This window comes from Equus przewalskii, chromosome 10 (genome assembly GCF_037783145.1).
Source record: "Equus przewalskii isolate Varuska chromosome 10, EquPr2, whole genome shotgun sequence".
Lineage (NCBI taxonomy): Eukaryota > Metazoa > Chordata > Mammalia > Perissodactyla > Equidae > Equus > Equus przewalskii.
Genome location: NC_091840.1, coordinates 25,508,866 through 25,650,484, shown reverse-complemented (window position 1 = coordinate 25,650,484; position 141,619 = coordinate 25,508,866). Strand labels below are relative to the sequence as shown.

Sequence of the window (141,619 nt, the reverse complement as noted above, 5' to 3'; positions counted from 1 at the left end):
CAAGCCTACGAGGTAGGCACTGTTACCATTCCCTTTTTCCAGATGAAAAATCAAGGCACAGAGAGGTTAAGTAATTTGCCCAAGGTCACACAGCTGGGGGTTCAGGGCAAGATTTGGACCCAGGCAGCCTGGCTCTCAGCTCTTGCTGTGTAACTTTCCTATTTAAAAATCTACCTACAAAATCAAATGGAGGCTCCTCAGGGAGGCATTCAAAGCCCTTCGCAAGCTCCCAGCTCCCTCTGCAGCATTGCCTCCACCTCTGCCCTCCTTGGAGCCTGACAGACTCAATTCGGCCTCTGCCTGCTCCCTAGCTGTGTGACCTTGGCTGGGTCACTCCACCTTCCTGGGCCTCAGCTCCTCATCCCTAAAATAGGGGATAATGACAACTATTTGCAGATAGATCCAGTGCGATCGCCTGAGTAACGTACCTACTAGGTGCCTGGCATTAGTAGGTGCTCAATGCAGAGCAGGAAGGAGGAAGATGGAGGGGAGGGAGAGTTCTGAGATGGTGAGATGAGGCGTCTGGGTTGTTGGCTGGGCGTGGAGCGGAGGGGTCACCCAGGGGCCAGGGCGGGGAGGAGGCTGTCACTCAGAGAAAAATGGCCTGGCCAGTCGCCAGCAGGGGCCACACACTGGCCCTCATCTCCTGGGGTGAGATGGCACCAGATCAAAGGGCTCCCACTCCCGTCTCCCACCCGCTCATGAAGGAGCAGTGTGTCTGGGGCCAGACCCGGACCCCACGCCTCCCACCAGCCCCCAGCAGGCCCCAGAGCCAGGGTGCAGCCCATAAGATGCTGGGGGGGCTGCCAGGCGCTGCCCCTGGGGGAGAGCAGGATCTACCCTGCAGAACCTCCCCGGAGGGAGTCTGAGGCAGACGCTGCCCCAGGCAGTGACCGAGGGGCTGACAGCTGTGTTGGGATGGGGAGGGGTCTGGACTGAGCCTGAGACAAGCCCGTCCACACCTCGCTGTTCCTGTCCCCCTGATCTGAACAGACACACAGCCTACCCACGGGGGACAGAGGCTTTCCTGGCTCTGAGGACCGAGCTGAATTATTTCCTGAAGGTGATAAATAACAAGACACAGTGGGAAAGAGGGGCCTGGGGTCCCGGAACCCGGTGCTCTTCCTGAACCGCGGGCACTGGTCCTCCTCTGTTTCCTCACCTGCAGAATGGGGGGAACCCTTCACCCCACTCCTGCCTGCACTGCAGGATTGCTGGGGACTTAAAATGGGATCAGGTGTGTGAGTGCGTAAACTGTAAGGTGCTCACAAACTCAAGCACTTCTTATTTGAGACGCGTTTTCATTAAGCAATTTCAAATACAGCTATTCGAGGCGTTGCTACACGGGCCCGGTTTGGGTCAGATGGAGGTTTTGACACCCGGCAGAGGGCCGGCCCTCCCTCAGCCCTCCAGAACCTTGATCCTCCAGGGAGGGAACGGGCTGATTTCCCGTCAGGATCTAATTCTAGATCTGTCTATTCCTGGACACACCCACCACCTCCCTCTTCCTTGAAGATGGAACCAATTGGATGGCGATATGTGGTCCCTGCTCCCGAGAGGCCCTCGGCCGAGGGGGGAGGACCAGCCTCGGGTCCATCTGATTCTGGAGACCAGGCCCAGGGCATAGAGCAGGGCACAGGGAGGCACAGCAGGCCCACGACACAGGGGTCGGGGATGGTTCCAGGAAGGAGCAGCCTGGAACCCGCGTTCCACCCACCCACCTCTGAGGTTCTCTGAGCCCGGTCTTTCAGCCTGCAGCCAAGCAGGCTACTTGGGGATGGGCGGGTCCCAGACACCCCCAGGGGCTCCTGTCCTCCTGAGCTCTCCCACAGCAGCCCACAGGGGTGACCTGGTGGCTCTCCCACCCTCGTGCACACCCCTTGCACTGAGGACTGGCATGGTGTCTGGAGGGACAGGGGGAGAGCCGGTAGGAGACGTCCTACCCGCCACTACTGAGGACCTTGCTTCCTCCTCAAAAACCCAGCGCTCTCTCCAAGAGGGGCAGGGAGCCGGTTCCTTCTCAGCCCTCTGGGCTGCTGAGGAGGCAGTCTCCCCAAAATATTAGTGGGAGACTAAGGCAGAAAGAGAGAGAACTAAGCAGGGACTCTCACAAGCACTTCGCTCCAGGGTCCTGGAGAGGCCTCCACGGTTAAAATAACCGCCAGAGGTTCAGGGCAGCCCTCAGGAAGCGGCCCAGGGCCTCCCAGCTTGACTCCATCTACCGCCAAGGCCCCTCCAGCTCTAATGTCCTCCGTCCCTCCCTCTGTCCCTCCCTCCCCTCTTCCTTCCTTCCTTCTTTCCTTTTTTCCTTTCTTTATTCAAAGAACTGAGGCTCTACTTTCAGCCCAGCCCTCGGTCAGCACGTGGATCTCGAGGTGCCATCTGGCTGGGAACGGTGTCCTTGTTTCACTGCGCACATCCAGCTCTCTGCTTATCCAGTGTGACTCACTCATCTCTCCCATCAAACTGAAGGGTTCGTGGGCCAGGGCTGCTCCCCCCTCAGATGGAGGCTCCCCAGAGCAAGCACTGAGTGTCCCCCTAGAAGGCCAGCCCCAGGTGGGGTGGCTGGAGGATCTGTCCCTCCCTGCAGCAGAGGTCCATTGGACGAGTCTGTCCGGGGTGAGCACGCCGACCTGAGCCAAAATCCTCAATTTCTAAAGGCAAAACAAACCCCCTCACTCCTCCAGACTTCTCCCCAGCCGAGAACCTCCAACTGGAGGCCCTGCCACGTTGGCAGAGCCGGGAAATCAGGCCAAAGTTCTTGGGGTTGGGGAGAGGGTGAGGGCCAGGGAGCTGGATGTTAGAACCGGAAGGAGGAGCCTTCTCAGGGCAGGGGCTGAGGCCCAGAGAGGCAGGGGCTTGCTCCAGGCTGCACAGCAGGGCAGAGCCAGGAGCCAGCACCCAGGCCACCGGAGCTACCTCGCCCACCTGGCACAATCACACACACTTGGGACTCAGACACTGAAGCAGAACACTCTCTCTCCCTCATTCCCATGCCACACCAGGCTTCAGAGGAGCAGGGGGTGAGGGAGGCCAGGAGGCCACACCTCCTCCACTCCTCAGCACGCAGGCCTCAGAGATGGGGGCCACTGTGCCCCTCCTTCCTGAACCAGCCACCTCCACCTGGGCTCTGGGGACCCCCTTCCTGCCAGCAAAGGGAAGAAAGAGTGTCCCCAGGGGGCCTCTGGAATTGGGGAGTGGTCCTAGAGCTGGGTCCCCAAAGGGTGGCAGGCAGGGGAGAAAGGAGAAAGAGGAGGGATAAGGGAGGGAAGGACAGAGGAGGGAGAGAGGTGGTGGCAGGGTGCTGCTGACCCCACAGACGGGGAGAATCCCTAGGCATGCGCACATGCTCACACATCTGCACACACATGCGCACATACTCTCGCACCTGTTGGCTCCCTCCTGCTCTTGCTCATGTTTACAAATATTCGTGTTTACGTGTATCCTTTCACCATCAGAGACCCAAGTCAATTCATACACACACAGTCACACACTCAGGACATGCTGACACAATCACTCTCACTCATCCACATTCAGAAACAATCTCACACGACTGCGTGCACTCACATAGCCACACCCTCTCACACACTTATCTACATAGGCACGAACCCTCACTCACATGCACAATGAGTGTGCACACACATGCAGACACGCGCGCCCATATGCACAGCACACCCCCCACAGTCACTCATGTTGGTGGACACACACGCACGCATGCACACATACTCACACACTCCCTCACAATCGTGCGCACACTCATACATCCTCAGGCTGCCAGGCCAAGTGCCCTCTGCCCCAGGTCTTGTGTCAACTCAGAGGGGCTGCTCCCCCACCCATCGAGCTCCTGATCTCCTGAGTAGCCCCCAGGCATGGCCTTGCCTGCAGCCTGTCCAGAAATGCCCAATATTGGGGTCCCTGCTGTAGCCCTTCGACTCCTCAGCTCCCATCTACCCAGTGGGCACCCATCTTGCCACCCAGAATTAGCCCAAACTCCCCAGGCCTGAGGGACAGTGAGGCCCCAGTTGGGCCCTGTCTGCCCTCCACCATCTGGATCCTGGACTCCCATGGGGCCCTGAGCCCCCAGCCCAGCCAGCTTGCCCTCCTCCTCCAGGAGGGGCCCTGAGAGAGCTCCTGGGCATCCCTGTGCCTCCGTGTCCTCATCTGTAAAAGGATGTGGTCATCTCATTCCAAGCCCATGTTGGAGGTCCTAAGGTTCCCAAGTGACCAGGGAAAGGCATCATCAGCTGGAAAACATCATGCCGACCGATGGGCTAGTCATGTCTTTTTATTATCACCCTCCTCACAGCGTCCTTGGGAAGCCAGCCCAGGGAGGCCATGGGCCAGTCCAGAACTGAAATGCCAAGGGAAGGCTCGAACCCAGCTCTCTCAGCCCTGGGGGTCTACTTGCATACAGACCGTGCACTGCCCAAGGCCCTTGCCCCTCCAGGCCAGTCTCTCCAAGAGGGCCTGGGTCTGCAGCAGCAGGTATCCTGGGGTGGGCGGGAGGGGAGTGTGAGCCTCCTCTCTGGTGCAGGTGGAACCCCTACTCTTGCCTGGCAGACACTGCCAGAGATGCCCGGGCCCTAGCAGGGTCAGTCCAGCCCAAGCCCCAGTGCCTTGGGTGGTGGGGATCTGTAGGGTTCTTAATCCCCTATTTCCCATATCAGGCCATGGAGAGGCTCCTGAGCAAGACTCCTCTTCTCCTGGGAAAGAGAACAGACATGGCACTACCTGCCATGGGGCCACGAAAGGGGCTTGCTGAGTGAGGGGGTCAGCCTGGCCAGAAAAACCGGACCCGAGAAGGGCCTGAAGGAAGTCCAGGGAGGGGTCAGAGGCACTGGAGCTGTGCTGGGAGGCCAGAGGGCCCCAAGCAGGGAGGAGGTGGCCAGCCTGGAGCTGGCTCAGCTTGCTGCCGGCCAGCCTGCACCAGGGCCAGTCTCAACCAGGGGAGGAGAGTGGAGGCCCCAGTCCCAGGTTCTGGGCAGGAGGGACACATATGAGGGCAGCCTCCAATGTGGGGAGGGGGTGCAGATCACATTAAATGGAAGGGAGAAAGAAAAGGAGAGAGACAGGCACTGAGCTTGACAGAGATGGAGAGAGGATATGGCAGAAAAGTCAAGTGGACGGACTGAGAGAACAGACAGGAGACAGAGGGAAGGGGAGAGAGGGAGAGGCTGCAGCCTGGGAGGCAGGGGGGACCCGTTTAGAGATGGTCCTGATCTAGATAGAGGATCAGAAAGACACAGGGAGCCAGAGAACCAGGAACAGAGGGGAAGAGAGAGATGGAGACACAGAGAAAGTAGAGAGATAAAGGCGAGACAGAGAGCCAGGGCCAGATGGAGGGCAGGGAAGGCAGTGAGGGCGAGAGGGAGCCAAGAGAGGCTCTAATTAAGGGCGGCGGGCAGCAGCAGAAGCAGAGGGCAGCCTGTTTGAAGTCTGTGGTGAGAGGCATCAAAGGCAGAGGAGGGAAGCCAGCAGGCCAGAGGGGACACCAGAGGCTCCGCCCTCTCCTGGGGCCCACCTGGACCTCCCCATCTCCACCCCCACCCGCCCCACCCCCAGCCCTCCTCACCCAGCAGCTCTGGACTGGCCAGAGGTCTGAGCCACCTGGTCACAGGCCTAGGGCTCAGGCTCAGACTCCAGCTCGGCCCACTGCCCTCTGAGCATCCCCAGGGGCATGGCAGGCTTCTGGCCTCAGGAACTGCCCGGCCTGGGGAGAGGGGCAGACTTCCCTCATGGTTCCTGCAGCTACCACCTCCCTGTCCCCCAGAGCATACACCCTGGCATCTCCCAGCCCCTACTTTTGAATCCTGAGGTGGGCTCCCAGCATCCTAGCTTGAGCATCAGCATCCCAGCACAGTCCCTGTGATTTGCCTTTCCTTGGATCCAGAAAACTCCAGCTCTCAAGATCCCCAACTGCCCCCCAGGCAGGGGATTCCAGCCTCTTTCAGATGCCAGGGGGTGTTCTGAGATGACCTCTGGCCTCCCCGTCTTGGGTCAGCAAGTCAGCTGCTTTGGAACTACCACAGGATGGCTTCACCAAAGCATTTGTCTTTACACCTTCCCTCTTCTGCCCATTCCAGAGTTCTACACCCCTCTAGGCCAGAAAGTCCTTCTGGTGGTCTCACGCAAATCCTTCACACTGCTTCTTATTTCAGATGGAGGCCAGCGGGCCTCTGCACGACAGCCCTGGAAACACTTGAAGGTCCTCACTAGGGCCCATCTCCTTGTTCCCAAGCCTTCTCGTTCTCTGGGCCTCACTGCCATCTCTCTGATGTACCCTTCAAGCTGCTGCTCCTTGGACCAGTTCCCTCCAGCTGGACCAGACTGCGGGGAGTGGTTGGTGGTCTCAGGAATCAAAGGTGGCAAGAGGCAGAGAAGCCAGGCCAACTTGAGTCAGGGTCCTGATCTTACAACCTCCTAGATGGGTAATATTAGGCACATCCTTTCATCTTTCTGAGCCTCAGTTTCCTCATCTGTAAAATGGGGGAAATACTCCCCACCTTGAAAGGATATTGGGAGAATTAAATTGATGATGTATGTGAAGTGCCTGGCATCCAGCAGGTCCTCAGTGCATGATGCTCCTATAATTGTCACGGAAAGCAGGCCATCCAGAGAACATGTGGGCCAGCGAAGATTTTCCCCAAGAGAAGGGCAAGAGAGTCCTCTTGAAGCAGAGAACATGCCTGGCACCTGGGAAGGGACAGAGAAACGATTCTTCAGGCCACCCCACCCATCTCCCACCATCTAACCTCCACAGGTCTTGTTACAGCTTCTGTTTGTGTCCTCTCATTTGAGGGAGCAGGTCAGGGTGTTTTTGACAGTGTCCACACTCTGTTGGTGTCACTATCAATTTCTTGTCAGCATGGCACCACCTGGCAGATGCCAGGCTAATCTCTGTGATTCTGGGCCCCTCCAGCGCTGACTAAATCTCAAGGAAAACTGAAGGAACAGCCCTAGACCCTCAGCAAGTCCAGGAACTTTTCCCTGACCCTAGGGGAGGAAGGGGCCTGCCAGAGAGCTGCAGGAGGATCCCACCCACTCTGTCTGCACTCTGTAACCACTGGGAGGGGAGATGCTGTCCTTCCCAGCATGGGAGGAAGGAAGACGATGGCAGGCAGAGAGGAGAGTCAGAGCTGAACTCCCAAGATGAGCCATCCCTGTGTGTATGACTGACATGTCCCCTCAGACTTCATAGGGGAGAGCCAAAACCTACCCCTGAATGTGACATAAATTGGGCTGCAACCAGCCAGAGTCTTCTAGATTTTTCCAAAGTATGGTGTCTCTTCATCAGTTCAGATGACAGAGCTGATCAAAACCAAGGTAGTCATGAAAAACTCATTCCCTATGTACAGCCTGTCTTCTAAAGCTCCTCCAGGCTCCCAAATCTCTGCCATAAATCCACTCACACACCTATCCATCCAATCTCCCATCCGTCTCCACCCTTCCATCTATCCATCTGTCCTTCCATCCATCCACTCTTCCATCCATCTATCCATCCATCCACCCATCCATCCTCCATTCACCTAATAATCTATCCATTCAACCATTCACCCATAGATCCACTTATCTAAATACCCACCCCCCTCATTCATCCAAACACCAACCACTCACCCATCCACACATCCCACCTGCTCACTTAACCATCCATCTATTCGCTCACTAACCCATACATGCATCCCCCAACCGCTCACCTATGCATTCACCCTCTTTTATATATTCATGCCCCCACTTACCACCGTATGTCCGTCTACATGGATTGATCATCTCTTACATTGAAGGCACAGAGCCAGATCTCTAACCTCCATGGCCTCTCCCAGTTATTGGGAAAGCTCAGCTTCCTTCTTGACTGCACACTCCCATGCAAGGGAGGGCCAGACCCTCACTGCCTGCACTGAAGACCAAATAAAAGGACACAAGCCTCACTTGCAGCAGGAGGGGACGAAACCTATAGAATAACATTTTGATAGAAAAGAATATGGAGGGGTCTTTAAGAACAAAGTAGATCCCAACCCATTTGGCAAGAAGAAGGGAGTTTCCATAAATACCTCCAAAAAGCACGGGATGGACTTCAAGAACTGTTCATGGCATGGGGCCCCAATTGCTTAAGGATGGGGTGTGACTCAGGGAGGGGCCAGGTCATCTCACCCAGCTCCCACTGGCCTGTCTCCATTCCAGAGTTTCCCAAGACAGCAGCCTCCTCAGGGGTGGTAGGGACAGGGTACTGAGGAGACAGGCCGGGCCACAGGAATTACCAGGGCTCCAAAGGGCCTCTCTGGACACTTACAGAAAAAGGCCCTGAGCTTCATCCTGGCTCTGTTGCTCACCAGTTATGTGACTTTGGGTAAATCCTTTACCTTGAAATGGGAAAAGTAGCAATACCTGCCCCATCTGTTGAGAAAATCCAACCAGAGGAAACGTGAAAGAACTTTGAGCATCATCTCTGGTTTGGCACAATACAAAGAAAGTGCTAGACTGAAAGCCTCAAAGGCATGAGGTAGCTCTCCACGAACAGCCTCCACTGAGCTCCACCCCTCCTGACCCCACACATCGCCTCTCTAGGGTGGGCTGAGCCCCCTACTTCCTTCTCTTTTTCTTTCTTTCTTTTTTTTTTTTTGAGGAAGATTAGCCCTGAGCTAACTGCTGCTGATCCTCCTCTTTGCTGAGGAAGACCGGCCCTGAGCTAACATCTGTGCCCATCTTCCTCTGTGTTATATGTGGGACGCCTACCACAGCATGGCTTGCCAAGCGGTGCCATGCCCGCACCCAGGATCCGAACCAGCGAACCAGCCCCCTTCTCTCTTGCTCTCAGTGCGCACCGGCCTAATCATGCCCTCCCCCAGGAATGCAAAGAGGAAGCAAGGAAGCTGCCATTAACAGTGGGGGAGGGGTGCAAGGGCCCAGAGAGAGATTCAGAGACCTCAGAGTGCCAACAAAGATGCACCTCAGCACACGCTGGAGAGACAGGGAAAGAGAAACCAAGGGAGACTGGGCCAGGCCAGCGGAGGAAGGTGTGTGCCTCAGGACCCACTTCTCAGTGGGCTGCACCTCTGCTTCCAACGTAGTGCTGAGGGCACGACACACACACACACACACACACACACACTCCGGAGCTGGAGAGGCTGTGGTGAGGGCGCCGCCCCGGGCTCCAAGGTGTTGGTGCCAGCCGGGTGGGCTGGCACGGGGTGGGGAGAGGGCGGCGCGGGCAGCTAATCCCCCCAGCGTCTCCCAGACGCCCACAGAGACCAGGGTGAGCTCTTTGTCTGAGCGCTGAGACGACAGAGGGGCGGCGGGCGGGCGGGCGGGCTCCCCTTGCTCTCCCCTGCCTCCCGCCCCAGGCAGGTAGAAGCCTGCCGTCTGTGGGGATGGTCGGAGAGAGTGGGGGGAGAGGATTAGGGGAGAGACAGGCACTAACAACTTGTAGGGCTCCCTCCCTCAGGCCCAGAGGGCCTGCGGCTTTGGGGTGGGGGTCCCCGGAAGGGCAATGGGGCGTGACCCTCCGCGGGAGCAGGTCTTGTTTGCAGCGGGAAGCTGGCAGGTGGCTGATAGCCCAGCTACACATTCACACACCCAGTCACACCCAGAATGACAATCCACACACACAGCCCAAACTCTGCATCCACACGTGTGTTTACTCGCAATCTCACACACAGAGACCAACGTCCAGGGGGATAATTACACAACCCCAAAGATCACAGCTGCACAGCTTAACACAGCTCCAGTCCCTCATCTCCCACCATACTCAGAGGCCGCCCCCCAGAGACATCATGATGGGGTCACATGCTGTCCTAGTCACTCACAATGGGGCAATGCCACGGTCACCCGTGGGTCGTCTCACACCCACAGACCACCAGAACCCAGCAACACATCACCCACACCGCACAGGGTCCCAGCCCACCAGCCGCCTCCCACCGTGCTCAGTGAGTGCCCCCTGCCCAGAGCATGAGGCGCTGAGTCAGCCCCGCGGGCACCTTCCGCAGACCCGAACACACCACGTAGCACCACTTGGCACCACGTGGTTGCCTCTCTGTGCTCCTGTTTCTTTTTCTCTTGCACGCATATACCTGCTCCTAACCCTCCCACCTTCTCCAAACATCGACGCCCAAACATGTCAGTCTCCTTAGAATAGAAAGGCCACCCCCCTTCCTATTCCTTGAACTCTGCCCCCTGCCCGCCCCTCCTGACTAACAACAGGCCCCCAGACTCCCAGGCAGTTGCTGAGACCCCAAGAATAAGCCCCATGCCATGGACATGCAAGGCTTAGGCTGGGCCTGGGCCCGAGAGGGCAGAGAGCAGGTCTCCCCCTGGGCCTGCCCTCCGATACCCATAGGAGCCCTCGAGCCTATAGAGACACACCCCGAGTGTGGCAGTCAGACCTCAGTTGCCCTGGCTGGCATCACCACTTTCCCCCTGCAGCCCCAGAGGTGGGCACAGTCACGTTTGCCCCTTCTCCTCCCTGACCCCACTCCCTGCCTGTCGCCTACAGCCCCTGAGCCCAGCATTGGCAAGCTGAGTCCCACTGTGGCCAGTGCCTCCAAGGATCAAAGACCTCTGGCTCCTCCAGAAACCAGGGCTAAATATACCCCTCGCCAGCTTTCTTGTGCCTAACTGGAAACAGCTGGGCAAGACCCGCCCTTCCGCCTGCAGGACAGGCCAGGGACCATCAGACAATGGACAGGCAGATCGTCCCCAGTTGGCTGCCTGGGAGCCAGGCCTGACAGAGTGTTAGGATCGGCACAGTAGAGCCTGGAAGTAGATGGTGAAGACAGCCATGTCTCTTGGCCTCCCTCTCCCCAACCCTGCATCAAAGAGACAAGGATGTTCCCTGAAAGCAGGCCGTGTGAGACCAAGTCTGGCGCATGAAAAATGGGCTACTCTGAGCCTCAGTTTTCCTATCTGTAAAATAGGGATAAAAGAGCACTGACCTTATAGTGTTGTACACAGTAAATGAATTAATACAGTAAAGTGCAGGGACAGTACTGGCACACAGTAAGTACTCAATAAATGCTGATCGTTATTATGAACATTCTGGGCACCCCTCTTGGGGTGACACTGTCCTGAAGGTGCTGGGGTTGCACAATCTTGGACACACAGAGGGATTTAGGCCTAGGGCTAACTGCATCAAATCAGGAGGGCTGGGGGCCCAGGGCAGAGGGATGGGCCAGCATGGGGCTGATCAGCAAGGGGCCCAGGGAGGGGTCAGAGGAGCCAAGACACGCCCCACCCCGTGCTGCCCCAGGCCTGGCCACGTCCTGGGCTCGCCTCCCCCCAGGACTCCGCCTCGGGCTGTGGTCTGCGTTGTGGCTGCAGCTCCCACGCTGTGGCCCGGTTTAGCGGCTCCAGCCCTCGGGCCCCAGGACAGCCCACTCTCCAGCCCAGTCCAGAGGCCTGAAATAGGAAGGAAGAGGGGCCTAAAAATAGCCCTAATTACAGAGGGGCCCAAGGGGGTGGGGGGTGGCGGCTCCTCTCTGGCTCCTGGGCACTGCCACAGCCGGCTCAGGATCCTGCTCAGGCCCTGGGGAAGGGACCCCACCCTGGGCCTCCTGTCCCCAGCCCACAGGCGGCCTCCCAGTGGGACAGAGTGAGGAGGCGGGGTGGGGGATGGGTCAGTAGGGGAGCTTAGCCCAAGTCGGGGCCAACAAGGTCCACTCCCCTGACTCCAGAGCTGAAATACGCACCCACTCTGCTCCCCACGCATGAGGATCACTGAGCAGCTCCTAGCCTGATAGCTGCCACAGCAGGCATGGCCCTTACTCAGCCTACCTTCCCCTAGTCCTGGCCCTGCCTCCTCCAGGAAGCCTGCCTTGACTACCTTCACCTGGCTGTGGCTCAGTACCAGTAGGGGCTCCCAGAAGGCTGCGTCTCTGTCTCCCCCATTCAGTTGGCTCCTGGGACAGGGTTGTGTTTCGCCATCAGCCTGGGGGCTCCCATAAGGCAGAGAGGGGCTGCTGCTTCTACATTTCAGCCTCACTGAAGAAACAGAGCATGAAGATTCATAGGAAGACCAACGGGGAAAAGGGAAACCAGTTTGAATAAAGATGCCTAAATTCGGAAAAGGCCCAGGCACTAAGGTAATCATGGGCATCTCCCTGGGCAAAGGAGCAATTTGAGTCTGGTTTGAAAGAAATGAACCAAGAGACATCCCAGGGACAGTGGTGGGGCCTTAGCATGGGAGAAAGTGCTCAAGTGCCCACCTGCCTGGGACTCCTGCCCCACCCCCTTCCTGCCCCAGAACCCAGGGTGGGTTTTGGAACCTAAAGCTTGGGTCTGAGTTCCTTTCCCCTACACATTTGCTGTCCCAACTTGGGCAAGTGACTTTGTTTCTCTGGGTTTCGTCCTCTTGTGTATGAAGTGGGGATGCTCAGTAGGACCTCACAGGTTTCGAGAGGTAAATGCTGTAACATGAGCCGATCCGCTCTGCGTGGTGGATAGTAGAGCACCTCCTGGCCCCCACCCCCGCCTTGCTCATATTTTGCTACTTCTGTTTTCCTCCCTGTCTAAGGCTCCAGGAAGGCGTGGACAGGGTGTGGGTGTTGTGAAGGAAGGGTTAAGGGCTGTTAATCATCCCCCGCTAGTTGGGGGGCAGGGGCAGTACCCCCAGCAAAGAGGGGACATGTGATGTGCTGGTGCCATCTGGTGGCTACAAATAGCAATGCTAGTTACCTGGGTTGCGAAGAGAGAGGGAGGAAAGATGGGGAAAGCGGGTGCAAAAGGGAAGGAGGGAGACAGAGACAAGCATGAGGGAGAAAGGGACGGGAGGAGAGGAGAAGGGACCGGGAGGCTCACAGCAAGAGGGGAGGTGCTGAAGCCTGGGCCTGGCAGGCTGGGGTGACAGCCCAAGAACATTTGTCTGCAGCCTCTCAGAGGCCGTTAGGGACCCCCCAGCACATGGGTGTGAGCCATGAGGCCTGAAAGCCAGGATGCCAAGATCCAGCAGGTCGAACCAGGTGTTGCTCAGACCCAGCCTTCAACTGTGGGCCCTAGACACCAGGGATGGGGTGAGATGGTCCCCATGAGCCGGGGCCAACCTGGTCCCTGGAAAAGGTAGGCCACTACTCCCCCAAAGACGTGTGTGAAGGTAAACACACTTCCGCACACATGACTCAGGTGCAAGAGTACAGCACATCCCCGGCAGGCCCCGTGGACACCTATGACATGCACCTGTGTTATGCAGATGGCTTGGGCTGGGCGGAGTGTTTGGGGGCCCCCACCTCCCCCTCTTCACCGCTTCCTCCCAGGCAGGAGGCAGAGGGTGAACTTGTTTACCACTTCTGCTCCGGGCAGTGGTGATGAGCTCAGACTGGCCCATTGCCCTCCACGGGCAGGGCCAGGCCTGAGTCATGGGGGTCAGATGACTGTGGAGGCTAAATGGGTCCCATCCTGCAGCCCCCAGGAGCTGCCGGACACCCCACCCTTCCCCCCGATGGTGGGCCGCCCATCCAAAGCAGTCAGGCACTCCCAGACAAACAGGGGGCGGGGAGGGTCCCAAGGTTCAGGCCACCACTGGCCCCTCCCGCCACCAGAGGACAACAGGGCAGATCCCCACCCCTCCATCTCTGCCCAGCCAGGCCCACTCCCCTGAGCGTCCATCTAGGAGCATTTCCTGCCCTCTGGGGCATCCTAGCTCAGGCCAACGCCTTCCCAGAATGCCAAGCACTCCTTCAGTCACATGCAAGGCCCCAAACACATCTTGGAAATAAATGAAAAGTTGAAAAAATGGTTGTGTTGGAGGTTATGTTACTTGTCCCTGGGCCTCAGTCAGTGCCACTGTAAAACGAGGACAGGGGATCCATCCACGTCCCCCAGGGGCACTTCCCAGTTGACCTCTGCTTATGTGTTCTCAGGGCTGCAGCTGATGAAAGCTAAGAGAAAGCCCTTGGCTCTGTCCCCCAACAGACACACAGGCCTCGGCATTATCTGCCGATCAGAAGATCCATGCTCTGACCCCCCGGAACAACTGAGGAACCAAGGTCAGCTTCAGACACACAGCAATAATCCACCTTCATGGTATATTTTTGTCTTTCAAAGTCTTTCCTAACGTACCGTGGGACATTTGATTTCCACTGAAAATAAATTCTTAATGGACTGAAATGCCTCTCCACTTTTTGGAGCTCCGCCAAAGCTACAGTTCCCATAGGACCTCTTCTCCCAAAGGCCCCAACTCACAGGAGGTCCACTCCACTGTTGCCCATGCAGATTTCCCCAGTGGTGTTACTGATGGCTGGGTTTGCATGTGTTTGGCCTCGTCTCCCCAACAAGACCACTGGCTCCCTTGGTCAAGACTGGAGCCCTTTGCTATTGGCAACCCCTCACCTCCCAGTTCCCCACCATACACCCCTCAGGTGTGGCACAGACATGGACACACAGGCAGGTTCAGTCCAGGTCCTGTCACTAGACTCACTGGGTGGCCTTGGAAAGACCAGTCCCCCACTGTGGGCATCATTGTCCCCACCTGCACAAAGAAGCGATTGGAAAAGGTGACCCCAAAGGGCCCTCTGAACCCTGAAACTCTAGGGTTTTACAGCTCACCAACAGAGGCATCTGTTCTTGTTTCAAAACACAGTGAGACCTGGGGAAAGAATAAGCACCAGGGCTGGGCTCCCTCGTCCCCCTAGTCCCAAGCTGGCACTGACTCCTTCCCATTGCTCCTTTGGCACTACCCACTTCCTCCCGGCCACCCCCTGGCTTCACTGATCCTCTAGACTCTGCTCCACCGCCACCCTGCCCCTGGTGGCCTCCAGCTTCAAGCCCTGACAGTGCCCTGGCCCTCCCCCATCCGCTCCTCTGATCTCCAGCCCTGGCTGCCCCCCTCCCCAGCTGGCACTGCATCTTTCAGCCACTGTCTGCCAAGCCTGGGCATCGCCCACTCTCCATGCCTGGGCACCGGGGTTTGGCTTTTGCCTCCCCAAAACTTCAAGCCTCAACACTGCCCTCGCCCACCTGCCCCCTGGGCGCCAGAGACTTGCTGACTCCTGCGGAAATCAGCATGGTCATCCCCCTGCCTCAGGGCCAATCAGTGCCTCCAGCAACTCTGATGGCAGGGCCACTGTCGCCCTTTCGGGTCCTCAAAGGAGTCTCTCCCAGGGTGACAACTCTATTTACTCTTTGGGGAGAGATGAGGACAGCTTCACTGTATCGTCATTAGCAACAGCAAAGACCCACTGTGCTCCCTCACAAGTCTCAAAGGAGGTGGGGGCCCAGACACAGTGGGAAATCCTCAGGGGGGCCCCTGGCTGGTAGTGGGGTTTTAGAGCTCTCCATCAGGACTCTCAGCAGGAAAACTGAAGCAGACCCTCTGCCTGTGGGCCCCGAACACTGGCGGGCACTCTCCTACCCCGGGGCATCCCAGCTCCTGCCCCAGCCCTGACTTCACTGCAGGACTTGCTGCCTCATTTCACACTGCTGACTTTCCCTCTTTCTTAAAACCCCTCTCCCCCAGGGTTTTTCAGATTTCTCTTCTAGTCTTCCTTTTTCAAAATGCATTAATTATATCAGGCACATAAAAATATCTAGATGATAGTAGAGCAAGCCTGAATGCTCATTACCCAGCTTAAGAAAGGAATCAAGGTAAGTTCTCTCCTGAATTTACCAATTATTCCCATGAGTATCATATACATTCACCACATGTGTCTGTATCCTTTTATAATATGGATATATGTTGTTCATGGTTTTCAATTCTACAGAGATGTAATCATACTGTAGTTATTCTGCTGCAAATTGCTTTTTTGCTCAACATTTTATGAGTTTTATCCACACCGATACACACAATCATTCATCCATTTTCATTGCTGTGTAGTATTCCACTGCCATGCCTGATTTATCCATTCTCCTGTTGGTGGACATTTAGGATACTTCTTATCTTGTTTTAAACTGTGAAAGTAATACATACACATATTCTCATTGTAAAATTTTTAAATAATATAGGATATTGAATAGATGACAGAAACCTCCCTCTACCTACCGCCATCTCCGAAGTAGCCTGTGTATTCTGCAGTCCTTTTTCTAGGCGTTAACACAGACGTGTCCGTTTATATACAAAAATATCTTTTCTCAGCACCTCCCACCTCCAGGTCTGCACCTCTCCTCTCTCCTGATGTGCCCATCCTTCCAATTTCTCCTTTTCAATCTCTCTCACTCCACCCTATTATCCATCACCTGCCTCCTAAATATTGAGGCTGCTCAGCTTTCCAGCTTCAGCCCTTTTATTCTCAACTCCCCTGGGCTATCTTGAGTCCCCTACCTTCCCCAGCCTGCTACACTGACCTTAAAGCTCCACCACCTCGTCCCCTGACCTCCGAGCACCTCCCGGTCCACCCCTTGGACAGTCACAGACATTTCAAACTGTCAGATTGTCCAAATTGACACTCACCAGCTCCTCCCCACCCTCTGGGAGTCTGCTCTTCTTCCTCTTCATCCCAGGCCTCCCTCTCTCTGTCCCTCCAGATCTCAGACCTGCTGTCACCCTCTGCAGTGACATCAACCCTGCCTCTTCTCCCCAGCCTCAGGCCCACCATGTCTCCTCTCGACTATCACAATTACCTCCTCAAAGGCTTTCCTGTCTCCAGCTCCGCCCCACTTCCAGCCCCTCCTCCTCATCACCTTGTTGAGGGGAGGAGGGTTTGGGAAACCATGAAGGGATAAAAACCAAAATCCCACATAACTCCTAAAACCTTGAGTGACTCCCCCGTGTCTGCTGGATAAAATCCACACTCCCCAGGCCGGCATTCAAGGCTCATCTCTCCCTCTCTAATTCCTAGGCACAGGCTTTTGCTGAACTCAGCATTCCTCCGGGAGCTCCGTCAGCCCAGGTGTTCCAGACAGGGGTCAGGGAGAGCAGGATGGGGGCTCACTCCTGAGCCGCATGCCGAGCCCCAGCCAGCCAAGTTACCCAACCCGTGGGTGCTGTCTCCGAGTGGCTGGCTCCGGAGTCCTCCCCGACACAAGAAACAAACTGTTCTGCAGACAGTGGGGTCTGGAGGCTCCAGTTGGTAGACAAAGGACAGTGCATTATAATTATATTTTCAATTAGCCGGTCGCTTTTCTCCCACACTAGCTAACCAAGATCCAGGAAGGAAAGGCCCATCTGAATCATGAGCTTGTCTTCTCCTGCTAATGGGGTCAGACTCTGGGTGCCTTTATTGTACATAGGCTCGGAGAGAAGCAAGCACTCAGAAGAGACATTTCTTCACGGTCACGTTGGAGGCAGGGGAGGGCCAGAACCCACATCCCCCAAAACGGGGCTTTGCATGCTTCCCTCAGCCCTCAGGCCTGAAGCCTCTGACCCCTACCTACAAGGTCCAGCACACTGAACCTTGTCTAAGAGACCTGGCTGCAGGGAGCTCCTAGTCTGACAGGAAAGACCCAGTTTCTGTCCTTAGAAACTCTCACCCTGATGGCAAAATATCAGAGAATGCCTAAAATGACTTTCCTTAATCTGGGCTTTCCCGTAAAATATGGATGAGTGCTATTGTTTAATTATACTATTAATAGCGATAATAATTGGTACCGTTTATTAAGACCCACAGTGTGCCAGAGGCTGCATGAAGTTCTCTTATGCATTGTCTCATTCAAATGTCTCAAAGACCTTTTGAAGTGAGTATATTATTATCCCCATCTTATGGATAAGGTAAGTGAAGTTCAGAAAGGTTAAATAACTTGCCCAAGGTCACACAGATGGTAAGTGCTGGGGTCAGAATTGAAATGTGGAGTCTCATTCTTAACGACTCTGCTGTGCACTGCTTCTACTCTTGATTGAAATCCTTGAGGACAAATACCCCTAACTGTGCACGCTTGTCTTTCCTTATAGAGCCTAATTGCAAAAAAGACGTGGGTGAGCGGGTCCCAGGATGCTTTGGAGAAGGGTGATGGAGAAGGAAGGGAGACAGGCAGAGAAGCTCCCGGGGCCTGGGCCCCTGGCCAGAATGCGCCTTTGATGGTGGGGGAGGTGCCTGATGACAAGGGCAACATTAGCGACTGTTTTGAATCATTCTTAGGACTCTGAGAATTTCTTTCTGAAACTGGGCAGTACCTTCAGGCCCTTCCAGAGACACTAGGGGCACAGCTGAGAGGCTAGGAAAGCCAAAAGCAAGGCAGGCTTGGGCCCCATTGTCTGCCATGACTGTGGGCAGAGCACTCTGCCCACACAACCCCTGGGCACAGAGGGCAATGGCTGTTTGCTCCATCTGTGCTCTGGGGGTAGAGACCTGCTTTTCCAAAGCTGAAGTGTTCTGTCTGGGACAAGTGTCCAAAGTGTACCCACGCTATAAATGTGGGTAAAGGGAGTCCAGGATTCTTCATTTCTCCCCAAATGCCCCTGCCAAGGCACTTTTCACCCTCCTTAAAATAGAATGCTTGGTCTGATTCTTTTACCCCTGTTCTGAGGCAGCTCCCATGTTGTAAGGTGCTCCATAAATCCAGAGTCAATGGATGAATACATGAATGTAACCTCAAAGACTTGGGGGAGAATTGCCTTTTTCAGAGGTCTTAAGCCATTGCAGCTACAAGTACAGGGTGCAGACTATTGTCCCAATCAGGCACTCCAAGCGACTTTTACCCACTACCCTCCCCAGCCATTGGAAGGACCGCGCTGCCCGCCTCGAGGAGACTCCCCCCCCTCCCTCTGGCGGCCCAACACCTCCTTTACCTCCTGTCCCTCTATCTAAGGGACAGGCCGTCGAGTCCAGCTCTTGCCCCGCCTGGATCCGCCAACTCGGCGTTCTAGAGCGGAGATCAGGATTGAGAAGAAGCTTCCACATGGGGGCGCTGAAACGGCGCGGGAAAGCCTGAAGCAGGGCCCCCGCGGCGTCCTCTAGGGTGGCGGAACCCAGATCGCCAGCTGGCCCGCGGCGACCCCTCGCTGGAGCCCCTCCCTCCGGCCTCCCCTCCCAGCTCCGCTTCTTTCTGTCACCCGCCACGACACCCCTCTCCCGTTCCCGTTTGCGTTCTCGGTCAAGGTGAAGAACCTCGCAGGTGGGAGTCAGATCAGGCTCGAATCCCGCCTCTGCAGCTCCGCAGCTGGCGGCCTTCCCCGAGGCACCCAGCCTCCCCCAGCGGGCGGTGACATGGGGCCAGTCACCCCACCTACTTTGGACGGAGTGGGCGCCCAGGAAACGTCAGCTTCCTGCCCGCAACCCGCCTTCATCTCGTGTTTCCCTCTTCTCTGTTCTCCCTCCGCTTTCGCTTTTTTTTTTTTTTTAAATCCCTCCCTCCTGCGCCCTTTCTCTTCTTGGCTCCGCAATCTTAGCCAAACCGCAGCTTTTAGCAATACTGCGCGCCCACCCGGCGCCCAGGGAGCCTCGCCACGGCAGCGACCCACCCCGCGGCCAGACCGCCACCTTGCCCAGCCCACCCGGGGGCGCCCCCCGTCTCGACATCCCTCGCCCGCCCCCAGCCCACCCGGAGGCGCCCCCAGCCTCGACGTCCCTCGCCCACCCCCAGACCACCCGGGGGCGCCCCCTGCCTCGACGTCCCTCGCCCGCCCGCAGCCAGCGAAGGGTCGCGCCCTGCCCCGCTCCCGTCTGCCTGGCTTCGTCCTTCCTCTGGCTGCGGAGCCCCAACCCGTCCGCCAGCAGGGCCGCGAGGACAGGGTGAGGCAGGGCGCGCGGCCAGGGCCGTGCCCGGGTGGCCGAGGGCATCGGGCGGGGCGGCGGGCCCGGCCGCCAGGTCTGCGAGCGCCAGCCCGACCGCAGCCCGAGGGCAACGCTGCAAATAGCCGCGGTTTCCAGCCAGGGCCCGGCCTCCCTCCCGGCCTTCCGGACCTTTGGGATTTTCTCTCCCTTCTTCCCGCCGCCCTCTCCTCCTGCCTCCTCCCCCCTGTGCACCCACCACATCCTGTCCCACGCGGGATGGTTCCTGCGCTGGCGCGTGGGACGTGCAGCCAGGGCCAGGAGACCAGCACCGAGGTCCAGCGTTCCAGAGGTCTAATAATCACGAAAATTAAATTAGGATTAATTGAGTGCATACTATGCGCCAGGCACCGTGCTGAGCGCTTTAAGGGTGGGAATTCATGAAATCTTTACCAATACCGGATGAGGGTCGGTCAGCTCCAATTTGCAGATGGAGAAATTGAGGCTCAAAGAGACTCCTCAGGTCCTAAGGTCACCCTGTGTGGACCTGCAAATTGGGAAACCACCTCCCCGGCCCAGAGGCCCATGCTGTTACTCTCCTCCAGCCCTGTGCAGCTTGCCCTTGTGGGCTGAGGCCTCAGTGGGAGGTAGGAAGCGGCTGACTGGGGGTCCAGAATGCTGGTCTGCCACCAGTTCTCAATGTAACCTACAGCAAGCCCAACCTGCCTCAGTTTCCACATCTGTAAAATGAAAGGGATGAAAAGCAAAACTCAGTTCCCATAAGGAAGAGCTTAACAATGGAAAACCGAAAATGGAATGGGAAGCGTTAAGCATCCGGCCCTGGGAAAGTGCAGTGGGAGGCTGTGTGCCCGCCTCCTGGAGTGCTGAGACAAACCCAGACCACGGAGGGCTGGGTCAGAACTGGGCTGCCGGGGAATCTGCATTTTAGCAAATGGAGGGATTCTGAAGCCATCAGGTTTGGGATCCACCAAAAAGATTCCTGGAAGGGGGTGGAGGTGGTATGTGTGTGAGGCGGGTGTCCTCCCTCAAACCTCCACACTTGCCCTCATTCATTTCTGGCTTTGCTGGCCTGGACTCAGAGTGATGGCACATTTCTTAAGGACCTACTGTGGGCTACGCACATATATGACAGCCCCACCCTCAGAGAGCTCATGGCATAATCAACTACCATACGGCAGACTGGCAGGGCTGCCCTCAGCCCAGCTGGCCCCTTTGGAAGAAATGGAGCAAAGCATCTTCTTCCAGGGGTGCACAGCCTCACAGCAGGCTGTGTAGTTTAGTGAGCAGAACGAGAGCCGGGGTTCACCTCCACACTCCCCGTCGGCAGCCACCTCTTTGCAGGAGATAGCCTGCATGACCTCTCACCTCAGCCTCTGCAGAGCTGCAAGAGACATATGTGGGAGATTTTGGAAAAGCCAGGAAAGGGGCCAATTAATTCTTGCTGGAGACAGGAATAGAGACCAAAAAGCTCTACTGAGGAGGCGACCGTTAAGCTGGACCTTTATGGATGGGCGGGGGGTTGCCAGGTGGAAAGAGAAGTCCAGGCAGAGGCAACAGCCAAGGCCAAAGCATGGGGGCAGGAAGTCTCAGCCTGTTCTGGGAGCAGGTAGGGCAGTACGTCCATGGGCAGGGAGTGGCTGCGGGGCAGACTGGGAAGGAGGCGCACCCTTCCCTTGCTCCCATCTCTATGCTGGCACATACCTAACAGAATACAGCTTCTCTGCCAACCAGAGGTCTCCTCTCCTGGAGACTGGGAGATGCTGTAAGACATGGATGGCATCTTATTCATCTCACTCAGTGGCAATAATAGTAACCATAATCATAGTTAACGGGTATTAAATATTTAACATCACCTACTGTGCTAAGTGCTCCACAGGCATTACCTCATTTCATCCTCAAACAACTTTGGAAATAAGTGCCATTATTAATCCCGTTTTACAGATGAGGATTCTGGGGTTTAGCTGGGTAAAGTAATGCACCTAAGGTCACACAGCTATTTGGTGGTGGAGCTAGAGTTGGAATTCAAGTCTCTCTGACCACAAGGCCCTTGTTCTATACCAACAAATGGACAGACAGATGGATGGATGGGTGGGTGGATGGATGAGTGGGTGGAAGAGAGAGAGGAACTAAGCAAAGAAGGGCCTTGAATGCTGTGCTGGGGAGCTTGAACTTTATTCCAAGGATGGTGGGGAGACATCAAAAGGCTGTAAGCAAGGAGAAACAGGTCAGGTTGGGGCTTTAGAGAAATCAGTTTGACAACAGTGGGAAGAGAGTTTAGAGCCAATGACACTTGAGCAGGAAGCCATTCTTCTAGCAAATGCCAATTCCCACTTGTGAGAGCCTCATTTCTCTAAGCACTGTGCTATTTCTCTTAGGGCAAGAAGTATTTCTATGTACACATGGAGACTATTGACAGAGGGGAACACTGAGGAAGGGGGACTCAGTGACGGGAAAGAGAGACAAGTGGTAGAATGCTGGCTAAGCTCTGGGGAGGAGAGCCCCAGGAAGGGAGGAGCCATAGAGTCAGTCTGCCTCCCCATTTCCGAGATGACAAGGCCCCCTCGGCTCCCAGCCAGGGCACACACTGCCCCATTGTGCACCTGGCACCGGAAGGAATGCAGCCAAAAGTGAGGCGGGTGTTGCATCAGAGTGCTAAGCCCTGGGATCAAGTGCTGGCCGGCAGCAGTGAAGGAATACGCAGGGTACCCGGGAGGACAGAGAACGGTGGAGCTTCCCCCACCTACACGAGAGGAGCCCGAGAGAGGTCCGCCCTGCAGGAGGCAAGCGTCTTCAGGCTGAGAGGGGCTCCCCGAGGGTCCCAGGACACAGCAGAGCTCACCATGCTGCTCTCCCTCACCCTGCTTCTCCTGATGGGGCTGTCTACGTGCGCCGTGGCAGGTGATGAGGAGCTGACACTCAGCGCCGAAGCAGGGTCCTGGGTAACGGTGACCCTGGAGGTACTTTTGGGGAGAGGCTCTGCCCAGAGCAGGGGATGACCCGTGGTGGAGGGGGCAGAAGATCCCCTCCATGGCTGCCAGGAGAGCAGGTTGTACACTGCAAGGCAGGTTGTCTGATTCCCCTCGGTGCGTAGGTTCAAGGCCATGGCACTTGGCCTGGCTGACCTCCAAAGGGGCACCCGCACATGGGAGTCACAGTGTGTGTGTGCATGTGTGTGTTTTATTTAACAAACATTTAACACATGCTATGTTTCTGACACTGTCCTAAATGCTTTATAAATATTAACCCATTTAATCTTCATATCAACCTTATGGGAAAGGTACAATTATTATTCCCATTTCACAGATGAGGAAACTGAGGCACAGAGAAGTCAAGTAGTTTGTCCAAGGTTACACAGCTTTAAAAGCACAAGTGCACACCTTGCCCAAGGTCTGATTCTGTGTTTCTGTGCATCGAGGAGATTTTCCAGAATTTCCTTTCAAGGGGATCACCTTGGGGCAGGATCACTGTTTTATCACACATGTAGAAACTTTTGTTTCCTGACAAGTACTGGTTTGATTGCCGGCCTCTTCTACTAAACTGAGTGCTGTCACTGGGGAGAAATCTAAACTTTAGAGCACGGCATCTGTGCCCCACCCCATCTGATCAGGGAGAAAAGGATCCTGACCTCAGGGAGCTCCCAATCTGACAGGGGGCAGACAAACAGGACCAGTGACAAGGAAGGCCTGCAGGAGGGCAGACAGACAAGGCCGAGCCTGGCTCCTTCCGGTCCTGGGAGGTGAGGACACAGGAAGAGCCATCAGATGAATAGCCATTTGTGGCGAGTCTTCTTCCTGGTTTGTCTGAACATGGAAATGTGTGCAGTTGAGAAGACGGCAGGCTGGGGAGACCCAGGTTCAACTCTCTGCTTCTCCACTGACTCCATGTGACCTTGGGAAGATCACTGATGCTCCCTGGACATCAGTTTCCTCACCTGCAAAATGGGGGGAGAGGGAACATGATCCCCCGCGTTCTTTCAAGCTTTGAGATGCTTTACGGGGTCCGTGCCAAACTCAGGGGACCTGGCCCAGGCACAGGGAAGCCGAGCTGTGTGACGGGGAGCTTGCTACACAGCCACACGGGAAACATCATCAATTTCAACTAGAGCTGCGGCTGGGTCTAATGCTTATTCTCCTTTCACTCTCATTTAGCATCCCTCTGCTTCCCGAGACACAGGGCATGGAACACAGGAACCACTAACATGAGTGAGGTGATGGAAGGAATGGTGGCACTGTCAGGGATGATCTGATTACTGCCCCAGATCTCAGGGATCCCCACCTGCAGTCACCCCTGGAGCTGCGGACTTGGGGTCACTGGATAAGGAGGGCTTCAGGTTGGGGCAGGAGTCCTTCCTGAGTGAAAGGGAATGAAGTCTTCTAAGGGGCCCCCAGAAACCCAGTGGGTAGGAGAAAAGGTGAGTCTTATTTAATTTATAAATAACCGTTCTTTCTAGCTTGCATTTGAAAGCTACCTTTTACCAAGGCAAAGTGGTTTTCATGAGCTTTTCAGAAATAGGTCCAAATCTCCAAGGAGACTTTCTCGTTCCTGACCAGGCTGGGTGACTCCAGCCCGAGACAGCTGCCCTAGCCGTTGATCTCCTGGAGAGGAGACAGATTGGAAGTGACTGAATTAGTCCAAGGCTTAGAAAACAATCTACTCCTGATCCCAAAAGTTGGGACAAGACGGGCTATGAGAGGCAAAAGGGTTTCCACTGTACCCCAGCCAGGCCTCTGGAGCTCAGCACCGCCCCTGGGGAAACTGGGGATGGAAGGACAAACCCCTGATCCAACACCAGCTCCCAGCCTCCGGGCAGGCGGCTTGTGTTACTCTAGGACTCTGTGCGCCTGTCCTCAGTCTTCCTGGAAAAGGAGACCCCATCCTTTTCCCTATCCCCAGACTGCCAGAGCAAGGGCCTTCATTGAGCATATGTATCCCACACATGCTGAGCTCCTGTGTGTACCAGACGCTATGCCAGGCACAGAGATAGAGAGATGTGAAGACAGTCTAATGAATGTCACTTACCGTACTCTTCCCACGACACAGCCTCTCTCTCTTTCAGCAGAGCTGAGCAGGCCCTTCTTCAGGGGCTCCAGTTAAGGCCAGAGAGGAAGAGGACTCTGGCCAAAGTCACAGAGGCTAATGGAAGCATGAGTGCTTAGACCCACAGCCCTTGGTCCAGAACATGTTCCCATGGGAGGCCCAGGCTCTAGGGAAGGGTAAATCTGGGACAATGAGGGGAGTGTGGGGGAAGAGGAGTGAGACCAGAGTCAGAGTGGGGTTAGAGGAGTAGCTGTCCCACCTTGCCTGCTGGGTGCCCACCCTAAGTCCATTACCTGCCCCCTCCTTGTCTATGTTAGAGACATTTCCTAAGATGGAGCAGAGCCCATGCTCTGGAGTCAGACTTCCCGAGTTTGAATCTTGGCTCTCTTACTTCCTGTGTGACCTTGGACAAGTCATCTAACCTCCATAAGCCTCAGTTTCCCCACCTGGAAAATGATGATAAATCACAATCCCTACTTTACAAGGTGGTTGTGAAGAGTAAATGAGATCATGACGTAGTGTTTGAGCCTCTGAGCCAGATGACCTGGCTTCAGGTTCTGGCTCCATCTCTCACTTCCTAGCTGGTGAGCTCAGACAAATTATTTAATCTCTCTGTGCCTCAGTGTTTCATCTGTAAAATGGTGACAGTTACAGTATTTACTTCACAGGGTTTTGGTAATGATTAAATGAGTTAATATATTCATGTGCTTCGAACACTGCCAAGAACATCGTAGGTGAAATTTAGCTATTATTATTATGCGCAGTATTGTGTAAAATATGTAAAAGAACCCAGTACCACCACACGTGTTATTGAGATTGTTATTGCTCAGGCAGCCCTGTCTCCTTGCCAACCTCCCCCCAACTCTAACTCTAATGAACTCTCTGCTTCTTCAGGAAGGCGTCATTCCCAGCATTCAGCTCCAGCTTCAGGAGGTGAAGAGGGGCAAAGCCAGGCAGTTCTTTGGGCTGATGGGGAAGCGGGTGGGAGGTGAGTTCTTTGGGCTGATGGGGAGGCAGGCGGGCACCCAGCAATGAGTGGTTCTGAGTGGGTTCTGTTATAACAAGCAGGGGCCCTAGCTTAAAGCCCAGGATCCAGGGTCCATTACTCTAGTCTGGTATGGGTTGCCCACGCAATGGGATGGGGTAGTGCCCATATAGATTATCATCCAAACCAGTACACTCGGAGAGTGTTAATTACACCAGGCAACAGCTATAAACCAGGCTGTCTCTAGCATATGGAGAGTATGGTCACCCTAAAGGTGCTGGCCGGTGCTTTGCACCCTGGCTGGTGCCCTTGCCTTCAATACTATGGACAACTTTGAAGAGCACTGGTGAAGCTAGAGATCAGCATCTAGATGTGAGCAAAGCCAGGGGCCAAGCTTTCTAGTGGACTCTGTTTGGCTCACATAGAATTATTACAATGAACCTCTGTTCCCTGAGGGCACTCTCAGTGCGGTAATCACGTCCTAGGGGTTCAAGGAGACAGAGCAGTTTGGGGCAGAGAACAGTGTTCTCTTTTCTTATTGTCAACAATACATATATTTTTAAGTGGTGTTGGTGAGGGTATGAAGAAACTGGTGCTTTAATACACTATTTAGAGGACATGTTGACAATATCCATCCCAGTTGGAAATACACATACCTTTTCACCAAGAGCCTCACTTCAGAGAATTTATCAAATAGAAATGCTATTGACACATAAGCCCTGAGACAGTTGGACCAGAGTGTTCATTGCCAACTTGCTTATAAAGGTAAGAATTTGGAAACAACATAGAAATATCAGTACAGAATGATCAAAATATATTAGACACATCCATAGACTTTGTGGCCATTAAGGATGAGGCAGATCTGTGGAAAGATATGGAAAGATTTCCAAGATATTGGTTAAGTGGAAAAAGCAACTTATAAACAATATGTATGATAGGAGCCTACTTGTTTAAAAGAAAACTATATACTTACACATATATATATGCAAATACATAGGGAAAATCCTGGAAGGATAAATATCAAACTGTCAACAGGGGTTACATTTAGAATAGGAAGTGGAAGTGAGGGAGGGAGAGTAAAGACAGACTTTAATTTTTACTGTACTTCTATATTACTTGATTCTTTTTATAGTGGGCATGTATTCAAGGACTGCTTTTGTAATTAAAAAAAAACAGAGAAAACCAACCTGTGACCAAACACTTTTGGCCTTAGTTTCCTCCTCCACAAAACAAGGTTTGGACTGGGCCATTGCAGAGCTTTCTTCCAAATCCAACAACCCATGAGAAGCAGGGATGTGGGTATAAGAGAAATATTTCTTGAGCACCTACTATGCTCTCATCTGATTAGATCTCACAACAACATCCCATTTATCACCAGTGGGGAAACGAAGGTTCAGATTTTAAAGTACTTAACGAAGGTTAACCTTCGTTAACCTCAGGTGCCAATCACCCCAAAGTCTGTGCACTTCCCACTACTCCACACCGCCTCCTACCAGGAGCAGCTGAGTGGCTCAGCCACATGAGGACAAAGGGGAGTGACTGGAGTTTCCCTGAAGACCCACAAAGGCACCAAATCCCAAAGAGCCTTGAGCCCTTCCCATCTCACCATGCCCCTGGGGAAAGCCATACGGTCCTCATTCCTTCTTTCCTTCCCCCAGGAGTACCTCCCATCCAGCCAGAGAGAAGAACGGGTAAGTGTTGTTCAGACCTTCCCCTCAGCATGCTCCCTGGGGAGTACTGAGTTGTCTTGGCCACTAACAAGTCAGGGAAGTGAGAAAAGATGTGGTGTCCAGGGGCACACCAGGCTGGCATTGCAGAGGGTGGGGCCAGTGTGGTTTGGCCACATGCCAGGCTTCCGGGTTGTTGCCTGAGGGCAGTGGTCTATGATGCCCAGGGAGTAGCTGCAGAGATAAGGAGGAAATGGGGATGAATCTGCTTCTGCCAAAGGTTCAAGATTACCTCAGGTCTAAAGCATGGTTTGAGAAAAACTAATCAATCTATTTCCCACACTGCATCTGAAAAGATCTTTTTAAGGTTTGCTTTGTAGTCAGGAAGATTGGCCCTGAGCTAACATCTGTTGCCAACCTTTTTTTTTCACCCCAAAGCCCCAGTACGTAGTTGTATATCCTAGTTGTAGGTCCTTCTACTGCTTCTATGTGGGAAGCCACCTCAGCATGGCTTCATGAGCCGTGTGTAGGTCTGTGCCCAGGATCCAAACCGGCTAACCCTGGGCCACCAAAGCAGAGCGCGTGAACTTAACCACTATGCCACCGGCCCAACCCATGGAAGGATCTTAAAAGTGCAAATCTGAGTAGCCAGTACCTTGCCCAAAATCTTTCAGTGAAAAGATAAAATCAAAACAAACAACCTTTACCCACCACCCTTCAGTGCCCTCAGGATCAAGTCCAATGCCTGAACGCGACTCCAGCATCCTCTGGGGCTGCTCTCGCTGACTTGGCTCCCAGCCCCATCTCTCCTTCCCTGCCTGCCTGCCTTACCCAGATGGAGCTCGTCTCCATGGCCTGGGCACAATGCTGTCCTTGGCATATTGCACTGCACTGTACTCCTGGGTCACACAGCTGGTGTCCCTAGACTGGAAACTCCTCATGAGCAGGTACTAGGTCTGCCATCTCCTTTGTATCCCCAACTCCCAGCAGTTTCTATTAGAGGTACCCACTATGTGTTCATGAAAGCAAGGGCAGAAGGGAAGGAGAATGGAGGAGAAAGAGGAAGGAATCAATGAATGAATCAGTGAACGAATGAACCAATCCATAGTTTTTCCTCAACTCCCAAGATGATCAAGAAACGACTCCATTTACAACGCCCCAGCTCCGGCCCTGTCCCTGCCCTTCCTGTTCCCAAAGCAGCCTTCCTCTGCTGCACTCTGTCTTTCTTCTCTGTCTCTTCTCTCTCCATCACCAGGGAATCAGCGAGGACAAGTGGTCCCAGACCTCCTGGGCAAGGGAAGACCATCTACAGAAGGTAAGTGAGAGCCTCTAGTGGATTGCAAGGTATCATGGGAAAGGGGCCAGATACTTTGCTGCCAGTCTCCATAGTGGGGGCCATGCAGCTGGACAGACAGAACAGGCTCCCCACAAGCCATTAGGCAGAGGCCACAGAGAAGAGAGCAGTTGAGGGGCAGGGAAGTGGTCCCTCTGATGATCCAGGAGGGGCCAGCTGACGCCACAGAGAATGGTGTGTAGTTTTTCCGACCATGGCACATACTCCTTATTCCCTCACTAATCACTGATTGTTAAGAGAGTCATGCCTTTAGTCTTAAGATGTTTTCTGTCTTTAATAACTGTAAATAAGTGCAAATCACCCAGGTGAGTAATAACCTAAGCAGGTATCAGCTAACACCTTCTGGCAGGGGCCACAACCCCAAGAAGGCCCAACTATATGCTCAATAAATGGATGAACAGGCATGAAAGTAGATAAGTGAATCAGGCTGAGGGAAAGATCAATAGCTCAAGCCACCCAGCACATGAGGAAGGGTAGGGGGCGTCCCAGCTGGAAAGATGCTGAGCTCCAGTTTGCCTTCCCTAGTGCCTGACCTCTCCCCCAAGAGCTGCAGACTTCTGGACCCCTCTCTAGCTTCCCTGATGAACACCTGCTCCTTCCAACACAGGCTCTTCCCATAAAGATGGGAAAGTCCTCTATTTTCCCCCGAGATTTTTTCTAAGTGTCTGAGCCATTCCATTCAAAGGGCCATCAAAGTCACCCTAATACAAAATAGAAATGAATGCCCTCCGTGCAGTGTGGGCGGGAATCTTAAAGTCATCATTTTTCAGGGATGGAACACACCTTGCCCAAAGTCACGCAGTGAGCTAATAACAGAGCCAAGACTAAAAGCTGTGCCTACTGTTTCCCAATCCACGGCACTTTCCACGTCCCCAGGAGGGCATTTGGGATTGTGAATACAGGATTACCACTTCCCTTCCTTTAGAGAGGAAAACAGGGTTGGCTCGTTCCTGCTCTGGAGGCATTGACGATTGAGTAACAGCAGATACAGCACATGAACCTTCAATTTGATTGCCCAAGATATCTATAGCCGGAGAAACATGACTTAGGGACCTGGAGGGCCTCGGGAACAGTGACTAGGGAGGGCCTCCATGGGTGGAGGAGACAGACAAGACTCCCCTAACCACCGTCCAGGTACAGAACTCTTCCCAGGAAGAGAGGACGAGGACCACGGGTCAGAGTGAGAGCCCCTACCGCACATTTCCCAGTGGATGAAACCCCCTTTCTCCCTACCTGGACATTACAGCCGACCAGCCAGCCAGGCCAACCCTCTTCTCCGTGTTTCCTGTGCGTCCAACCTGGCCCTCTGAACTCACTGGGGTTCCCTCCAGGACTCTCAGTCTCAAGCAACGGTTGTGCATAAATATACTGTTCTCACAGTCGCAAACTGGAGTGATCTCTCCCTCAGCACTCAGAGCTCGCCTTTGACTACAGAGCAGGGTTGTCTCTCACCCAGTTCTTTGTCTTCTGTGCCCAGAACACAGTAGGGGCTCAATAAATGAATGAACAGTGAATGGCTTCTTCTCTGGTACAAGGCAGAGGGCAAGAATGTGGCCTGGCATGTCAGCAGGCCAGGAGGCCTTTTCCAGAATTGCAAAGGGAAATACTAAACAGCCTGGTCTCCACTCTCAGGTGGGAAAACAGGCTTGGGACACAGGTAAGGACAACAGCCCAGCCTGAAAACACTCTCCCTACCCGCAGCCAGGATCTCAAGGACCCAAACCCAGTGTCTTCTGACGTGGAGAAGAATCGGGTCCCAAGCCCTTCATCAATTCTCATGTATAAGGCGGCCCTTCGATTAACGGCTTTGCTTCTGGGACACAGGTGTCAGTCACTCCCTAAGCACCACTCGCCCTGAGCACCCACAGGAGCTGTTCCCACCCTCAGGGAGCCCAGTCTGATAGGGAGGCCACCGTCCCTGCCCCAGGGGTTTATGGGCAGGCAGGACACAGAGGCCCCCCAGATGCTTAGAAAGAGGCACATCAGCCAGAATGAAACTAGAGGGCAAACTTAGGTAAGAAGCATCGAGGTGCTGAACAAAGGACTGAGTTGGGAGGTGTGTGGGTTCATTAATTCACTAGGCTACAGAACATGTAGCTTCCCTGCGCCCCTCTCCAAAAAGAAGGAAACGCCTTCTAAGTTTTTTGGGGCAACTGATTCTTGGGGGCAGGGAGTGGCTAAGCTGTTTAAAAGGAGGGGAAGAAGGCATGGGTGGAGAGGGCAGACCCTTCATCTGGGTGCTGCGGAGTTTTAGCAGAGGCCTCTAAGGAGAGGCCAAATAGTGTCAGCACAACCAGCAAGGTTCTTCTATTCGACCTGTAGTGCAGGTCTCTGTCCTAAGGCTGACGGTTCATCCTGAGCCCTGAATAAACCTCAAGCCTCTCTTCTCCATGCTCACCCCTTACCCATGCCTAGTGAGAAACACGGGGGTGGGAGACGGTACAACTCTTCGCCACTACCACAGAATTTCCCAGTTAGCGTATTTCTCATTCCATCCACTCCTAACCTCTAACCCATTAGCATGCCCATTGTCTTCCCCACCTCACCGCACCCAGTGCTGTGATCTCAAGAGGTGGTTCACTGTAATAATCCAACTTGAAGGATCAGCAGAGGATTGAAGATTTTATTCTTGTGTTTGAAGTTTGGGACACTTAAGAAAAACTGAAGTCAGGGGCCGGCCCGGTGGCACAGCAATTAAGTGCACGTTCTGCTTCAGCGGCCTGGGGTTCGCCAGTTCAGATCCCGGGTGCGGACATGGCACCACTTGGCACACCATGCTGGGTAGGCGTCCCACATATAAAGAAGAGGAAGATGAGCACAGATGTTAGCTCAGGGCCAGTCTTCCTCAGCAAAAAGAGGGGGATTGGTGGCAGTTAGCTCAGGGGTAATCTTCCTCAAAATAAATAAATAAGTAAATAAGAAAAACTGAAGTCACCAAATATTTCATGAGTTTCCTCTATGTGCTGGCACTTCACTAGGAACTCAGATGGGACTGGGTGTATGAAAGCACGAGACTGGAATTTGTCCTGGAAGACCTAAGGACCTTAGAGGGGAGTCAAAATGTCCTTGCTCTGCGCAAAAGCCACACCCTGCTCTCCAATGATCCTTTTCAAACCCAGCATGTTCACTCAACCTTCTGGTTTTTGCACATGCCATTTTCTTCCTGTTCTGGTGAATTCTTACTCAGAGGGTCAATGTCTCTAAAGCTTTCCCAATCCGGCACCCGCCCATTCGTTCCCTCCTCCAAGTTCCCAGAGCACCTTGCACATTCTTCCATTACAGCACTTAATAGATGTTGTTATAATAGTTTATTTCCTCAACTTGAGAAACAGGGTTTCTAAAGTACGTGGACCTCATTTATCTTTACCCCAGTGCCAACGATAGTGCTCAGCACACAAGAGGTCTTTGGAGAGTTTTGACGGACTCACACTTCCTGTCCTCAGGGAGTCTCTCTCTAGAGAGCCATGAAGGAACCAAACTTAAATACAAGTAACTGAAATAATAGCAGCTACCACTCATTGAACACATATCCTGTATTTCTCAACTCGGCATGTCCAAACACTGAGCTCTTGACCTACTGCCCCAAAGCTATTCTTCACCATCATCAGCATCTCCACAAATGGCACCTCCACGCATCCAGCTGCCCAACCAGAAATCTGGAGTTACCCTCTAGTCCTTGCTCCTCACATCAAATATATCACCTGGTTTGTTGGTTCTCCCCAAATCTATCTCAAATTCATCTTCTTTCCACCTTCACTACCACTGTTAATACCAGCCACTGTCTTCCCTTGCCTGGAGGGCAGTTTCCTGAAGGCTTCCTTGATTCCCATCTTACTGCCAGACCAGCCCCATCCATTCTCTTCCCTGAGAATGACCCTTTAAAACGGGCAATCAGATCATGTCCATGCCCTACTGGCCACAGTTTGGTTTCCTACGATACACTGACATTGCTGTTGAGGCCTCCAAGGCCCTGTACTTTCTGGTCCCCCTACCTCCTCACCAGGCTTTGTCTTAGTCCGTCATGCACACCAAGTGCTTGCCTTCCTCGGGGTCTGTTCTCAGGCTCTTCCCTATCTAAACACTGCCCCAGCCCCTCCACTCCTCCCTTGGCCAACTCCTCACCATTCACGTTCCAGAATAAAGGTCCTTCCTCAGACACGGCTTCCTCAAAAACCAAGCTCAACTAGTTCTCTCCAGTTATGCTTACACACCTTGTCCTTTTCCATCCATAGTATTGCTCACAATTAGAAATCATATGCATTTAATACATCTCTTTCAGGAGACTGCAAGTTCCACATCTTTTATGTACAAACTATTTGTGTATGTATCAGCATTCTGCATGGCAACTTACCTTCACAATTATCCTCATTCTGCAGATGAGGATAGGCCACATGCTTGAAGTTACACAATGGCAGAGCCAGGATTTGAGCCAAGGTGTCTTCACTCCAAACACACTCAACCTCTACACTTACTTGGTCTATGCTATAGTCACATAGATAAATCTCAGGTGGAATTATGAAAACTTCAAGAGGAATTCCTTTTTAGCTGGGCCGTTTCAACAGGCAGGAAAGAAACTTCCAAATGGCCCCACCCAGCCCCGCGGCATTTCTGTCTCTCGAGGCTCCTTCCAGATGAAATCATTTTAGGAAGTGTTACATTCTGTGTCTCCCTCATGGGAAAATCCCAGGAGGGAGGTTTTGAGAAGCCCTGAAGTCAAGAAATACACTGAGTGTTCACTTTAACTCAGTATTTTCCAAGTTTGACTACAGTACCCTTTCGATCCACACTACTTTGTGTTTAACGGGACACACTTCGAGGAATGTTTAAGTGGAGGCTTTCCCAGTAAAAACAGGAAAAGAAATAGAGACCAATCCAGCTGCATGTTGAAGCTGTGTGGGGGAATGATGAAAGCTATGTAGGCTGAGTTAGCTTACGGAAAGACTTGAAAGCCAGGATAAACGTGAACTTAATGCAATCAGAAAACAGAAGCCACATGAATTCTTGAGCAGGGAAGTGATGGGCCTCAGTCTTGACAGTAGGAGACTCTCCGCTTTCCCTAATCCACTCCCATAAGGAGGTGGCTAAGAATGCCAAGGCCAGGCAGGGACCTCAGAACCAATTTGACTGACAGCTGAGCCAAGCTGAATGACCAAACAGGTGACCAACTGGCTCTGAGGGTGCCATTACGTATTATACGAATACTGCCCCCTGGAGTTACACAAGGTGGTGGCCCTCCCATGGGCACACCTGGCTTTCCATCACAGGCAATAACTGATGGGACCTACAAGGCCAAACTGAATTCTAGACCTTGAGTTTCAAAGTTCTTGTTTCACTTGCCCATTGCTGTGTATCAAACAACCCCAAAACAATTAATGGCTGAAAACAGTATTTTTCATGATTCTCTAGGCTGGCAGGATACCCACCCCTCACTATTCAGTTTAGCTCAAGATTCTGGTTTGGAAACATGCCAGCTGGTTTCCAAGAGCAAAAGTGGAAGCTGCCAGAATATCACTTCTGCTACATCCAATTAGTCAAAACAAAAGTCCAGTCCACACTTAAGGGAAAAATAGATCTCTTATTGGAAAGAGCAGCACACACATCCAGGGCTGGGAGAAACTGTTGGTGGCCATCCCTGATGACCCACCACACCTCTTTTTCTGTGAGGTAATAATGGAGTTTCTAATAACCTGGAATATAGTAAATACAAGGTGAGTTGTTTCCAGAAACAAATACCCGGTTAAGAAGACAGAGGGGTTTCTTGGAATGAACAGGAGTTCAAGAATAAAGGTGTTTACATCTCACATAGAACATCTGGGAGGAGCAATGGAGCCAAAGTCGTGCAACAGCACAGGTTATTTTCTCCACTCTTGGGCACAAACCAACCCCTAAACCCCAAAATGGCAGCAGCATGACCTGCATCTCCAGGTGTTGCACAAGACAGAGGATACACACCGATATTTCAGCGCCAGGGACATCTTTCACCACTGGACCGTCTTTTGCTCCCTGCTTAGTGACATTCATTGGCATTTTGCTGAAGACACCACAAAGGAAGTGGGCAATTATACTGCCCCCATCAGCAGGAAATAGTCTGGAAGAGGCAGTCATACAAGTTTGTAGCCAAAAGTACTGGCACAAAACCAGTGGAGATCCAATTCTTAATTCCATGGTCCCAATGAATAGCAAGAGATAGCTTCTAGAATTTCTGGCAAGATATTATTTAGCAAGGGAGTTTTCACTTTATTCTCAAAATATGCAAAGCCCTGCACAGCATTTTGTATATATATGTACCTGTGGGGCCACAGTGGGCCAGGCCTTCTCCTTCAGTTGTCATTGACCTCACTTATGGAAGCTGTTATCTGAACCTGTGACACAAAGAACTAGCCTAGGGCCCTGGCTCAGAGTGAAGGCAGGCAGAAGGCAGGATTCTTGTCTTCCCACTGGGGCTTTCTCAAACCAAGAGTTCTCAATTCATAGCCGCAGTCCAAGACCGGATTTCAAAGGCTCAATTTCCTGAACTGTAGACAAATGGGTGCATATTTACACTATGTGCATTAAAAAACACTCAGTGCTTTGAGGGGGCCGGCCCAGTGGCATAGTGGTTAATTAAGTTCACATGATCTGCTTTGGATCCTGGCTGCAGACCTACACGCCGCTTGTCAAGCTATGCTATGGAGGCATCCCACACAGAGGAACTAGAACGACTTACACCTAGGATGTACAACTATGCACTGGGCCTTTGGGGAGGAAAAAAAAAAGAGGAAGATTGGTAACAGATGTTAGCTCAGGGCCAATCTTCTCCAGAAGGAAAAAAAAGGAAAAATCTGCTATAAAAAACCTCAATGCTTTGAATAGATTCTCAAAAGATCAGAAGTAAAAAAAAAGGATAAGGATGACTGTGAGCTGTGCTGCTTGATCACAGCACCTCATAAAACCCACATGTCCTCAATGTCACTGGCTTACCAGTTGCTCTTCAAAGGGGCAGGGCATGCTTATGACCACGTTTGAAAGTTACTAATATACATCCAAAAAGCTGCTTTTCATGCGTTTCATATTCCAGAAGGAATGTGTACTGTAAGCAAGCTGTGGTCTATTTTTCTGTACTGGCTTTTCCTATGTAGCCCCCACCCTGATCTCAACCAACTGGCTTCAAATGAACTCCACTCGAGGCCATTCCTAACTCTAGCCAGGGCGATCTGCCCAGAACTACAGGGGCAAACCAAAGCTGAGGACAAGTCCAAAGCATCATCTTTCCATATAAAAGGTATACCATATTGTTAAAAATTACTTAACATGACTCACTATTCCCTTGTGAGAAATGGGAAAACAGGCACAGAGGCACCAGATGACTCAGGACAGCATTGTCAAAAGTGTGGGATTTGGAATCAGAGAAGCAGGGTGCTCTTTCTGTTTCTATAACCCAGCAGCGAGACCTCCGAACCTCAAATTTTCTCCTGTGGGAAGGGAGAGAATACACACGTTACAGTGGCGCTGTGGTGAGGACCGAAGGAAACGCCTAAGTGAAGGGACAGTGCTTCCTAAACAGCTTATCCATCAGAAGCACAGGCAGAACGGGGCACATCTGCCTCCTGCTTCAGGTCTCTGGCCCCCAACTGCTGCTTATAGGATCTACTATAATCCAGTCTTTTGTCTCAAAGTTTCCACCAATTTATATTTCTTGCAACAGAAGCCACTAGAAGCATGAGGGCCTGTGGCTGAAGCAAGGAAATCTAATCAGAAGGGAGAGGATAATTAATCATTAAGGAATCAAACAGCTGAGGAAGCAAATGGTAGAGGGGAGGGTGTAGGTTCCCAAGTTGAACAGACCAAAGTGAGATTCCGGCCTTGCTGCTCACTGGGTCACCTTGGGCTTCAGGTTTCCTTCTGCAGAACCAAGGTGAACTCCTACTGCACAGGCTAACACGAGGGTCAAACGAGGCAGTGTGGAAGCACCCAGCTCAGTGCTGAGCATAGAGGAAGCAACCAGCATGTGCTAGGGCTCGCTTCTTCCTCCACAAATAGAGTAGGTGCTTCCACTGACAGGGTCTCAGGAGCTAGTTCCAGGAATAACTCCAGACTTTTGCTCTTCTAATGAAGGAGGCTAAGCAGCTGAGCTTCTTTTGTGCAGGTAAAAAGGAGTCAGAGGGGACAGAGTCTGTCTTACTCAAAGTTGCCAAGAAAGTGAACACTGTTCCCAAACCTGTAAGGGATTTAAACCAGAGAAACCTTCCTTTTATTTTTAGGTGAGGAAAGGGGGCAGCAATCAGTGGAGGCTTGGGACCCAGATTGTGCACAAAATTTCAGGTGCCTTGACCTCTCAGCATTCCATTCCCGTGATCCTTATTATCTACTTCAATCTTTTCAAAAGGTGAGAGAGCAGACTTTCCCTTTGATGTAAATATTTAGAATAGAGATTTGGGCCCACGTTCTAAGATGAGTGTAAGAGGGGTCTTTTTATAACCTTCAGCTTCTCTCCATCCCATCCTCCACCCCCAGTAAGTGATGCACAGGACTCTAACCTTGCAAAGGAGGACCCTTAGCTTGTCCGCTGAGATAGGTTCTCACCACTACCAGCCACGGTGAGAAAAACCACCCCAGCAAATGATTTCCACCCTCCTTCCTTCCTCTATACAGGTAGGTGTCTGGCCTTCCTTTTCTTGCACTGGGTAAATACAAAAGGAAAATTACTTGCAGACATCAGCTACTTTCAGTAATCACCTCATCATTGACTCTCCCGGGTAGAGAAGTGGTATTGCTCCTCACTAGTGGCAGATAAGCTTGGAGATGAGAAGGGATATACCTGTTCCCACCTCCCACAACATCAATTGTACCCATCTGTCCCAACTTTCTGCTGGTTCCTTTGCCCTTTACATCAGAAGAAAAGGAACTTAATGAAAGAATGAATACTACTAACTCGTCATTGCTATGCGTACCTATCAGTTGAAACCAAAGTGAGGCAGACAGAATTTAACCCACCAACCAGCCAAGTTCAGAGCAAGAAGTCCTTCTATAGAAGGCCTGCATCACAGACAAAAAAATTCCACAGCCACAAACCACATACCTCAACAGTCAGTTTACTGCTAGGTAAAATAAATCCCCAATGCATTTACCATTAGTAGCAGGTCAGCTGCATCGTTTTCATACATAAATGAGAGCCCCTGGGTGAAACAGACTTGAGCAGAGAACATGCTTTATTGAGGAGTAGATATAGAACAGCACATTCTACCACATGTGGGGAAGGGTAGCTTCTGTAAAAGGCCTTTACCCCTTAAGAAAATCCCCAGTGAAGTTGCTTTTGGATAAATTTTAACAGTGACACTGAAAATGGCAGGGAGCAGCCATTGAACATGCTTAAACTTAGCTCCCCCCAACCCACAGTGAATATAAGTAGTGTACAGAGATGACAAGAGAAAGGCACAGATGACCAGAGGCGGGATTGTGGTGAGGGCTCCACATGAAGACGACAGTGTTATAGGAGACCAAGTTGGGAAGGGTGACATGTCATACATCAAAAGCTGCCCCAAGATAGCAGGTTATGATGGGCTAGAGAGAAATTAGAGGGAGCATCTCTTCCTTCACTCGGACACCAAAAATAGACCAGAGAATAGGGGGATGGTGGCAAATCCCAAAAAGGAAGTGGAGGAGTTGTTCTTGGAAGGGCATTAGCACTTCAGTCCTAGAGGGAGTGCGAAGCACTGCTGAAAAGAGAAGCAAACCTCGGCAGGGGTGACCGTTCTGCCTTGCTGAGTCATGGGCTGAGATACAGAAGTCATTTTCAATCATTTTCTACTTCTCCGAGGATGTTCAGACAAAATCAATGCAATTTATGTGGAAATCTAGGTATGCTACATCAGACTGGTACTGCTGAAAAGATTTCTGCAGTATAATTAACCAGTTAACACGCAGCATGAAGGGGAGAACTGGAAATTATTTTGGCACCTGCAAATGTAAAAAGGGGCAGGGAATAAAGAGAGAAGAGAACACTTACTACTGGACACTTTCTGGCAAGGCAAAAGTATTCGTTCCCTTCCACCAGAAGACTGCCCACTGCCCAAGGTGAACTCAAACCAAACACAGCATCACCACCTCTTAATTCTTCTCTCCATCTCGTCCAGATAGACTATGCGATGTCACCAAGACTAATCCCTGGGAAAATCTTCAAAAGAATTTGACTCTGGTCAGCCTGATACTGATCAAAAACAGGTCTTCCAATAAAAATGGAGGAAAAAATTTAAAGCGAGATGAAATCCAAAGGGAACAGACCCCTCCCAGTACACACACACTCAGAAGTGTTACCTCTGCCCTGTCCCTCCAAAAAGCACAGTAAGGAATAACTGGAAAGGTCCTGGTCACGGCAACCGTATTCGGAGGTCTGGTGACCGGGTGGCAAAAAGCACTATTACAAAGTTTAGAAGACACAACACAACCTCATGGAGCTAGAGAACATGAGGAGAGAACCAGTGACTGGACAGGTACAGTACCAAACAGAACACCTTGGGTCAGTGCTACAAGGGATCTGCACTCAAGTCTAATATAGATCCCATCCAGGCAACCTCACTGAGGCCGAAACAACAGTTCCTCAGAACCAGCGTCTGCAGTGTACATGAAGGTCGGAGCCAGGACAGTCCTGAGGGGGATGGCCTTCCCAAAGGATACTGTACTTGCCAATCACAAGAGCAACAGAAATGACAGACAGATCCCTAGGGTATGGATTCCTACTGCTGGGGTTCGCTGGCTCGGAGTAATAGGTCACTTTAAGTGCCCTTGGGAGGGGTCCATTTTAAACAGCTTGGATCCATGGTTTTATTGGAGTTGGATCTTTTGGCCTCTTTGGCTATCCACTCATCAATCAGGTCCTGAGGGAGAACAATGGGAAAAAATTATTATATATATTCAACTAAAATGTCTTTACACATGGATTCCAAAATGACTGGTAGCAAAGAAGAAACTGCCAAAAGTTTAACAACATATTAAGGCATAAAATAGGTGTGAAAAAATTATCTTTTTATTTACAAAATGCTTTCCTACCTAATCCATTTCTTTCTACCATGCCCTCAATAAGACCTGAAAATCATTATTCATCTTCCCTTACTACACATGAGTCAACTCAAAAAGTAAAAATGGGCATGAGTTGAAATGGCATTTGTTAAAGGAATTAAAACCACTTCCACAAGCCCTGGCGTTTAGAAGATTCCCCTCCACAGACGGGCCTCAAACGACAGAAGTGCTGGGAAACATAGAGCTGCTTAACTGCAGCTGCTTAACTTGTGTCATCCAAATCTGAGACAGGAGCTTACCAAAAGCTTCTGATAAGGACAAGGTAGGAGATAATCCTAACAAAGGCAGCCCTGCGCGCTAAAGAAATGAGAGCAAGTAGCAGGTGCATGGAGTAAAACTCCTTTAAGAAGGGAAGGTTACCTGTAGCGGGCTTAAGTTCCCGCTGTGCTCCACTAGGCCTCAAGGGGACACCCAGCAAGGAGCAAGTAGCTGATAAACACTTTACCTGTCTCTTTAAAACTAGGTGTTTTCCTTTCCAATACTTGAGCATCTGAAGGGCTTGCAGAGTGCTGACAATGTCCACAGGATTCACAGCTGTCTCCTGGCTAATTTCTGAAACAGAAGAGCCTCTGAGAACCTGGCCAAAGCACAGATCCTCACTCCTCTACAAGGCCCCCTTTTCCCTCAGAGGAAATCCAAACAGACTCCAAATGGTTGGAATCTTTGATACTCAACCCAATCAGTTCACAAAGTTTATGAAGCATTCGTTTGACCAGTCCAAATAGCTATAGAAGAGGGATATTACAGCAAGAAACCACTCTTAGCCTCCACAGAAATCAAGGTCAAGGACAGACCAAACTAAATTCTTCCACTGTTGCATAAATATACAGGGATATGGGGCCAGCCCCAATGGTCTAGTGGTTGAAGTTTGGTGTGCTCCACGTCAGCAGCCCAGATTTGGCTCCTGGGTGCAGAATCACACCACTCATCTGTCAGTGGTCATGCCGTGGCAGCAGCTCACATTAAAAAAAAAGAGGAAGGGGGCGAGCCTAGTGTAGTAGTAGTTATGTTCGTGCGCTGTGCCTCAGCGGCCTGGCGTTCACAGGTTCAGATCCCAGGCACAGACCTAGCACCACTCGTCAAACCATGCTGTGGCGGCATCCCACATAAAATAGAGGAAGATTGGCACAGATGTTAGCTCAGCAACAATTCTTCCTCAAGCAAAAAGAGGAAGACTGGCAACAGATGTTAGCTCAGGGCCAATCTTCCTCAGAAAAAAAAATACACACACACACAGGGATATCTTAGAAGCTCCTGTGTGTGCCAAAAGACTTGAAAACGCTTTTGTTCTTTCTTGACTTTTGTTAAAAACTGAAGTGTCAGCAACCCAAGATTTGATGAGCCAAATGCTCTGGAATCTTTAGGCACCTTTAGTGAGGGTCTCCGCAGAGGCCCATATTCAGTATGCCTTCATTTCTCCTATTTAGATGAAACACAGAATGGGGTATTATCTTTAAAGGTTACAAAGCATGCAAAGGGCCAAGTAGAAAAGTCAGGATATTCAGCAGAGTTAACATCTTGGGTAACAACTATTCTAAAGAGTCAAAAACCAACCTTTGATAGAAATCTCTTTGCCTTGGAAATTATGCAGGTAACGGAGAAGCACTTCTTTCCAGTAACTGCGATAGCTTATGAGCCCCAGATCTGAGAGTGGACGTTCTGGGGAGCCAACTTTTTCTTCCACTTTGGAAAGCAAATAACCTGCCAGGGAACAAAGAGACTTTTTCTAGTAACGCTTTATCTCATGCTAATAGCAAAGAACAATGTGCCAATATGGAAGGAGGTTTAAGAAGTGCAGCCCCCTTTGCAGTATCAGTCAGGGTTCAGTCATTCAGGCGATTGTTCTGTGGCTGTTGTAGAGCATGCTGCCTTTGTACACACAAAAGGGGAAGAATGTCCACTTGCATGGACACATAACAGATATTCAAAACCTCCGGAAGGCTTCACTAGAAACTTTAATAAACGTTACCTGTAGCTGTGTGCTAGCAACAGGATAGATGGGAACCAAGATGGAAGCCATTTCATTATACATAGCTTTTTACATTTTTCAAACGTTTGAACTTCAGAATAGATTATCTCAGTACCACCTATGGGGTGGGGGGGAATCGAATCTCATGAAGCCTCCAGTTCTAACATGTAAACATCTAACATTCAACACTATGGAGATGCAGTCAGCAAAATTCATACTCTGGGAAACTCTACTGGAAAACTAACCTGCTTTCTTCAACAAATAAACAGCAAGGAATAAAGAAAGATATGAAATGGGAACAGATTAAAAGTGATTTACAAGCCACATCTATCAATCCCAATATATCAATTCTATCTAGATCTTAGTAAAAATAACTTTTTTTAAAACAAAATCAGAGAAATTTGAACACCATAATTTATGATATTAAGGAATTTTTTGTTTTTTTAGGTGTAATGGACCTTATCTTTTAGAGACAGCAAAATAATTGAGGGTGAGAATATAGATAAAACAAGACCGGCCATAAAACGGTACTCATCACAGGGAGTTTTATTGTATACTATTATTCTACTTTGTATATATGTGTATGTTTGAAAATTTCCATAAAACTAAGTTTATCACACAGGTGTTACCTATTCAAAGATATACAGTCCTCTGCTCCCCTCAGTGGATTATGCCACTTTCTGGTTCATCTTTTCCCAGGTGGCTTAAAAACGAAAGGACTGGAAGGCTAATTCTAAGAATTCTAATTTTGATTAAAATATGTCATATGACAGTGGACATTGAATAAAACACAGCTGATTCTCATATTTACAGTAGCTATGTTCTATAAAGTGAACACAAAATTACTGAACACTGACCAGTGCTTCCAGGGGAAACAGAAGGTTGGATTCCTACGAGCCTCTGATCACATTTGCATCAACCGATCAATAAGTAATCTTGTTTTATATATTTCTGTTTAACACCACCTTAATATGTAGTTGCCTTATTAACATTCAACTCATGGCCAACAGCACAATAACCTACGCCTAAACGAAGTCTGTCTAACACATATTTTCTCTGTAAGGCATATCACAGACTTTCCAGCAGTATTTCAACACTACACTCGGGCCATTTAAAATCAGCAAAAAAAGCATAAAAATATGAAAAATGTGGCACTAATGGACCATGAAAAGGACGCCCGCTTATACTAAGAGAGCTGAAACAAGGCACGTTGTTTGACCTCAGCCAGGAACGTGTGGTGACATTTTCTGCTGCTGTGCACGTGTCTGCGAAGGACTGCACAAGTGCCAAGAGTATTGATTTGAGGTTACAAATAAATTCTACTGAGTAGGCAAATTCCCAAATACACAATCCACGGTTAATGAGGCCTAAAGCCTCCATCAGGTATACGGATTGCCTCTAGACAAGTCCTTACACAACTGAAATCCCTAATATCCAGGAACAGATTTGAAGCCTTATACATGTACATGCTGTTCATAAGTCTCAAGCTGGGATAATCCTAAAACGCTTACCTTACTATCCTCTGTATCTCCTATCAGGTACCAACTCAGGGGCCTATATTCATTGAGTGTTCAACGCGTTACCAGGTCGGCAGACAACGTTCAGGTTTTTCCCACTTACTCATTCACTTAACAAAAATCAGTATACATCCACTACATGCCAGGAATTGTGGAGACCATAGGACAAAAAGACAGACAATATTCATACAGTTCCTGCCTGTGGAGCTTGTAACTTAGCAGTTTCACTTACTGAAATCAATGAGCATCTTGCCATAGCCCTGTCTCATGTACTGAGGCATGGTAAGGATGCAGGATACATTGTAGTTGAGGAATGAATTCTTTTCCTAAAATCAAGAGCAAATAAATGAGCAGGTCACGAGGGTTTGGAACCAAAGGTGTCAATAGTCCAACAGAGATAGAAAACAAGGCTGCTTGCAAAATATCTGGCTAACAAGTCCTGGGGGAGTGGCTATCAGGCTCAGAGCTATTACGTCCCCACCCTTTATGATGGCCAAGGCCATTAATCCCAAGGTTTCCCCACCTGAGACCTCCAGACTCATTTTAAGGGGGCCGACTCTGGAATATTTACAGTCACAGAGCAGGGCAAGAATGTTGAGACTGCTCAGTCAACCCAGAGCAATTCTATTTAAAAGCAATTTTTCAAAAGGGAGCTGCCTACTGGAGAAGTGAGGGATCCCAAACAGTAAGTCTCCATTCTGGAAAGGTGGGTGGGTGGGTCATAGAACAGTCAAATCACATATGGTATGATTCCATTTATGTAAAAGCCCCAGAGCAGGCAAATTTATAGAAAAAGAAGGGCTGGGAGGGGTTGAGTGGAAACGGGGAGTGTTGCTTACAGGTACGGGGTTTCTTACTGGGGTAACAAAAAGTGACTGCACGGTGGTTGCAGAATTCTGTGACTATACCAAAAACCACTGAATTGTACACTTTAAATGAGTGAACTGTATGGTATGTGAATTACATTTTAATAAAGCTGTTCTATTAAAAAGTCATAGGCAAAATGTGGCCTTGAGTCTTTAAAGGCACAGTGGTGTTATGACTGAAGGAACCCAGCTAGAAAACCAGGCAAAAGAATATATTCCTGGTTTTGAGCTAATAACAGAGAGGAGGGCAAAGCCAGGAGAGTTGGCTTGACTGCAAGATGTGAGCTTGTGGGTTAGGAGGCAGGGCCCTGGACAGTAATTAATAGGCAGCACCACCCACAAGTCCAGAAACAAATAAACCAGAAGCTTTTAATAGAGAACTGCACGTTTTCATTAAATAATCTTTGATACATGGATTTGCCCTTTTTTCTTTTTTTTTTAAAGGGAAGGGCTGTCATCATCACCCAGGGTACTGCCTCTTCCTGTCAGTGCTTTGAGTCCCCATGCGCCAGCATCAATCACCCTGCTCTGCCCATTAGCTTCTTAATCTCCAGATCCTGCTGACCTTGGAAAAATATCCAATGAGGTGACAGCCAGTGTTGTCTGCTTCTGTCATAACATAGAACAGGAAGGGTTCCACATCATAATATAACGTCTTGTGGTCCAGAAAAAGCTTGGCCAACAGGCACAGGTTTTGGCAGTAGATCTAGAAGCGGAGAAACAGAGCTCATGTGTGTGCCAGTGATTCCTAAACTTATCAGGTAAAGGCCTAAACTTAAAGATTATACCATTATTGTTAAGAAAGCAGAAATTGTGTATTTTGGCCAAGAGACGAGTTCTATCTTCTTTACCAGGTGAGATGGAGACAAAACAACCTCCTTCTGAAACCTGCGAATATACAACATTACCACCCCTCTTTCTACGGTCATCACTTTTTACCTTGTTTTTCTTGCCATCCACTTCAAACACGGAGATTGAGCCTTTGCGATATATCTCATCCCCAGGTGGGTGTTTCCACACACATTTAGCCTGCAACAGAAGGGAACCCACATCAGGGAAACACACTTTCCCAACAACACTGCTGCTCAAAGGGAGAAGGAATCATGGGGCAAATTAAACTAGCCGAGGCGACAGACAGTTGGACACACTTGAGAACATACAGCAAAACAGATTTTTTTCCCCCCAGTAAAACAATTAAAGGCTTCCAAAGTCACTGTAATATATTTAAGGTATTTTTATAGAAGTTTGGAACAAGTTTTCTGGATTATATTCTGGCAACGTTTCAACCCAGATTAAAATCATCTCTACGTAAAAGCCAGATAAATAAAAAATACCCTTGCTTATTATTAAAATGCCTTGGGCCAACAGGAAATTCTTAAGCAGCTTACTTGGAGCAGCTTAGAGTTGCTAAGTAAAGGCAGGAGTACTTTCCGCTCACCTTTACCAGTGACTGCTTGTTACCACCTAACCACTATGGTCTTCTTTTTTCAGATTAGAAAATAGACCTACAGTGATAAAAACCATCCCCCCACCCGAATGTTCCCTTTGTTATACAAGGAAATGGGAGCGAGTTTTTCCATGGCTTAAAAAAATAAAAAATAAAAAGACAAGCCAGCTTGGTGGAGCAGCAGGAAGCCAAGAGGCACTTGGCCACAAGGGGGCACAAGATACCTGTTTCCTCACCCCGGATTACTAGTTAAGATTCAACGCAGCTAGACAGCCATTGCTGTAAATAGGTGAATTCTTGAAAAGTTTTATGCAAATACATTTAAAGCATACATATGTATACGAAGCATTTTCTAGTAAATTTTGTTGTGACTTCTGATCAACTCAAGAATCATGCCCCAATTTGTCACATGTAAAGCCAAATATCTATTAACTGGAATTGCTTCAAGAAAGCTCCACCTATAGTTTGTTCCTATCTCCACCCCTTTACTCATGCTGCTCTTTCCAACAATAACCAAACTAATGCAACAATTATTTGTTTAGAAACAGAAGCCAAACTGTTGGCCAAATGGCCAAAGAAAGCCCATTTCAGTGATTATTCCTGAAGCAAAAGGAATCAAAAAGAGGTATCGAGTAAAATAGGTTTTCATTTCCTGAAACTCAATTTCTGTGACTCATAACACAGGAGGATCCTCAAATATTCAGAATGTTTACTTGATCCTCAGACTTATCGAGACCCTTCGTTTTCTCCCTGTACTACTATTCCTCGCCCTTTTTCGCGATTTTATTGGTTAGCGCCACTAAATAACCAGAAACAAAAAGAAAAAGGCCATAAATGGTAAGTAGTTCACATCAATAAAAATACAAGTCTTACTTTCAAAAAGCAAAACCATATTTTAGTTTCGCTCCATGGTCTACAATCATGGGGACAGCCTTTCTGATACTATCACCCCCTATGCTCTAGTGTCCCCATCAGTCCCCGCCCATCACCTCCCCTCCAGCACTCTGTCCCCACCCCAAATAAAGCTGGAGTCTGCAGGGCTTAATTCACAGTGGTGGATCTGGGCCACAACGCTATACAGACTGTGTGCTCCAGAGCCAGGAACACAAAAAAGCAGCATTGCCACACCGGGGAGAAAGCTTAATGACAAAAAGCACAAGCCGCCTGGTTGTAGACGCGCAGCACATGGAAATCCTGGGAAATGAAGCTGTAACGGGAAGGAAGAAGAGACCTCCTAAAAGGCCTGAGTCAATTTATGTTGTGACTATAGAAACAAGAAAAAAAAGAGACTAATCTCTACGCCTTACCCTTTCCCACCCCTACTCCATGGCAGAAATTCCCTTTAAGACAAGACTTTTCATTCTACGACTAGGGAAAGAAAAATGGCTTAAAGCTGCAAAATACCTAGTAAGCCTATTTGTCAATAATAAAGTCAAATTCAAGTCTCTGTTTCTATTTTAACAGGAAGAATGTTCAGAACCAGAAAGCACTAAACAAGAGGGAAAGGCACCAAAATTTCATAATTTGTCTCCTTTAAATAAGCGTTCATTCAACACATATTTATTACCCATGCTAGTCGCTAGGGATACAAAGGTGAGTCACGTTGTCCCTGCCTGTCTAATGAAGTCTACCTAATGAAGTCCATTTATTTTCATCTAGTTTGGGACACAGAAAAACTATAGGCAGAGGTAATTCATATCCCAAGAAGAAATGAGAAGAGCAGACAGCAAGAAAAAAGACAAGGAGATGTGTATGACAAGATGTGGTAAAAGGTGAGTACTAGCCATGCCATACGCTGTATACTCTCCCCCTGAAATGTGGCTTTCAACTTCCTATGCCTTCATCCCATTACTGTGGACCACTGAGAGATGCCTGGACAGATATCATCTTGACAGACATCAAAATCTAGAGATCCCATAGCTTATCACCATCATGCTTATGGAACCCAGACAACTCACCATGTGTCGGCGGAGTATCGTTTGGCTCTTCATGTATTTTAAACAGAATTCACACATGTAGAGACGTCCCAGTCGTGCATATTCTTCAGGATAGGGAGAATGGTACCAAGTATCAAGCTCATAGCGACCAAAAGCAATTGTTTTAATCATATTGCTCCCCTCTGTGATTTGGCCTTGCAGCCTCAACTTCTCCTAATGAAGAGAAGAAATCAAGTCAAAGGAGAATTAGAATTGATCATCTTTGTTTCTAGAAGCCTGTAATAGGCTTAAATGCATGTCACCACGCTGGGCTATGGGGGGGAAAAAAATCAAGACAGATTTGGCTTCTAACTCATGAAAAATCTGCACTGAAGAGGGCTACATGGGCACGGATAATCAGAAAGGCTTACGGAGAACTTACTATCTACACTGCCCAGAGCACAGGTCTCAACAGAAGGTGGCTTTTCTCTTCTCCCTACCACACTGGGCGCCTCATCTCTTGAAGATCAGAACGAGTCCTTGGTAAAATTTCGTTTTTATCAGCCTGAATCAAACTGAATTATAAAAGGCAATCTACCACAAATAATACTCCCCATCTTTACAAAACATTCTAAAACTAAACAGTAAAAGATTACCTAGAATGTATTTTACGTATCTGCAGAAGCTTTTACAAAGCTGTGTAGATCTGTACGACACACCCCCACAGTGGGCACCCTCTCACCTTAGGTCCTTTAAAAAATATTTTTGAAATGTGGATGATGCTTTAATTCTGGAATCTAAAGTCTAGAAAGTAGAAATTATTTTGGGATCTCTATCCCCACTCAGTGGCTACGAGTTGGCTATAGAAATCGTTTTTAACACACCCAGGTGGAGAGTTGTGAAAGACTAGCCTAGGAAATGCTCGGTTCCAGAGTGGGACAGAGAAAACCACCAGTAACAGCCCATGTCAGCCAAGGGCAGCTATCAAACCCTGCCTCTCACAAAACTTTCAACGAGTCTATTCGAGGATTTTTAAATTAAGTATTCAACATCATTTGGGAAAAAAAGGAAGATGAGATTCACATTACAAACTAAGCTTCCCTGGAACACATTTAATCCATGAAATCAGAGGTAAACTCAATCACAAGTTCCTTAAAGCAAAACTGCTGAAAATTCTGCTAGGGTATCAAAACTAAATGTTAACTAACAGAAAACCATCTTAATATATAAAACTTGGCTGTGCTGTGTCAAAGATTAACTCTAAAATATCTGATGACAATCTTTCCCATCGTTCCTCCTCACCGTTCTTTTTATTCTTTTACAGCAGTATTGCAGGGCTGTGGCGACCCTGCAAAGGGGAGTTTCTGTTTGGGTTAAGAGGACAACAGAGAGGGTATCTCCCAGTCTCGAGGTTCTCAGAATTGCAAATTACCCAACTGAGACAAAGTGGCTCCTATTGTTTCATCCAGCTTACCACCTCCACCAAACAGGTCCTTCCAGGAGTGAAGGTGGAGAGGGAAAACTGTAAGGGACAAGGGAAGGGAGGAGGGGTAATTGATTTTAAATAAGAATGGGAAGGAAGACAGTCTCAAATAAGGATAGCTGGGAGAAAGGGAAAGAGATTCAAGCAGCAAGGCACATCCAATTCCCATCAAACTGATTGCTCGTCATTTTTCTTGGCGTTTCCAAGTGTCCTTCACAAGTGGTCCTCAGCTTGGAGGTTTTCATACTCACCAAATCCTCTGATGCCCGGGCTTGTGCTCTTCGGAAAAGATCCAAGTCATACTCGCTAGTCAGGTTTTCCAAGAGAGGTTCCCGAGTGTTCCCATAGGTCTGCCTGTGTTCCTAGGAAAATAACCAGAGCATGATACTCTCTGCTTCTAAGAATTTATCTATTTCATTTCAGTCTCTGCCAACCGGAAGGCCAAGCAGAACCATAAGCTATTTATTTAGTGCCAACTATATGCCAGGCATTACACTAGGCAACAGAGATTGAGCACAAGACAGACTATTTATCAGGCAGGTTAACGCCAGAAGACACCCACTACCTACCCTAGTGAATCTGCAAAGGAAATGCTCTTACAACTTCTCCAAAAGGGAGTTTCATTCTTCTATCTCTAAATGAGCACCTCAAGGATCAGAACTCTACGCCTCCATTTCTTCCTCTGAAAATATGCACGACAGCACAAATAAATAAAATATAACAAACCCAAAAGGCACTACAAATTCCGAGAATCTTGAGATCCGCAAGGAACCCTGGTAGATATTTCCCCACTTAAAAACAAAACAAAACAAAACACAGAGGCTGTAAGCCTTAAGTCTAAGATTTTAGAACAAAAGGACAATCTGCAGGTAGAAGGGGCAGTTGGACTAGGCAGTCTTCTGTAAATTCTCTCACTTGAATTGCTGCACCCACCATGACGCTGTCCGCCAAAGGCACTGTAATGCTACCACGTTAGAACTCCTCTAGCCTAAGTGCATAGAACAGGCTGGCCTTTTTGAAAAATGTTTTACTAAACATCAAGCAAGAACAAAAGAGGGAATAGTCACAGAAAATCAGAAGCATAAAAATAATCCAGTTTTAAATAATTATCAGATCTTACCATGGCGGCCACTACAGGTATCATTCCACAGGAAAGAAATTCCACAGTGGAAACTTCCCTTTTAAACCTTTGATTCTAGCCCTTCCCACTCCGTCCTAGACTCCACCTCCCACCCAGAGAATAGGAGATAATGGTGGTTAAGTGGAGTGGATGGCTCATCCCCGGGAAGAACATTATAGATTTCACACACATATTAGCATATGAAGAAACCATTCACCAATGCCTTTACCCCTAGTAAAATTTCTTTGAGTTAATCCGTGCCCATCTGATGGATATCTTGTTTAATTTGGACTCTCACCTAAGATTTAGGTTCTAAGCATTAATTATTTCTTCTAGTTTCATGAACTCTTTTTTTTTAAAGCTTAAAAAAAAGTCCTATCCAGCATTTTTACCAGGAAGGCTGGGTCCAATAACCTAGCCCAAACTACTGGAAAGCAGATGTTTGGAAGACAAATTTCAGCTTTTACCTCAGACACTCTTTCTACCTATATGATTCTGGGCAAATTACCTCTCTAAACCTCAGTTTCCCATCTATAAAATAGGTGAAATACCACTCATCTTTGTTACAAAGATGATGAGCAACACAACCACAGTGTCTAGCATATGAGCACTCAATAAATGGTATTATCGTATTATTGCCCCTCTACCCAATCTGTAGATAAAAACACTGACCAAGACAGAGGAAGCATACAACCTTGCACCCCACAGCCCACTACTAGAGTCCTCCCTCTACACACCCAACAAATTCACCCCACAACACACCACCCATCTCACATTGGCCCATCTCCATTTACTCATAAGGTTATCATTTTCAAGACAGTGATGACTACCAAAAAAGTAAATACATAGTTTGGCCTATTTTTGTCTTAGGGAAGCCATGCTGACTAAGTATCCACAAAACATACTTTTCATAATTATTCTAATGACTAAACAAGCAAATGTTTTAACTCCATGAAAAAATAAAAAATAAAAATACACATCATAAAAAAGACAGATCACAAGCCAAAATGGTAACAGTGGTTTATATCTTGGTGGGTGGTTTTCCTTGGAATTTTTCTTCTCTCTTTTTTCCGTATTTTCAATAGTAAGCATTTATTAACACATTTATGACAAAACAAATCTCTACATAAAATTAAGTTTTATGCAAAAAATTTCTTGAAGAATTTTAATTGAAATGAGGAAATTAGTTCAAAATATTTAAGTGAAAACACAGAATTCAAAGTTGTACTTATAGTAATATTCAAATTATGTAAATAAGGCATTATGTAAAAAGCCAGAAGGATATATCCCAAAATGCTAACTGTGGTTATTTTTAGGTAGTAGAATTAATGTGTATTTCTGTATGCCTTTCTTAACTGTTCTATATTTTCTATTACAAATGTGCATTACTTTTAAAACTAGAAAAAAAAGTTAAAATACTACAAAAAGATCTATTATAGAACATATTACCCAATTAATACCTTTTATCATGCAGAAATCTTATTTTTTCTTAAAATAAGTGGACTACCACTTCACTTGAATATTTTTCCTTGCACAGACATCTCCAATATTTGTTGGAGAGGGTGAATTTAACCCTTTAAAGCTATAGCGAGGTTTACAAACAACTAGAGGATTGAATTTTTTTCATCTAAATTCTCACAGTATTTTGTTTTTCAAAGACCTCCTGTTTCTAGTCTTAACAACCCACTTTTGGGGGATTATAGTAAACTCTAACTGCCAGAGAAGAGTCCTTCTATTTATAGAGAATACTAAAGGGCAAATCTGAAAAGCAGAAGCTTAGAAACCAAAACGAATCAAACGTGAGAGCAAGAGTTCATGCTAATTAAATATTTAACTTTTTCTCACCATGTATTTTTCTTTCTGTTCTTTGCTCAGCCCAGAATTCCTTTTCTTCCTGAGTTCAGCCACCTTTTCCTTATATCGCAGCTGCCTCTCTGTTGGGGCCTAAAATGAAAAAGGAGAAAACTGAGAAGCTAGCTAGAAAACCCATTGTGCAATTAAGTTTCAAAATGAAAGCAACCAAAAAGCAGGAGGCGGGGATGCCAGATGTGTTACAACCACCCTGTAAATACTATAGCAATTTTAAAATTCCAAATTGGGCTCCCCCATCACCTAGACCACTACCTTTACTGTCAGTTAATATGAGTTCAGGAATGTACTTACTTTAATATTAACCCAAACAGAACATAAATCAAGGATGCAAGTTCCCATCAAAGCAACAGGAATAAAATAAAGATTGCTTCAATTCAATAAGCATTTATTGAATGCTTACCATTTTCCAAGTACAGATACAAAAATGAATAAAAATTTAAAAACTGATTATGAATAGAAAACAAGATAGACAATGAAGAAAAGTGTAGCTACCACTTAAAGAGTGCTTATTCCCTGCCAAGCACTGCAGATAGGTACTTTATGTGTATAATTTACCCTACCAGGGAGGTATTATTTACTCTTTTTATTAACAAGGAAATAATGTTTAGGGAGGTCAGCTGACCTGCCCAAGACCACACAGTTAGAATAACAGAGTCACGGTATTCAAATCCAGATCTGTTTGGCTCCAAAGCCAAATTCCCTCATCACCATGTTTCCTGCGCTATCCACCTATAATCTAACCACAACAGACACCCATATGATGAGCTAAGTATATATCACGTGACAGGGGCTAAACTAACATTCTGAGAACATCATAGTGGGAATACATGAGGAAGGAGAAGATTTGGGAAGAATTCCTACAACAGTGGAGAGTTGCACAAGACCTTGAGGGATAAATACAACCTCTTCTTGGTACAGGTATAGAGTCTTAGGCAGAAAAACAGCAAGAGCAAAGACCAAAGGCATTCAGAGAGGAATAAGGAATTAAGTGTAATCAACAGGCATGAATGTTCAAAGAAGAAGGATTAGAGCAAAGCAGCATCTTAGAATCCTAGTAAAGAGGGAAAAGGAAGACAAATGACATAATCAACAAGTGTCAAATGCTAAGGAAAAGCCACTGATGACCTTGGAAACATGCCAGCAGAGTGGAGGGGTCTGAAGGTAAATTACAATGGGTTAAAAAGTGGATGCAAAATGAAGAAATAAACCAGCAAGTGCAATCTTTCAAATAATCAGGATTATCCTTTATAATTATTCTCTTACTATTATTACTAAAGATAGCATGACTCCTTCATTTATGAGGTAGAAGTGTTTGTTTCATGAAAATTTACCATTTGGAAAACAAATATGATTCTGAGTTTATGACTGAAGACCAGTCATTCAGACATACCATAGGAAACAAGAGACATGGATATACCTAAAGACAGTCATGGGGCAGAGGAGAGCCAAGACTTGGCTCTCAAACTGTGAACGGCCAGAGCTTTAACGAGGCCCATACCTGGTGCCTGGTTGCATGCCTGTTGTTGTCATCTTGCCTGTGGGACAGCATCCTTTCTTCTATCTGCTTATCCCGGCTCTGTGCTCTCACCTGCAACCATCAATAATGTCAATAAATCCACCTGCTTCTAAGACTATGTTTACTTAAAGCATAAGAATACCATAGTAATCCCTTGAATTTGTGTTCTGCTTTTACTTTCAAAGGGTCTTCACACTTATATCACAATCTCTAGAAGAAACAGATAAGGCAAACTTCACATTCTGTTTTCTCAGCCATTAACTGAGAATCAGAGAAGTGAAATAATTACAGTCACGCACCACTTAACGATGGGGATACATCCTGAAAAATGCATCATTAGGCAATTTCGTCATCGCCTGAACATCACAGAGTGTACCTACACAAACCGAGATGGGCTAGCCTATCACACACAGGCCATATGGTATTAACTTTATGAGACCACCATCGTACATGTGGTCCATTGTTAACTGAAACATCATTATGCAGCGCATGACTGTACAACTAAATGATGGTCAAGCTAAGATTTTAATTAAGTCTGATGACTCTGAGCCTGGACTCTTTCCACTGTACAAGGGATAAGAAACAGTGTGAGGAAGTGCAAGAACAGAGGGAAGAGTACAAAGAAAAGGTTGAATACCTGTGGTCAAGTCTATAGGGAAACTTAAATCTGTAGTTATGTGTTCTTAAATTACATTAGCTCTCCAACAGTTTCAATTTCATCTTCTCAGAAGTGAAGAACTCATATCCAACTGCCTATTCAACTTCAACACTAAAACTCATCATGGTCACAAGAGAATGACTGATATTCTCCCACAAATCTACTCCACCCAAATCTTCCCTGTATCAATAAACAGCAACATCTTCTAAACAACTGTTCAGGTCAAAAACCTGAATGCCACCCTTGATTCTTCTCTTTCTCTCACACCTCACATCAAATTTATTAGGCTGCTCCCTCTAACATACATCCTGAATCCAATCAATTCTTACTATCCCCACTGATAGAACACTAGTCCAGGCCACCATCTATTACCTGAACTCTAGAGCAGCCTTCCAACTAGTCTACCCTGGGTCAACTCTTGCCCCTTCCAGTCCATTCTCCACATACAAGCAAGCTGTGATTTTAAAAAGTGTTTATGAAATTACATCACACCTGCTGAAGCCCTTCAAATGTTCCCCATTGCCACCAGAATAAAAACATACACCTTGTGCCAACGCCTATAGGTTCTTCATGACCTGGATCTTGCTTCCACATTTCCCATCATGCTCCAGCCACACAGGCATACTTTCAGTCCCCCAAACCCAACAGTTTATCCCCACCTCACAGCCTTTGCACTTGCTCACCCTACTTAGATCTCTTCTCTTAGATCTTGACGCAACCAAACTTCCTCTTTGCCATCAGTCATGACTCAGATCAAATGCCGACTCCAGAACGTCTTCCTTAACGACCCAAGCAAAAGCAATGCCATAGCCCCATTAGCCCCAGTCACTCTCTGTATCTATAGCCTGTTTGTTCCCCACAGGATTTATCACTACGTGAAATTCGCATTTACTGATTAATTCATATGTTGATTTTACCTCCCCCATGAGAATGTAAGCTCCTTGAATGCAGTCTTTCATCTCATTTACAGCATCCTCAGATACCTGTACAGTGTTTGGCACATACAGTCACAGAAATGTGACTGAATAAAAATGGTAAAATCATTGATTGTAATTGTTTACCAGGAAACTCAGAGCAATCATGTACATGTAAGTACTTAAAAAATTCTAGAGCTTTTAATAAATGTGAGGAATTAGTCTAATCTTTCCATTGGGGTTCCAAATGTAATAAAAATATGTATCTTTCAGAAAATTCTCCTGATCCTCCAAGCACATGTTCCAGTGCTAAAGATGGATTACGCTGCACCTGATTCCCCTTGTAAAGAAGAGAGCACAAAAGAGGAAAAATTCAGGAAATGCTTTCCTTTCTTCAGATTTTTGTTGCCCAAACTGAAATTTTTCTTTTTCTTTTTTAAAAATAAATTGCTCAAGGTAACATGGTCCTATTCCTACAAGCCAACAAGCTTTTTGACACATTTTTTTAATTAAAGATTGGCACCTGCACTAACATCTGTTGCCAATCTCTTTTTTTTCTTCTTCTTCTTCCCAAAGCCCCCCAGTACACAGCTGTATATTCTAGTTGTGAGTGCCCCTGGTTGTGCTATGTGAGATGCCACCTCAGCATGGCATGATGAGGGGCGCGATGTCCTCGCCCAGGATCCTAACCTGCGAAACGCTGGGCCACCAAAGTGGAGCGTGCGAACTTAACCACTCAGCCAAGGGGCCGGCCCCGCCAACAATTTTTAAAGTTAGACCTTACGAAGACTTTTACGTAAAACCATCCACAGTATCAGATGGTTAGATTTAAAGAGAAGTGTTGGAGAACAACTCTCAAAAAACAGAGATCACAGTCATTTTCAGAGAAAGAAGTACTTAACACCTTGTCAGCTTCTGATGCAGATGTCCGCAGAGCTGTTCCGTTTTATGTGGTCTCAGACTAAGGGAAGACAATGGGAAGCCCTACCACTTAGTCTCACACAGAGTAGAAGAAACTGCCTTGTTTACACAAGAGATTGGAATGAAGAATAAGAGTAAGTGTCCTCAACCTTAAAATCCACATAAGCACTGAAAATACACTACTTTGCTGAAACACTAAACACACAAACTTTCTATCACGGTGCCTACTTGTAAACAAGAGAACAAATTCCTGAATCAGGGAGAGTTGACCTTAGCTGGGGAATCTAACTCCTTGCAGGATGAAACTGGCTCAGACAGGAACAAACCCATGACCCTGGCCTTATTAGCAAAACAACAACCACAAAAAAAACAATTAATACTTTGGTCTAACCAGCTTGGATAACCTATCCAAATACAACCCAAGCGATCCATTTAATTAATAACATTTTCAATTCTTGCTTCCCCATAATTAGTTTTTGGTTCTATCCTTGGCAGCAGCAACCCACACAGGAACATACACAATAGGATCTTAGGCTCTACTCCTAAACCCATTATTCCAAAAACCCAAAGGTTATCCAGGACTCTGTTTTTCAAGAATTTACAACAAGAATAAGCCAAGAGCAGGTGTAATTGAAAGTAACAACAAAAAAGGAAAAGTATTCCGCAGAAATAAATGGAGAAAGAGAAGAATTACGAAAAACTTTTTAAAAGTAAAATGTCTTCATAGATTTATAAGAAGAGAAGCTAATACGTAAATATCGAGATCATATATTTATGCAAATTATTTCTTAGTGGAAAAGGTTCCTAGCAGTCTTTGAAGTTAATTTTCAATGGAAAGTATCAATGCACTAGAAGGTGATGCTGCAAATATTCCACATTTAACCTCCTTGTTAATTTCTTTCAAAGCACCCATTACATATTATAATTATTTGTCCGTTTAACTGGCTCTTTAAAAAAAAAGTTGTTTTTTATGATGTTTTCTCCACTAGAATGTAAGAAAGACCTTGCCCATTTTGTTCACACTATATCCCCACGGTTTAGCAAAGTGCCTGGCAGATGGTAAGCACTCAATAAGTATATACTGAATAAATGAGAATACAATTACCTTGCATTCGTCAGCTGAGAGATTATGATAGAGCGGGCATCCTGAAATGGAGAAATGTCTCTCGTGTTTTCCTGTAAGGTGTCCTGTTAAAGGAGGGAAAAACTTAATCTCAAGATAGAACAAGATTTAAGCTTAGAAAGTGATATTTTCCTCCATGACAAACCTCTTTCTTTGCTCTATCATTTTTATCAAATATATGTCTGATCACAGATTGAATCCATCAAAGGCAACTGCTGTTAGGGCCATAACCTGCACCAACAATAAATTCTTTTCTTCCACAAGTTGGATCTGGCAATCTTTGAAGGTACTCGTGTATGTTCGATATAAATTGTAGTTCCTTCTGTTCGGATGATATATTTCTCAAATTCCAAAATATTATAAAGCCATACATTTATAAAAAAGGCACAAAATTACAAGCAGGATTATTTTCTTTTGGTGGACTTTAACATTCCTATGCTAAAGTGATCAAGTCATATGTATAATAAGTGTACTTTCCTTTCTATTCTGCAATGCTATTCAATCTGAATTGAACTTTTTAATAATCAAAAACACCTCATGAAAAATGGAAAAAGAAATGGCCTTTTCTATCATATTAGTAAATACATTTTAATAATTTTGGACCAGATGAAATATATTCATTTTGGGGGGAGGCAGGGCTGGTTTTGTTTAAAGATTTAGGCTTCTTCTATAATCAAACTTTTAAACAGGCAGTTTGCACCAGGCCCTCTTATGAGGGGAAAGTGTTAGGAGTAACAATAGAGAAAGCTCATTTTATCTAAAGGAGTATCTCTTCATTTTTTTGTTTTTCATGTGGTTTGTGAAAAGACAGAGGGAACTGAATAAACACACATTATTTCCTTTTTATATGTCTCTTCAACCAGCAGGTTTATAAAATACCTAAGATTGAGAGGAATGGTGAGACAATGCTAATGAGATAAGAAGATAAATTAGTTAACCTAAATTGCAAGTCTACAAAAATCTTCACATTTCTTTCATAGAAAAAAGACAATTTTGGATAAAGGAGACATTGGGATTTAAAAATTATACAACATGATTTATAGAGTAAGCTTTAAAGGGCAAAAATAATCCAAGCACTGAGGGAGGGGGGAATTAATATAGGATATACAGGCTGCCATTTCTCTGGGAGTGTATTACTAGAAACGTAATTTCAGAGATCCATACAATTGATTTTGGACACAAAAAACTACCCTCAGAAATCAAAGACCGCATGTAAAATGTAAGATCCCGGCTGCAGCACACCTTGTGAGGTATCATGCATCTACACTTCCAAGCACACTACTCCAGTCATGTCTTATTATTTTATGTAAGCTAAAACCGATCTAATGCATCTATATTAAAAGTTTAAAAAATGACGGCTGATCAATTGACCTAGTAATTCCACTGCTATGAATTTACCCAACAGATTTTCTAGAAAGACACCAAAATATGTACATACAAGGCTATCCATTACAGTATTGTTCAAAGAACTAAACATGAGAAATAATCAAAATGTCACTGAATAGGGACTGGCCCCATGGCGAGCGGTTAAGTTCGTGGGCTCCACTCGGGCAGTCTAGGGTTTCGCCGGTTCAGATCCTAGGTGAAGACCTAGCACTGTTCGTCAAGCCATGCTGAGGCGGTGTCCCACATAGCAGAGCCAGGAGGACCTACAACTAGAATATACAACTACGTACTGGGGGGCTTTGGGGAGAAAAAGGAAAAAAAAAAGATTGGCAACAGATGTTAGCTTCAGGGCCAATCTTTAAAAAAAAAAAGTCAAAGAATATGGGACAATTTAAATAATTTATGAACTAGCAACATAATGGAATTCTCTATATCCTTTAAACAGATGGACCTCTAAGTGCTAATAACGTAAAATATCCAAGATGTCTAACCAACCATTGTATAGTTTCATTTTTATGAATAACAAAAAAGAAATATATGTATATAAACATGGGCTTATATATGTACAGAAAGTTACTAGAAGCATTCATAAAAAACTACCAACAGTAGTTTTACATCTGGGGCATGATTCTGAGCATGTGAGTGGAGAACTTTTACTTGTGCACTTCTAACCCTCCTGTAGGGTTTTAATTTATCAAAAGCACATGATACTTTTATACCAAAATTATCAAGAAAAATTAATGACATTGTTTCTCCTAAGATAAAGAGTGGAATAGGATCAAGAATAATTTTGGAAGGTCAGGTTCATACTTTTCAAACTTCACCAGTACATTAATACCAAAAGTCACAGTAAACTTTCCTCTGATGCAACAGATTTACACTTACCCTCTCATCTACCCCATTAAGGAGGCTAAGTCCTGGGCACAAATAACACACAACCAGGCCCCTACTCTGACCTCATCTCCATCTGCCCCAGGCATATTGGCACTAAGTATGCCTCAAACTGGTTACACATCCTCCTGCCCCAGATCCTTTGCACTTGCTGTCCCCTCTACCCATAATGCTTATCCCCCAAATACTCAAATGGCTCAGTCTCTCTCTTCTTCCACGTTTCTGCTCAAATGTCATCATATCAGAGTCGCTTTCCTAATCTACTGTGTGTGTGTGTGTGTGTGTGTGTGTGCGCACAATATCCTACCCTCTCTGCACTCCTTACTTTATTTTCCTTCATAGCACATATGTCTAGCTGATGTATCATGCATCTATCTGTTTTGCTTTCCCCAGTTAGACTGCAAGCTCCATGAGGGTAGAGACTTTGACCTGTTCACAACGACACCCCCAGGACTTAAAACAGTGTCTAGCACATGGTAAATATTCAGTAAGAATTAAATGACTGATTAAACATAGTACATAAAAGTAACAATTTAGGGATGCAGGGATAAGGCTCGTTTCCTTGCTCTGTGGCAAGTAGATCCCCTTGCCCTCTTAAAGCATACTAGCTATCTTTTGTACTAGTGTTTATACAATGAAGTCATCTGTTCTTGGTTTTTCATGATTTATCCCAAGGAAATTGACTTAGGTCTGAAATAAGTACCGTGAGTGATGACTGGCATGGCGTTCAGGGGAACTCCTACTCTATTTATGCACTTTGATGGGCTGAAATTATCTGAGAAACTGCTGCTAAGACCAGGAAAGGATCCAAATAAGTAAAATACAGGGGACAATGTACTGGTGCCCTGCAAAATAGCAACTTACTCTGTTCTACCTTTTTTCTGAGTCTGAGGACCACATTCTAAGGCTAAATTTGAGATGCAGACCCATAGTAAAAGGCCCCTTATCTCTCAATCACCGCCTTCCAACTCTAGACAAAAGCTCAAGCCCCACATTTGCACCTAAGTTTACCTAAGGAGCAATAAGGTTTAAACCACTACAAAAATCTCTCAGTAAGGGGGTAAAAGTCATAAGAAAACAATGAAATGTCCATTTATCTGAGACGAAACATTTATCTACTTGACACTTCCTAAGTACACAAAGCCACAAGACTTAAAGCTACTGAAGTCACAAAAGGCCAGGGTCTCGTCTGTACTCTTTCAGTGTCTTACCCTCTTGAGGAGAAATCTGTTTTTCTCATTTTCTCAATAGGTACGGCCAACTACTATTCTGCACTAGCTTATGCTCTATTAGTCCTCATTAAGCTTGAACTATGTACCATGCAATGAGGTATTTGGAGATAACTGGTCTTCTGCTTTGTTTTTGCTGGAAAGAGAATTTTTCACTGGGAAAAGCTCTCAATAAACTGAATGGTGCATCACAGTTAATTTCCTTGCACCCAGATCTATTACTATGGACAATAGGCCAATAAGCAGAAATGCTTTTATTCAAGCAGGCAACCCACTGTTACTCTGAGCATGTGATCACTGAAGAGCCTAAGAAGCTAGGTTGCAAGAGAACACTAAACATTTCTCGGTGATCCCAATTCCAGAGGGATAGAGAACCACAAAACACACGTGTCATAAAGCTGGGGCACACTTACCTAGAGAGTTACAGCCTGGTGTAGGACACTTCATATTGAAATTGTAGCTTTCATGGAAGCGACGACGCTTGGGGCGATGAGAGAGATCACTGCCTGAGTCTTTCAAGGACATGTCTTTGGCAATGCTCTCATCATGAGACACGTTGGGGCTGGAGATGTCAATGTCAGACTCAGAAGAAGGTGCATTTCCAGTTGGAGTTCGAGGTGGAGACTCATCATGATCAGCTGTATTTTTAGTTTCTATGGTAAAAGCAATTGGTAGAACTCACGAATGGGGTTCATTTACCTAAAGGTTTATCACTTAAAAGACGTTATGGGCTTCCCAGATCCTCTTTCTATCATATAACCAGTAACTTTTAGCCATTTATCTGCTCTAAGGCTAAATGGAAAAGGAACAGAAACTAACATCATTCCTTTTGTGCAAGTTTACATTCTGACTAAAATTAAATTTGGAGTTTACCTAATACATATTTCACTTATCTGTGTTTCTCCTAAGCTCCCAATCATGAGTAATCAAAACCGATGGAAATAAATTTTTAAAAAGCATTACCATCCACTTTCCTTCCAGGAGATACAGAGGATGGAAGACAACGCAAATGGTTGTCTTTCTGGATGACATTGAACACACTTGGTGTGAGAGTGTTGAACGTGCCTGACTCTTGAGTTAGCTGTGGTAGTCTAAGAATTTCGACTCTAAAGCAGGGATTGCAAACCAAATGCCTACAGGGACTGAGCAAGGCCAAATAGAGAGCTGACTGTCCATCTCCAGGTGACAACCACTATTCAGCTGCAAGCAATTATTACTGTGGGTGAAAGGCCACCTACTGTTCCCAGATCTTTCCACTTTTTAAAAGAAACTAGTAACCCATGTTTTTATATGAAATCGCTGTATTTTCAAACACTGGCAACAAATATTTCTTTTTTTTTTAATTAAAGATTGGCACCTGAGCTAACATCTGTTGCCAATCTTCTTTTCTTTTTCTTTTCTGCTTTATCTCTCCAAATCCCCCCCGTACATAGTTGTATATCTTAGTTGTGGGTCCTTCTAGTTGTGGCATGTGGGATGCCACCTCAGCGTGGCCTGATGAGTGGTGCCATGTCCGTGCCCAGGATCTGAACCAGTGAAACCCTGGGCCACGGCAGTGGAGTGCACAAACTTAACCACTCGGCCACAGGGCCGGCCCCACAATATTTTTTTTTTTAATGTAAGTACTATGCAAGCAAACCAACCGACCATGTTGGCAGGCTAGAAGCTCACCAGTCTGTAACCTCTGCTCTAAGGCCTCTGATTCGGGCTTGCCATTCCCCATTACTGAAGGTCACTCTTCCTCAGAAATTCAGGGATGAATGAACTGATAAGCATGGCTGTAAGAAAATCTGGTTCAAGCCTTCTTTATCTGTGGGTGAGAGGTCCCACAGTCTCTTCTGCCTATTGCAGGTCCCATCTAATACACTCTAGCTATTCTGACCCTCAAGAATACACCAGTACCAAACTGTCCTCAGCAAGACATAAGAAAGGAATCAGGCAAACAGCACTCACCTAGCTGGATTTTGTCAGTATTAGGCATCTACCTGCAGTGGCCCCATGCCTTCCTTATGAGGAAATTGAGGGGCCGGCCCAGTGGTGCAGCAGTTAAGTGCGCACGTTCCGCTTTGGCGGCCTGGGTTTCGCCAATTCATATCCCGGGTGCGGGCATGGCACCACTTGTCAAGCCATGCTGTTTCAGGCATCCCACGTATAAAGTAGAGGAAGATGGACATGGATGTTAGCTCAGGGCCAGTCTTCCTCAGCAACAAGAGGAGGACTGGCAGCAGCTGTTAGCTCAGGGCTAATCTTCCTCAAAAAAAAAAAAAAAAAAAAAAGGAAATTGACCACTCTCTCTCTGTAATGGGTGCAAATCATACCATACCCACTCACCTCTATCTGAAAAGTCAACCACTTGTTCAGTTTCCGAGCCAGATGAACGAGTCTGCCGAAGGGGGTATTTTTTCGGAGTCACTGGGGTAGGCTGCTGCTGACTACGGGTCACTCTCCTGGTAGAATAAGCAGGCTCCTCAGTGCCAAAAGACTGCAAATTTCGAACAGGGCTGGAATCTGATCCCGATTTTAAAAAATAATAAAATAATTAAAGAAAAAAGAAGGGTATCTCTTTTATTTTCCAACCATATGATTTATCAGCATGCAGGCCTTCCTCTTTATATTTCACAAAATCCAACAAATTATTTTTATCGAATAAAGTATTAGTTACTATTAGCTAAATAAAATAAACAAATCCTATTTATTTATTACATAAAATATAAGCAAAAGAACCTAGATCAGGTGTAGAGATGCAATATAGTGTAGAATCAAAAGCTTAGGTTCTGGAACCAAGACTGAACGTGATTCAACCCCACTCCATCATACCAACTAGCCATGGCATCTTGGGCAAGCTCATCCCTCCAAGCCTGTTCCCTGAGCTATAAAAACAGGAAAATACTACTAGCACATTCCTCATACATCTGTTGTGAGGAATAAGGGAGCTAATTCATGGAAGGCACTTAATGTAGATCTAGTGCTTTATAAATATTAGCTGCATCCTCTCTTTCTTCCCTTACTCTAATCCACCATATCACAGATATTCTACTACTAAAGGTGTAACAACATAAAAATAGTTCCTTTATTCAGAGATATCTTTTCTTCTTCCTGATTACCCTCTCTGACACCCCAAAGTAAAATCGTAATAGATTCACAAAGGGTAAGGCAAGAACATAGCTTTTTACAATTTTTTTGGATGGCAAAACCTATACTGAAGCGCCCAAGTAGCCTTTTTACATCTCCAATGTGATGACGCTTAAACAAAGAATAAAAGAAAATCGAAGCCAAAATTAAAGCATATTTTAAACAATAAAAAAATCTTAATATGTAAATGTTACAGATTCTCCAAAGAAAACAAGTGGAATCCTCAAACTTGTGTGAAATTAGCACACAGCTAGCTTGTCAGTACGCACACTCCAGGGGGCTCCCTTTATAATGCAGTCCACACGTTCGCTTACAGAGGGACCCCTTACACAGAACACACTGTAAATGGTGCCCCCAGGGGTTGTGTAACTCTGTGGTCATGAAGTAAAATAACTAGAAAGAGACCCAGAGCTCATGTATTTCCTAGACATCCTAAATATTTACAACTTTCAGGTGTCCAGAGCCTGGTCAATTACACTTTCTAAGAACATTATGCCCCTTCCTTTGCATATACTGTTCCCTTTGCCTATAAGAACACTTTCCCATCTTTCACCTTATACATTCCTACTAGATTCTTTAAGATTTCCATCTGGGAGATCTGCCCTAAGTTGGCTGCCCCATCTCTGGGCTTCCATAGTACTCTATGCAAACCTCTCTCAGAGCCCTTACCACAATGCATTACTGTGATCAGTTTATATTTCTATATCTCGCACTAAACTGTGAGCTCCTTGAGGGCAGGAACTATGATTGTTCTATCATGGCATTCCAGTACATAGCACAGTCTCAGAATTATAGTAGCCATTTAATATTCCCATTGTGCTAAAAAAATTAAAAAAGTTGAGAAATCAAAAGACAACAGCTATACTTTAGCTGAAATGTTAAATTCAAAAATAAAGTTAGAAACAGTTGTTGAGAGACAATGTTATCACTTTCTTGCTTGAAAAACTGATGTTTCTCTCTCATTTTGCAACATGTGCACACAGCAGTAACCAAAGCAGCACTATTTAAGAGCTCAAAGTATATTACACTTTTTTCCCCTTTAATCCATTATCACCTATTGATTACCATCTTTCTGTATTAACTGCAACCTTCTTTCCTCCCCCAGGGAATCCCAGAGTGAAGCCAGGAGGGGACAGGGGTACCCTCCAATCTAAGCCCAGATGGCCAATTAGACTAGAGAAACCTCCAAGAGACCGAGACTCTCTATTCTTTACTACCAAAGCAAAATTTGGGGTATTTACAACTGATAGTTGGCTCAACTATTTACATCTACTAATTGTGTATCTGACTATATTACAGAATTAAACATAGTTTTAGAAATATTGGGCCTCTTCCAATAAAGTTCAAGAGACTAAGTCTCTAAGCCTAAACCATTGTAACAGAAAGTGAAAAGGTAACATTCCCATTTTACTGACAGGAAAACTGTAATCTAAGAAAAATTAAATGACTCAAGACGTACATGTGACACCCATCCATTATACCAGACATAGCTCCTTTGGGTCTACAAACTGGACAGCACTCCCATTATTTTGAAAGACCTGATACTTCTATAGTCACTCATTCTGCATTTTACCAGATTCTGTCATCTACATCGAGGCAAGGGATCAGTTTCCATGTTAACTAGCACAATAATATGATGACCAGTCAGTCAGCTATGAGGCACCGTCAGGAAGAAGGAAGACTTTTACCTTGGGAACTCTGGCTCAGCCGGGCTGAGGAGCGGGTGACTCGGGCAGATCGCCGGGATGTGCCATCACTCTCTGAACTGTCTGTGTGCTCGAGATCTGTAGAAAAATCGGAATCTTCGGTTCCATCTGAACTACTGCCTGCATTCCTCTGTAACACCATAGATCCAGACATTAGCACAGAAGCATTTACTCTGCGGGTTTGTATTAACACTGGAAATATCAACCATGATGCTCAAAACACCAAGTTCAAACCTAAGAAGGATTCCACAGCCAACTTCCCTTTACTGAGAGCATTTAAATGGAACAACCTACAAATAATGCACCTTTATTAAATAAATGAAGAAAGAGAATTAACTTTTACTGTATTATCACTAATTCTGAAACAAGTCCATTTGAAGGTGAGTACCACAAACTGGAAATAAAAGTATCTAACTCCAAATAGTCTGGCTGACGGTAACCATGCACTTTATATAAAGTCCAAGGTAGTGAGAAAAATGTTAGTGCTAGACTCCATTTAACTTTAGGGTAGCTTTTGTTCAAAGTCTCCATAAACAGCTATCACATTTTTAAAAACCATACACAAACTCAAAATATCATGGTCCACAACTCTGATCACAAAAGAACATAAGCAGAAAAACAGTAAAATTCTTTCTTACGTTATTTACCTTTGTAGTTTCTCTACATGAATACTTTAAAAAAAAAAAAAAGCTCGCACATGAAGACTCGTAAGTATTCAAACACAGAGGGCTTTTTTATTTTCTTTTTATTAAAAATTATTTGTCAATTATTTGCCTCCCGAGGCATGATTAGCCAGAAAGATAACTTTTACCAATTGAGCATTAACACTATACTCTTTACTAAACCAGAAAAGGAAGAGTATTTGCTAAAAAAACAATACAAAGATTCAAACCACAAGTCCCCTACTCTTTATTCAAAAACCCTCAGAGCCAGTTGTGGTTAGAATTCATAACTTTTTAGGTTTTTGGAAAGAAAATACTCTGCAAATAACACCCAGAATCAAACATATTACTACTTCTGCAGCAAGATTATAGAAAGAATCACAGTAAATGAGACACACAAAAACTCTAAGTAGCCTCAGGACAGTTTAGAATAGGTTTGGCCACCAAATAAATTACTAAAGAAACTTACATTTTCAAGAGCTCTTTGTAGTTGGGAATTGCAGAAAGGGGACTAGTGGACCTATTCCAAGGCACCAATACTATTCCTGCATTTGGTGAGCCTTAATTCAAATACCACCTACCAGTGTAGATCATTTTAAGAGATATTAAGAAGGGTAAATATTTTTTTGAAAACCTCTGTGAAGAGAAAGATTTCTGTAAAAATGAGCAAGACTACCACCCAGCTTTCCAAATGTCAAGAGTAATCTGCCCAGAAATTAGCAGAGGCCCCAGAAAGAGTCACAGAAAATTGATAGGATGAAGGAGGAGTCTTAAAGGTCACCTAGTCCAATTACCCAAATATTTGAATCCCCAATCATCTCTGACCATCTCTTCCAGGCTTGACTCTCAAACTCAGCTCTTCTCTCAGGCTTTCACCATCTACTTCCCGTCTTACTCCAGAACAGACCATCGCTCCCTCACTTCCCTCCCATAACGCTATGTATACATACTTCCAAGGAGAAAATTTACTAGATCCTTCCACAGCTATTTAAATGTCTGTTTTCTCCATGAGACTGTGATTTCCTTAACCCAAGGATCAAATCTAATTTTTGAATCCCCAGCAACCAGCACGTAGCAAGAAATCAATAAACATTTGTCGAACTGAATTAGATTTGTTCTGTAGTCCTGGCTCTGCCATTGCCTAATTGAGCGGCTTGAAGCACTCCATTAGGCCTCTGTTTGTTTAGCTGCAAAGAGAAGGGACGAGGGTGTCCCTAGGTGATCTCATAAGTCCCACCCAATTCTAGAAAGTTGCTGATTTTACGAACTGCATTTCTCTAGGCGCTGTCCAACCAAGCAAATAAGGAAAAATTACTGCTTAGGGGCAACAGGCCAGAGTGGGATCCCTTGGGAGTGGGCGCTGCTTCCCTACCACCCGGTCCTCTGCTTTGTTGTACCCCCTGCCCGGAAAGGAAGGATGCTCCAAAACCCCGCCCCTCCACCTATCAGCATCACCAGCCGGAAGGGCCGCGATTCGTGCCACCCAATCGCTGTCCCGCGAAACCGCGCCCCCACGGGACAGACTGCCAAGCGCAGCCAATCAACAAGGAGGGATCGTTCTCTACAGCCAGTCCGAGCGCCGCAGGGCCGGGCCGAGACACTGCCCCCGCACGCGGGGAGGTGACCGTTGGGCCCAAATGGGCGGTGTCACCAGCCAATCAATATGCTCCTAGGCGTTGCAGCGACCAATTAACAAGAAGAACGCCTCCTAGCCAGGCAAGCAGAGGGCGGGAATAGTCGCAGGCATAGGCCGAGGCCAGGGTCGGGCCCACATTTTTCCGTTGGGTACGGACATAAGAGAGGCTTGCTGATCTGGGTTCCGGCGAGCGGGAAGTTGGAACCCAACCAGCGCGAGGCGTGGCCAACTGCGTCACGTTGCTCAATCGACCGTCCTTAGAAACCCGCCACCCCTCCCGTCCCGTTCCTCTCACCTTCCTTCGCGGCATTGCCGGCGGCTGCGGCCCGACGGTTCCGATTCGGGCAGCGGCGGCAGCAGCAGTAGGAACGGTGGCTCCGGCGGGCTCCGTGGCGGCCTCTGTAGCAGTCCCAAGCCTGCGGACGATCCCAAGTGCCTCCTGCTTCACAGCGTCTAGAGCCTTCTGCGCAGGCGCCGCGGGCTGAGGCGCTTTTTCCTTCACTTCCGGCTGGGGCTCGCGTCACCTGACGTTACGGGCCAGAGAGGGTGCTGGGAGGTTTGCTCCTTCGGGTGACGCCAGTGAGCGCCATTTTGGAATTGGGCAGAAAGTGGCACCGATTGAAGAAACCCGGGCCAGCCATTTTTAGGTAGGGGAATGGCCCTTTGTGGGCGTGGGTAGCCATTCTTGTTTGGGGCAGAAGCCTGACAGTTGAAGTTAACGGTTCTCATCTTTACCTTGGGCAAGAATTCCCCTTCCCGGTCGTTTTGATTTCTGAAGTCGAGGAAAGAAACCCCCAGAATCCATCAGGTTGCTGAGATTTAACCCATTCGTTGCCTAATTGGCTAAAGGACGTCTCCGTTTATCATATAAATTCTAAGTTGGGAAGGGATGTTTTGCTCAAGAAACTGTATTTTAAGAACCATCCTGTGTCTCAAAGTGGTGGGAATGGGGGCTTGTGAAAGGAACGAAAGGGTAGTGTCCATCATCAGGAAGTTTCCTGTCTGGTAGAGGAGACATTGTCCTTGCCCTTAGCGAACAGCAAGTAAGTTCGTCGTTCGCATTGCGGAAGGAGGCAAAATCATTCTCCAGAAGCCGTAGCTCCAAAGAATTCCCAGTTTAGCTCTGTGGAAAGCACCCACCTCTTTCCCCCATTCTGTGTGGGTCTGAGAGCCCTGGGCGGCCCGCGGGGGTGGCGGTGGGTGTCGTACCAGAGTCTGAGAAGCATTGAACCCCATTTAGCCCAAGTGACCTCGGGAAATCCAGATGCTTGAACCAGGAGTTGGGGGAGGGAAGAAGAGGAAGAAATATTTTTAGTGAAGCTGCAGCTAAAAGAGGCACAGATAGGGCCTGCTTTGAGAGGACCTGGGAAGGAGAGGTTAGTCAAGGAAATAAGGCCGGAAGAAGAGCCATAAGCAAACGTTGGGAAGTGGAGAGCAGGCGTTCAGGATTTAACCTTGCTGGAGGAAAAGCCTTGAGAGGACCAAAGCTTGGCCAAGAGCCACTGGGTGGAATCCAGGCAAGCTCAGTCATTAAGTTAGGATCCTAGACCCCAGTTCCACCTGAGACCAACTAAGATGGAGATTTCCCCCTGGAGCAGAGCTAAAGAGCAAAGCAGCCGAAGGTAAACATCTGATTGATGTGCTAAACAGAGACCTCTGAAGAGTTAAAGTTCCAGACTCGTAGCCAGCACTCTCCTTGGGGATATCCTGGGCTGGTGTTAACACAAGCAGCTTTTACTATTTAGTATTTAGCTTTTAGTGTTTAGTATAAATAGCTTTGAATAACCTATTTAGGTTAAACTGCACCTAAGAACTTCTTTGAAAAGTGTTCACATTTCTTCTTCCGTATTCCTTCAGCACTTAAGCATTTAATTTCACACTATTACTATTATTTTGCACTTACTGGTGTATTCCTGAGGGCACTCTTGGATGTTCTGGCTCCTCGACTAGTGGTAAGGGGCTCTTACGTTAAGAGCATGGATCAATTCTTTCATACCATCCTTAATAGCACCCAGACCGTGCTCTACCCACAGAAAATGCTTGCTAGTCAATCAGAATATGTTTCCCATTTCACAGTCTCTGAGTGTATGGCGCTCAAAGATGGTTAAGTATCCCTCCCTGGAAATTAGTATTTTAGAATCTTATCCCCACTTAACCACTCATCAGACAAATACCAGCATTACAAATGTTCAACACTGGTTAATCTCTTACACTGGATTTTCAAACACTGCAGCTAACGCTAAAAGAGTTTATAGTTTCTTTTAAACATGGTTCTTGTCCTTGGAAAGTGTACACTCTGGTGGAAAGATGAAAAAACTAACCAATAGGATAGAAATACGATCATAAGGAACGCATATACTTAAGGTGAAAGTAAAACAGCTAGGTATATTTAGAATGGGAAAGGGGGACTCCTAAAAGTTTTTTTCTTTCTTTCTTCCTTTCTCTTTTTGAACCAAATATAATCTTTACTTTGGGTGTCATTTGCATCATGACACAGTTAGCTCTGGAAGCAGGAGCTGATGTTGGTTTCAAAGCCTTTGACCCGTTGCCCCCCTACCCATCCTCATCCGCCAAGACTTCACGTGGGTGGCTCTGCTGTTCTTCTTGCCTTGATGCTTTTGCACAGGCTTTTCTTCCTGCCTGGATGCGTCTCCCAACCTTCTTTAAAATTTACTTTCTTCCAAAAATCTTTCCTGATTTATTCTTTCTAAGGTAGAAGGGCATAGTGACACATTATTTTGCAATTACTGTCATATTTATACTTTTCCTTATACAATTTAGTAGATGTCCTATTCCCCTCTCTCCTTCCCAAATGAATAATAGAACATAATTCTTATTTATTTTATTCGTCAGTTCTACTAGTGTCGTGTACAGGGCTTTGATGTCAGATCTCAATGTGAATTTCAGCTCTGTCGCTTTTTATCTGCACTGCTCTTGGACAAGTTTTTAAATTTATCTGGGCCTCAGTTTTCTCATCTATGAAGTGGAGACACTAATAACCCCCTCACAGTGTTGTTGTAAGGATTAAAGGAGATGATTGCTGTAGAGCCCTTAGTACGTTTCCTGACAGAGTAAGCGTTCAATAAATGGCTGTTGTTGATGTTTATAATTCTAGTCCCCCTGGCCATGGCTGGGGGACTAACAGCTTAATGTTTGTGAATATATCTTTACATTGTCTCAGTAGTGGTTTGCTTCTGTCTGTTCACCTCACTTCTGCTAAGAGACACAGAATGATTACCCAGGCATTGTATACCAGGCATTGAGTCACACCAGTATGCACAAAACACTGTGTTTCTCCAGGCCAGTAAGCTCGTTGTTCCAAAACACCGTGGAGTATTAATGGAAAGATAGAAGGAAGAGCAAGGTTCAGAAGTGATACAGAGGAGGAAGTGGAGTATTTTGTCTGGAAGGTTTAGGGAAGGATTCATAAAAGAGGTGAAATGAGTGGAATTTCATAGGACAAATAAGTTTGCTAGTGGACAAGGAGAATAAGGGCTTTTCACACAAAAGGAACAGCATGTACAGACGTGTGGAGCAGCATTGTGTATGGGGGGTGACTAGTGGCATGGTGGAGTTCGGGTGGTGGCCAAAAGAAGAGGCAGGAATGGTTTAGGGAAGCAGTTCATGCAGAGACTTGAACACCCTGCTAAGGAGCCTGGGCTGGAGGGGATGGGGAATCTCTGAAGGACTTTAAGCAGAGGAGTCCCATGACCAGACTTTCACTTTAGAGATCTCTTTCTGGGAGCTGTGTGGGGCACTGATGAGAGTGGCAGGGAGACTGGTAATAACCTTACCCAGAGTTGAGGAGGAACTGAACCGGGTAGGGATAGTGGGAGCAATCTTTTGTGTATGTCCCTGTGCATTTTCTTTCTTGTAGCTGTATCTTGTCTCCTCACTTACATTTGTAAGCTCCCTAAAAGATCCCTTCATTTCCTTTAAAATGCTCCCCTTGCCAGTAAAATGATAGATACTCAGACACAAAGTGTAGTTGTCCGTTGTTTGCTTCAAAGACCTGAGAGCTCCCAGAGGTTGAGAGCCTTGCCTGGCTGACCATACCATCTCCAGCTTCTCCCTTGCTGCCTGGCATCTAAAGGGCTCAGTAAATGGGATGGCCACTGCCAGGTGCTGGCTCAGTTAGGAACGACTTGCACAGAACCCGCCGTCCTCTCTCCTCTAAGCCTCTTTTTGACCCGTGATGTCCTTGGAGGGGGGGTGGTCAGGGACAGCAGTTTCCTCTGTGTGCAGATACCTGTCCTGTAAGGCGGGGAAGCATGTCTTGACCTTTTTAAGACAATGCTAGCGTAGCCAGGCCAGTCTTATAACTTCTGAGTAAAAGTATTGGCCTAGTCTTTGGGAAAATCCCTTGGGGAAAATCTGAGAGGTTGCTGATATGACCACAATTCATATTTAAATCTTTTTATTTACATCTGCTTTAAATATAGAGTCAGCACAGTCACTAATGGTCCCTCCTTTCTTACTCTTGCTTAAGATAGCCTGGATCTTCTCTTACCTTCTTGGCCACTTGTTCATTTGGTTCTTGTGTCACCCTTATCCACCACCCACCCCTCGCCCCTCCCTGGGGGAAGGTATTGGACAGATCCCAGCAGGCTCAGGCACAGCTCCCTGCCTCTGCAGCTGGGGTTATAAATAACCACAAAAACTAAACAGTCAAATAACCACATTTGAAAATTGCTTAAAAAAAATTCCTCTGACCCTGACTCAATAGCAGTTCTTCTCCCGCTCCTGCCCTTCACCTCCCCCTTTCCTCCATTTATCTACCTCTTCTCCCTGATGCAAGCTCCCTGGGGAAGCCAACCTGAGCACAAAACCCTTGTATGATGAAGACATCCTTTTCCATATTTGACGGGGCCAAAGCCCTCCAGGGCTGTAGTTATAGTTACACAATGTTGTTATGGCAGCAAAGGCCTCAGGGCAACATATGTTCCTGGGTGGTAATTGGGTTTGCTTTAACAGACTGTCTCTCCCTGGGTTCTCCATGCCCACATTCACTTATCAAGAAGACCAAAGAATTGCCATTATGGACGGGCCCTCATTTCTTTATTCCAGCGAAACCAAATTCCTCTTTATTCCCCAGGATAGAATGTACCCAGTGATCATGGGTTGGAACTTTTTAGACTGCAGACATTTTCATTTATTCATTCAACAAATATTTATTGAGCATCTGATAAGTGCTAGGCATTGGGCTGGGAGCCGAGTGCCCACGGTGAAAACACAGACGTGGTCTTTCCCCTCTAGAGCTGATGATGTAGGACAAATGTATACCGGAGGGAGCTAGGGGAGTATGACTTTCACCTGTCCCACCCCTCTCCACTTTTTCCAAGATTATTAATCCGGTGAATAACACTAAATACATTTTTGAGAAAATAAAAGACATCCTTAATCTTACTGCTGCCACAAAGTTATTTCTATCTTTTGCATATTGCCTTCCAATTTTTCTCCACATGCATACGTTTTATTAAACACGCATGATTTTGTATAGATGCACTCATTCTTTACATGAAGTTTCATGTTTTTTACACATTCTCAACATTTCCCGTGTTTCTCTGTAGTCTTCATAATTGTATTTCTAACCGCTGTGTGACATTGCATTGTGGTACTGTGACATGATGTGCTTTCATTCTCATATTGGGGTCACTGAGGGTCTTTTATGTCAGATAATGCTGCACTGAGCGTCTGCCTGCTTCCATAGCTCTCTCTTGTCTTTATTTATACCACTTCTATATGGTTTTATTTCTTTCCCCAAAGACTTGCCCAAATTTAAAATGTCACCATCATTGTGTGATGGTGCCAGTTTAAAGACATTGTTCCCAGAACTAACTATTACTACTTAATAAAATATTGCAATTTTAGTAAAAATGAAAACTATACCTCACAAGTGCTTTTGATTTTATTTCTAGTTAGGACATACTTCAGTCTTCCTGTGTTTATTTACTAGTTCTGTTTCCTCTTCTTTGAAATCTTATTTGTTACGTATTTCTCTAGCAGGGTCTTGATGATTTTAAGTTTAAATGTGAGATAGATAGATAGATGCTTTGTCTGAGCCACATTCAGTTATAAAGTCAGTGTTATTAAGAAGGCAGAATATTTGCTTCATAATTATTTCTCCAGTATTTCTCCTCACTCTCACTCCAACTCCCCAATTACGTCTGGTGGTAAACTCTGTCAGGTGTAGGTGCTATTGACAAAGAGAATGAGATTGTGAACAGAATGTGGAGACAGGTTGTATCCTACCTTAGCAAGAGTTGAGAGGCCACTTTAAGAGCTTTAGTCACTCTTGCTGCTAGAGAAAGCTCGAAGATGGTTTGTGGACACTATTTTCTTAGTGACCTAGGAGAAACTGAGTTCCCGAAAAAAATTTCCCAAATCAACTTCAAGAGGATGAAAACTGACACTGTATTGTGCCATTTGTAAACTGCAGGTCATTTTCTTTGTTGGGAGATGCTTTTCAAGGAATGGGGGCTAGGAATGGGTCCCTCTGAGTCATTTACACGTGCTTACCCAATCTCCCTTGTGACTATCTGTACCCAAATGTTAATCAACTGACCAAGGTGAGGGATGCAAGCTACAATGAGGAAAAACATTTCTCTGTTTATGGCAAACCAGTACATACGTGGTTTAAGCCCACAGCCTTGGACTTCATAGTCTTGCTCTAACCAACAGAGGTTACCAATCCCAACCCAGTCTTAGGGGGTAAGGATGATTTCCTTACTAGTCTGGAAATTACGTGAGGATGAGTGGGCATCTGCTCATTTTCTTACCTGCCTAGCCTTGCCAGTAGATGTCACCACACCAAACCACATTCTCCAAGGGCCTGGAAGGATGGAGAGGGCTTCAGAAAGGCCAAGGCCAACCATCGTGACCCTCTTCTCCCATGGCTTCCATTAATACCCCTGGCAAACTATCAAGGATAGGTAAATACACATGGTTCCAGACAGTACTAAGGCCTGAACTCAGCAGGTCAAGACCCCAGGTTCTGGGCAGAGTCAGAGTTATTATTCAGGGGCTTCCCCAGATTGGGTGGGGAGCACAGCTGCTGAAGGAAGGCGGCAGAGTGAGCAGGCCATTTAAATAGGGGGCACACATGATAGAGTTATCTAGAACAAGAGCCATCGTCTTGGGGCTGTTCCAAATGTCACTGTGGCGCTGATACTCAGGGAAAGTACTCCACCCAACCTCCACCCCTGCCCCTCTGTCAATGCTGGTGGGGGCCATCTCTCACCTGAGGGCTGCTAGGCTGGGGCTGGCCTCCCAAGTGCCAGCCAGACACAGCCACATCATGCTGGGACACTGGGAAAGTTCCGAGCCGTTCAGACCGTTGTAATTGTTCTCCTTCAAGACAAGTATAAGCAGCATTAGTAATCTGGGGAAAAGAATCAAAGAATCATTCTCGGCTCTTCTGTAAAGACTTTCATTCCATGTGTTTCTGTAGGATGAAGACTGAAATCCTTACCTGGCCTGCAGTGTCCTTCCTGATCTGTCCTCTGGCTAACTCTCCAGCCCATCCCACACCACCTCATTCTCTGTGCTTCAGCCTCATTGGCCTTCCTGCAACTCCCCAGAAGTGTACTGGTTCCTTCTATCTCAGGACCTTTGCACATACTCTTTATTCTGCCTGGAATGTTCTTCCCCCATACTCTTTTTCACCTATTTCCAGTAATCCTTCAGATCTCAGGTCAAATGTCATTTCCTCAGGGAAATGTTCCCTGAGGCTTCCGGACTAGATCAAGGCCCTCATTCCTACACTCTGATAGTACCCTGTACTTTTCTTCATAGCAGTTGTCTCAGTTTGTAACTATGCATCTATTGGTGTGACATTTATTTGGATTCTTTACCTTCTACAGCAGTGTCCATTTTACTTTACCACTGCACCCTCAGCACCTGGCACAGTGCATGGTGGTCGGTGTGCACTCAGTCACTACTGGATCTATGAATGAATGGCGAGTAGATAAACAAAGTTAGAAAACATAGTGTTACTCTTGTACACACATTCATACAGCATTTGTATATGAAATACAGTGCCTAGTTCTGGTCACTTAGCTCCAGAGGAAGATGTACCAGAGTCCAGAGAAAGTCATTTAAATTGGTCAAGGGAAAAGCAGCGGTTAGCAGATGAAGCAAAATTTAGAAGATTGTAAAGATGGAGGCTAAGGATATGATCCATGCATACAAAAATATAAAGGGGCTAGATGCAGATTTGTTTACAAAACGCCAAAAGGTCAGCGTGAAGGAAAATCTTTCGAAAACTAGACTGTGGATTCCCCAGAGAAAAGACTGTGTATTATTCACCTCTGTATCCCCAGCACATAGCCTGATACCTGGCACATAGTTGGAGCTCAAGAAATGTGTGTTGAACTCTTTTGTTGTTGAAGCTTAAAGGAGGTAGAGTTGGGTCTGGAGATAAGGTAGTATGTAATTATTCACTTAGGAAACCACAGAGGCAAAAAAAGACAAGTATTCCTTTCCATGTAGAGACAATAGCTATACAATAGACCGTTTCAGGGACATTAGGGCTATTCAAGGCCCATCCCTTGACCTTTTGAGACCATCCTTACGAAGGGCAATTACCACAGGCTCTCACAAAGCACATCTTCTTTCTACCAGCAGGGATCAAATTCTAAACTACGTATATAAAGCATTGGTCTCACCCTCCCTCACGGTGTTATCTCTGTCAGTGCCCTCCAGACTCTTGGGCAGATGCCCTGTTGGTCCCCTGGGCATATTCTACTCTGGTTTTCACCAGAGAAGGGAAAATCCCAGAAGGGGGTGCCCTTCAATCAGAAGTAAAAATGGCTGCATCTCTCAGGGCAACCAGAGCCCGGGCCTGGTATTCCTGGGCCCACAGCAGGGAGGCCATTAGCCCGGGTCCCAAGAATCCCTGCAACCAGCATCCCTGGCATTTAGCCTACCATCCCTGGCACTTAACCCCCTGGCCCCTTAAGCAGGGACATTTCAAATAGTTTGTCATGGAGCCATGGAGGGTTCAAAAGAATTCTTGTACTTTAAAAAAATAAATCCTCCAAAAACAGCTATTGAGCTGCTCCACCTCACTTATTTCTTCCCTCTCCCAGCAGTGCGGGGCTTAAAGAAAAGGGTGACGATTGGGATGTGTGTCCGTTAGCCTCACTCCAGCCAGCTCCACTGGGCTCATCCTAGACGATACCGTGGTCTTGGGCCCCAGGACGGGTGAGGGCGATATCTTGTCCCAAAGCTGTGCTTGAAGGCACAGACATCAAGAAAATACTTTGACTCTTGTCAATGGTGTGCTGATGCGTCATGGAAACTAGTCCCAGAGGCTTCCCTTCTCTGGCTCCCCACCTCCCTTTCCAGCAGCCTATAAATCACTGAGTATTAAACACTGTCTGGAGGACCCTTCCTCCCCATCCCCTACTCTGGGGCTCCCTGCCAGGGAGAAGGCTGCAAACTAAGCAGGGAGAAAAGAGAGAATGGGCAGCAGGCAGGGGTGCCCATCATTTATCAACCAAATGCAGCGGTCAGTCACTTTCCAGCTGCGCTCTCACAGGCTGGGCAGGCAGTGCAGCCAGTGTTTTCTGGCAATGGAGAGCACAGTACAGGAACAGTCTCCCTTATTTAGCTGCCCTCTCCCTACCAGAGGTGAAGAGACAGAGTCCAGGGGTGAGTCTCTATTTTTTGATTTTGGTAGTTTCAGAATTAAAACACACTTTCAATCCTGGATAGATTCTTACCTCCTAGCCACCCTCTTCTGCCAAGTCCTTCCTCCTCTTGTAGCTTCTCTTGTGACCCCACAAAGAGGTTTCTCACTTTACCTGGCACACTACAGAAGTGTCTTAAGAGTCCTGGCTCCAGAGCTCTGGCAGGCTTCCTTAAAGGGCAGTATCATCCTTCTACCTCCTCGAATCTTCTCTGGTTTCTTCTTAATGGAAATCCCCTAGCTTCCCCATCTCTCTGTCCTCCCCCAAGGTAGGAAGCTCGGAGAGAGGGAATGGTTTTGGTCCTAGGCTACTCCACTGAAGGAGAGGCATGCTTTTGCGAAGGAGAAGTTCCAAAAAAGTTCAACTCCCGCACCAGGAACAGCTGGAACCTGCCAGACTCACCTCCATAATTTCTGAGCACTGCTTCCTTGCAATATAAACAAAGTCAGAGTTCTTGAGAGTGTAGAGCTGGGGGAGGTGACAAGGAGGCAGAAGACTGGGTTGTGGCCTTTATTCTTAACCCTGACCTTCAACCTCTGGGTAAGGAGTGGACCCCTAGGTCTGCATCCCTCTAACCTAGTCCACTGAGCCCCCCAGCAGTGGTTAGACACCCAGTCTTTGAAAGCAGGTGGACCTGTCGCCTCTGGCTCTATAACCTTCAACACATTTCCTAACCTCTCTAAGCCTCAGTTTTCTCACTTGTGAAATAGGGATAATTATACCCTCTTATAAGGTATAATAACCATGACTGAGGATTAAATGAGATTATGTGTGCAAACTGCTTAGGCTATAGTAAGCGCCCGGTCAGTGGAAGTTTTCTTCTATGCTGTATAGAACGGACACATAGCATGTAGCATCCTGATTATATTACTTCCTTCCTGGGGCCCTGGTGTTACTGTCTCCACAGGTGGTGCAGGCTTCTTGGGCATTCTGAGGAATGCAGACCCACCACGGGTTCAGGGATCCTAGGATTTCTAACCTGTTTGGGGAAGAATTCAGAATTGGGTGTATAGGGCTAAGAAATCGAGAGAGTTGGTATCTAAAGCCTCGCTTGACATTCTGGGCAAACACCCAGGAGGTCAGAGAATTGGAGGAGCTTCTGGGTGAGACTTCCAGGGAGGGTGCCAACTGGTGTGATATTCTCAGAGTAGCATGGAAGGAGCAAGGCCAAGCTGCTTCCTACCATACCCTTTATTGTTAAGGATGAGGAATCTTCTTTTGAAAAAGGCTGCAGTTTAGCAAGAAAATTCAATTCCCACTGAGAGGAAAAGAAGAGTTAAGGGGTGAACGTCATCCAGTCTGAATGAAGGAGAAAGAACAAGTGAGATAACGAAGCCAGAAGACAGAAAGCGGTGGGCCGCAGCAAGGGACAAAATGTGTCAGACAAAGTACCGAAGGTCAAAATCCAGGCCATCTGGTTACCAGGGGAGTAGGAGGGAAGGGATATAGGGAGAGGGAGGACATGAATGGGAGAGATGTTGAGGGCTAGGACCCCCTCCCTACTCTGTTCTCATAACCTCATTCATTCCCTCAACCCTCCTTCCTGATCCCTCTCAGGCTGCTCCGCTCTTCAGTTCTGACCCCATTTCCTCAGGATCTCGTTCCCTGAGGAGCCGGGCCTGACATTTCAGACAGAGGCTGAGGAAAGGAGGTAGGTCGGAAAAGAGACGCTGTGCGTCTGCGTCATCTTATTTTCTGTTTTTTTTATTTTGGAACCCAGGGGTCAAAGATGTAAGCATTTAGACATTTACCAGGAAGTTCAGAGAGAGTCCCCCGGGTACCAAGGAATATTAAGACTTCTCTATTCTCTGCTGGACAATTGCTACTGAGTATCAGATTCTGGAGGGTAAAAATGGTGATTTGGAATTCCCAATCTTGTTGGTTATTGTGGCATAAATGCATAGGACAAGGGTCAAAGTGCCCTGGAAGTAGGGCCTGGCAGCACCGTCAGAACTGGAAAGCTTCTCTCAGCTATGACGACCCCAGCCTTCTCTTAATTCAGTAGTCAGCAGGATAAGGCCTCCCTGCTGATCTTCTGATCTTCTAGAATTCCCCAAGCCTTTCCTCCTTGGTAGTCCCCCAGTTTCCTGCAGCTTTTAAGACCCCAGGCCTTATAGGGACTGCGTGGGGAGTGGCTATACCTCTGACTCACATCTATAGGAAAAATAACTCCAATCCCTTGGGTCCTCATGTATTTGTGACAGTTGTGGACATCCCAAGAGCAGGCTGGGATCGAGGGACTGAGCATTTGCTATTGGAACCCTCTCAGGCAAATAACTCTCCTATAGATGAAAAACAATTTATTGATATCCTTGGTGTATATAATCCTCCACTTTTGATGTTTTTGAGTGCCTGCCTTTGACCCAAAGTCCCTGCCCAAAGTCCCTGAAAGCAGGAACCAGGTTATGTCTCAATTGGAATAGCGTCTAGCCCAGTGCCACTTCTGCACACAGGCTTCAAGACCTGCTGGGCTGTGAACTCCAGGGTAGGGAGCATGTCTCTGAACAATATTGTCATTCCTTAGTGCCTAGCTCTGTGTCTGGCACATAGTGGTCATTTCAATAAATTTGTGACGAGTGAATTAATTAATGACAATCACATTGATAAGGATGACGAGGGGACAGCAACAAAGGTTTTCCTGCAAGCTAGAAGATGCTTCGTAAGCCAAGGCATCTCCCCTTAGCAGCACACGGCGTCCCCAAAGCCTTGGCTTCTTTTATTGGAGGAACAGACAGGAGTTGATCTTCAGATGAGGTCTTTATCCTCCCATATGTCCATGCCAGGAGAAGCTATCAGTGATAGAGAAGGGAATAAGAGACAGCTGGTTGGGCATGATACCTGGGTAAGGAGAGGACAGGGATTTCCCACGCATGCCTGCCTTCTCACTCCTCCAGCTGGGTCAACTTTAGTGTCTTTTGCCAGCAACTTATCAGGAAGGACCATGACTCTCTGGGCTCAGAAGATCCAATTCTTCAGCTGTGCTACCTCCACTGGCTCTTCTTCCACTGTCCAAGCCCTCAATTCCTGGTACCTTGGCTTTCGAACAAAATTTAAACACCATGTCCTTGAGACTAGCCACATTACCCTTCTCTCCAAGGGAAGAATGCATCTATCCAATAATACGCCATTTTATCTTTAGAACAACTCTGTGAGGTTGATGGAGCAGAGATGATTCTGGCATAGAGAAAGGAAGCCACTTGCCCAAAGTATTTCAAGTTTCCTCATTCCAGGGCTTTTACCTGTAACACATGCTGTATGACCCAAGCAATAAAAATCACTTGTCCTCTCCTAAGACTGCCTGAGAATTTACATGTTGAGGGGTCCTAAAATGGAATAAGTTGTCAGGCAAGAATAGATTTCAAGAGACCAACTAGTTCACCCTTTGGCTGTCAGGTAGGCCAATGGTCTAGAAGTTGGTTGGGAAAGTACTTGAATCTGGAGTCAAAAGACATGGGATGTAAGTCTGGGGTCTGCCATTTACTAAGTGGACAATCTTGGGCAAGTCATCTAGCCTTTGTGACTTAGCCTTCTGTAAAATAGGGTCAATAATATCTGCACTTTCTACCTTACATGCCTATTGTGAAAATTAAATCAGATGACATAGGTGGAAGCTATAAAGTACTAGACAAGTGTTAATTTTAACATCTCAGCCAAATTTGCATCTTTGGAGACTATGTAAAATATAAATAGTAATCCTTCTGTGTTTATAAGAAAGTTTTATAAGAATAGAAATTAGGAGTTTAGCTCTGGAGTCAGGCTGCCTGAGTAACCTAGGACATGTTACTTCTTTCTGAAGCTTCCTTAAAGAGGAGATGGTAGGGGCCGGCCAGCAACATAGTGGTTAAGTTGGCATGCTCTGCTGCAGTGGCCCAGGGTTCATGGGTTTAGATCCCAGGGACAGACCTACATACCACAGTGCATCAAGCCATGCTGTGGTGGCGTCCCACATACAAAATGGAGGAAGATTGGCACAGATGTTAGCTTAGCGACAGTCTTCCTTAAGCAAAAGAGGAGGATGGACAACAGATGTTAGCTCATGGCCAATCTTCTTCACCAAAAAAAAAAAGAAAGAGAGAGAGTGATAAGAGGAGATGGTACCCATCTCATAGGTGTGGCCATGAGCATTAAATGAGATAACATATGCGTAGTGTTTAACATGTACCTGGCATGGAGAAAGAGACTCAATGAATGTTAGCTGCTACCATTACTGATTTTATTAATGAAGATGTGAGACAGGGAGGTCCAAGAAGATCTGATAGAGATCTGAGCTGGGAATCAAAAGGCCTCACCTTTTTGGGCCTCAGTTTCCCTACTTGCACCATAATAAGAATCATGGTTTTCTTCTTCCAGATTGTCACCACAATTTGAAAAAAAAACAAAAAAAGTAGATGAAGACTTTGAACTAATTGGAATGGAGGAATGTTGTAAGTTGTGAGATTTTTAAACTAAGTAAAGTTTATAAAGACTGAGTTTTTATTAATTTGTTAGTTTTTGTTCGTTCCTATCTGCCTTTGGTAAAGTTTTCCTCTTCATGGAAAAGGAGTACAGCATTTCCCAGTCAATAAAAAAGATTTCAAATGTCAGATCTTTAAGTAAAGTCTTCAAATCTGCAAGAGTACACTCTTTGCAGACAAAACTTCTCTTCAGGATGTCCCATTACCTCAACTCATTCTTTGTATGTAGGCTGAGTTTAATATACAACCAACTCCTGAATTTCCACTTTGGGTATTATCTGCTTTCACTATTTAATCACAGAATGACCTCTCCTTGCCTTGCAGCACGCTCCCAGAATACCTCCTTTTCTCTGATTAGTTAGTATGGCTTCAGGGAATACCTTCATTTTAACATTAAACTGGGCAAAATAGAAATAGAACGATAAATCTGTAGCAAGATCAAAAATAGAATTCATAGCTAAATATAAATCTGAAGGGAATTATCCAATTATTTGGATGGTCCCTTATCGCAGACAATCCAGGGTTGATTGCCTTTTGCTTTTTCCATATATAGAACAAAATGGTTAATAAATACCATAAGTAATAATTTTTTCTTTTGAAGAGTAATAATTTTAAATAGCAACTTAACTGCTCTTTTCTTTCCCAAATGTCTTCATATATATTATAGCATTGATTTTCACAACTGCATGCATTCTCTTTGGGGACCACCCAGTCTCATTTTGACTTGTAGGCCAGGGAGCATTAAACTGGGAAGACCAGGATTTACTAATGGAGTCACTGCAAATTTGGGCAAGTTTCTCAGTCACTTTGTTCCTTCCACTCTGCTGAGTTATACTTGGAATGGGCAACTCGGAAGGGAAATTCCCTGCTCCTTTTCTGTCTCAATTTAATTTACAGGCTAGCAGCTGGTTTTTTTGGTTGGACCAGTACCAAGCAGAGACTTGGAAACGTGGAGAAAAACAAATGTGGGTGTCACATGAGGCACGGTAGCCATTAAGTGCACGAATATAATGCAAATAGCATGCAAATATATGCAAACTTTCTATTAATTTGTAGAGTCTTAGTTTGGAGCTTGCAAGCAGCACTGAGATCCCATGAGGATTCAAAACCAATGTTTTTAGGTTTAACCAAAAGTAATGCTTTTGAAGTTATCGCTTTCTCCGTGCTTGCCGGGACTCAACTGCTGAAAGTTTGACACTCTTCCCTACCCCCATAATGATTTCACTCATGCTTGTAGGATGGAAATCTTACACCGGCCCCGCCCCCGCTCAGCCTGACGTCACGTGACAACGTATTTGCATACTACCTGGGACTGGGTGTGACGCTCCCCTTTTCTGCGTGTTCTCATTGGTGGCGCGGGAGAACCAGCCCTCTTCCGGATGGGCCAATCAGTGGCCTCTCGGACAGAGGAAAGCAGGCGGGGGTGGGGTGGTAGATGAAGTCTTGGGTTGGATCGCTAAGCATATTTACCAATCACCTTCGGGAAAGAGAAGAGCAAGCCGAGGATTGGTTGGGAGGAGGGGTCTGGAAATCCGTAGGCCAATGAGAGCTCTGGGCTGAGGGGGCCGGTCTCCGCCCCGTAGGGCAGATAAGCAGCCGCAGCGGGGGTTGGGGGGCTGTGTGGGGCTCGCTGTGGGGCCGAGGCAGGCAGGCGGTCGGGCGGGCCATGGCGGGGGCCGCAGCGGGCGGCAGAGGCGGAGGTGCCTGGGGGCCGGGGCGCGGAGGGGCCGGGGGGCTCCGGCGGGGCTGCTCTCCCCCAGCCCCCGCCGGCTCCCCCCGGGCTGGGCTGCAGCCGCTCAGGGCCACGGTCCCCTTCCAGCTGCAGCAGCCGCACCAGCGCCGGGACGGGGGTGGCCGCGCAGGTGAGCCGGGCCTGGAGCGGGTGCTGGGGGAGGAGCCGTTGGGGGAGGGGGGTGCGCGTGACGGGGGGGAGGGGTACGGTGAGAAATATGAGGGTGAAGAGGATGGGGGCGAGAGAAGAGAAAGGGGGTCGCACAGAGTCTGCGAGAGCGGAGGGAGCGAGAACGAGGAGCTATGAACGTGGGGTGCACTGTCCGGACAGTGTGCAGGGAGTCGGGGCCAGGAGGTGAGGGGAGGGTCCTGGCAGATGGAGGCTGGCTTTAGGGGCGTAACCGAAAAGTGGGCAGAGGTGTCGTGTGGGGTTGAGTGGAAGATGCAAGGGTGGCAGCGAGGTGTGAGGAAGGAGTGAGTGGCGCCTGATGGGGGCGCGCTGTTCAGGACTGGCGTTCGAGCGAGGAGCCGGTGGGCGCTGGACGTCGGCACGGGGAGGGGGAGGGGCATGGAGCGGAGCCCCGTGGAGCCATGTGTTACTTCTCCAACTTGAGGTTGGCTCCAGCATCCCGCTCTACAGCTCTGGAGTTCCTTTCCCCACCACTTCACGTGCGCTTCCCTTTATGCCACCTCCTGGAGCTGATTTCATCTCAGTCGTTGGAATAAGTTAGTTTAACGGCTTTTTCTGCGGTACAGACGCTCCGCTCAGATTCCCTACGTTCCTCTTGGTGTAGCGCAGAAGTTGTATGTTCCCAGATCATTGATTTGCTTAATATGGCTGTCTCATTCCAACCATAGTGTGTGTGTGTGTGTGCGCGTGTGAGCGTGTGTAGGACCTGGGCAGTTTGCCCCCTGCCTTTCCCTCCTCCCCCGACCTTGGCTGTTTTGTGCTGGGCATTGCCAGCCAACGTGGCAGTGGGGTGAGGGCTTCAATCAAGTACACTGTCGCAAATACCCCCACTTTCTGAACAGCTTTGAAACGGTGTCTTAATAGCAGCTTGATGTGGGTGTGGGGGAATTAGGGAGAAGCAAGCTTAACTTTGCTTTCATGCTCAAAGCTGTGATGGGTCCCCCACAAATGCAGACAGTTGGGAATGGGAAAAGGAACCTACTTGCATGAGGAGGTTGGCAATAAGTTGAAAGTGAGACTTGCATTTGATTCACACCAGATGTGAAAAGATCATTGCACACTTCCACAAAGCCTCAGAGTCTACCAAATGTACAAAAGTCATGGTCCTTGCCATCTAAGGGTGAATGGCATTCTCTAAGCCAGAGTTTCTTGAGCTTTTTGTGATTACTAAGCTTAGTTACTGCACATCCCCTTCCTGAAAGTATAGCTACTGCTGTGCCTTCCTAGGTAGGAATGGAATTAAGACGGTTTCTGAAGCAGAAAGTCCAAGTCTACCTGGACCTCATTGTAAATGTTAGCATCGCATCCTGGAACACAGAAACTTGGTCAAATCTGGTAGCAAGATGGTGACCAACTAGTAAAAGTCTGCCTAGGGTCTGGTGGTGTAGCGCAAGGCAGTGCCCAGACAAACTCGTGCTTATCATGAACTAGAAAGAAAACCGCAAGACTACAAATCTGTTGGTTTTGTTTGTGCTTCCTTGGAGCCCAGCGACGTTAGTAGAACAGCAAGCACCAGAACCTTAGTCACTTTTAGTAGAAATCGACAGAAATCCTGTCTGTGTAGTAGCTGTAAATCTATTAGCAGTCATATTTTAAGAGCAGTTATTTTGTGTCCACTGTAGAACTAACATTAAAAGGACAAAGACTGGTGGATGCTGTGGAAAGGAGAAGAGAGTAGGTTTGGATGACTGGGTTCTTTACATGGCCTGTTCCTTTTATAGGGCCAGGGGCCCTAAGATACTGATAAAACCATAGGAAGCTAGAGCTCTGCATAACTTGTTGGATGATTTAGGGCAAACTGGATGGTCTCTTGTTTGTGGCTTGGGTCCATGGATTATTTCCCCACCTAATAGTATCCCAGAGGCGTTAATAAGGCACTTACCTGGTATGTAGTGGGATTATCGATAGATTTTCAGTAAGGCAAGAGAGAGGAAAGAGTGGCCTGAGCCTGTGGACTTGTTTGTGGCCATACATTAAGGGAAGGTACCTGGCTTTTGGTTTGGCAATGCTTCAGGTCTTCTACATGTTGACTTTAACCTTTATGTGCGTTCAGATTGTTTCCATTCCTTGGCCTTGAGAAGTGGCAGAAGCGGTTTCCTCTAGGTCAGTAGGGTATGCGTAATAGAAGGAAATGCCTTGCACTCATAAACCCTTAAGAGAATGGCTTTGGGTGCCAGAATGCCTGGGTTTCTAGTCCAGGTTCTGTGATTTGCTAGTTGTGTGGCTTGGAAAAGCTACTTAACTTCTGTGCCTCAGGTTTCCTCATCTGTAACAGGTGAATAATAATGGCTACATCAGAAGAGTCAAATGAGTTAATAAAATACTCAGAATAGTGCCTGGTACATAGTAGGTGCTATGAAAGTGTCTGCTGCTTGTATGATTATTCTCTCCACCCGGCCAAGGTGAGAGCACTGTTGGCCAGAACCCATTGCCTTTTCAGGCTTCAAAGAGCAAACCCAAAGAGCAGCACCCATCTGAAACTGCAGGTTTCAGAATTTCAGGGCCTCCCTTTGCACTTTTATTCCCTCATGTTTTAAAATGAGCTTTCTAAACAGGCCTCTGAAACCCAACTGTTTGAAAAGGCATGTGAGCGGGGACTGGGTTTCGGGAACAATGAAGTGTCGTCACTGTTTCTGTCTCCCATCTCAAAGTGATGTAGTGCTCAGGGCTGTGCAGTTCTCTCGTCACCACACACCCTGTTGTGTTCTTGACAAGATATATTAGACCTTGTAAACAAGGGTTATGGTGTAAAGAGCAAGATTTACCTTCTGTGGCCGTTCATCCATAAGGGATGTCTTCAGAAAGTGAGGAATGGCTTCATTTTTATGACCCTGGGCTAGGGTTGTGGAAGGCAGGAGAGAATGGGGAGAAAAATGAAAGTCCATTCTAAGAAAGGTAAGAGCCACTAGTGGGTCATAGAAACCCAGGATAAATTTCTTACAGCAATTCCCCCTTTAAGTAAATTCTCGTTTGTGTCTTATGTCAATTGGAGGCTGCTAACTTTTATGTTCTTTCAGGACCACTGATGATGGGCACAACAGGACTAGGAGGTGAATTGTTCTGGGTTCCTGTCTTACCCTCCTGTTTAGTGTCTCTGTCTCTATATCCCTAGAATGAAGATAATGTTTAATCCAGTTGTGCAAATTCTTCTGCAGTGGACCAGCCCCACTGGGGCCACCTGGGTGCTGGGGGAGCCAAATTCTGCCTCTATACCTCCTCTGCCCACCAGAACCTTCTTAAACCAGGGGTTGGCAATTACAGCCTGCACGCCACATCCAGGCCTCTGCCTGTTTTCGTAAATAAAGTTTTATTGAGACACATACTCCTTCATTTAAGTATTGTCTGTGGCTGCTTTTGCACTACAGTGACAGAATTGAGGAGTCGCAATAGAGACCATATGGCCTGCAAAGCCCAAAATATTTACTATATGGCATTTTACAGAAAAAGTTGGCTTACCTTTGTCTTAAACAATGTTCCTGACCATTATTCCTATTTAAAGATCAATTTCAAATGTGTGTAGGATACACCTCCTCAGAAAATCCTAAGGGGGTAAAGAAAGCTAACAATTCTGTGTCCCCACTCATATTTTAGGGGAAAAGAAAAGGGGGTCATCAGGTTCCAGTCAGTTCTCAATCTTTGTGGAAGATCAGCACATGTGAATCCAGGCTACCCACCTCACTGTTGTCAGATGGCATGTGTTCGGTAGACATAAACTAATTTGGTTTTACAGAAAAGCTTAACTGTTAGGCAAATTTGCACCCCTCCCTGTTACCCTCCTCTTAGACCTAACAACCCACAATTGCAGTGAACACATTTCAAAATCAGGTGGAAATTACTTTAGGCTTATCCCCGGTTTTGGACTTTTCTTGTTACCTGTTATTTTTCTGAACAGATCATTGAGAGCTGGCAGTAGGCGTGGCTGCCCCAAAATACTGGCTTCCTCACAGGGACATAGGAAGGGTTTATTTCACATGTCAATTAGGTTCTCCAGGATGGCTGGTTCAATGAATATAAGGCAGCATTGTTATTAGCAATGCTATTGGTAATTATTAAACTCCTTTCCTTGCAATGCTTTGAAAACTTGGTCCTTGGGGGATGGGTGTTTAGAGAGTTTTGGAACCACATGAAGGAGGTTGCTTATTAGAGACCCTGAGAGAAAGCCCTGATCAGACTGTGGTCCTTCTGGACCCTGGTGCCAGAAACAGCCTGGAGATTAGAATACAGTGCAGCTTTTCTATGCCAAGGAGCCATTTTGATATATTGAAGCTTGGGGGTGCAGTTAAAATCCCTTAGCAGCTACCGTTGTCCTCCAAAAACCTGTGATTGAGGCAGCTTCTGTTTGGGAAGCATTAAACACCAAGCACTTCCCAGCCTGACTCTGCTAACTTGCTTTTGACAGCTTTGCTGGCACCAGGCACATGGTCAGCAAAATGCACTGCTGAAGTATCTGACTCTTAAATGTTATCACTAGTGATGGCATCCTTGAAATTGGGGGCCACAGTGCCTAACTACTTTATCCTTTTGGTACCCAAAGGAGTCTGAGTCCATGTGTTCTTCAATATTTTGGATAGCAAAGGATTATATATATGAGAAGTTCTTCACTTGTGTAACATAGAGCTAGATATTTTAAATCATTTGAGGTCGGTGGAGGAAGGGTGAGAACAACAGTAGGGTGTGGTGGTAAGAGGACAGCATTCTCTCTGGTTCCAGATGCAGATAGATCTCTAGACAATTTGAGGCAGGATTGCAAAACTTTCGTAGTTATGGTGGCAATATGAGTGTTGCCAGAGTGTTTGGTGGGTTTTAGTAGCCAGGGGACTACTTACCTGCATTTTCTGCCAGTTTATACTGAATGGGGTCATGTGCACCAAGGCCACACTATTCCTTGATCTTAATGGAACTGTTAGAAATCGAGGGGCCTCCTCCAGTTTCTTAAAACTCTCACATAGAGCCTTTGTGCCAAAGGATTCAAACTTTAGGGTGTGAGATATTCTGGGGGCAGGTCTGGTTTTTCAGTTCTTAGTGACACTATCACGTACGTCAAATGTTATTTGACACCAGCTCAAATGCTTTACTAGACTTACCTGGGCTTACTCCGTTCCACAGGTGGTCTGGAGCCCCTTAAAGGGGCTGGAAGGGACAACTCGGTGTTTCCTTTCCAGTTCAGAGCAAAGGTGGGTGCCCACCAGCAAGTTAGTTTAGTGAGAGTGAACAGTCTCTTCGTGGGTTAATAGAGTTACCTAGCTCTGAAATAGATGGAAGAGGGAGCAGGGAAGAGGGGAAGCAGAGGAGAGGTGAGTGGGAGATCTGGTCAGCTTTCCAGCCCCGCCTGAGTTGAATCTTCACAGAGGGCTCCATTATTTGGTTTGCAGGGTTATGAATTAACCAAACATTAGCTGAATCTATTCACATTGTTAGGTCAAAAACAAATCCTGATCTCAGAGAGAAAAGAGTTTTGGATTATATTTGAAGTTATGAATTATCTGTGCTCCAGTTCCTCTCCAGTCGTGTGAAGCTCGTGAAGGGGCCGTTGTTCCTGGGAACAGCTGTATGGTGGGAGGTTCTGCACAGCTGGCTGCTCACACTCAGCCCTCCAGCTCTTGGTTCCCCCTGAACCTCCTGGTCTGGAAACTCTTCCTTTGGCATTTTGCAGTCTCCTCCACACTTTTCCTCCGGGTCACTACAAAGCTGAATGCCCAGCTTGGAGTCATTTAAATGTTTATCCTCAGGCCTGAATAAGCCTCAATTGACTTTTACTGTGTGGGAGCACCACAGCCAATCAAGGGTTGCTTTAACGAACTTAAAAGAATGCTATCAAAGTATTTCATAATAGGAAAACTTTTAACTCCAGCCCCTGGGGAACCTGGAACTGAAGTCCAGGCTGTGTACAGACACTTACCCTGCCCTGCTCTGCTCACGAGCCCCAGACAGCTGACACTGGATGGATGGAGCGCCTTGGGCTCAGCCCTGCCTGCACATTAGCAGTTCTTGCTTCCAGCTCCCTAGTAAAAGGGGTGGAGGTTGGGGAGGGCCTGGGAAGACTCCTCTGAGGGCTTTGGTGTATCTGCAGCAGTGGGTCTGTGATCAGGAGTGGGGGAGTTTTCCCTCCGAGGCTGCCTGAATGTGGCTTCTAAGAGGACAGGTGGTATTTGGCAGGACAGAGATTTAAGTGTGGGATGCATCTTCTCCGACCCTGAGCTCCCCATCTTGTGAATGGTGGGTGACTTTTGGCGGGGAACTATGTTAATAAGCATAGATCTAGTCTATCAACAGCTCTGCTACCTGAATCCCTTATCATCTGATCCTAAATGAAAACAAGCAAGAGAGCATTGAGGTCTAACCTCCTTAAGAGGCAAAGGTAGGATTAAATATCCAACTCCAAAAGTGAATTACTAACATGTGCACAAGTGGATAAAATATAAATTCAAACTGGAGGAGGCGTAGAATGAAGAAATAGTCAATGTTAGTAGACTTATTTAGAGAATTACTAGGATGTTTCAAATAGGCTTTTTTTTTTTTTTTAATTGGCCAGTGTATAATTCTCCCTAAGGTTAAGTTTTTATTCTCTCCCTTCAAGTTCAAAAGTGGCATTGATGAGTCCTTATCTGGTCAGCTGTTTTCTTTAACTTTCTCAAATCTCTAGTCTCTTCTGCCCCATGCTGGAAATTGTGTGCCTGCCTTTTTAAAAGGTAGGCACCTCATGTTTCAAGTTCAAGTGCCATGGAACTCACCCTGCAGCTTGAACAGATTTGAGTGTTTTTGCAGAGGGAGGGCCAGGGCAGATGGGGAGTGTCGTGCTCAATAAATACTTGTTGGATTGAGTTGCTGGAAAGGCAGCAGGGGTGGGGAGAGTGAGCTGCACTTCCCCCAGGCTCACCTGAAATGGTCTCTCCCACTTCTGGTCCCCACACACTGTGCCCCCTTTATAATACCTCTCTGCAGCTACTTACTAGGCAACCCCCCCCCCCCCCCCGAAGTGTTAGTGTTCTCTCTCTCTCTTTAAATCACTGGTCTCCTATTCATCGTGGTCATTGGGCTTGAAGCCCAGCTGGTAGCAAAGACGTGGCATTTCCATGGATGTCATTGCTAGGCCTGTAGGTTCTCTTCCCCACATACTTAAAGCCAGAGGGGGAGCTTGGGCAGTTAGTTACCAGGTCGAGCCATGGAAACAGCCAATGTTTAGGATTTTGTTATGATTTTGTAAAAAAGCCAGACTACCTGGCTTTAGGCTTAGATGTGGATATGGGTGAGAGGCCAAGGAGACCGAGATGAATCCTGGATGTCCTTACACTCCAGACAGATTTGCAGCGAATTCCCAGTGGTGCTATAATGTATAGCAAAGGCAAGCAGGCAAACGAAATTGGACCCAGCGACTTTTCTAGGCTAGGGAGGAGAATTGTCTATTGGCCCCAGGGTGGCTTCAGAGGTGTGATCAGCCTGGAAGCCCCCCTCTCCTAAGCCAGGCACCATCCTGTGATACGAAGCACTGGTGTTTCTCCTTCTCTTCCCCCCTAGAATGGGGAAATGCTGGGAAGAGATACTCATTATCATTCCCCAAGCCCTGGACACACACATGTCATCCATGGAGTCTGTGTTCCTCTGCCTTTAAAGTTGCCAACCCCAGGCCTGGTAGCTTAGTCAAAATGGTTTTATAAACCTGCCTAGCTGGGGGTAACTTTGAACAGAGTAAAAATGTAACTGGGAGGAAAGAAAGGCAGCTTCTCTTACCTCCTCCTCCCTTCTCTCCTTCCCTACCCCACACACTGTCTTCCCTTTAGGAGTTTTCTGTGCTCTGTGTGTGTTTGATCGCCCACACGGCTTTGAGAGAACCACTGCTGATAACACATGCGCTCCCTGCCCCACACCTGCGAGCTGGCTGAAAACCTGCCGCAAGGCCCCTGTTTGGGGATTATCTTTGTAACTCATGCCCATCAGATATGACATACAAACTGGGGTTGAGGGTGGAGGTGGATAGCGTTTGGCATGACAGAGGGGATGCAGCCAGAGAGCTTTCACAATATTACGGAGTCTGCCTTTAGAGATTGGGGAGAGGAGGGCAATATGAGTCACGTCATGGGGTGTGTGCTCATCTTAGTGCTGAGAGCAGCACCTGGACTTTTTCTCATTAGAACTGTAATCCTGAGTAGCTCTGTGTTCGCAGCAGAAGACTAGAACAGCTACATCCGTGGAAGGAAAGAGTCTGTGAATCCCAACTCTGGTAGGCCCCAGAATTCATCTGTATTTTTCTGGGAAGTTGAGAGTATAGATAGGTTTAGTTTTGACAGTGTGTTGCATTTGTTTAGCTCTTTGTTGCTCATAGTCAGTACTCTCGAATATTTCTCACTCATCTTCACAACAGTCCTGCAGGTGCAGGTGGCATTTGCTCGTTTTTGCAGATAAGGAAACTGAGACCCACAAAGGAAGTGGCTTGCCCGAGACCGTGAGCCCATCCCAGGGCTCTTCCCACAGATGTGTGGAGAATCCGTTGTGAATTTCCTCCCAAGCTGGCATCCTCTGTTAACTGCCCAGCGCATGCCCAGCCTTTGTTTCTCTCTGCTTGTATACCTGTATTCCAGGAGCAAGAGTTCGTTTTTGTTCAGTTGACCAAAAGAGAATTGGAAAGGAAAGTGGACTGCAAAGAAGTCTGTTCCTTCAGCACCTCTTAAGTGACTATTCACATGGTGTGGCTGATTGGAAAGTGATGGTTATTACATTATATGTATGATGTGGTGGCTTTTGAGTGTTTCTAACTGGTTTGAGATATGCAATTTCCATATGGAATGAGAAGCTAATCAGGGATAGCTAGAGCCCAGGAAGCTGGCAGAGTTTTCCTGTCTCTGTGGGGTCATGGTCATGGTTACTGAGCTTGGGGCCATGTCAGGGAGATGCTCTTAAGATGGAGCTTATAGGAAAGGGTGTCTTTCTTATGTGGACTATGTGGAACCCAAAAAAAGCACCTGCGAATAAATGTGGATGGTGAATTCCTGTGGTAGGGAGTAGGTGTAGGTGACATTGCGTCATAATGACAACTTCGTCCTCCGTGTAGGGAACCCCTGGTGCAAAGCTCCCCCCAACTCGCCGTCATGCTCTACCTGGCATGTCTCCCTCTCCTAGCTTTAAGTTCACTGGGAGTGGCGTCATTGTGATACATGATAGTGCCTTCATGAGACAAGCATGTGCCCAATAAGGGGAATAGCGGGGACTTGAACTAGGGAAAAATCTCCATCTAGGGACTTGGTATCATCGAGAATTGCCTGGCCTGCTTCACGGAGGTTACCTAACCCTCCCGAGAGGGTTATGGGCAGCTCTTACCTCCTTACCTGTCTTACAAAACCAGACGTTGTATAGAATTCCTGAATGTTCTAATAACTAATAATATGCTTACATGGAACCTCTCTTTCTCAGTTACTCCCAATTTCATAAGGTAAAATCCCATTATAACAAATATTATGCAAATGATTCTGTATAATAAAGCTATTTACATGGTTCATATAAATGGTTTGTTGTTGTTTTTTGTGGTTTTGTTTAAAGAAAAAGAAAAGAGTAACCAACTATCTTATGTAACAAGTACTTTTTCTGGTCCCTGTCCATGTAATGGTTCATCTCTAAACCAGAATGCTTGAGTGCTTGCTGTTTGCAGTGGAGGCAGGGAGAAGGGAGAAGAGCGGTGGAAGCATCGCCAATCAACAAGACCCCCTGTGCTTTCTCTTCATCTTGAACCTTCCACCCTCCGATACTTCCCTGTTTTCAAACAGAACACCACACAAAAACCCAACAAAGGATAGTATGTGTGTGTATCTGAATGTGAGTGTGTGTCTTGAGTGTGAATGTGGGAGAATGTGTGTGTGAAAAAAGTGCATGTGAAAGAAAGCAGGTGAATGAAGCACGTGGGGCAAACGTTGAACGATAGGTGAGTCTGGGTAAAGGCTACATTTGTTCTATGTGCTTTTCTTGTTCTTGCATCTGTACGTTTGAAATTATTTCCAAATAAAAAGTTTAAAAAATGAACATATATGAAACTAATTTGACTGTACCAGGAGTTCTTTAGCATGGCAGTTTTCTTCTGTCATCCTTATAACATCTCTTATTCTCCCCATTTAACAGACGGAACAACTGAAGCCCAGAGAAGTTAAGTGACTTGGCTGAGTTCATGTAGCACATTGAGGCAGAGGCAGAATTTGGGCCCAGGTATTGACCTTATAGTAGGCTACCTCACAGGAGACTGCAGCTTGTCCTTACTGCTCGAGCTCGACGAGCTTGGCCTCAGATTCTGAGAACGATCGGTGCCCGCTGCTGTGTGTCCGAGCCCAGTCCCTGCCCCACACTGACCCAGCAGAGGGGTCAGCGGGGCTGCAACCGGCTGCTGAAACGCACTGAGTGTATTCAGGATGTCCAGGTACCTTCCAGGGAAAACTGCTTCCTTATTCTAACAAACGCTCTTACTTTGCTGTTCACTCAACTCTCTTCATTTCTTAAAATACATGAAATTGGAAGGCTCTCTTGTGCCAGAGCTGAGGAGTCATACTACTTCACGTTTTTATGGTAGAGATCTGAGGGGGAAAGGAGTTGAGTTAGGTTTAGAAAGTGATGCCAGGTTATGGGCCGGGGCCAGACAGCTGTCTCAGCTGTGGGCCAGTCGGGTGGTTGTACCGACCGCCTCGTGAATGTACAGGAGCCTGAAGAAGGGCGTTTGTATGGTTTAGTGCGGCACGACTTACAAGTGGACAAGAGTTGCAACTTCATCCACAAAGGGAGGGCTCACTCTTTGTCAATGAAAACTGTCCACTAAACCACAGGGCCCAAGGAGGGGCGGGTCTGGTGATCACCACTCAGCAGGCAGAGGTGGATCTTCAGACACTGCTGTTGGTTCTTGGGCCCTTTTCTCTCACACGAGAAAATCTGTCTCTGCTCCTGGAAGGCACTTGAATTATTCCTGACATTTTTGCTTACTGATAATTTCTCCTCATCTTCCAGAACTGGGGTAAGTGAATGAGTCCTACTCTACTTCTTAACAGAAAAAAACCAATTTTCTCAAAATATTTAGTTTTAGCATGCATCCTTTATCTGAAATGCCTCCCCGCAGCTACCCTACAGCCTTAAGACTGGTTAAGTTGACATCAAAAGAGTTTTTTCATGGGCTCCAGCCAGTTATGTGAAATAGACCAATGAGTATTTATTATATTACTTTGTTGTTGTTAGTGCCGTTGAGTTGATTCCAACCCCTAGCGACCCTGTGGACAGCAGAACAGAACCCTGCTGGGTCTTTTTGCACCATCCCCTCACCTTCTAGTGCTATGTTAGACAATGCTTTGCTAGACCACAATTACTATATTAATACCCCAGCTTATATACTTAAATTGTTCATCTTTGGCATTTATCAAGCTATATAGGCTATCCCCACTATTCTCTGATTCTTCTTGGCTCTGTCCTACCCTAAAATAAGTGCCGAGTGGATGACATCCAGAATCAGGACAATATGCAGGAGGATGAGGAAAGCCTGCCCCCAAATTCCTGTTGGGTTGTCTGCAGCTTAGAGGTCTGTGTTGGAGCTGCTGTGCAAATGGCCAAAGCTGTCTGCCTAGAGGGGACCATGACAACTGAGCCTTTACCTTTCTGTTCTTGGTGGCACGGATAGGATGTCTTGGTAATTAACATTCCAAACTGTTTCCCTGGATTGAATTCTCCTTTTGCTTCAGGAGGATAAGCCTTTTCTTTACCTGACTTATAAAAGCAGGTGACATTACTCCTAAGCAGCTCTTGATTTAAGAGCAGATACAAGGCCCATCTTATTCTGGGGAGATGGTATAACTTACCTTCCAGCGATGTGTGTTGCCATGCCCTCCTCTGCCTCTGGAAGCTCACGGGGAGAGGTGACCTGACAAGGTATGACCTTATGCTATGAAGTCGTCAGTGGTCTCAGGCATACGTTGATAGTAGGAAAAATCGTCCCATTGTCATACGTTTTGAGGCTCTTTCTGGAGGAGCCATCTAATCTTGCTTTTTAGACTAGGTTTGCCCTGGAGGCACTATATAACCTTTGAGCCTCCCATAGGAGGTCTGAGCAACCAGCAAGACCAGAGCTTCAGAGCAGGGGCTGCCCTGGAATGTTGCCCAGCACACTTCAGGGTTTTTCCACCGATAGGGCGCAACCTGGGAATTTGCCGCTGATTGGAGGTCAGGCTGGGTCAGTTCCAGAATGTCAGAGGCCAGATGGGGAACCACTAGATGGGATGTAGTGGTCTCCTGGGTGTCTCCTCTTTGAAGCTGGGGGGGACATAGTAGAACTTGAGTCAGGAGATGGAGATAACCAGAGAAGACTCTCTGCAAGTGGAACAGAATGGTTCGTGCAGGTTTTCAAGGCTGTGAGCATTGAGTAACCCTAATAGGATTTTAGACCCTGAAGGTGAAGCAAACTCTGTGATTATAACTTCCTGGCCTTGAGGAACATAACTCAGCAATTGCTCTTTGTAAGCCCCCTCCCTGCCCCCCAGCCCAGAGCAAACTGAACCAGAGTTAGGGTTAAGAGCAGAGGTCCTGACAGATTCCAACCTAGTGAGGTGTAGCAAGTGAGCAAACCTGCCCTCTGAGCTCTGATGTCTACTCCGTGGTTACTCCCAGCTTGCCCAGTCACGTGACCAGACCTTCTGCTTGTGGCTAGCCACAGGTAAATTGAACGCTATTTATACCCTCCTGCTGGGGGGAGGAGGTGGGAGAGATCATCTGGGAGCCCACAACACAGCTGTCTGATCAGCCTAGCTAAGGCAAATCTCCCTTTGACTTTGTCCTTCCCCTCCCTGAATTTATCTTGCCCCAGATAGTAGCACAGGCTCTGAACTTTCAATTTAGCTGAATTGATCAGTAGCCCTACCTTATTGCCCGTTAATAGTTGGGGAATTCTAGAACTAGAGGAGGCTAAGACTCTTCTGGTGTAACCTGCTGCCTTCCGGGCGGTGAATGTTGAGACATCTAGGGGTATGGAATTATTTCTCCCTGGATCTGTTCAGGGGCAGACTCTGCAATCTCCCTCATTCAATTCCGATGAGCAAGAAGTTCTTCCTTTTATCTAGCTAGACTCTCCTAACTTTTTATTGCCCTTCATTTTTGCGCTACACAGAAAAAGACTGATAAATCCTAATTTATTTCACCTTCCTCCTAGGATCTAGCTACCTCCCCCCTAGCTATTTTTACCCATCTTCCCTGGGATCTCGCTGGTTTCCACATTCCTTTTGAAGAGCAATAATGGCAAATGAATGGCCGGGGGTGACTTGGCTGGAAATAGCTGAGGTTATATCCAACACCAACTGTGTTTCTGGACCTATCGGAACCCCTTCATTCTGCCCGCAGTTTCGGTCTTGCTCCTGGGATGACTAGATACTTCTTAATTTAAAATCGTCTTCGCTTAGTGTCTTTATTCTACCTTGTACTGATTTACATCTTTCGATTCCTTGCCTCCAAGTAAGCCTCATTTACTGTTTCGTTTCTTCTTGCCCACCTTCTCTTTCCCCAAATTAGAAGTCCAAAGCAGTGACCCAATTGAATTTGACTACAGCCTGCCAAGATGGAAGCGCTAAAGAGTTTAGATCCTTGCTGAGGAGTGAATTGAATTTCTGTCTTCCCAAATCAAGCCAGTTGTTTTTTTTCTCACAACTTTATTTTGGAAAAATTTCAAACCTACAGAAAGGTTGTCAGCACAACGCACACACGTTTATCTTTCACCTAGACTCTGGTGAATCCAGGTGAAACACCACAATTTTCTGATCTCTCTTCTCTCCTGTGTATTATGTATATGTGTGTTTACATGTATACACATATGTGCATCAATAAGCACTTTTTTTATTGAGATAACGTTAGTTTATGGCATTATATAAATTTCTGGTGTACATCATTGTATTTTGACTTCTGTTTAGATTACATCATGTTCACCACCAAAAGTCTAGTTTTCATTTATAGCCGTATACATGTGCACTTTTACTGGCTTCACCCGCCACTCAGCCCCCTTCCTCCGTGGTAACCACCAGTCAGTTCTCTGTAGCTATGTGTCCGTATGCGCTTTTTCTGATAAACAATTTGAAAATAAGTTGCAAATATCATGACACTTCACCCTTCAGTGGCATCTCCTGAGTATAAGGACATGCTTCTACAGAATCACAATATCAGCATTACACCTAAGGAAATTATCCCATAATTCCATATCATCGAATATCCAGTTCGTTTTCAAATTTCCCCTTTGGTGGCTGTTTTTGTTTTTGATCCAGGATCCAGTCAAAGGTTCTCATTTAGTTATGTCTTTTTGAAAAGTCTATCTAGAATTCCCTTCCCACTCCTGTTTTTTTTCTTTGTTTTTTTTTTGGTTTTGGTTTTTAATGACTGACTTTTGAAAAGTCTGGACCAGTTGCCTTCCAGCTGTCTCACATTCTGGATTTTTCTGACTTTGCTCTTGGTGGCATTTAACTTGTTCCTCTATCCCCTGTGTTTCCTGCAAATGGGGAGTTAGAGATGGAGCCTGATTCAATTCAGGTAAAAGATTTTTGGCAAGAACATTTCATGGGTGAAGTTGTGTACTTCATAATATACCACTTTGGGAGGCACATAGTGTCAGAATGTCCATTGCTAGTAATGCTAAGTTTGGTCACTTGAGGTGGTGACCCCCAGATTTCCCACTGCAAAAGTACTTTATTCTTCTCTTAATAAGTGGTTTATGGGTGATACTTTGACATTATTTAAGTATTTTGTTCCCCACAATGCTTCTCTTGGTAGTTTTGGCATCCACTGATGACTTCCTGATTGGGATATTACTTTGGGAGTTGGCATAAAGCAAGTTCTGAATTAACACTAGTGGATGTGGGATTGACACGAGCAGTTCAAAAGAGGAACAAAAAAATTTTTCTTTTGGGTTTTGGAATCATTGGGGGGAAGGTATCAAAATGGGGCCACCAAATTCAGTCAAAGTCTAGGTATTTTTTGGGCTGATATTAAATTGAGTATCAGTTGTCCTGGTTCCTAGCAAGGGAAGGGAATGAACCCTCCCAATGGGTGGAGTAGTTGCTGAACCAAGGCGGCCAGGCAGTCACCACAGTTGCGTCTGACAATGAAACACAAGGGTGGGAAATGTACTTTCAAGAGTCTTCTTTTGAGGAGAAAAGGCCGGCGTCTCAATTTGCCCTGTGGCATTGCAGAAATCAGTTCAACTCTATGTGAGGGCATGTCATGGGCCCACCAACCTGTAATGCCTTGGAAGCTCTGTCCCCTCTTCCATAGGAGAATTCATGAGAGTGTGTGGGGTGACACGTTGAGAACAGAAATCAGGATAGTTTCAATCACCGTTGTCCCCTCACAGGATTTATTGTAGATGAAGCTCCCCAATCTCTGGTTCTTCCTTCACCTCACTTATCTTAAAAGAGCTGACTGGATGTCGTGATTTCTTCTCTGCTTGATAGGAATCAGATTGTTGTAAGAAGTGAAGATACTGAAGGGTTCATGCCTGTCCTCTGAGCTTATAGGCCACCCAGAAACTCATTGCTCCCAAATCCCCATGGGGTGAGGATTTTGTTTAGGGAGAGAAGTCTAGGCTATGTGCTATTTATGCTCTTCTGGCAAAGGCCAAGTAGATCCCAAAGGAAGGCATGCTCCAATCAGTAACTGCTGGTATTTTGTTTTATTTTTAAAATGTTGAAATCCTATAGAAGTCCTCTTCAGAAAATTCAGATAAAAGGTGAAAAGTTCACACCACTTCCTTTTCTTCTAACTGCATTTTCTTGAGAATTGAACAAATGTCTAACTGCTGTCTGTTCTTTTTATACCCCTCCTCTCTCTCTGTGGGAATCACTTTTTTCCTCCTTGCTGATGCAAAGAGTTAGCATATTCCTTATTTTTTCCCCACGGTGTGACATCTCCAGATGGGTTTCTCCTGGCTCTTCCTTCGTGCTACCTATGGATATGGTCTGCATCCTGGGCAGTCAGACACACAGCCAGAATTGCTTTTACTTGGCTACCCACTTAAATATGGAGTTAGTAATTAATTGAGAGCCTGGCCGAGAAGTTTTTCCTGCATGCACAAATATCACCACTCTTTTTCATTTCTCTTTAGTTAACCCTTTATGGTTAGGAAAATAGGATGTTACTCTTTTTTTTTTTCTTCTTTCTTTTTAATCTAGTTTCTTCTCCCTTCTTTGGCTGAAATGAGCTATTGCTTGGTGTTGAAAGAAGTATTCAAAGCCCTGGGTTTAATTTTCCCAGCTGGGATTGATGGGGTCTCCTTGGGCTTTCCAAAGAGGGCTTCTAACTCTTGTACAGTCATATAGGGGATTTCGGTTTGACCACAACTTCCCTCCAAAACCCACATGTCCCTGAGTTAAGCAGTTAAGCAGCGCTGGACCACAGGGAGCTCAGAAGACTGCCTGCACTGTTTAATCCCAGCACACATACTGAAATGGAAAAATAATCCCTGTGAAGCTGCTAGGAGGAACTTCCCCTGCTTACTGCAAATCTCTTATTGGGGAAATGTTTAGAAATTCTGAATCCCTGTTTTAGTTTGCTCCTCTCCAGATTAACATTCCCCCCAACAAAAGCACTGCATCACAGCTAGGAGACGGGGACGGGGCGAGCCTGCTCCCTCCATGTCCAACTGTACACCCTGCCTCAGCCTCCTGGGTAGCCCTGCCCCTGCCTGCTTCTCCTTCTTAAGTGGAGATCAGTGACTGAAAATAGCAGATTGTAGGAAAACGTGTATAATATGATCCCATTTTATGAAAAATACATATGTGCCTGGAGAGAGAGCAGGAAGGATGTGCACCGTGGTGATCTCTGAGTGGGGGCATGCATGGTGTTTATTTTTCGGTTTTTGCTCATCTGCATTTTCTTATTTCCTCCAGCATATGTCTAGCTTCTGTTATAAGTTATTTTCTCTTTAAGAGGGGAGGCGGGGAGACTACTGCTAATAATGCTTCAAAGCCCAACGCCATGAGAAAATGACTCAGAGCTTGTTTGTTGGACCAGCTAGTTGTTGAGTTTCTGCCATGTGTGCGATCTCATTGGCTGCCTCTCTCTCCTTCCTTCTGTAATCCTTCTTAGGCATTTTGGGATTACTGGGCATCCTGCTAATGGAGGATGTGTGGAGAGTAGCCTTGTCTTATTTCCCAGGCTTCTCTCTCCTACATTGCCCCAAAGATAGTAAAATAAGTGGCCTCCCTAGATGCCCAGCTGGGACCATTTTGTCAGGGGCTGGTTTCTCCTTGTAAGCTGCTGAGCCTCCACCCCACACTCTGTCTCTGGCCAAGTTGAGAAGGGAAGCCACAAGTGCCTCAATTCCTGCTTCGTCTGTTGCTTTCCTGTTTCTAAGAGCTGTCACCCTTCTCCTTCGGGCTCCTGGGGGCAGCATTTGCTGGTGTGGTCAGGCCTGAGCTGATTTCCAGACAGGGATATGAGGGAATATCAGAGACAGATTGGTGATCCTTCTGAAGAGGCATTGGCTGGGGGTAACTTCAGGTGCTTAGGGCCTCTATCAGCCTCCCCCTCTTCAACTTTGCCAGCAACTTCTTGTCCTGCTTCTCCTGTATCGCCAGTGCTTATCACAGCTGGCTGTGGTGGGCACTTAAAATCTGCTTACTGAAGGAATCAGTTTACTATGGAGTACCGGGCCCCTCTTGGCCACTCTTGGTTCAGTGTCTTGTCTGCTGTTTGTATGCTTCCGCCTTATTGACTATCCCCCAATGCACAGATGCTTGACCCCTGGCCCTCTGCACTCAGAGCCCCCTCTCCCCAAAGGCATACAAATGCAGCAGTTGGAAGACAGAGCCACGTGGCTCTGGAAGATAGAACCTAAAGTTTCTTATCTCTGGTGTGTGCTGTTGTGTTTTGTTTTTTTCCATTTGCTGTTGCCCAAGAACCAAAGCATCCGCCACTGCTCAGCTGCATGGTAACACGGCCTGGCTCTATGCCAGGATACTTCGCCAGGTGGTTGGGCTGTGGAGGCTGCTGCATGCGATGGGCCGATAATACCCCACAGTGCTGTAAACAGGACACTCCACCCTCCTGCAGCCACCCTGCCAGTGGCCCGGCAGCCTGCTGCTTTGTCATGGCCTGTCATGATATGGGTGTCTCTTCTCAGATAGGGGAGCCGATTGTCCTATATCCCGCCCCTCTGTTTCCCAAATCTGAGAGGGGTACTTTCCAGAAATGAAACCAGTTCATCTTCCAACCACAAGCAACCGTTGTGACTTCTCAACACTTCTTCTCCTTTAAGCATAATCACACAATTGCAGGGCAGAGCCCAATGCCCAGATCTTTCCGGTATGCCCATGAGGGAGGGATAAGCCATGAGCCTCTATTTCCACTATACTCATTTGTGAGATTTCTTGGGGAAGGTTTGTGACTGAGGTAGGTCTCATTGGCTAGCACAACTTGAGTGCCGACCTGCAGCTGCCAAGACCCACGTCTACAAGCAGCTTAATTCTCCCTGCACCATTTATTCAAGGTGGTGTCCATGCTGGGTCAGACCATGATAGGAAAGGAAAGGGCTTTGACACAAAAGATGTGCACCTTCCCAGGGGATGGTGGTGGCCAGAACTCACACTGTACATCTTTTCTAGATAGTCTCCTCTTTCTTGGCTCCCTCACTCCCACCTTCTAGGGATTGTGGTTGGGGGAGGGATTAAGTGACAGTAATTGGTTTGACATAATCTATCTAATGAAGACTTTAAAGCGTTTTTGTTTCTCGTCTTCTATTCTTTATAGCATCTCTAAGAGGTAACTTAGACCAAGACTGTGCTCCTGCTTGTCAGATGGGAGAGCAGACCCAGTGAGGTTGAGTGGTGGCTGCAGTCACTCTACAGTGAGGGCAGAGCTGCAATCAGAACTAGGTCTCTCACCTCTCAGCCGCTCCCAGCTGACCCCTTGGTTTAGCCCTTAACCAGTTTTGATGCCCAAATTAGCAGGTGCTCCCCAAACCATTAGGAGTGAGGATTTTGAAATAAGTGGTAGATTTTTTCCCTATCAAACTCTAATCTTTTTTTTTTAAGTGCCCCCCCCCCCCCCAATTTTCTGGGCATTGAAGGAAACATGGCATTTTAGTCTCCTCAGAGGGGCCCAGACATGCCAAGAATTTGGGAGTTTGGGAGGGGAGAGGGACCTTGCTGAGGGCTCTGTGACGGAAGGTAATTCTGTCATCTTGTGGCTAGCTAGTGGCTGTGCCAGCATCCTAAGCTAGGATGGGGTCACTGTAGAAATAAGGCGGAGGCTCAGCTTTCTCATTTAAGGAAAAGAAACAGGCGAGTCCTCCGGTTTGACTTAGAGTCAATGGGATCCTTGCAGGTCTAGCAGAGAGGAGGGGTCAGAGGCTGCTGCTTCTGGATGGGGGTGCTTGGTGTCTCCGCATTCCCATCTCTTCCCCCTTCTCTCCCTTCTTTCCTTCCTTTTTTGTTTGTGTGTGGGTATGTGACTTATGGATGAGGAAGTCAGGACTCAAGGACCTCAGAGTCTTTGTGAATAACTTTGGTCAGAGGTGGCCAGAAAGCATGTAGAGTTGACCAAAATGGGTGGTTGGATTCTCACACCAAATTCCAGGATTCTAGGTTCTCCCTAGCCATGGGATTCCTGGGAGTAAAGTACCACCTCTGATTACTGCCCTTGAGATTGGACTCCTACTATAGCTCATGAATGGGGTGGGACGTGAAGGGCACTGAGAACTGATGTAAAATAGGGCTGTGGTGATAGTAGAATGCTTTACCCTGGATTTCAAAGACTTCTTCAAAAAATAAACCCAAAAAACAGAAGAAGGTCATTGCAGACACCAGGGTCCGGCCTGCCATCTCTTGCCTTATTCCCTTTTCCTAAAAAGGAGCTAAAGAAGCAGTCCTTCCTCAAGGTGTTGAGGCAGGTATCTCTGCAACCTCAGAGGGTTTTCCTGATCTGATTCAAGAGGGCCTCAAGCCCCTGTGAGTTGATTCAGGAGGTAGGAGGCTTGGATTTAGATGTCAGACTGCTGCTGACTTGCTGGGCGACCGAGTCCAAGCAGAGATGGGGCTTCTCTGTGCCTTAGGCCCCTTAGGAGTCTTTCCGAGCCCTTCTTAGAGCTGACAGGAGAGTAAAAGATTACACACATGAAAGGGCTGTGGGGATGGGGCAAGAGGTGAAAATACAGTATAATCACAAGAGAGTATTTAAGGTCTCAGTACGGAAAAAATCTAAAGGAGATTTTGTGGCAACCTCTGCCGAGGGGCTGGGAGAGGCAGCTTCAAGAAATCTTTCTCCCCCTCGATTCTTTCTCAGCCCTGGAGACATAGCCCTTGTCCTTCACACTGTTAGGACGCAGCCTTAGGAGCATTGCATTCTAGCCTTTAAGCCAATCTCTTGCTTGTCTAGTTTCCACCTGCATCTTTACTTCTCTGTCATGTAATGTTGTAAACTTACTTTCCAGGGCCCCTGCCTCATCGGTGGGCTCTTACAGACAGGTTGAGGGCCCCAGGACAGCATTTTGATGTCTGACCTGGCTGTTGGTGTGAGTCAGAAGCTCCCAGAAATATCCAGTTGCCTCCTTTGATCTTAAACCCAGGATAGGAAAATGAATAGTTGAAATGATCATATAGGAGATGAAATTGGGGCTTGAACCCGGCATGTCTATCACCAATTTACTGGGCGACAAGGTACAGGGAGGGAAAGAAAGAGGTTGGGCCTTCCTGAGCCTCAGAAAAAGAGACAAACAGCTCTGAGGGCTTTACTTGTGGGGAGCAGGAAGAGCCTGGATGTGCAAAGTAGACGCGCTTAGAATCCATGGTATGATTGGAGCAGGTCTACCCTTGTAGTAACAGTTCTTTGATTTTGTTCAAATACTTAGGCACCTCCCAATCACCAGCCCTATGCTTTAGGCATTGCAGGGGGTACAAAGACAAGTTAGAGACAGTCCTTGGCCTCAGGTTGTTTATTATCTAGAAATTGCAAATGCCCGTAATGACAAGAGAGAGGGTGGTAAGTACTTGAAGAGTACAAAGTGTTGGGTAAAATCAGAGAATTCTGAGACTTTCCTTCCAGAGGATCCAGGAGACTCTGTGGAGTCAGAGGCTCAGATTTCAACCCTGGACACATCACTCAGAGGAGGGAAGGCCCGGGACATGGGTGGGAAGTGGCGTGTAGTGTGGTTTGTCCAGGACATAGAGACCTTGAAGAGGAGTGAAATATAAAGGTAAGCAGGACCGGAACATGAGGCCTTTGATGACCATCTTTGAAAGGGAGCCTTTGAAGAGTTTTAACAGAAGTGTTAAGATCATTTAAAAGAGGTCTTGTAGTTCAATATATATTGATTTGGAAAAGTGTTTATGTCATAATGTTAAAACACCTTGTGAAATGATATGTACAATATGATCCCAATTTGTATTTTAAAGCATGCACACACACATAGACATGCAGACGGTAAGACTGATAAGGATATATATCTCATAGTATCTTCAATGATTATCTGTGGATATTGAGAGTTGAGGGTTTTTTTCTTTTTGTTTATGTATTTCTTTTCCACAACTCACACTTAGTACTTTTATAATTGTCATTTTTTAAAAAATATTTTATTTTACTTTTTTCCTCCCCAAAGCCCCCTGGTACATAGTTGTATATTTTTAATTATGGGCCCTTCTAGTTGTGGCATGTGGGACACTGCCTCAGCATGGCCTGACAAGTGGTGCCATGTCCACGCCCAGGATCTGAACCGGTGAAACCCTGGGCCGCTGAAGCAGAGCACGCAAACTTAACCACTCAGCCATGGGGCCGGCCCCTAATTATGTTATTTTTAATTTGTTTTAAATGAACACGTATTATATGATAGCTGAGGGAGATAACTTAGAAATATACCAGGAATTAGATAAAAACTGAGACTAAAAGTTGTCCATGCAATAACATTTAGGGTATCCAAATTGGGAGGGGGAAGACCCCTCAAATGTCCAATGATGTGGGAGTAGCTAAGCAAACTGCTGCATATCAACCTGGTGCAATATTTTTAGTCATTAAAAATGACAAATATGTAGATTGTTGATGCTTGGAAATGGGTGTATGAAATGGGTAGAACAAAGCAGAACTTAATGTAGTACATTTTGTATTGATTACAAGTATGTCAAAATGTATGTAAATACTTGAATGGATTTGGAGAATGTAGATAGTGTTGTTAGTGTCTCTTTTTTTATTGTGGTAAAACATACATAGCAAAATTTACTTATTTTATTAATTTTATTTTTTATTTATTAATTTTTAAAATAAAAATTATTTAACCATTTTAAGGTTACAATTCAGTGACATTAAGTACGTTCACAATGTTGTGCAGCCATCACCCCTCTCCATTTCCAGAACATTTTCACCATCCCAAGCAGAAACTACGTGCCCATTAAACAATAACTCCCCTCTTCCTTCTCTCCCTAAGCCCCTGGTAACCTCTCTTCTACTTTATGTTCCTATGAATTTGCCTATTGTAGGTACCTCCTATAAGTGGAATCATACAATATTTGTCCTTTTGTGTCTGTTTTATCTTGCTTAGATAATGTTTTGAAGTTTCATCCATATTGTACCACGTTATCAGAACTTCATTCCTTTTTAGACCAGCATCGCATTGCATGTGTATGCCACATTCTGTTTATGCATTCATCTGTCAATGGGCACTTGAGTTTCTTCCACCTTTTGGCTATTGTGAATAATGCTGCTGTGAACACGGGTGTACAAATAGCTCTTTGAGACCCTGCTTTCAGTTCTCTTGGGTATATACCTGGAAGCAGAATTGCTGGATGGTGTGGTAATTCTATGTTTAACTTTTTGAGGGACTGCCAACTTGTTAGTGTCTCTTTAATATAAATCTCTTCAAGTTTATTTATACCTACAATCCCCAGTTCCTTTGCTGTGCTTAATGCACACATGAATTATCAAGGGCTTGGTACAGACGTGAAAGCATTTTGCTGTGTTTAAAGGAAAGAGGCTTGTAGATCTCGAGAGAGTAGAGTGTTCTGAAAGTGGCCGTAGAAAACATGGCCAACCCAGATGATTGAAACTTACAGATGATTCCAGAACCCTTACATTTTATCAACAGTTTCAACTCTTACCTCCTCCCAGAAAGCTTTAACCAAGAAAAAAAGTAAAGGGGTTAGATTTATAATTGCTTTATTTTTGTCCCATGTAGTCAGAAGTCAGAGACAGAGGAGAGAACCAAAAGACTTGGATATTTTCCTAAACTGGATTCCTCAGCCCTGGGTAGTCAAAAGTAGTTGGATTGTGCTCTCTGTCTCAGTCATCTTGGCTCCCTGAAGTTAACTACTCTTGAAGGAAGTATGAAGAGGCTTTCAGTTAACTGGGTTGAATGTGTGCAGTGTGTAGGGATCCTATAGTGGGTGCTGGAAGGAGGAAGAAGGACAGGAGATAAAAGATGAAAGAAAACTTGGGTTTTATCCACTTAGAGTTCCCTCTTTAATGATAGGAAACAGACCTGCTCTCGGGAAACTCAGTGTGGAGACCTAGGAATTCACAGTTCATAGTCCATTAAGAACAGGAAAAAGATAGAGAACGTGTATAAAGTAATCCCAATCCAAAGTAAAATGGCGTAAATTGTTTCCAGTGATAGAGGCCAGCTGGTTAAGTCAGGAAAGCGCTCGTCAGACTGTATGTGCTTTATGGGCCACTTCAAATTCTTTTAGGAGGGAGGTGGATATGAGTGAAGACGTGGCAGTCAGGCGAGGCTTCCTAGAAGAGAGAAGGTTGGTTACCACGTCTCCTTCCTCCATACTGATGTCAAGGTGTGCGGGCTGTGCTCTCTTCCAGCCAGTGTCCCGTGTTCCGTGGCCCCAGAAAAGTCAGTGTGTAGGCCTCAGCCACCCCAGGTCCGACGTACATTCTCCCTGGACACCATCCTCAGCTCCTACCTTCTGGGCCAGTGGCCACGAGATGTTGATGGGGCCTTCACCTGCTGTACCAATGACAAGGCCACCCAGGTAATGAAGCTCTCTCCTAATGGGATAAGGGATAAGGATGGCGGGGAGGGCTGGCTGAGGAGGCCTTTGATCTACGTACCAACTCTTGGTCATTGAAATGACTTGTCCTGGGTTTGGGCTGTACGTGTTCACCATGTAACTTTTCATCATCTAATGTTTACCAGCTTGGTTTTCTTTGTAAACTTACACGAACATGAGTTTGCATTCCACCTGACTGGTGGAAGAGAGAAGTTAATCGGGGTTTTTCAGTTGGCTTTGAGGATTCATGTGTGGGTAAGCAAGAGTTGACTTTGGAATTTATTCTAGGTTTTAAAAAATGAGACTTACCTTGCTAAAATTAAACTGAGCCCAACGTTCAATTGAGTTTGCATTCCCCAGACAACTGCAAGAGGGGCCCAAAAAGTGTGTTAAGCCTGAGTAGATCTCACTGGAGCAATAGGAGTGGAAAGTTCTCAGATAATGGAGAGTTGATCCCTAGCCAGTCCTGTGATCGAGTCCTGTGGAGCCCAGGTCCCCTCCTTCAGGATTTTTCTTCACAACAATCTTTTCATTAAGAATCCTGGACTTGGGAGAACTCTTCATAGACCATTCAGTTCATTTGTCAGTTTTTGAATAAGATAGTGTTAGCCTGAGCAAGAAGTCATCTCATATGTGAAATTACACAAAGATATTTCTTAATCTGATTTGGGACTTCAGCATTCTTAGCAGTGAAGTTGTTAGGAGTCGGATCTTCTCTTTTTTGATGTAGTTTGAACCCATTCCTATTCAACTTCAGAAAAAACGAGTTGTTCTCAGGAAAGAGGAAACAGGCTGGGAAGAACACAGGCTGGGAGGCAGAGTGGCGTCCCGGGGGTGCTGGGCAAGACAGCTCTTCCTCTGCGAGCTGGGGGGGCGTGCGCCCGCTCTGCCTGCTCACAGACAGGGTGACGGCCAAGTGGGAAAGTGTTTTGTGCGCTCACTTACCCCTGCCTCCTCCTCTGAGCGCACCATGTCGGTCCCTGTCTTTGATATATTTTTTAATGAGATCCATTTTCAAATGTTATTAGTGAATGTTTGAATGCCCAGTACTGTTCTTGGCATGTTCAAGTGAAGAAGAAGGAAATGAGAACATGATTTGGCCTCTGCTAGTCTGGATGCCAGTTCCATGAAGGCCAGTAAACAGACAGCCAAGGGATGAGAAGGGGCCAAAGTCTGGCACAGCTTAGAGGAGGAGGATTCTCCTGGGAATACCCCACCTTGAACCAACAAGAGTGTGCTGCACTTAAACTCGATGGCCTGCTGTAGCTCTATGAACAGAATGTGGGGGGAAAACAACTCCAGGGAGCAGACAGAGTAGGTCAGCTTCCTGGGAGCCCTGGGCACTGGTGTTCCCTATATCCTTTGAAAAGGGCAATTAGGATAAATTATGCTTTCCCTCACAGCCCTGGAGCACACACCCCTTTCTCTTTTGAGAGGAGTGTTTAGTCCAAATAATGTGTCTAGTCAAGGAGGGCTTCCTGGAGGAGCAGGACTTGAGGTTGCTTCGAAGCGTGTAAGCTCACGACTACATCCCCCTTTGTCAGACTGCAGGCTTCTGTGTAGCCCACCTATCCCCGTCTCTGCCATTTCCTGCTACCAGCCTTCGAGGAAGCCTCCATCTCATCCCTCAGATAGCATTCTCTGTCAACTCACAGCCGGGTTGGCCTCAGATGGTCCCCGGCCGGATTTAGAGGCATGGGCTCCAGGCTGTGTGTTTGTGCTCAGGCTCCAGCTGCAGGCCAGATCTTTTATATAACAAGTCTGGGCTTCTTGCCACAGCAAGACAGAGGTCAGCGATGCGCCTCCATGGGTCTGGCAAGGCCGAGCTGTGCAGCTTTCCTCTCTCCCCGGGATGGGCTCCAGCCCTCGAGGAACTCTTAGCAACCTGTCAATATTGTGGCTGCAGTCAGGAGGTGGGAGAACTCTGATCAACGTAGGCATCCAAACCAAAACATGCGCTCTGCCTCAGTGTCGTTCCTGGCCTTCTGGGAATTTTCTGCTTCTAGGTTTTGGCCTCCATTCAAATTCCTACTTAAGCCCCCTGGCCTGGCACAACCCACCTTCTTCAACACTGGTATTACACCATGAAGACATCTCCCTAAGTAGCTGGTGTTCCTTTCCTCCTGAGCACAGGGGTATCAGCCAGAAAGACCTGGACGTGAGGGAGAGGTTTGACTGGGGACATACGAGGGAGTGTGGAGAAGATAGAGGAAGGTAGGGAGGCAGGGTGTGCCAAAGTCCTTGAAGGCTTCTAAGTTGTTAAAAACAGATTGATCCCAGAACCTGTCCCTAATTCCTTTGAGCTCGAGGGGGGCTGTTCCCACCGCTGCCCTCACCTTCAGCCCTTTCTCTTCTAGCCACACCAGTGTCGCACATCCACCGTATCCGGCAGGCCCTCACGTCTGCTCTCCTACTTGTCCCCCACCCCCACACCTGAGCCAGCAGCCAGAGCATGTGTTTGGAGCTATGTCGGCCCTGGCATTCCCGGGGGCATGCCTTGCAGTGAGGGCCGCAGCCATCGTGATGGTTTAGGCTGAGCAGCTCCCCTCTCTGAAGCCCCTAGAGCCAGCGAGGGCCCTGCCCGTTCCGAGCAAGTTTCAGACCTGGGCAGCAGACACAGAACACCTGCCATTTAGATAGCGAGGCATGCTGCATCCTCAAGACTTCTCACAAGACAAAACATGGGGTTAAAAGCTCTCGCTTCTCGAACATAGCAGGTTGCCAACAGTCCCAGTATTCCCTCCCTGGGCTTAGCTGTGTTTTAAGCTCTTAGGCAGGCACAAAGGATAGCACCGGTAGCCCCTGGGCAATTTAAAGTCTGACAGAGAGATCTGGGTTACCCAGTGGTTTGGGGCAGGGAGGAAGACAGGTGGATGGATCTTACTTGGGAAACAGGTAGTTCTAGGAAGCAGGAGGAGGTGTGAAGATGGTCATCGGGGAAGCAGGGGTGCTTTGGAGCTGCAGCATGTTCTGAGCCAGGATGGGAAATGGGAGAGGGATGACCAGGTCTCCCAGAGATCAGCTTGGTGAGCACAGGAAGAGCTTGGCTGCAATGGGAGCTGGACACAGAGCAGCCAGCCAGGGAGAACTAGGAAGGCTTCTGTGTGGGGTCACCATCATCTGGAGGAGGTTTCTTTGTGTCCTGGAGGACTTTGTCAGGATTCTCCAGGTCAACCTGAATACGTTTTCCCTTCTCTGGACCACCCTTCCCCCAGGTCAGCTGGTAAACCAGAGCCGGGCACCGCGGGCTTTGGGCTAGCCCCTGCTGGCGGCTGGGCCTGGGCCAGGGCGGGTGATGGCAGCACATGCTAGTGGTTGTGGTCACCCCTCTCTCTTGTTGTGCAAAGCATTTGAGTCTTCTTGCACTCTTCTATAGGGAGGAAGTGGCCTCACCACAGCTGGGATGACTGTTTGAGCAAAGTTCCCCACTGATCTTCTCATCCTGCAGACAGATGGGACCCTGGGTACCTGCTCTGCCTGGCCTCCCTGTCTGCTCCTCCCCAGCCCTGTTTTCTCTGTATCCTCCAGGTGTGGTGAGGAAGCCTCGATGGTAGGCCTGACTTACTCTTTGGGGAAAAAAAATGACAAATCTCACGGAGTGTCTTGCAGGCCAGAGGCGGAGGTGGCATGCTTTGGGGAGACTTCTCTTTCTGTGGCTTTTCCCTCCTTACCTGTGTACTGTCCTCCTCCTTTTCCCAAGCCAGTGCCTCAGGATTTAGTGATGATCCACAATTCAGCTGCCTATCACGGGCCTTCCTTTGTGGGTGTGGGGGCCTGGGCACTGCGCCTATTTTCCAGACCAGCAAGCAGGGTCAGTTGTTCAGCATATGGTTTGACAACAGCACAGACTATTTGCCAATGGGTCCATGATGGAAAATCTGAGGGTTGCGTAGTAACTGTAGGGCCAGAGATGGTGGCCTTGGCCACCTGCAACCAGAGTTCTCTGAGTTAGTGGGCAGACCATCCTCAGAGGCTTTCCTGCCTCTTCGTCTGGCCAGAGACCCAGGACACTGATTCCCTGCTGAATTTCAGTTCAACACACAGTAACTGACCACCCATACCAGGCCAGACACCACGCTGCTCTGCACCTCCACACAGGTATGCTGGGTTATGTTCCCAGGAGCCAGCCAGGCTCTGCCAAGGTCACTGGAGACAGCACGGCCAGGACTCTTCTTGCCTCAGAGTCCAGACAGAAACTTAGTTGAGTTGTCCACAGAGAAACAGGTTCCAGTTTAGAGGGTTTTCCGCTCCATCCCTCCCGTCGTGTTGTTATATCGGGCTGCTCTTTAGAGAGCTGTCCCCCACCCCCATGCCCAGTTATCCTTCCACATGTTGCTTTGGGATCTCCGAATCCCAGGCCAGGCTTCCTTGGGCTAGGCCTCATTCAGTTTTGCATAACATGAGCATCATCTGCACAGTCGGCTGATTCCACTCATGGCTAGTAAGTAGCCCTGTTCTCCCCCAGCTGTTCCCTCCGGGCCAGGGTGTTAAAATAAATCTGTTCCAGTGTGTGCGTCCCTTTGACAACCACGACTTTTTTTGGTCTGCTGAGCTCAAGCTGGCTCTACCCTGCTTCTGAAGGATCATCTGGAAGGACCACTTACGGTGCAGTCACAGCATAGCTTGACCCCTATTGTGCCATAAAGGGTCACTCTTTGAAGGGTAGTCTTCCTTAGCTGTGGCCTTTCTGTGCTCCAGGAGACCTTGGCCCAGACATCTGTGGTGAGACCCACAGGGGCCCTGGAAATAAGGGGCAGCACATCGTCCCCACTCTTGATGCTCCCAGTTCAGTTGGAGGGGCCGAAGCCCACACCTGTGCACATGCCCACCTTCGGGAAACTCAAAGCCAGCATGTGAATGCCTCAAACACAGGATAACCTACTGTATTAGGTTCTTGAGGCTGCTGTAACAAATTACCTCACACTTAGTGGCTTGAAACAGCAGAAATTTATTCTCTCGTCGTTCCAGAAGTCCAAATTCCATTCCACTAGGCCAAGATCAAGGTGTTGGCAGGCCTACACTCTCTCTGGAGGCACTCTCTCTGGGAGGTCATTCCTTGCATCTTCCAGCTTCTGGTGGCTGCCAGCATTCCTTGGCTCCTGGCCACGTCACTCCAATCTATGCCTCTGTGGTCACATCATCTTATCTTCTTCTGAGAGTGTTTAATCTCCCTGTGTGTCTCTCTCATGAGGACACTTGTAATGGCATTTAGGGCCCACCAGGATAATCCAGAGTAATTTTCCCATCTCAAGATCCTTAAATTAACCACATCTGCAAAAACTTTACCATATAAGGTAACATTCACAGGTTCCAGGAATTAGGGCCTGATATCTGTGGGAGCCATTTTTCAATCTGTCACCCTACTGACCTCATCTCCTGCTACTCTGCCCCTTGCTCACTCTGCTCCAGCCACACTGGCCTCATCATTCTGCTTCAGGGCCTTTGCACTTACTGTTACCTCCGTCCCGACCACTCTTACCTCAGATGTCCACATGGCTCCCTCCATCATCTCTGGTTTTTCTTTAGATGTTATCTTTTCAGTGAGGACTTTCCTGACATTTAAAATCCTGTTTCCCCACCCAGCATTCCTAGCCCCTTTGCTGTATTTTTCCCTTAGAACTTATCACTGTTTAAACTGTGCCCCCATCTAGAATGTAAACTCAAAGAGGACGAGGACTTTTGTTGTTTTGTGCCTTTATGTGTCCCCAGCACCTGGAACAGTACCTGACTGACACACAGTTTGCATTGGTAACTGTTTGTTGAATGTATGAATGATGCTTACTCTGAACCCATCTGAACAGAGGAGACCCAGAGCAAAGGAGCAGTCAGCATAAGGTGGACAAGTTAGGAAAGGCTTGCTGATGGGGATGCTGGGAAGAGTTGGCAGGCCGTCCTAGATGGGGAGACCAGGCTTACAGGTCAAGGGGCAAAGTAAGAAAAAGGAGAGGGAGCTCAGTTTGCCTGGGGAGGACAGAGAGCCAAGTGTGGAGAGCCCATGGAATGGAGGGTAAGAGGGTGATATCTACCGCCAGGGGTGGGGGTTCAGGCAAAGCGATGGCCTTAGCAGCACAGCTGACACAGAGGAGGCAGAGGTTACTGGACAACGTCGCTGAGCAGAGAGCAGTGGGGTAAAGTGGAATGAGAAAGGAGGTGATCCTAGCTGCCCCGAATTTTCACATCCCTTCTAAACTCCGGTGCTAGCCTACACTTCTCCTTCCACCCCCTCACATATCTCAGAAGAAAGAAGGGAGTTGAAGAGTTTGCGGGAGATGTTAGAACCGGTGGCAGCCTGAATGTGCCTGCTTTTTCCTACCTCTCACCACCCACCTGTGAGTACAGAACCTTCCTGGAGGAGGCGCCGTGGGCACCCTCACTTTATCCTCTCTCACCCCTCCTCTAGAGTCTCTGCCACCTTTCCAGGGATGACAGCCTTGCGTGGGACCCAGAGCTTTGATTAGCAGAGCTGTCACTCTATAGGGTTGGCTTTGGAGCCCTGGGAGGGGAGGAGCATTTGTGTGCCAGCCGGCGCAGGGGCCACCGGAGAGATGGACTTCCTTCTCACTTCTCGGTCTGTGCAGCAGCCTTTTCTGAGCCTCTGTCTGCCAATACTCTGGTTTAGAGAGATGTGGGCATTTGGAAGTAAACCAGCTGCTTGGTTGCCATGTGCTGTCAGACCAGCTTCACGTCAAGGGCTTTGGGGTACGGCCTGAAGGATGTGTTGTGGGCCCTTTTCCTAAAGGAGAGAACTGGGGCGGAATGGCTCTCCGGATGTCTCCCTTATGGTGCTAGTATCAGGAAAGGAAGTTAGGGCATCGTCCCACCCTGGCTGTGTTGCACAGCCCAGTAAAGGTCCTGATGGGTGGGCAGCTGGGAGAAGGAAGAGCCAGGCAGAGCCAGCCCCCTGTGGCCCCTCTCCACTGCAGCTGTCGCCCAGGCAGTCTGCTCCCACAGTCCCCCTCAGACTGCCCGCCGAGCTCTTCTTAACAGCTGTTGGGTGGTGAGTTGTTGGTTTTTTTCCCTCTTATCCTCCCCCTTTTCTGTTTGCAACAACCTCGGGGGAGGTCAGCAGATCTGCTGGAGGAGACGGTTCCCAGGCCCTCATGGTTTTGGCAGCTTGTGCAAAGAAGTTAGAGAGGAACTGGTTCCACTGGAGCGCTCCCCCTTGGGCCCCTCCCTTGGAATGGAAGTAGGGATGTTGGTGGTAGGGAGGGATCTTGTCCTCCTCTGCCTCATGCTTCGAGCCAACAGCTTCCTCCCTTGTGTGGGGACTCAGGAAGTGGGTCCGCAACTCCCTGTGCCTCCATCTTGGGCCCTCAGTCTTCTGTGCAGCGGGGGAGGGAGGACAGCAGGCAGACTGAGAGCCTGTTCTCGCGGGGGGCAGAGCAGGGCCCAGGAGAAGGAGCCATGGTAAAGCCAAGAGGGGTCAGGAGTCAGGGCTGAGTTCAGCACTCTGGCTCCCTTGTCCCTGAAAATGCCCCCCACCTGCTTGCATGTTCAGGAGGACTTTGGGGCTTAACTGTTCATCCAGCCTTATGTTTCAAAGAAGAAAGAAACAGTTATACTTTCCCAAGCACTTTTTCCTGGCTCTCCCTCTCTCTCAGGAGGGCTCCTCTTGTTGAGGTTGAGTAGAGAAAGCCAGAAATTGGAATTCCAGGGCTCCCAAACCAGCTCTGTCTACAGGGAAAACTCGCAGAACTAGCTCAAGGCACCACACTCCACAGAAGGCTCCTGCTTCGGTCAAGGATGGGAGGCGGGGATCCATGCTGACCTTTTTCCTACTTGACCAATTCATGATTCCTTCACAGAGTCCGGTCTAGTAACTCACTTCCCTTAGGCTCCCAGGAACCTGGGCCTATGCTGGCCACATAGAGAGTGAGAGAGTTGAGGGTGCCAGTGGTTCCCTGAGTCTGTGCTCTCTTGGAGCTGGTTGGGGTGGGGCGGGGTAATACTTGTCCTCACTGCTGGGCACACCTGGAATAGCTGGGGCCATAATCCACGTGTAAAAGTCATGAGAGTAAAGAGCAGGTTGACCTTATTGGCTCATCGGGGAAGGTTTCCTGGAGGAAGTGGGTTGGTAAAGAGGCAGTGCAGGTGGAGAAGCCTGAAAAGATGACAGAGGCTGGCAGTGTTCAGGAAGCTGATGAGCAGATAAGAGAGAAGGCTTCAAAGAGCTACCAGCTCTGCCCAGGAAATGGTGTGCCTGCTTCCCCAGAGCCTGCCTGAGAAGCTGCCCTGCCTCACTGGGTTTCTCTCCCTGCAGACCCCCCTGTCCTGGCAAGAGCTTGAAGGTGAGCGAGCCAGCTCCTGTACACACAAGCGCTCAGCATCCTGGGGCAGCACAGACCACCGAAAAGAGGTAACTGCCCCTCTGACTCCCTGGCCAGGGCAGCTGCCTCTTGGTCTAGCCCAGCACCGTGGATGTGTCTGCTCCAGAGTGAACTCACATTTCCAGTTTAATTTGCCTTTTCCTAATGAGATGGCTCCTCATAGCTGCCTCCCAGCCTCCTGGTGGCCAGGCCTTAGGAGCCCAGATCCTCCTGCTGGCAGGGGCTTGGCCAGCCCCTGCTGGTGCCCTCCAGCAGCCAAGCAGAGGGTGGGAGCTGCCAACGTTCTCACTTTACTTTGAGGCTGGATCCAGAGAAGCGGTTCAGAGACTGGTGAAAGACAGAGTGAGTTCCTGGGAATTGGAAGCCCCCACCTCATGCTTAACTGTTCATCCAGCCTTATGTTTCAAAGAAGAAAGAAACAGTTATACTTTCCCAAGCACTTTTTCCTGGCTCTCCCTCTCTCTCAGGAGGGCTCCTCTTGTTGAGGTTGAGTAGAGAAAGCCAGAAATTGGAATTCCAGGGCTCCCAAACCAGCTCCACCTGCCATGCCTTGTGGCAGCCCCTGAGAAGCCCAGCTCAACCTGTTTAGAAGGGGAGTAGCTTCTGCCTTCTTGGTTGCAAGGAGAGAAAAAATTTGAAGTGAATGCTGTACAAGTTTAAGGCTCTGGGAAATACAAAGTGTTCAAAGTTTGTAATCATCAGAGCAAGCAAGTTATTGACACTAAGCATGGAGTCATGTCATGAATGATCCCCAGCAGCAAATCAAAAGCACTTTCTTCATGGCCGTCATCATAAATTGTATGGCTGTGGGTAGCAGGTCTGCTCTCTGAATTCCATTTAATTTAGGCCCATATTTCAGTAGCTCTGCATCTCCTGAGCATTTCCTAGCCGAGGGCAAGTAGGTGCAGCATTACAAATGTGACAGGGATAATATCAGAATTGTTGCTGATAATTCATAACTGTTAGAGGATATGGATCAGGACAAAACCTGATATTCCTTCTTGAGCACCTGCTCCTTGCTCAATGCCGTCTGCTTGAAAATGGGGGGAAATCCTTCCATCCTTCCTGTCTCAGGGCCTTTGAGATAGCTGTGAATGTACTTTGAGGAGTGAATTAAAAAACACCATTTCCCATTTCTATTAATAGAATAGTATTCCATGCCTTTGGAATCTGTGAGAGACAAAAATGGTTTCAGCGTTATTTTTAATTTTTTGGAAACTGATCCATCTATGGAACACATGGTAATTTAAAAAAAAATCAAATCCTCTAGTTAAGAAGGTATCCAGCTTGCCCAATGAACCTATCCTTGTAGTCCTGAACACCACTGAAGTGTTGTGAGATGGAAGATTAACTTCCATCCCCCTTTGATGTATTGTCATGGCCTCTGGCGGGAGCCACCCCCCAGGGAGGAGGGACCCAGTACAGTTTTGCTTTGCTTCACCTGCCTCTCCTCTCTCCCTCTCTGGGCTACCAGATTACCAAGTTGAAGCAACAGCTACAGAGGACGAAGCTGAGCCGCAGTGGGAGAGAGAAGGAGCGGGGCTCCCCACTCCAAGGGGACCATGCTGTGCGGGGAGCACTGAGGGTATGTTTTCCCCTCCTCCTCCCTCTGTCATCCTCCAGGGCAGGCCCCCCGCTGTGGGCAGATCCCTCTCAAGTCGATAGCTACTGAGCCCCACCACATTGCATATGGTCATGAGGGTGCCAGATGAAGTCTTAGTGCAACCTTGGACTTGCCAAGTAACAGTGGAAGGGCTTCTTGCTGCTCTGAATTTCTCTCTCCTCCAGCCCAGCACCCTCGACAGTAGAGGCAGTGATGCTCCTGAGATAATAAAACACACTCTCGACCTCTCAAAGCCCTAACTGCTAGAGAAAGCCCCCCTGAATGAACCTGTTGCAATCTGTGACTGTCCCCAACTCCTCCTTTCCTCTCTTGGTTCTGCTGTGCAGACATGACTGTCACCCCCTGGTCAGAACTGATAACTGTATGGGGGCTTAATGATCGCTTTGTTTGCCTCCTCCTCAGGCATCCCCTCCCAGCTTCCCCTCAGGGTCCCCTGTCCTGCGACTCAGCCCCTGCTTGCACCGGAGCCTGGAAGGGCTCAACCAAGAGCTGGAGGAGGTGTTTGTGAAGGAGCAGGGGGAGGAGGAGCTTCTGCGGGTGAGTGGGGGCCGCGTCCTGGATGCTGACGGCAGCATCTTGCTGAATCTGGATGTGGGGAGATGAGACTCTTGTTCTCTGAGGCTCACAGGCTGTGGCTACTTCCACAGAGCAACATGCACACTCCACCCTCCGGAGGGAACCCAAATTAAGCTTCTTAGACTTGAATTATTAACCACCAGAACAGCAGAGCTGGGTGGGTGTAACTGGGGAGGGCTTTGCGGTGGTGAGTAGAAAGAGAAGGTCCCCAGCTGGGAGCACTGGGTGAGGCCTCACTCTTTAGCTCAGCACCAGCTCACTGTTCCTGGCGTTCTTGGTGCCATCACCCTCACCCACCTGTGCCTCAGGTCAAGCGACCCCCTTGCCTTGTTACCACTTCCTTTTCCTCCATCTCCACCTGGTGACACGCCTTCATCCTTCATGCCCAGTCTCCTGTGTAGCCCTCTCCCCTCCCCACTGCCAGGCAGAATTATTTGCTACCTTTTCTGCCGCCTCAGGCACATTTTTATACTGACACAGTGCAATTGGGAAATGCCAGTTGGGCAGTAGTAATATAATTCTAGCAGTCACACTCCTCAGTTTATGATTTACTTCCTAGTTGATTTTTAATTTGCATATATGTAGGATTTTATACCCATCCAATCACATGCATACAACTTGGTGAGCTGTGAGTACAAGTATCATTGAATGTTACAAAGGGGGAGGGGGTATTTAGTCCTGATACTAATCTGCTTACTTGTCCTGCAGGGGCCTACCGTGGTTACAGAGCCGCTGTGTTATTCATCTTTGTGTTCAGAAGGTCCCTGCTCTCATGAGGCTTACAGCCTGGTGGGGGTAACACATTGGTGGAACCATAAAATAAATATGTAATCATAAGTTGGGCTGCAGGTGCTATGAGGGAGAAGAACGAAGTGCTATAGGAAAAATAGGAGGGGTTTTTCTTAGATTGGGGGGTGGTCGAGAAAATCAGAGACTTGAGACAATGGTGTCCTGTGTCACTGTATGTTATGAATCGAGGACAAGAACAACAGCATGCGGCAGACCCTAAGGGTCACTGCAGCTCTGCCAGCCTGAAGGGACAGGCCTGAGCGTCGTGACCCACCCTCTTCCCTGGCAGATCCTGGATGTCCCTGATGGGCACCGCGCCCCAGCTCCCCCTCAGAGTGGCAGCTGTGATCACCCCCTCCTCCTCCTGGAGCCTGGCAACATTGGCAGCTCTCCCTCCATGCCCCTAGCATCCCCCCAGCCTTCTGGCCAGAGTGGCCGTGAGGAACACCGGGGTGCAGTGGAGGAGCTGGCAGCCATCCCCAACGACAAAGGTGAGTAAGCGGAGGAGGCCGAGGCGGCAGGGCCGACACAGGGGATGGGGGTCTCCATTCCCTTTTCCGCCTCCGATCAGTTTCAGGCCTGGCATTTTTATTTACTAATCAACTACAATATCTTTAGGAGTCATCTTTATTCTGTACATCGTGCTAGTAATAATAATGGTCCTCAATATAGATTCTTACTTACAATTTATATAAAGTCTCTGCACCTATACTTTTATTTAATCCTTTCTGTAATCCAAAGAAGCAATCCCTCCCATCCCCATTTCTGGTGGAGGTTCAGCATGCCGAAGTGAAAGCCTGTGAGTCTGTTCAGGTGTTTGCGGTACCCTTTACCAGCAGTACCTATTGAGGTGTTGTGAATGACATAAAAGAAGAGAACGTGGTCTCTGGCTCAGGGTCACAGGGTTTGACCCAAATGGAAATCCAAGCTTTCTGACTCCAAATCTCCACTTTGTCCGGTGCCCTGCCTGCTTCACTGAGAGGGCGAGATACAGCCCTCCCTCCGCGTAACAATGATCCTTCCATTCTCTAGCGCTGTTGCCTGCATCGCCGTGAGGTAGGCTGGTCCAGGGCGTGATCTAACAATACACAGAGGCAAATAGAGCATGGAGTAACAAGGAATAAATGTGAGATAAATACAGATAAAGTCAATATTTGCAACCTAGGCAAAATGTATTCGCTGTGTGGAAAGCAAGAGGAATTTTATCCCACAAGTGGGGTTGAGTAAAGATTGCTTTTCTGAGTCAGTACAAGAGCTCTTCCTGGAAGAAGGGATAGATTTTCAAGACTGTGGAAAGGAAGAAGCTGTGGTATGTTGGCAGGCAGGGCGGTGCAGTCTTGGAAGAAGGCAGAGAGAGACAGAAGTTAAGACTCCTTTCAGTTTGAGACTGGGAGTTCCAATCACAGTCGACCTCCTGGGAAGATAGCATTGGTATTAGACCTGATTTTCCCATCAATTCAACTGTACTTTTTTATCCTGTATAAGAGCATATGTATTTTTGTGAGCTGTTTCAAAGATTTTTTTAAGGTAGAGTATATACAGACAACCTGGATTAGCATAACCGCTGCCCCCCACCCTACTGTGTCTCCCAGTCTCTCCCCTTCACACCAAGGCCTGCCCTGAGGAAAGCAGACACCTTCCTTCAGCCCCACTGGACTCAGCCTTGCTCTCTCTGCAGCCTCCTCTCCAGGCCACCCAGCCGTCCCTGAAGATGGCAGCCCATCTCCAGTCCTTGTCTTTGCCGCCTCCCCTCGGCCCAATCACAGCTACGTCTTCAAACGGGAGCCCCCAGAAGGCTGTGAGAGAGTGCGTGTGTTTGAAGAGGCCACGTGAGTACATCAGAGGGATGGGGCATGCCAGGGAGGGACGAGGATGGGGGGTTAGCCCGTGTTGTCCCACCTGACAGGCCCTTCTTCAGTCTCGGACTCTCTCTCGTCCTAGAGATGGTGTCAACTTCAGATTATCGGTATTGCAGTTTTTCCATGATCAAACTTGTTGACATTACCTACTCTGAGCACTTAAATCTTTGCTTATCATTATCTCCATAGAAACCTGCTCTCTGCCCACATGCCAGCCACAAGCGCAGCAAGAGCTGGAAAGGAAAGAGATTTGAAACCTAAACCCTTTGTTTCTTCTATTTTTTTCCATCCCCCAGGAAGGTGTGAAAATTTGCTAGACCATAATCAGAGAGAGAGAACACACTAGTTCTCTTCAGGCAAAGACTAGAAAGGCCTCGTCCCCACTAGAGTGGCAGAGGGAGCCTGAGCAGCTTTCTGGTTGCTTCTGAGTCAAGTCTTCAGCCTGCAGCTGCAGTGGCTCAAGTGTCATGAACCCCTGGACAGAAATTTCCAGTCCTTGCAAGTAAGGACTCTGGAATATTCCCAAACCAGATTGGACAATTCAGAAGTCATTCTTCTGTGGATTTCTTTGCTACAGTTCCCTCCCATTAGCAGTGAGACTCGAGAGCCAACCTTTCCCAGTGCCCACACAGCCCCTCTTAGCAGGCACTCTGCTAAGAACTCCTTTCATTCCCCCTGCCACTTAATATTCATGGGGGCAGAGCCACCGTGGAAGTTGTGGTTTCGATGGCAGTCAAGAAGTTTAGTCATCTGTGTGCATGGAGAGTTAGCTAGGACAGGGTTTTGGGCCTCAATGGCTCCTTTTGTACCTCAGATGAGGGAGAAGTCCACCCAGGGTAGTAGCAGGTGGTACATATATACCCAGAGAGGGAGGTCGGGGGAAAACCATGGCCACCGAGCATCTCCAAGTACGCTGGGTCATCTGGGATGGAGTTGGGGGGAGAGACCAGACTTTGTAGCCTAAGCAGACTCCGGGCTCTTGTACCCCTCCCCAGTCCACGTTGTGGTTGAGTCATTACAATCTGGAATTGCTTGTGGAAATCAGGCTGTTGCTTGTCTTGATTCTTTTGTAGACTCATAATGCCAGAGGAGGTCTGAAACCATCTCTTCTAGCTGCCTGCCCCCATGTTAACCCTTAAGAGTGATGGTGATCTGTCAGTTACTTTCTAAGATTTCCTGGGGTAGAAATTCTCAGCTCATTGGGATCTGTTCATTGTATGAACTTTCCTCTTGGGAAGTTCTTATGTTTAGTGGTTCTTCTGTCACATTTTCCTCTTCCTAGCTGCCCACCCTGTAAGATGGCCTGGATTTCTCAGGGAGGGAATCAAGCTGTTCAGGGTCATGCTGGTTGCCCTCATGTCCTTCGAGCGTTATATGATCCCCTCTGGGTCACCTTCCTCATGTGTGCATGCACACACTGAGAGCATTCCCTCTCCCATGCATTCTCCATCCCTCCATAAAGTGGGATTCTTTTTTATTTTTTTAAATTATTTTTTGTTTTGTTTTGTTTTTTGGTGAGGAAGATTGGCTGAGAACTAACATCTGTTGCCAATCTTCCTCTTTTTTGCTTGAGGAAGATTGTCACTGAGCTAACATCTGTGCCAGTCTTCCTCTATTTTGTTTGTGGGATGCCACCACAGCATGGCTTGATGAACGATGTGTAGGTCCGTGCCGGGGATCCAAACCTACAAACCCCAGGCCACTGAAGTGGAGCATGCAAACTTAACCCCTAGGCCACTGGGCTGGCCCCAAAGTGGGATTCTTTAAACCCTTTTCAGTCAGGGCACACCTGCCACTGGAGTCCTCTGGCACCCCAGGCCTTCACTTCTTTATATTTCTCACTCTGTGCCAGCCTCTGCCCTCATCCTCATGCCTTGCTCTTCTTCCTGGGTTTGGAATTATTAGAATGCTACAGTTAAAATGGCTATCAACTTATCAAGCTATACACTAAGTATATATATTTTCTGTATATATATTATACTTCAAGCAAAAGTTTAAAGAAAGGTCATTGGTGGGAACCACTGGTAACAGCTTCCCCGTCTTCCTGCACATTTGTCTTCTCACCTGGAATCCTCACAACCAGCACTTCTCAGGGCTGTTTCACCCTCGAAGTGTGCCAGACACTCCTCATCTTTTTTTATCAAAGTGTTCCTTACTTTAGAACTCTCTGACTTAACCTCCTGTCATTTCCCCTACATGATCAGAAAGTCAAGGATGAGTCTGTCCACGATAAAGGTGAGACAGGTCAGGCCAAGAGCACATGGTAAGTTAGAACCGTGATCTCCTGATAAGCTCTGGCTGCCTTTCTCACAATGATTGCTATCCTTTCCTCCCAGCGAGGGTTTTGAAAATCACACCTTTCAAATATGCTCAAGAATGAGATTCTTTAGGCCAGTAGATTTCAATGAGGGATAATTCTTCCCACCAGGGGACATTTGGCAATGTCAGGAGACATTTTTGGCTGTCACAACTTAAGTGGGGTTGGGGGGGTGGGGCTAGTGTCGGTGCTACTGGCATCTAGTGGGTAGGGACCAGGGATGCTGCTAAACATCCTAGGATACACAGGACAGCCCCCCACAGCCAAGAATTATCCAACCCAAAATGTCAATAGTGCTGAGGCTGAGAAACCCAGCTTTAGGCCATAAAAAGTCTTAGAAAGTCTTTGCCTGAGTCTCTGCTTTCAGGTAAGTGGTCTGCCCCCAAACACTGTTCACTGATGAAATCTCTCAAATGAAAAGATCCCTTGGTTTCCTCTTCTAGAATCACATTGTCAGAAAGTTCTCCTTCCTGTCTAACATCAATCCCTCCTGTTCCTAGCTAAAGTAGATTTCCTGTTGTTTAGCAATATTTCTAACAAATGGGGAGCTGAGGGGCCTCAAGACTGGTTGTTGCTCAGTAGCCTTTCGTTTTTTGCTCAAGTTACCATCCTGTTTGAACAAAGACCCAGCTCCCTACTCCCTGATGCCATGACATCTCTCATCCCTTCTCACTGGCTGTTTCCGTGTGTGTGTGTGTACACATGTATGTCTATGTGTCTCTCTCTCCATCCTCCAGGTCCCCAGGTCCTGACTTGGCCTTCCTGACTTCCTGTCCCGACAAGAACAAAGTCCACTTCAACCCAACCGGCTCGGCCTTCTGCCCCGTGAGCTTGATGAAGCCCCTCTTCCCCAGCATGGGCTTCATTTTCCGTAACTGCCCCTCGAGCCCGGGGTCCCCCCTGCCCCCTGCCAGCCCCAGGCCACCACCTCGGAAGGATCCAGAGGCCTCCAAGGCCTCCTCGCTGCCGTTTGAGCCGTGGCAGCGCACCCCGCCATCAGAAGAGCCCGTGCTTTTCCAGAGCTCCCTGGTGGTCTGAGGATACCACCCCCGCCACTTTACTGTGGAGACCAGTGCCTTGGTGGCAGGCCCCTCCCTAGCTCCCCTGAGGAGGGGGATGAAGGAGTCCTTCCCTCTCGGCCTTCGAGCACTTTCATTTATTGTGTCAAAGCCCCGGGTCCTCTTTCCGATGGACACTGGCCCCTCCAAATGTGAGGGGACCTGCCTTCTCCACTAGCAGCTGGGCAGCTCACAAGTCACACCTGTGTTCTTGCCACCTCTCTCACTTGGTGGAAAACTCACCAGGAAGATCTTGGGTCCCCCACTCCTGAGTGTGAGTCCAAAGGACTATATATAGGCCCCTTGTCCTTGTCATGGAGCAAGCTGACCATGATGGAAGGAGAAGGGACACCACAGATTTCCTCCCCTCTCCTCCACAGACACAGCAGAGGAGACGGGAAGATAGATAACCCCGTCCTCTCAGCCCTCACCCACATGCCTCCCTCTCATTGGAGGAGCTGACCAAAGCAGCCCTAAAGGGCCCTAACACTTGACCAATCCAGCTGCTGGCAGAGGGGGAACCAAGTGTTTTCCCAAGTGGCATTTTCATCTCGCTTTCACCCTGACTAAGATTGTCTTAAGCAGCAGCCCAGCCTGCCCGGCCCCAGGTGGGTAGTAGGGGAGAGGGAGAGCTGGCATTCCTCCAGGTGGCAAGTGGCAACTTGACACCCTCCACCTGCCCCAGGACTGGGTTGGATTAGAAAAATGCCTATTTTTCTTGTATCGATGTAGAAACTCTATTTTCTCCCAAAGACACTATTTTTGCAGCTGTTTGAAGTTTGTATATTTTCCGTACTGCAGAGCTTACACAAAATTGAAGAATGTTAATGTTCAAGTTTTCTTATCCTGTGTTTAGAAGTTGTTTTTTGCAGATTTTGGTGTTAATAGACCAAATAAATAAGTATTCCCAGCAACTTGAGGTTCTGTTAAATTTTTTGAGGGGAGCGGGAACAGGATGGAGATTGAGGGTATTATATTGATCACTTCATCCTTGTCTTCAAGAGGAGCCTTTATGTAACACATAATGACATGGGTGTGGGTGTTGTGTGGATGGACAGAGTCCCTGTCCGCAAGCCACCAGGCCTGGATTCTTTACGTGGACGTATAAACAGTGGGTCCATGGAAAAGCTGTCCAGAATGAAGAGTGTGTGAAAGTGGGGGAAGGAGTCAGTGGGGAAGTCTTCCATTCTTGGGGGAGTCTGGAAAGGTTCCCTAGGGAGACTGGATTTCAGAGAGGAAATGAAGGTGACTGAGGGGGAGACAGGTTGACATTGTGGTTGTTCTTGGCACTGGCAAAGGGAACAAGACCAGGGAATGGCGTTCAGGCTGAATCTCTTAAGCACAGTTTTAGGGAAACTTTAGCTCCTTTTGAGTATTCTTTCCATCTCAGTGAGTACTCACAAAACAGAGCGCAGAAGAAACTGTTCTTGTCCTTTTGCAGGCACTCAGTTTTATAGTGCCACACCTGTAAGAGCTCTCAGGCTCTGGGGCAAAATGGGAATAACCATCCCAACATTCTGATGGTGCTTTGCAATTTACAAAGCATTTTCACAAAAAGACACATTATCCCCATTGTATGGGTGAAAAGCTGACTACCTCAAGGGCAGTCATAATAACTACAATTGCACCTATCTGCTGAGACCTCAAGAAAATTCCAAAGCCAGGCTATCCCAGCTACCATTTATTGACTTGGTAAGCATCAGATACCTTGTTAAGTGCTTTACATAAAATGTCATTGAAATAACAGCAACCCAAAGAGAAATGTGGTAAAGCCCTCTGTACTAATGAGTGAAGGACAGAAAGATAGAATTGTGTCCCCCACAGACACAAATATGAAGTTGGGGAGCTAGGATTGGGAACTACATTATTTGAATCCAGTGCCCATGCTTCTAATCACAGCACTCTCCCACTTGTATTATATTCCCATTAATTTCAGATGAGGAAACTTGACTCAGAAGTCAAGTGAATTGTTTGAAGTCCTAGCTGGTAAAGAGGCAGAGGTGGGACTAGAAGCCAGCTGCTGCTTGGTGTCCTGAAATCATGGGCTGATTCAGTGGAGTGAGCCACTGTGCAAGAGAGCAAATCTGTAGGGGTTCCCCCTCCCCCACTAATATGAAGGAGACAGGGGGTTGAAGACAGACCTTGTCTTCTATCTCCTACCCCTCCCCCAAAAAGATGTTTGGCCTACCCCCAAAGCCTTAGTGACTCAGGCCCGGAGTGATGGGTGTGGTGCGGCCCCGGGTTTCCTTCCTTAGCTTGAGGCTGTGCCAAAGGAGCAGGCTGCTGGAAGGGGAGAAGGAGCCTCTACCCAGCCAGCAGCCCAGAGTGCAATTAAATGGGGGCTTGGGGTTGGTAGTGGGAAGACCTGGGGTCAGTCTTGTCCTAGCTCTTGGTGCCAGCAGGAGGAAGCCCTTGGATGAGGGAGGGGTCCAACAAGGAGCTCATTAATGGGAAAGAATCTGCAGGGCAGCAGAGGGTTTGCTCCATTGTTGGTGAGTTGTAAGACCTTGAAGAAAATTCACATCACTAAGCTTCTATTTCCACCTCCAGGATGTGAGGAAATAAGATCAGCGTTGAGAAAGAATAACGACTAATAAAACCTTGAACTTGCACAGCGCACTACAGTTTATAAAACACTTTCACAAACCTCAGCTCAGTTGATCCTCAGAATAGTCAAGAGGCGACAAGGTGGCTATCATAAATGATCTATCCCTAGTTTACAGACTGGGAAAACTGTGGCTCGGAATTTAGGTGACACGAGTAGATTATCCTTCCTTTAAGTGACAGAGCTGGGACAAGAACCCTGCGGCCCTTGGAAGCCTAGTGATCTTGTGCCCCAGAAGGACCGCTCTCGAAAGTTGCGCCTTGGACCCTCTTCTGTTAGAGAGGGTAGAGTGCCTGACGCTCGGCAGCGGCTAGGGGGCACTAAGGCTCCACTAAGAGGGTCTTGGCGTTAGGACCCAGCAGAAGCCTGACCGCCGACTGGGGAAAAGCCTGTTGGATCTGCCCTGCCGGCCGCACCTCCTCCTTCCCGCCCACCTGTCTATCTTCGCACAGCGCAGCCAATTGGTGATCTCCACATCCTTATACGTCATCACTCAACGCCCGTGTATGTCCAGGGCCATACAGGCGAGCTCTGGGTTTCAGTTGTCCTCGGAGTTGCCTGATCGGAAGGTCTCGAGGGCGAGGCGTTAACCTCGGGGCATGTGGCTCCCCTGGCCACCAGGGACGAGGTCAAGGTCCTAGGGCGGGTCCCTGTTCCTTGGCAGCGGTTGCTGGGTTTTGAGGGGTTTCCTCTTTGGCCGCCCTTGAGCTGGCGGTTCTGGCGGTGGCTGCAGGGTCCTGCTGCGTGGCGGTCGCATGCAGCTCCTATGAGGTCCCTGTCGCCGGTCGGCGATGTCCGGCTGGAGCTGTCGCCGCTGCCGCTGCCCCTGCCGGCTGTGAGCGGGTCTCCGGTCGGGTCTTCCGGGCGTCTCATGGCCGCTAGCAGCTCCCTGGTGCCCGACCGGCTGCGCCTGCCGCTTTGCTTCCTCGGCGTCTTTGTCTGCTATTTCTACTATGGGATCCTGCAGGAAAAGATGTGAGCGGATCCCTGGGGCCGGAACGCAGACATCCCCCTTTTCCGCCCCATCTCCCCAACCTTGTTGCCCGGTTCGCGGTCCTCTTGACCCCGCCCTCCCAGCACCCCGACACCTTTGCAGCCGCGGCTGAGCCTCCCCAGATTTCCAAAACGCGAAAGTTGGCTCTGGATTCTCGAGACCTGGTTATTTTTCTTCTCTTAGTTGCTCTTTTGTTTGTTCGTTCCAAGGGCCTGGGTTTTACGGGCTGAGACTTCTACCCTCACACAGGTTTCCATGATCTGTGCCGGCTCCTCTTTGGAACTCTCAGATGCTTGCAAGACAGCTGATTCTTTCGCCCTCGGCCTTGCTGCTGTAACCCAAATCCCTTCTGCCGGGGTACCTCGTTTCACCATCTAATTTTCCGCATTTTCTCTAGCTCCATCCTTTACGGATATTCTTTCCCAAAGGTTGGGATCAGCAGGCTGAGATGTCTAGTTTCTAGACCCAGTAAAATTAGCCTCTTTTGTAAATAAGCCCAGTGATCCTTACCAAACTCTCCCTACATCCAGAGAGGCAAGATAATTTCAAAGCTTTCAGTGGCTCTGGACATGCTGGATGACACTAATGGAAATATGCTAATTCCTCCTCTCTCTTTCTCATACATTTAATTCTTAGAACAAGAGGAAAGTATGGGGAGGGAGCCAAGCAGGAGACATTCACTTTTGCCTTAACTTTGGTCTTCATCCAATGTGCGATCAATGCTGTGTTTGCCAAGATCTGTGAGTACCTGGATAGTAATCTGTTGTGTTCCCCCTCTGTTTCCTGGGCATTAGGCAGTGATCCAACCTGAAATTGTAACTCTCAAGACCCCCACCCCCTTTAGTGCTTACACAGCCTCTCTGTTCAATGTATAAAACTAATGGCTTTGAAAGGGGGTAAAACCCTATTTTCCTTAAATTAAACCAGCTTCTGAGTCAGAAATGTGCAGAGAATGGGTCTTTTGTGTTCCAGATCCCCGCTGAGAATACTTAAATTTTTTTTCGTGGTCCCTTTGAGTTTCCTTTATGTGTTAGCTTCAAGCATATTTTGAGCTTTCTCTCTTTATTCTCTGGGGACTAGCAGCAGGGCTAACTTGTCCCTTGAACTGAATGAGCCCCCACCCCTGCGCGGCATGTGGTCTTGTGTTAGGCTTAGGTGGGGTTGGAGAGTTGAATAATCTTCAGAGACTTCGCAGTCTAAGAGAACAGAAATAGCTTGTGCTTCTTGTCTCACTTGACAGACGGGTTCCTTTCATGTGGCTTTGACTTTTGTTCAGTGGTCCATCCTAGGCCCACCAGGTTTCCCTTGTGTGTTTTTTTGTCTTTTCCCAGTGATCCAGTGTTTTGACACTGCCAAGGTGGATCGTACTCAGAGCTGGCTCTATGCTGCCTGTTCTGTCTCCTATCTGGGTGCCATGGTCTCCAGCAACTCAGCACTACAGTTTGTCAACTACCCAACTCAGGTGAAACCTCAGGGTGGGAGGAGGGTTGGCTGAGAAGTTGTTTGAAAAGGCTTAAGTATTCCTCCCTCAGGTCTGTGACATAAATAAAAAGAGAGTGTGTGTGAGGACTTCACAGTGTGGAGAACCACAGATCTGAGGTGTAGTGGTGGTGGGTTGGCTGTAATCGGGCTGTATTCTGAGGCTGTGGTCTCTGAGGCAGGCCCCACACTTACTCATCTTAACACAACACCTAGCACAGTATCTGGCACATCACAGATGCTCAGAAATTATTTGCTGAATTTAATTTCAGGTCCTTGGTAAATCCTGCAAGCCAATCCCAGGTAAGCAGAAGAAGATGGTCTCCGTCTTCCATCCTCTTCCTGTAGTGCGCTCTGTCCTCTGCTAGAGCACTGTATCCCTCCGGGCATTGTCATCCCACCATAACTATCTTCAGGGACTTCCCCCCATCTGTTCCCCCTGCCCATCCTGTCATCTTTGTCACTTCCTGTGGTGTTGGGTGTGCATAAGCTGATAATCCTTACTAGGAGCTAGAGGTTGACCTAGTCAGCTTCATGGGGTCAATCATTTTGGTGGTGTGTGTGTTTATATTGTCATTAGACACCCCAAATCCCATTTCGATTATCAGTTTCTTTCTCCCAACCTCTCTCTCTTTCCTGCTGTCCCCGCCCTTGCCCTGTTCCTTCCTGGACCTTTCACCGTTGTTATTTCCTTTTCCCTGTGTTATACTTGTTGTTCAACCCTATTGCTCAGTTGTCTTTATCTAGATGCCACCCTTGTACTCTCCTCTTGTCCTCTATAGGCCTTCCTTCTTGGACATTTTTTTTTCCCATGAGTCTCCTAGGAGCAGAGTGTTGGGCTCATCAAACCCTATGGATGCCTGAATTTTCCACTCTGTTTTTTCCCTGTAGTCATGCTCCTTGGAGTGACCCTCTTGAAGAAGAAGTACCCAATGGCCAAGTACCTGTGTGTGTTGCTAATTGTGGCTGGAGTGGCCCTCTTCATGTACAAGCCCAAGAAAGTAGTTGGGATGGAAGAACACACAGTTGGCTATGGAGAGCTGCTCCTGGTATGTGATCCTGTGGGAAAGACAACCTTTCCCAGTGATCTTAACCAAGGAACATCCCCACTGAGGCAGGCAGAAGACCGGTTCCATGTCTTAAGGGAGATTGTAATGCTCCTTGCTGCTCATTTCTGGTCTTCATCTCTTTCTGCATGGCTTCTGGCTCTGCTCATGTCATAGTGGGAAGCCTAAAAGATTTAACTACAGCTCAGCTCTCCTTCTGAGGAAGGGGTGACTCTGAGGCCTGTGTCTAAAGCTGGCGTGAGATCACAGAGACCTGGGGCCGGCCCCGTGGCTGAGTGGTTAAGTTCACGGGCTCCACTTCAGTGGCCTGGGGTTTCGCTGGTTTGGATCCTGGGCACAGACATGGCACTGCTCGTCAGGCCATGTTGAGGCAGCGTCCCACATGCCACAACTAGAAGGACCCACAACTAGAATATATAACTATGTACTGGGGGGATTCGGGGAGAAAAAGCAGGAAAAAAAAATAATAAAAAGATCACAGAGACCTGAGAGCAAAAAGGGCAGGAGTAGTGTGTCTCTCACTGTGGCTTTCCAAGAAACCTGGAAGCCAGAGTTAAAAAGAATACCATAGTAGCTATTGCTTACTATGTATTAGGCACTGTTCCAAATGTTTTACATGTTAGTTGGTTAATTTTTACAATAACTTCATAACATAGATAGTATTATCTCCATTTTACAAATGAAGAAACTGAGGCAAAGAGAGGTTAAATCACTTGCCCATGGTCACATGGCTGTTAATTGGCAGAGTTAGTGGCTAACTTTGCCCAGGATTCTAATCTAGGCAGCGTGGCCACAGAATCCAGTCTCTGGAGCACTCTATTCCAAACCAGGAGGCTAACGTGCTGGGGCTGCATTTTCTTTTCAGCTCTAATGGAAGAATGTGTGTGGCTCACTTCAGCCTGTTCTAGGCCCTGCATGCCAGGCTTCCTGGCGTTGTGTTGGGGAGTAGTAGGCTTCCTGTCCTACTCAGATGACATAATGACTGCGTGGTTCAGATAGCCTGTCATTCCAGTGCCTGGGGGAAGAGGGGGCTAGCATGGTCTCTCCCCACCCTCCACATGTGACCGATTGGCAGCGTTTTGGTCTGAGGACTCTGTCTTGTGGCAGCGGCTTTCTGAGGCATCTCAAAAGTGAGAGTCCTGTGTGCTGGGTTAAGGAGGGGCCCTGTTGGCCTTCTCACTGCAAGCTGTACCCTTTCTTTCTCAGCTATTGTCTCTGACCCTGGATGGACTGACAGGAGTTTCCCAGGACCACATGCGGGCTCATTACCAAACAGGCTCCAACCACATGATGTTGAACGTCAACCTTTGGTCGACATTGCTGCTGGGAGCTGGTAAGGAGCAGTTCTGCTGTTCTTTCCATGTATCACCAGAGGGCACACTGCCCTCATCCAGTTGATCCCTAGCCCAGATGCCAGTTGCTAACTTTGCCCAGGCCAAAGGCCTACCTCAGTTCTAAGATGCCCTTATGTCCAAGCCCCTGAGAAACCTTCTTGGAGAAACCTTCACCATCAGGCTCTGCTTGTTACTCGTTCCTGGCACAGTCAGGGGTAGACCTGTGCCAGGTGTCACAGGAGAACACAAAGCAGTAAAACAGGGGGTGCCCTGGCAACTCGTCCTCTTCTGAGAGAGCTGAGATGTTGGCATGTAGTGTATACTGAGTATAGTTTGAACCTGAATGCATTTGCTTTTAAATCAGTGCTTCCTGACCTTATTCAAATCTGGGATAGTAGGAAGCAGAAGTATTTTTTGTACAGCACACTGGGGTTAACGGAGGAGGCCGCTGATGGCTAGAGGCGACCAGTGCTGGGGGCTGCCTTACGGTAAGGATGTGTGGATCATTAGCTCCACAACATCTGAGGATCTCTGCTTTCAATCACTGTAGCAGAAGTAACTCATTAACTTCCCAGCCTTTCTCAGAAGAGTCTTTAGTTAGTTTCTTTAATCAGAAAAATAGGGACGCCTGATGGAACAATACAAACCCACTCCATACATTTTCCCATGCCCCACCCTCCTTCAGAATACTTTTGCGGGCCCTGTGCAGGGGGGTGTGTGTGAGTATGGGCACACAGGATGCACCATTCATCTCCTGACAATTTCTTCGCAGGAATCCTGTTCACTGGAGAGCTCTGGGAGTTCTTGAGCTTTGCCGAAAGGTACCCTATCATCATCTATAACATCCTGCTCTTTGGCCTGACCAGTGCCCTGGGTCAGGTAGGTGCCTTGAGAGGGGGTGGCTTGGCTTCCCCAAGAGACTGGCCTGACTAGAAGAGGGGTGGCAGAATGGGTCCTGATGTCCTGTCGCAGACTTCAGACCTTGTGCAGATACCCAGTGACCAGCCTGACCCACCTTTTTCTCTCCCTCTAGAGCTTCATCTTCATGACAGTTGTGTATTTTGGTCCCCTGACCTGCTCCATCATCACCACAACTCGAAAGTTCTTCACCATTTTGGCCTCTGTGATCCTCTTCGCCAACCCCATCAGCCCCATGCAGTGGGTGGGCACTGTGCTTGTGTTCTTGGGTAAGTTCCATCCAAAGCAGGCATTTCTGGGCCACACAGAGGGACAGTGACAGAGCCTTATGTTTTTTTCCCTAAAATTTGCTTATATGTTTATAAAATTTAGTTATTTTAGGGAAAACTTTTTTAAAAGAGAAAAGGAAGCATTACCTCTAATCCGGCCTTCCTAATGTGCATTTCATTTTAGTGATTTCCTTCCAGTAACTTGATTTCCCCAGACGCTGAGCAGGATAAAATTATTATACTTACTTTGTACCGATTAGTGTTGCTATAGATGAGCTGAGAGAACTGGCTTATAAGTTTTGACTCTCAAGTTTCTTTCAATCTTGCTGTATTGTATATATATATGTAATCAGTATCTTACAGTATATATTAAGTATGAGTGATTTTCTTCATTTGATGCCGTTCTCTTTTTTCTGAGGGAGTTTTATAAAACCAGTGTTTAGAAATTAATTTTATTTAAAACCCCAATTTTGGAGAACCAAGGCTGACACTCCCCCCCACCCCCAATCATTGATAGGTTTCATTTTCCCCCATAAAACTAAGCCTGTTTTCTCGCCTTCCACAGGTCTCGGTCTTGATGCCAAGTTTGGGAAGGGGACCAAGAAGACATCCCACTAGGAAGAGAGAGACTACCTCCACTCCAAGAATATTTAAGTTATTATCTCCAACAGTGACATCTCTTGGGAAAATGGACACAATAGGGATAAGGGACTGTATTCCAGTCTTTTTTTTTTTTTAAAGGAAGCAAAATCACATATTCTAAAAAAAGGACTTGGATTTTAACAAGACAGAGTTGGCAGTTTCTGTTCTTGGTGACCTGGAGCACAACCTAGTGCAAGTAAAGAGAGAATGAGAGAGGGAAGAGGCAGAACTCGCTGCTCATTGCCCAAGCTGCTCCCTCTTGGGTGTGGCCAGTTTGGTTGGATGGCTAATTCCCCAAGAGCCTAAGCATTATAGGGAGGAACTTGGATAGACTGTGTAGTTATGCTTGCAGCCTCTGTTCCCACAGGTGAGGGTCTAAATATGCCAGGACAGGTAGCTGGCTGTTAGAGCCAGAGAATGTAAAAATCACTTTCTCTCTTAAAGCTCTGGTGGGTTAATATTTCTTTAAAAACTACAGGTATATTCTCTCCTCAAGAAACTTCCCTTGAGGTTGGGATAAATGAGCCCAAGCCAGAGTCTGTTGTGTTTTCACATTTCCCCACTGCCTCCCCTTCAGCCAAAACTCACCCAATGGCCCAAGTGGACCCAGTGTATATGTCATGAGCGGCTTTCGAAGGTCTGATTCCCTCCCTCCATCTCTGTGTCTGTTCTCAGTCTACCCAGCCCCCTCCTGGGGAGGCTAGGCTATTCCTCTGCCCCCTTCAGCTACTGAAGCCTTGCAGTCCTCTGCCATCCTGGCTGTGCCGTGGTGTCACCATGCCAGCCTCTGCCAGTTGAAAGGCATGCTGGTGGAAGGCATGGCGGCTGAGTCCTGGCGTAGAGCCACTGTTGAGTTTTCTGGGTGGCAATGGGGGGAGAAGGCGGAGCATGGAGCAGAGCCACCTGCCCACTGCTGCCTTCAGAGCTGGAAGTCGCAATCCTCCACGGACCAAACTTTACACATGAAAGTGCATTTCCACCAGCTGCAACTTTCCCTCCATCTGTTCAGCAGCCCCAGCCGTGGCTGTCCAGATGGGAGCGCAGCCTCCTTCCTGAGCGGCTGCCTTACCACCCCCCGCCCAGCCTTTCAAGCCCTGCCTCACTTACACTCATCTCACTCTCCAGGGGCCCAGGTGTCACTGCAGCTCTGCCCCTAAAGGCCTGCTCTCATTTTGAGCTCCTTGAAAGAAGAGGTTTTAAGTACCTGTGGCTGAACTTCCTTCCTTTCTCCACCCTTTTTCCTCGGATTTTTTCATCCTGAAGGCTGCATCAATTAGCTCCTTACCTACTGGCCTGATAGTTCTCCCACACTGTCTCCTGTGGCTTAGTTAGGTGGTCAGAACATGTTGCCAGGGCCGGGGCCTACAGGCAGTCCACATCTGGGCCTATGCTTTTAATGAGACATTTTTCAGCTATCAGACCAGTCCCCTCCACCTCTACCCCCAGCCATTCCCAACTAATGCCTGATGCTAGTCACCAAGAGCAGGACAGAATTTTCAATGGCTCAGCTTGGCTCTCACCTGATACTAGAGCAAGCCTGTCCCACCCGCGGTGGTGGTCTAGGAGCCCAGTTCTGGTATATTCATTTAGTCTCCTGTCCATTCATCTAACACTGCCTTCTGTGTTCCATGTACTGTGAACATGCTGGGAGTTCAAAGTTGAGTAGGACCTATGTGTACCCTCTAGGGGCTTGGCACTCTAATCGGGAGACCGATAGACGAGTCACTGCATCTCAGAAATGCAGGGCTAACAATGAAGGAAGTTGTCTGGGCAAGGTGAGGCTTGAGCTGGAGAGAGTGGGAAGATGAAAGGAGGAGAGAATAGAGCTGTGGCTCCACCACCAAGTGGGAAATGGGGTTTTAAACTGCCTGGCTTGTCCCCATTCTCCTGCCTCCAGTCAGTCAAGTGAGAGCACAGGGACGGAAGAGTGGCTCTGCAGTGAGGCATCGCTCAGCTCAATTGGAAGATATTTAAAAATGTGTAGGCCCCCAGTTTGCTCGGGGTGGCATCCTTACGTATGGGATCAGAGGAGCTGAGAGTGCCAAGTGAGACTAAAGTCAGTAAGACTGTTAGGTTATAATAGGGCTGATAAATGGGAAATACCAGACAAGTTCAAACAAAAGTGTTGTTGATCACTAACCCTGGGCAGCCTGATGCCTCAGGTTTCTAAACATCAAAGGACTTCCATGTGCAGCTAATTCGCAGCTATGTGCAGAAGGGAGGGAACCAGCACACTTTCTCCCAAGCACTATGTTTTTAGTTTGGGTGTATTGTACTTACATCTATTTTGGTCAAACCATCAGGTCCACCTCAGCTGTTTGTGCTAAGGCTCATGGTAGAGTGGTTTTTCCATTTCCTGTCCACCTCTTAGCCTAGGACAAGGGGAGTGACCCACAAATGTGATTTGGGATAAAACTAGAGGGAAAGCTATTCTGGAATTGAACATTAAAAGGCAGCAGAGTTACGCATTGTTTTTCGAAGGATTTAAAGGGGCAGGAATTAAACATTCACTGTGGATAATCTTTAAAGGGAGGGTTTAGGAATGGATTGTGTGTTTTCTCACAGCCCTGGGACACCCTTGTAAAGAGGACCGAGCAAGCATCTTCACCTTTTAGAAATGGAAAAACTAGTTAGGGAAGCTTGGGTGATCTGCAGTAGATCCCTGGGTGTGTCCCAAGAGATCACCCAGAACTCGAGGCTCCCCGAGGTCTAGTGTGTCTTGGACCTGTTCCCTCTGAGGGAGAGAAGCAAAGCTCCTCAGGAGGCCCTTTGCCCCTGCCGTCTGGTCCCACTTGTCAGTGGAACAGTTTGCACATTTTATGAGTGGTGCTGGTCACTTTCCCCAGATGCCCTGGCAGAGAAATTGTCCTGGGTCTCTGTGGGATCATTCAGCCCTTCGCACTGAAAACATACCAGCTGTCTTTAGGAACAGCTATCTCATCTATTTATTGAGCTCCTCCCTTCCCAAAGCTCTTTAGTTTGTGACATTTTATCCTTGCAACACTCCTGGGAAGAGCATAGGCCAGAAACAAGTCTCCCCATATTTGAAATAGGGAGCCTGAAACTTGCCAAAGTGTATCAGCTAATAATCACACGACTCCAAGGGAGGGCACAGCCCAGAAGGGAGTATCTGCTTATCACATGTCAGAGGTCAGCGAGCTAACCCAGTGGTTCCTGGCCAGTTCTGGGAATTCGTGGTCCAGAGAATTGCCATGTAATTTAGGAGGTTGACATAGGTGTTCTGGCTTTTAATTTTTTCGCAAAAGGACATTTGAAAAATCTGCTATCACCATATGACTTACAAAAGAACATTTTAGGAAATCTATCCACCTCAGAATAAAGGACTCTTCTTCCAAAGAAATTATAGTTGGAAATCATACCACTATATAGATAATAAGATAAATTAATTTTTTAATTGCATAAAATGTTCAACATAAAATGTTATCCAATGATAATACATTGTAGGGTGTATTATGATGGTCGACTTGTTACAACTTGTTTGGGGCTCTATTCTGAATGCAGTCCACTGGAGCTGGAATCTCACATGGGCCTGCTGGCCAAGATGGAAGCAACCTGCAATGAGGTTTTACATCATTTAGAACATTCTGAGAGTCTGAAAACAGCATCCCCCTGACCTGGGCCACTTCTGCGTTCCCTCTACAGGACCAGAAGGAGGGCAGGCTGTGGGGGCCAGAGGGCTTTCCAGTAAGGGCACCCCTGCTCCAAGATCTACTCCCAGGATGTGCGGGCCATGGCTTTGGTCACCTAGCTCAGAGCACCCAGAATTTATTCTGGAAGGTTTTCACCTTCTGGTGAAAGCCATTTTCTAACAGGCACAGTCCTCAGCCTGGGAACGGGGTGGCTATGCCTGCCATAGCAAGAAGGGTCAGAAGGGGAACCAAGAGGGTGTTGGAATGGGAGAGAGTTCATCCAGTGCCTTCCACTTGGCTGAGGCACAAGTCCACGGGCGCCGGTGGGTTTTCTGTCTGAATATGCCTGATTCTCTGTCATTTCTGGGAGAGGTGGAAGAAGGAAGAGGTTCAAGGCGTTTACCGAGGCATAGAGCGTTTCTTCCTGCCCACTTCTGTGTTTTGCCATAGTGTGTGGGTGGCCAGAGCTAGCAGGAGCACCATGTTTCCACTTAGGTTCTGACTGGACACCATTTCCTCCTACTCAGGACCCTAGAACTGCCACAATCAGACCATACTAGGGGGAATGCGTCACTCTAAATGAAGGCTGGGAACTCCCTGAAATTTTATGTAAAAGTGTGTGTGTGTACAACAGCACAAGGGCTCACACGTGTGTCAAGCTTGTAGGGTCATTTTTCTGTGAAAATGGTCCACAGTCCTCTTCACATTCTCAAAGGGGTCCATTCGTAGGGTCCCCCACAATCATGGGGTTCATTTAATTAAAAGAGATTGGCCATATAGAGTTGTATGACTGGGCACCACCCCAAAATATGAGCAAGCATCATCTCCAGTTCTGCTTAGATGAGGGGTGAGGTTAAAGTTGCAGAGATACCCAAAGAAAGTAACCATTCAATTTCATTTCTAGTTCTCTCCTGGCCCCTCCACACTCTTTATCTAGAGTTGTCAGATTTAGCAAATAAAAATACAGGATGCCCAGCTAAATTTGAATTTCAGATAGACAACACATAAGTATTTCCCATGCAATATTTAGGACATACTTATACTAAAAATTATTTGTGCAATATTTGAGACATACTTATACCAAACAATTGTGGTGTTTGTCAGAAATTCAAATTTAGCCGGCATTCTGTATTTATCTGGCAACACTATTTGTGGCATTAGTCTTTATCACACATGTTCTCATGGGCCCCTCTTTTCCTAGGAAAAGGAAGGCACTCTCAGATACATACCACCTTGCAATTCTGTGCACAGGGCTCCAGGTACTTCAGGGCCAAACATTTTATAATTTCCCTTTTGGCCCGGGGAGGTGCAAGCCCAGATGTAGTCAGCAGGGGGCACCATTTTCTTAAAATAGATCCCCAGCGGAGTTTCAGGGGCCTCAAAGGGGAAGAGGAGCATTGCATTGAATTCTGATTTGCTGCTTCTGCATTCCCTCTGGAGCTCACTTCCCCCACCCCACCACCCTGCCAGAGTTATCTCTGTGAAACAAGAATCTGATCCCGTCACTTCATTCCTTAAATCTCTTTCAAGGTTGCATAGTTACCTTCTTCATGCGGCATAAAATGTGCTTCAGGATCCACTGACGTCTATTTTCCCTGCTTCAATTCCTGCGGCTTCCACCCTACCTGATCCCACTCCGCACTTCCGGCACCCCCTTCACCACGAACTATTTGCAGTTTCTCTGTACACTATCTACTGTCCTGCTTTTGTGCCCACAGTTCCCTCTGCTGGTAATTCCCTTTTCCACTAGGTGCTTCTTGTGACTCCAGTCATTCACCCACATTTCATAAGTATGTCTTAAGACCGACCGTGTACCAGGCACTATGTTGTGCACTGGAGATAGCTGGAGAAGGCGACGACTAGAACCTTTCCCTTGTGTATCTCAGGATGGGAGAGGGGAGAAACAGTTAACAAGTAACCAAATCAACGGGTTACGCGGGCTTAGTTCAAGGGTTAACCGATCTGACTTCCTCGAGCAGAGTTGATGGTTCCCTCCTTTGGGTGCCCTGATGGATTTTCATTTTAAGGGTCCCAAAATCTAACTCCTGCACAACCATTGCAGGGAACATGGATGAATGAAGTGAGCCAATTGAAGTTAATAGGGAAGGGGCTGGGGTGGAGAGGTGGGGGAGTGTGGCCTGTGACAAACTGAGAGTGCGTGTCCCATCTAAAAGGGACAACGGCTTTTCACCTCCTCCCAATTGTTGCCAGATCTGTTATTTCAAAAAAACATGGAAATACTGATTTTTACATAAACTCTCCCAATTTTTAAAATTCTTTCCAGCTAAACTAAACATGCCTACAGGTCAGATATGGCCTATGGCCACCAGTTTGCCACCTACCATATTGCAACACTATATCATTGTCTTGCATCAGATTAATATTTATGTATATTTTCTCCCCCAAGACTGTGTTCTTGCGTCTTCAGCCCCTAACATAGTGACTGACACATGGTGGGTGCCAGTCAAACATCAATAAATGTTTGTGGAAGGGAGAAAGGAAGGGAGGGAGGAAGGAGACGAACTGGGAACAACAGTTTGTGGATGGAAATTCTTATTACTGCTGCTTTGGGGGTGGGACAGATGGAACAAGAAAGCCTAAAACAATTTATTGCTGAGTGTGCATGTGCACGAGTGTGAGTTTCAATGTTAGCAGGTGTGACAGCTGGAAAATGTGTTTAAGAATCATAGGCTCCTTTCTTGGTGGACTCCCAAGCCATCTCTCCCCATTCTCGGCGGATGAGGGGGAGGAGAAGAATGCAGGGCTCATGGTGGACTTCCTGGCTTCCTTCCAGGACCTGTAGTCACTGGCACAGAGATCAGAAAGAGCTTATATAGGCTTTTGGCACCAACTGACACATCCTCGGGGGAAGATGTCTGGCAGCTGCTGCCACCCACCGCCTACCCGCTAGAGTGCCCACTGCATAGCAAGCAGTTGTGGGTCAGAATAAAATGCTTTCTCTTCTCACTTGTCCAAAGTGAGATAATCAAAATGACCCGTCACCCTGCATTGGGGGATGAAAACTCCCAATTTAAAGAGAGGGGCGGGGGTGGCTTAGACTCCCCATCACGGCCCCCCAGAGACAGAGCAGGAGCTTGACCTCTGGAGCAGCCTGCCGATTTCTGTTAATGGTATGCTGTCCTTTTTAGCAAAAGGGGATGCTGCCTTGTGCCCACACGGAGCATCCCATGTACATTCTTGCTGGCCCGATGAATAAGGACATATCTTTGGAAAATAGACATCTGAGGCTTAGAAAGTATATTTTGTCTAATTTTCAAGAGAAGTAACTAAATCATTCAGGAATCAGAGCCTCCATCTTGGCCCTGAAATCCTTTGTGAAGCCTGGAAAATGTGATTTTCTGAATCTGAGAAGGTGGAGGGTATTGGGGCAGCCTGAAGTACACTGGAGTCACTCTTTAAGCTGGACTATGGAAATTTCTATCTCATGAATCTCTCTCTGGTGGGAGGTATCTTGAAAGCCAAAGCCACCTCCAGCCTCCAGGGTGCTTCTTGCTCCCTACCAGCACTTGGCCAGCCAGAAGCTTTGAAGCAAGACTTTCCAGGAAGCAATCTCTCCCACAGGCACTGCTGACTCAGCCCAGACTCCAAGCTCTGAGTCTGGTTCCTGTCCCAGAGTAGCCAGCAGAGGCAGGGGTGCACAGGGGCTATGGTTCTGGGCTGTGCCCATGCTGCCAGGAGGGAGGAATTGGGGGGGAGGGCGGGTGCAGAGATAGCGGGGCATGGAGCCTGAGTTGTTTAGTCTTTTGCTAAGGGAAAGGGGAGGGAGAGTCAATATTTGCTTGAGTCCTCCAAGTTCTGGCATCCTTTGACAAAATCTATCTTTCCTGAATTCCCAGAGGCAGGGATAGTGGCAAATTCAGTACCTTGAATCAGGGAGTGAGAACATTCCTTGATATGTTCCCCTGCTCTTGTTTTCAATCTGCCACGGGGGATGTGACTGACCATCTTTCTAGGGTCTCCACCTGACTCTCCGACATCCTCTTTCCCCAGATTACCCCCATTGGATTAAAGGAAAATTTGTGTTCCTGCTCTCCCCTTCACTTTCTCCACAAACTGCCTATGATTCCTTCCATCTCTGCTGCTTCCTGCTTCCCTCCTGCCCACTCTCCCTTGCTTCTTTGGTCCTTCACTGTCATTTTCCTCTCTCCATACTCCTCCCTTCTCTCTCTCTCTCTGTGGTTCTGACAGTGAATCCTTTCCCTGGCACAGGCCCTTGACTTGCTCGCCAGCCCTGCTGGGTTACTCTCCTCATTTCTGTAGCTTCTGTCCAATTATCTCTCTGGCCAGGCTAGTTGGGAGCCCTCCCCTCTGGCCACCCTGCCTCTTTCCTTCCTGCTGCTAGCAATGCTATCACCCACGATTCGTTTCCATTTGGGGTGGGGGTGGAGAGCTGGCTTGAATAAACTGGG

General features: G+C 47.5%; 4 protein-coding genes and 1 long non-coding RNA gene across 14 annotated transcripts; 3 read left to right on the top strand and 2 right to left on the bottom strand.

Annotated features, from left to right (window-relative positions):
* The first annotated feature begins 22,018 nt into the window (after window positions 1-22,018).
* Window positions 22,019-30,143, top strand: TAC4 (tachykinin precursor 4). Of its 5 annotated transcripts, none has more exons than XM_070560652.1 (5): window positions 22,019-22,525; window positions 25,518-25,611; window positions 27,267-27,299; window positions 28,531-28,590; window positions 29,876-30,143. In XM_070560652.1, the coding sequence occupies exons 1-5, from the start codon at window positions 22,058-22,060 to the stop codon at window positions 30,055-30,057; spliced, it is 837 nt and encodes a 278-aa protein (XP_070416753.1). In that variant the 5' UTR covers window positions 22,019-22,057; the 3' UTR covers window positions 30,058-30,143. The 5 variants fall into 5 exon arrangements, with proteins under 5 accessions (XP_070416753.1, XP_070416754.1, XP_070416755.1 ...); XM_070560653.1 differs by having other exon boundaries at window positions 29,764-30,143; XM_070560654.1 differs by having other exon boundaries at window positions 22,024-22,484.
* LOC139073910 (uncharacterized) lies at window positions 22,794-25,038 on the bottom strand. Its single transcript, XR_011523076.1, has 2 exons — window positions 24,055-25,038; window positions 22,794-23,517 (listed from the first exon to the last, which is right to left on the bottom strand). It is a non-coding gene; the product is annotated as an uncharacterized lncRNA (long non-coding RNA).
* Window positions 30,144-37,799: 7,656 nt separating the features above from the next.
* Window positions 37,800-68,180, bottom strand: KAT7 (lysine acetyltransferase 7). 3 transcript variants are annotated; one of them, XM_008520355.2, is made up of 15 exons: window positions 67,944-68,180; window positions 65,333-65,480; window positions 62,844-63,020; window positions 60,926-61,165; window positions 56,989-57,071; window positions 53,373-53,462; window positions 51,848-51,946; window positions 49,134-49,244; window positions 47,442-47,633; window positions 44,976-45,065; window positions 44,602-44,742; window positions 43,403-43,496; window positions 41,239-41,385; window positions 40,130-40,236; window positions 37,800-39,482 (listed from the first exon to the last, which is right to left on the bottom strand). In XM_008520355.2, exons 1-15 carry the CDS (start codon window positions 67,956-67,958, stop codon window positions 39,381-39,383), a joined length of 1,836 nt encoding a protein of 611 aa, XP_008518577.1. In that variant the 5' UTR covers window positions 67,959-68,180; the 3' UTR covers window positions 37,800-39,380. The 3 variants fall into 3 exon arrangements, with proteins under 3 accessions (XP_008518577.1, XP_070416747.1, XP_008518579.1); XM_070560646.1 differs by lacking the exon at window positions 67,944-68,180 and adding an exon at window positions 66,807-67,606 and having other exon boundaries at window positions 65,333-65,428; XM_008520357.2 differs by lacking the exon at window positions 53,373-53,462 and having other exon boundaries at window positions 67,944-68,077.
* On the top strand, window positions 67,648-125,145 carry FAM117A (family with sequence similarity 117 member A). 4 transcript variants are annotated; one of them, XM_070560649.1, is made up of 9 exons: window positions 68,162-68,295; window positions 107,494-107,663; window positions 113,919-114,010; window positions 115,942-116,037; window positions 117,483-117,593; window positions 118,035-118,169; window positions 119,287-119,488; window positions 120,676-120,826; window positions 123,911-125,145. In XM_070560649.1, the coding sequence occupies exons 3-9, from the start codon at window positions 113,975-113,977 to the stop codon at window positions 124,209-124,211; spliced, it is 1,032 nt and encodes a 343-aa protein (XP_070416750.1). In that variant the 5' UTR covers window positions 68,162-68,295; window positions 107,494-107,663; window positions 113,919-113,974; the 3' UTR covers window positions 124,212-125,145. The 4 variants fall into 4 exon arrangements, with proteins under 4 accessions (XP_070416752.1, XP_070416750.1, XP_070416748.1 ...); XM_070560650.1 differs by lacking the exon at window positions 68,162-68,295 and adding an exon at window positions 83,593-83,656; XM_070560651.1 differs by lacking the exon at window positions 113,919-114,010 and having other exon boundaries at window positions 67,648-68,295.
* Window positions 125,146-127,319: 2,174 nt separating this feature from the next.
* On the top strand, window positions 127,320-133,685 carry SLC35B1 (solute carrier family 35 member B1). The gene is made up of 9 exons (XM_008520359.2): window positions 127,320-127,811; window positions 128,467-128,570; window positions 129,162-129,292; window positions 129,582-129,612; window positions 130,201-130,358; window positions 131,583-131,709; window positions 132,483-132,589; window positions 132,744-132,897; window positions 133,463-133,685. The coding sequence occupies exons 1-9, from the start codon at window positions 127,603-127,605 to the stop codon at window positions 133,513-133,515; spliced, it is 1,074 nt and encodes a 357-aa protein (XP_008518581.1). The 5' UTR covers window positions 127,320-127,602; the 3' UTR covers window positions 133,516-133,685.
* Window positions 133,686-141,619: the final 7,934 nt, after the last annotated feature.

Bases quoted from the DNA above. Each gene is read 5' to 3' on its own strand.
- SLC35B1 (XM_008520359.2), top strand. From the start codon at position 127,603: ATGAGGTCCCTGTCGCCGGTCGGCGATGTCCGGCTGGAGCTGTCGCCG. The intron at 127,812-128,466 runs GTGAGCGGATCC...TTTAATTCTTAG, and splicing joins GGGATCCTGCAGGAAAAGAT to AACAAGAGGAAAGTATGGGG. The intron at 130,359-131,582 runs GTATGTGATCCT...TTTCTTTCTCAG, and splicing joins GCTATGGAGAGCTGCTCCTG to CTATTGTCTCTGACCCTGGA.
- TAC4 (XM_008520350.2), top strand. From the start codon at position 22,058: ATGCTGGCTAAGCTCTGGGGAGGAGAGCCCCAGGAAGGGAGGAGCCAT. The intron at 27,300-28,530 runs GTAAGTGTTGTT...CTCCATCACCAG, and splicing joins CCAGCCAGAGAGAAGAACGG to GGAATCAGCGAGGACAAGTG. The intron at 28,591-29,875 runs GTAAGTGAGAGC...TGGACATTACAG, and splicing joins GGGAAGACCATCTACAGAAG to CCGACCAGCCAGCCAGGCCA.
- KAT7 (XM_008520355.2), bottom strand. The intron at 61,166-62,843 runs GTGAGTGGGTAT...CTTTTACCATAG, and splicing joins GGTTGACTTTTCAGATAGAG to AAACTAAAAATACAGCTGAT. The intron at 43,497-44,601 runs GTCAGCAGGATC...TCTTGATTTTAG, and splicing joins TCATTGGATATTTTTCCAAG to GAAAAGAATTCATTCCTCAA.
- FAM117A (XM_070560647.1), top strand. From the start codon at position 83,461: ATGGCGGGGGCCGCAGCGGGCGGCAGAGGCGGAGGTGCCTGGGGGCCG. The intron at 117,594-118,034 runs GTATGTTTTCCC...CCTCCTCCTCAG, and splicing joins CTGTGCGGGGAGCACTGAGG to GCATCCCCTCCCAGCTTCCC. The intron at 120,827-123,910 runs GTGAGTACATCA...TCCATCCTCCAG, and splicing joins CGTGTGTTTGAAGAGGCCAC to GTCCCCAGGTCCTGACTTGG.